The sequence below is a fragment of the Vigna unguiculata genome, chromosome 7 (assembly GCF_004118075.2).
Source record: "Vigna unguiculata cultivar IT97K-499-35 chromosome 7, ASM411807v1, whole genome shotgun sequence".
Lineage (NCBI taxonomy): Eukaryota > Viridiplantae > Streptophyta > Magnoliopsida > Fabales > Fabaceae > Vigna > Vigna unguiculata.
Genome location: NC_040285.1, coordinates 34,424,587 through 34,565,892, shown reverse-complemented (window position 1 = coordinate 34,565,892; position 141,306 = coordinate 34,424,587). Strand labels below are relative to the sequence as shown.

The following is a 141,306-nucleotide window of genomic DNA, read 5'->3' as shown; positions in this document are numbered from 1 at the left end:
ATCTACCTTCCTTTCCAACCATTTTCTTGTTAGTCCACCATTCCGAGGCATTGGCAGGATCATCAGAAACAACACCATTTCTGCTGTCAAAGTTAAATTCTTTGGAAGAATTGCACTGCTCTTCTCCTTCTCCAGGAGAATTTTCAGGCTTATCATTTGAAGTTTTCCTTGAACACAAATCACAGCAACTATCAGAGTTCTGGGGTATCCTTTCTCTGTCAACAGGCTCTCCAACCACTGTATCCTGAGAAGACCCTGAGATGTTTCCGATCAAAGGAGACCCTGATTTATTTGGAAGACATCGTGCAACATCCTCCCCAGGCAATTCAAATGAAACTCTGTGATCGACTAATGCTGCATTGGGTTGACACTCGTTCTTGGAATTTGCGAGGGATGTTAACTCAGAAATCGGTTTTCCAACATAGATGTCATTTGCAGCAGTTGGTGCTGCACCATCAGGTGTCAAACACCCAGAGCCTAGTTGTGAAGCTGGCTTAATAACAGTATTAGGTGTCAAAGATCCTGAGCCTAGTCCTGAACCTTGCCCAGTACTGTCTGGTGTCAAAGATCCTGATCCAACTCTGGAATTCCATTTATGTGTCGAGAAGTGTTCAAAGCCCAAGAGGTTTGATGCTTCTTCCCCTTTGTGGAATTCAAGAAGTGGGTGTCTATCAGGGAAAGGAGTAGAACTTCCAGAAGTAGAAATGATTGATCCAGGTGATATAAGTTGGGTGCCAGGGCTTCCGGGGTATTGTTGATAAAGTTGAAACTCATAATTGGATAATGCAAACCTCTGATTTGTACCTTTACTTTTACAATCTTGATCCAGAGAAGATTCCAATAATTGAGCAAATGGCACCTCAGGGGATGATGGTGTCGTCAGCTGCACAGATTCAGGAGGTGGAGTGAAAGGAGCAGTAGATGGTTCAGTGGTAAAGTTAGAAAATACAGGCGGTGAGACTAACTGAGTCTCGTAGGTATAAGGACCTATGGCAAAAATGGATGCAGGTCCACCAGAAGCATTGACATTGAGAGAACTGAGAGAGAATAATCCAACCGGTGATTGAGTGGCAGATGGAGGATCAGATTCCAGAAAAGATGCAGGTGAAGAGGGAGGGACAACGAATGGCATTGCAACGGCTGTTGAAGGATTTGGTGCAGCAATAGCAGCATGAGATCCAACTTGACCCACTGGTTCAACAGGTTCAGGAACAAGGACAGCGTTACCAATTCTCTTGTTGTTTTTATGGGGTCCAAAACACCAGTATAAGCTCCAGCAGCTTCCCCAGCGCTTTTTCTGCAGTTAATAAAGAAGCATATCTATATTAAAAGTTGAAACCAAATTAAATCACCAATTCAGTTGTCAATCGCAATGATGTAATATAATATTTTTCAGCAGGGAAGTGTAGATCTTTTCATCAAACATTAAATCGACTTGAGTGAAACGACTTCAATTAATTAAAAGTTTGAGAAAGAAAATCAGAGAAGAAGAACTTCTGAAACAATTAGAAATGGTGTAATGTTTCTTTTGCCAAAAGTGAAGACATTGCACAAATAAGGAGACAACAAACAGAAGAACGTTAATTTCCTAATAGCTAATCAATATACACTGGCTGGAGGAAACTAAAACCTCTATTGTCACCTACGGATTTCTATAGTGCCTAATGGTATTAAACCATTGTAGGGAAAGCAGTACAAAGATGTTCACTTCCCAATGCCTGTCAAAGAAGGAAACATACTGACTAATAAATACCGGCCATTGCATAAGCATTATCAGATCCAACTCAAATGCGAACACCAACCTTTCAACAGTGTGTGGAGAAATAACACCAGCAGATGTTAGAAGTAAAAGGGAAGAAATAGCACCCTAGTCAAACATGACTTGAAACCTTCAAAAAAAAAAAATGCTCCCTTATAAGCCAAGTACATGACATCTATTAATATCATCCCATTCCGCAATGCTGGATACGGTAATTTTCCCAGCAGCATAAGAAAGATTTGGTCTATATTTGAATAACTATTTCAACACTGCTAGAATTATTTTTAACTCAAAAGTAACCAAGAGTTTCCTTCATCCTACATACTTTCATTGTATTTTCAGCTCTGCAAACAGTTACCCAAACAAGCTTTGCCTGCCAATCTAAACGTAAACCCACTTCACCTGTCTCCAATAGTTCTCCAAATATATAAGTTTCTGAGAACTAACACGGAACCCAACCATAAAAGCCAAAGAAAGCTTACTCAATGTGTAACAGAGGTCTGAAAAATGTATTAAAACAAATAATAGTAGTTTGATAGATGATAAGCATGTTATGGGATGTCGGATTAGAAAGGTCAGACACAGGTAATCACCAGTGACTATGAATAATGTTTGGATTAAATCTAGAAAGTTTAAAAATAATTTCATTATTGTAAAAGCAACAATACTTTGTTATTCACTTTGGTTTATTAGAAGTTGTTATTTTCAGACTTTAGTCCAAACACAATCTTAAAGCCTGTATGGGATAATCCTTTGATTACCTCTCAAAATTACATCTAAATGTAAGACATTAACACAAAGAGCTGCTTTGAGCAACCTACTCTCAGGATTGAATAAATGGTGACCCAAACATACCATTAATCTGTCTTAGAACTAAGTCATTACCATAATAATCTTTAGAAATAAATCTAAAATAATCAGCAAAGACAAGACAACAAAATCATGGAAACATTCCACAACCAAGTCGCAAATCAAAATGTCACATGTTCAATCACCTTCAAGAAGGGTAATAAGTCATAAAAATAGCAAGTACTAATTGAACTGAAAAGAGTTATAATTATAAAAGATACATGCATGATACATCTGACTAATTAGATTGAAATCCTTCCCCAAACGGGTTGAAGAAGCAAATTGCTAGTGTGCTTTGGAAAATCAAATTGCTAGTGTTCTTTAAAAAAATCAAAGCTAACAGGGCGCATAACTTAGCCCGCAAAAAAGACACACCCATCTTTCACACTTTTGATAGTCATAAAAAAAATAATAAATTTTAAAAAAAAGAAAGCAAATAAGGTGAACAGAGAAATTTGGACCCCAGCACAAAGTCAGCCAAGACTAGACCTTCTTTTGATTCATTCATCATCACTGGTGAAATTGGAAAATGAATAAAGAGAACACAAAACCCAAGATCTCAATTTGGCCTCTGTTTCTCGGTAACCGAACTAATCAGAACAATGAATGAAACCTAAAACAAAAGAATTAGTCTCATACACACTATATAATAAGTAAATACTAACATGCAGTTGTGATGGAAATAGTAAGAGAGAGAAAATCACCGGTGAGGTGACAGGTTGGACTCTGGATTCGGCAGCTACTATCGCCGAAGCGGCAGCATTGACTGTGTTGTTAACTGTTCCCATTAGGGGTTTTGCAGTGACCGGAAACAGAAGTTCCGGCTATGAGGTTTTAGAGTTGTTGATCTCAAAAATAAGAAATAAAGAAGGGATGATGCCATGCGATGGAGCAATGAAACTCCCTCTCTCTCTCTCTTGTGGTGGAATAATGGACATGACACACACTACGTCCATTCATGCGTCATAAATACTGAAAAAACAACTTACATCTCTTTTAATCACTTATTCATTTTCTATATAAATTTGTCATCACACATTCAAATCATATGAATTAAAAATTTATAAATTATAAAATATTTATAAATTATAAATTAATTTATCAAGATTCAATTTATTAGGAATCAAATTATAAATTTGGATATGATATTAAATTCAAATCAAAAAATAAATAATTTTTACATTTTGGATTGAAGGTAATAAATATTTCTAGTGGATTTTTTAAATAATATTATTTAAAGATTTTTTTAACATATATTTATTTTATTCTTAATAATGATTTAAAACCATCATACAAATATTTATAATAAAAATAATATTAAAATAAATTATACAATTTTTTTTATTTTCAATTGTGATAATTATATCAAATGTAGATATGGTTATAAGTTAAAACAATGTATCAAATGAGTTATTAGTTATATATTGAAGGAGATAACTAATAACCCGTTAGTTATATGCAAGTGTTATATGTATTAGTAAACAAATTAAATGAAATAAAAAAAAATACAATACATAGTTTAGTATATATTTTCTCGTATAAATTGGTATTAAGATTCTTTTATCATTCCTTTCATAAATTTCTAAGTTAAAAAGATAAAGCTTATGTGTTTCCTTTTCTTTTAACATTTTTTTCATAAATTTTTAAATTAAAAATATAAGAGCAGTTAAAACACTAATGGTGGTAAATTTAGGAACAAGTACATAAAAATAAAAATAAAATTTACAATTTTACTTGTTTGCTTCGGATATATAACAACGCTTGTTTTTTACTATATTTACACATACATTTTCTAATGTTTTGAGTAATAAAATGCAAGATATTCAGATAGTTACGTTTGTTTGACAAATGCTTTCTGTAATAAGTGTTCAATGTGATAAGATAATAGAATAAATGGATTAAAATGATATGAAAATTTATGAATAGGACGGATAAGTTTTTTTTTTAAGGAAGAATACTCGTAAATATTTTATTTTAAAGTTTTGGATTGAATGTGATGTCAGCTTTTTATGTGTGGATTAAATTTTTATCTCATTAGTATTGTATCTTTACAGTATATTCTCTCAAAAGATTCATTGTTATGAAGATTTTTAAATCTGGTGAATCTGAGTCAATCTTGATTTTGATATCACAATATTACATGACAAGTGTATAAGTGTATAATTACATGGATACTCAACTCAATGCATATGTCGCGTGGAATTGAGTCTACAATAAATGTATAGATGTGATGAGTTGATAATACATGTTATAGGTTAATTATGTAGATCGTTTCTCTTTAAATATTAATATTTATAATATGTGATGATATAAAATATTATTAGCTTATTCTATTTTTTGTAAATGGTTGTGGTTTATCAACTTACATAATCTAATATTATGAGCATATGATGATTTAATGTAAATGGGAGAGTTATGAAGCAACATGATTGACCGATAATGATATTTTGTTAAATATGTTTTTTGTCTCTTAACTCTTAGTGAATTTTGAAATTAGTCCATTTTGAGACTTTGAACCAATTTAGTCATTCATCTTTCGAAATACGTGGATTTAGTTATTTTAATAAAAAATTTGTTAGGTTTATTTGATGTTTCGTACGTATTTCAGGAATGTATTTGAGTTATTTATATTGTGTAATATATTTTTGCTTTAATGTTAAATCAAATACTATTATGAGCCGCGTTTGAAATGTTAAATAAACTTGATAATAATAGATGATATTAGTAAATGATCTCATAGTAGTTTAATAACAAATGAAAAAAATATATTTAATAAATAAAAGATATTATTAGTATATGAGTTTTAATAATAACTTTGATATTAAATTAAAAAATAAATTTGAAGTTCAATTCAATCTTATAAGACTAATTTATAAGATGAGATTTTACACTCATTTATATAATTTAGATTGATTTTATTTCTGATGTGAGACTTTTTAATATCATTATTTACTATTATTCACTTTGTATACCAAAATTTCACGAAAAATATTTTTGAAAGTTAACGAATATATATATATATATATATATAAACTTTTTAATCTCAACTAAAATATTCATTTAATTTTTTTATTATTTTAACTTTTGTAATGTTTGGTTGTAAATTTATAAGGGAAAAGTTTGGAATTGCACGTGCGCAGGTCCACATGCAGTTGGGTGACAAAGAAGAATGGGTTTTGATACTTGACCCACGTGTGAGAGACAGTGACACACTCCTCAAACATATCATTTCCCTTTATTTTTACAACTTCCACGGATCAATGCTTCATTCTTTTAGCATCATCTCTTTTCTTCGCTATCTCTGTCTTTAACTCCAAATATTTTTTACTTCAACTAACTTTTATCATCATAACCCCACTTTTTCACACTTAATCTCCAACATCAAAAGGATTATCGATTATAATTCAATTTATTATTGTTCTCATGCACATCATCATTACTCCGAACTTGTCACGCTATTTTTCGTCTCAAAATGCAGTTCTAATTCTTTTAAGTTTATATATTTAAAATTTTAATTAATTGAGTCCTGTAAAGTGTCTTTTTGCAAAAGAATGTACGTTAGTTAATATGGGAACTAAAACCAAAAATATGGATAGGGACAAATTCTTAATAGAAAGAAATTATCCAAAAAGTTGAAAGAATACACTTAACTTTTACTTCATAGGTAAAGAAAAGTTGAAGAGGAAAACTAGTTTTATTGAGTAAGGTAGTTCGTTTATTTGGTGGGTCCATTAGGAGGTTGAAACTATCGTTATTTACTATATGCTCCTAGTATATGTCATGTTTTTTGTAGGGTTAAGGTTCTTCGTATTAAAAGCTAACCCAAAAAAGTAACATGCTCCAATTTATCATTTAGGTGTTTGGATGTCTAGTTTTTTCATTTTTTTTATACAGATTATTGATTTTTTATAAAAAGGTTAAAATATTTCATAAGTATTCTTCTTTAATTTATTCATTTTTATTGATAAAAAAAAAAGTGTAGATGCTTCGTCTAGATTTTACTAAATAAAATATGTCCAGGTAAGTGAGAATTCAGTGCTACGTATGTTTTAACATTGATTGAATATATTTTTATTGCGAGGAAGCTTTTAAATTTAAGTAAGTTTTATTTATGAAATTTAGATAGAAACTAATAATACTTTTATTTAACGAAAAATATGTCATTAGAAGAGTAGTAAAAACTTTCTTTATACTGTAAAGCGAGTGTGTTGTATAAACATGAAGAACAAATGTGAATGGTTAAAGAAAAAGAAAATAGAAAAATATATTTTAACATGACAGAGAAATATTAAATTAAATATAATTTCATAAAGGTTTTGAAATAAGTTTCTTACGAATTGGGTTTTTTTTTATTAAATATTTAGTTTTTTTTCTAAATCTTTACTGTTTAATGTTGTCAATTAATGGAATGATGTGATCTTTATTTTAATGTGTTTATTTATAACATCAAATCGACAAAAAAAATACCAAAACGTGATGATTTGTTATCCTTAGAAGTTAGAGTCAAAGTGTCCTTAAATTTTGTCAATTAAGCCCCTTTTCTATTTTAAATTATGTGTTTAGGCTTTGTGTTTCTACCATTACTCTTGGATACTTTTTGTTTGTTTTATTTTTTCAAAATCATATTTATTTCATTTTAGGAGCATTGTCTTTGTTTTTCAAATATATTCTTAATTATTTAAAGATTATAAAAAATTATAAATTTAGATTCTTAATTAATAAGTATTTTTTTTATAAATTTTTCGTTCTTTTTATAAGTAATCTGTAAATAAAAATATGTTGCTAACATGGAATCGTTGGTCAGTGTTCATAACCTTTTATTTGTAAGAATAGACAATTGGAAGTTATGGGCTTTCGAAAGCCATATTCTCAGCCCAATATGCTGCGCAGATGGACTCAATTGGAAAGACATGTTCGTCCAGAAGGCCCACATATCATATATAAAAAAGAAAATAATGTATCATTTTGTTAAAATTAGTAAAAGAAGATTCAACATGTTAATCTATTTGGATTGTTATTTTTGCTGACATTTGAAAAAATAAAAATAATCGCATGATTGTCTTTGTCATGGAAATACAAAATATTTGTTACGAAAAAGTTTTACGAGAAAGAGAAAATGAAATAAAATAGAAATAGAAATATGGTAACATTTTAGAGTCTTCAAATTTTAAAAATAATGAAATTGACAAACTTATTAAAATAAATACACAAGTCTTTATTTTTTTTATAGAAAAAATAGATACCCTATAAAATGAATCAACAATGTTATATAAATTTAAACTATTTGCACAAAAATTCATTCTAATACTATTGACGCAAATGCTTAGTTTAATTTAATGAATCTTACCATTAGCCTGTATTTTAATTGTTGAAATATTATAGTTACTAATATAAGTGATAAAGTGATAGTATTCGCGCAAATAACTTCGCATTATCGGTATAATTTTTACTAACATTTTTAACTGTAACTTTAGGTACCGTGATTATACATGATATTGGGAATTTTATACTTTAATTAAGACATTTATCTAACTTTTAGATTCTTTATAGGTTTTTCAAATCTCATTTTGTACATTTATGAAGATTAAGAATTTAAATTAGAAATGTGACGCATTTAACGTACTTTATTTTAACGGTATTTAAACAAAATGTAAACATCATAATTTAATAAGAGTTAAATATGTTTTTTATCTTAAATTTTTAGTAAAAATTGAAATTAATTTCTCTTAAAATTTTTGATTCAATTTAGTCAATTGTCTTTAGAAATGCATGAATATAATTCTTTAAACCAATTTTTTTAAATTTATTCGACGATTCAAACGTTTTTATCAACTAACATTGAAGCAAACATGTCAGATGATATAAACGAACTAAAATATTATAATAAAATATATTTGAAATGTCAAATAAATTTAATAAAATTTAGTTAAAATGACTAAATTCACTTATTTATATAATTTGAGGAACTAAATTGGTTCAAGGTTTCAAAGAAAGACTAATTTTAATCTTTAAAAATTGAAGAACCAAAAACATATTTAATCATTTAAATTAAAAGAGCAAGTGGGTTCAACTTAAACAAAAAAATTAATAACTAAATGTTTTATTTTTATTATTACGAAACATGCCAAATAAAAAAAAATTAAAGTAGTTATAAAATATTTTATTATACTAATATTTCTAAATGTATGCAGAACATAAAATAATTTAAATTTAAAAGTTTTATTAAAAAAAATGTTTACTGGAAAAATATATTATGAAGTAGTTCATAATGGTAACAAATAGTTAAAATCATTTTAATAATAAAAATCCAAATAAAACACAGCTAAATTATGATTTTTATTTTAAATTATTGATTACCAATTTCATTTTTTTTTGCAATTTTATTTTATGTATTTTAGAAAGTAGATTATTTAATACTCGACACACACACATATTTTATTTAAATTATTTTAAGAATATTTCAAATGAATACGTTAGATTTAAGATTTAATCAGACCAAATAAAATGTATAAAAAATAAGAATATTAATAAATAAATAAAAAATACAGATTAAGAATCGAGAGAGATTAAAATTAAAATTTAGTTACAGAAAACAAAATACCCGACTAATGAGATAAAATAAAATAAAAATTAACAATTACAAATTAATATTTTAATTAATTGAAATTTGTTATATATATATATATATATTAATTTGTAAAAAACTTTAATTACTAATTTTCCAATTGTATTACATGTAAAGTAAGTGTACCTTTAGGACGAAATCCTTTTTCGTGCGTGCAGCAAAAAGAAAAACGTAAGACAATTTTCATTCCGAACACAAGATTTGGGGAAAATAAAAAAGAAAATCTTGACATTTTAATAAGCCCAGAGATATCCATTTTGCAAGCATAAATTGACGAGCAATTAATATAGATTCTGATCGAGTGACTAAGATCTATTTGAAGAATCTTTTTCGAAAGTATTTTTTTAGAGAAAAAACTAGACAGAGAAAATATAAACTAAAAATAATTTATATACAAATTATAAAAAAAATGAGAAACGAAAATTTAGTTTATACGTAAAGATAAAGAAAACGATTATTGTTAAATTATTGCAGTAAAAATACGATCAATTTTCATTACGAAAATTTTGGGAAAATTGGAAACAAAATCGTATGATAAACAATACTTTTGAGTTGACCATTGAATTACAGATAGGATTGTTTGTGAGGGCTGGGCATAGAGTCATTCATTGCTTAACATTCATCAATTTCTTAAAACAAAAACAGTGTCCCAGAAATGACACAATCCTTGGCAATGGCTTCTTCATCACTGTTGTGTCCGAGTGCTGTGTCGCATACAAAGTTCCGAGCTTTTCATCTCTCTTCAATGTTCACTCCACTGGGTCGAGGCCTTTTCTCGCCTTGGAGTGGTTTAAAGCATTTGGGTATCTCTGCTAAACCAAAACCTCTTCTTCACATAGGTAACAAAACAATCATATCACGGGTGAGGATTTTGGTTTTTCATGTTTGTTGCGCTCATTAGAGTCATTTGCAGCTAGAAAGGGAGGGTGTAAGGGTATGGTGGTTTACGCTTCTCTTTTTGGGGTTGGAGCTCCTGAAGCTTTGGTGATTGGGGTCGTTGCTTTGTTGGTTTTTGGTCCTAAAGGTCTTGCCGAGGTGAGTTTGATTGAAGTGTATGCAACTCTTCTTCTGTGTCGTTTTTGTGTTGGAAGATCTTTGAATGATTTTGCGTATGTAATTGTCGTTTGAGGTCTTTTGTTGTAAGACAACTTGCAAAAACTGTCTGTGCCTATTATCATTGATTTAGGAATTTAAGTGGCTTTGCTGTTTTGAATTTAGTCTGAGAGATGCAATGGTACCATTAGAAATCTAAGGGCTTTGGCCCTGGACCACTAGTTGAATGAGTTTGATTACACCAAGGGAGAAAGTTTTTAAATGTAGTACCAAAACCCTTAAATTTCTGAGTATACAATAAAATTTCTCAGTATTCCCATTTTTGTGGAATTAGTCTTTCTAAATGCTTGAGCAGCTGAGAGGAGGTTGAGGATGATCCTTAGTAATGTGTTGGAGGGTGGATAAAGTACAAGCTGTCAATACCATGTGCTGAAACCTGAAATAGTGAAATTCAATTTCAGTGATGAAAATGGGGGAAGAAAACGTTGAAGCTTTTGTCTCTTGTGATGAAGCCCTTGGTGTCTCGAGAAGTAACCAGTGTTCCTAACAGTTTAGTGTGTAGATCCCAGAGTGGTTTTATTATCATAAAACCCACAAAACATATCCTATCTACTTTGTGAAGGAAAGGAAATGGATACAGATCGGGCTCATTGCTTTACATGAAATAGACATTGGAAAGTTTCCCAATCCTAAAGTGTTCCAACTCCAAACTGACCAAAATTAACAATAGTTGAATTTTGAAAGAAGTTTTTCTTTGGCTTCTCAAATGTCAATACGTCCAATCAACTCAGGCAGAGAGATCCATGATCTTTCTCATTGCTTATTCTTATTTCAAAGTTGCATTCATTGCTAGAGCAATAATATATTAATAACATTAGAAATAATATATTGATAACATTTATTCAGACTCATTACTTGATGTTTACTATTTCTGTGGTTTAAGTGATCAAGAATTAACGCTCCTTTTAATTTGGACAATGTTTTGTCTTAAATACAATAGAAAAACCTCCAAGAAGCCTGATAATGGCTAGATGCTGATGGAAATAATCACCTGTAAGTCCGTAACATTTATCCAATCTGCTTGAGAGTTAATGTTTTTCCTGTTTTTATTTCATTCAAACTACTTCAGACTTTATTTTTCTTTCCGCTAAAAAACAGGGAAAGTAGATGCATGTTTAAAAACCTGCTTTAGTTTTTTATTAATATTAACTTCATTTGGTCGAACTGATAGGAGTTTCAAGGCTTAAGTTCAATCTTTGTTGAAAATAGTTATAGCACATGTTCTACAATGCAGATAACCAAAAGGCTTTATTTTTTCTAAAATGTAGTTCAGCAAAGTGAATGTGTGTAATAGCATACAAGAGACTTGAAGAATCCTATTATTTCATGTTTTGTAATTGGAGGTTAACATGGACATTGCACCAGACCTATTGCTTATACTGAGCAGAGTTTTATTATAATCATGCTCTCTATCAGCCATCAGTGGTACCCTTGTTTCTTGAACAAAAATATCAAAAGTTACACATCAGCTGAAAGGGGTTTACATAAGTGGAATAAATAGTTTAGAGAGGTATAACAGTACTATTCCACATGATTTTTCCCCTAAGGTCTGAACTAGTTCCTTAAGTGTTTAATGCAAATGTCTACAAAATTGTGTTTTGACATAATGTGTGATAGGATAGGGTTCCCTCTTGTTTAAAAAGAACTGTGGAATTTACAATGAAACCATAAAAGGATAATAGGTTGCTCCCTGCCACTTAGGTTGCAAAATTTGTCCACATTCTCTAACGGCTATTATTGAATGAGATTAACTTCATATAGTTGGAGTTCTATCTTTTACTGGAGATGCCTTATGGATAAATGATGGTTATCTTTTTTCCCTTTTTCTTAACCCCCTGGGTTTCAAATGAATAACAAATGCAGGTTGCTCGAAATCTGGGAAAAACATTGCGTGCGTTTCAACCCACCATTAGAGAGCTTCAGGTTGGTGCTAAAAATATTTAATAGTAAAATTTCATGCAATTCCACTAGATAGTTACTTTTTTTGTTATTGGTTGTCATTTTCCTCCTTCTAGGACGTTTCAAGGGAATTTAAGACTACACTGGAACGGGAGATTGGTCTTGATGACAATATAAGTCCAACGCAGAACAGATACAACTCTAATGCAAGCAATACCAGATCAACATCATCATCCACTGTTGACCCTAGTGAGTACTCTAGTATTTTATTTTATTTTTAATTTATTTGGTATGGAATAAAGAAGTATAATATGGACAATTATTTTTATCCTTCTTACACAGTGTTTGATTGGTCTACCTTATAGAAGTAGCATCTTACGCAAGCAAACAATTAAGTTCACATTACAACTACAATGATCTTAATCAACCATATCAGATATTGAGTTGATAAGAACCAGAAAATAGAACTGATACAAATGCCAAAAAAATCAGAGAACCTGCTTCTGTATATTTTGGAGTTTTGTTAAAATAGAATAACAGAAATGAAATTACAAGGAAAAAGAAAATAAATGTTAGGTTTCACACTCTCATATTTTCATAACCCCTAAAATTCCCAACAGTTTGTGAATTTATATCTCTGATAATGCAGATGGAACGCCAGATCCTAAGAATGCATACAGCTCTGAGGAATATCTTAAGATTACAGAAGAACAGCTGAAAGCATCTGCTGCACAACAGCAGGAGCAAACACCTCCCAAGGATGAGCCTCAAATCCAGTCTCCTGGTTAGTGTTTTATGTGGCATTTTTTTATACTTTTTCTCTCTTTTTTCTTTGCCTGAGTTTGATATGATTGGCTTATTCTTGATATCATCAGCAAAAGAAACAGGCACTGGTGTGCCTCCACAGCAGAAGCCAGAAAGTGAGACGTTGCCTCTGGATTCATAGGGATATAGGGTGGTAAAGGTAGCTAATTCAATTATCACTTCTGTCCTGAATGTGGCACTACTATTGGTATAAGTGATGGGAAGGGTCACGCAATTTTGTTACCAGGCAGTCATATTAGAATTATGTAATGGAGAAAACCATTCACAAGTACTTTGTTTCATGCTCTATTTGTATTGTAGTTAATGACATATGCATTCTGGAATTGCTAAGGTTTTATTCATCATACTTACAGGGATGACAAATATTTCTGTAATTCCGAATTTCTGTGCAGACACGGGTTTTTTCTTTACTCGCCTGCTAAACAGGTTTTTCCTTTACCCGCGTACTAAGCGGGTCGGGGCAACTACGATTGTACGTGCAAATGTGAGTCTATTTTAGACGAGATTTTATAAATATTTTTATATTGAATGTTAAATTAGTTGTTTAATTTAGAATTTTGACTAATAAGCTGTTTTAATAAATTTATTTCCTAGGTTCTTCAAAATTAAAGATGATCAAAGTGAAGTTGTTGGAAAAGCAAATATCAACTAAAAATTTTAAATTTTGTTCTACTTGATGTTTTTTATCTTGAAGGGTTAGTTTATATTTAAATTTATATTATTTGACTTGTATCTTTTATAGACTAATTTGCATCTAAATCCATGTTATGGACTTATGTTCCGCCTATTTTTTTTTTATAAAAATGAAAAAAAGAAAACAATTTTGATTTTTTTTAAAAAAACCCATAGATATACGATAGTCTTTTGCACACTGCTAGATATTTTTTCCTTTTTAACTTAAACCTTATTATCTGTTTGACAATTTATAGAATAATGCATATGAACATTAACTACGATTTCTCAAGTAATTTTCCGTTAGAAACGTAATTTAAATGTTTGGCAGTATTTTGTTTGAACTTTGCTTTGGTGATAAATTAGTTAAGGATATTTCTTCTCGTAGCTCATTAGTTTCCAAAAAGCAAAAACATTAATCCCGAGAAGTCGATTCAGAACTGACGAGGAGTGGTCCAAAAGAAATTAGTGGCGTAGAAAAGTTAAAGGCCTAAAATCCTACTCCCATGACGGTTGTTACTGTTTTGAAATGGAGTCATTCTTACTCAAACAATGTATCATAGTTCAATCTACCATTTATTACTCTATAAAGCTTTGAACTAAAATTACAATTAAGAAATAAAAAGGGATTCAACAACCCCATACCAAATCAAGTAAATTGGATTAAACCTCCTCCATTTGGTTTGAGGCTCCTACATCGCGAGTCTTACCGTTATGCTCCATCATTGTCACGGGAAGAATATAAATTGAAATTATATTCTAAGCATTCCATAAAATAATACATGGGAGCTAATTTTACAGTAATCCGACGCATTCTTTTATTCCCCCGGGTTAAACAATTGAATCGCCAATGCTAGCAGAAAGAATGAATAGGTAGAATGAGAATTCTTTTTTCTTCCCATTAAATACTGGGGGGAAAAATTACAAAATTATCATAAAGCAACTTTATCCTTAAGAGTTATGCTACAACATATTCATTTGTCTGTAAGATTCAAAATCTAGATAGCCCGCAGATGGTGGTCCATGAAAGCCGTACATATCCATTACTTTATCATCTGCGGGCAATACAGAGGCTTCACGTCCCTTGAAGCCCTCCAGAGGTGAACCCCAAGGAGCTGGAGTAGAAGGGTTTGAGTTTGATGCATCTTGGTTGACACCAAGTGCAGGTGGGTTCTGCGGTGAATTCCCAGCAGGCCTTCTGTTTGACCCACCTGAGGTCAAAGAAATGGATACTGAATTCTGCTGCTGCATTTGTTGTTGGTTCTTCATTGGTGACTTTGGCCTAAGAGCTTCTATATCAGGAGTGGTAACCACCAGATGAGGTGCCTCCGGAGGTGGATTTCTTCCTCCACCTCCTTGCCAAACTTTCCCATCTTTGTCAGAAAAGCTTTTCACATATGCCTAAATTTATCCAAATCCATCAGTCAGGTGAACACAGGCAATCAGCATCAAATAACAGAGATAATATTGAGTACAAGCTCTGTTCGAGCCAACACATTCATCCCACCAAGTTAAATAAAATCATAAACGCTGATAGAAACAAATAGGATCGACATAAAAATGCATCATTACAAGAACGTTTGGCCACAAAGTAGGCTAGAAGAATGTTGAAAGTATGAGCTAGCTTAATGGTTGACATCTATCCACAAAATTAACTCGGTTAAAATTTCTGAAGAAAAAACTCAAAATGTTGGCTACTATAGAGTATGGTTAATTTATTTAATTTAGCCGAACATTCCCAATGTGTTACAATAGTACGAGTATTGCGATGGAGGTATGATAAAGTGGAAGAAAACTTTCCAAGAATTTAACTTTTTACTTAGAAACTTAATTTGCCCTCAACTGATAATGGGCATAAAAAACCTAATCTTCTGCTACAGCAGAATGAGAATTATATGGTATAAACTTTCTGATATGCATCTCTCGAGCATTGAACCAATGAATTCAATGGGGTTAGAACCGCTTTCTGATATGCACCTCTCAAGTATTGAACCAATAAATTCAATGGGGTTAGAGCCACCGCACAAAATAACACAATTAAAAGTGAAGGACTAACTGCTTGCACATATGTTCTAGACTTGGACAATAATGTGAAAACTGTTCTCAGAGCAAATTAGGTCACAATATCATATCCTACCAGGAACAAAGATGCTCCAGGATTTATCAACTTTTAAAGAAAAAAGATTACGTGAACTGTATTAAGATAAAGTAAAAAACGTAGACAGGAAGGATCAACTAAAATTTCATCATCTACAATTTCTAGCATTTCAAATTGCTTACCTCTTTATTAAAATTTGAAGACGACAGCTCTTTACCAATAGTCAGCCAGCCAGCCCGGATATTGTGGTCTTCACCAAATAGTTCTAGTCTCCTCCTTCCAAGGGCAAAGTGCTCAATAATCCTGTACATATCTTCAGGCTTTTGTGTTGAACCTGTTAAATATGAGAAAAAATTTAATATTATCCCATTCTATTTTTTTATAACAAAAGCACAACAATTATGAAAGTAAGCGGTTTCAAGAAAACAATCATTTTTCATCTTAAACAGCTTTTACATGACTTTTGATTTTCCGATTCAAGTCTAACTTCTAAATGTATTGCCAATGGTATGTTATTAACAAGGTGGCCCTAGTCTCTCACAAGCATAAAAAACAGTATTAATGATAAAAGTTCACAGGAAAGAAGCAAAAATCACAGTTGCTTTAGGTGATATCTACTAATTTTTATTAATAAGGTCTGTTAGGAAACAGCAAAGGGCGAATTGAATGATTAGTGTGACATGCTGCATGTGCAGCAATCAAGAATTCAAGGGTAACTAAATATTTGTGTATGGAAATAATTGAATGATTTTATAAGGCAATTAAAGGGAATTAAGGGAGGAAGTTGAACTACATAAAGGAGTAAGGGAGTGCAAAAAAGACAGGAAAAGAGTGAAACTGGACCAGCGAGAGTTCAGGGTCTTTTGAACACAATGTTACCTTCCATTTCTGCAATTCTGCTATCCAGAACTAATTGAAGAGTAATGCAGTAAAATTACTCCAGTTCAGGTGTTCTTGTTTTGGTCCAGCGAGGGTTGATGTAATTGAAATCTGGTTCATACAATGAGAGGCAGAGAAGATGAGATGGGAAAAAAGTGAGAAGATGCCAGGAGTTTCGGCATTTGATCCAGGAATTGCCATGAAGAACCCTAAGAACTGTAGGGATGACACAGAAGATGAAGCAATGACAGAGTGGTAACAGAAAAGTTAGGAAGGAGACCCCAATCTCGTATTATTAATCTCATATTACTGGGTGAAGATGCATTTAGCTGGATTAACAGGGTGGAAAGGTATTTCTACCAGAATTCCATGGCAGGAAGAGACAGGTGTAAAATGCAATGTTACCAACAGAGGGGCGAGTGTTAAACATGTTTCAATAATGGGGGTCTCGTGCCACCGAAATCAATTCCAATCTGCTATTATTCAATGTTTCCAACTTGAAAATATTCTCCTCCGTATGCACAGATGATGATAGTGAGTTAATGTAAGAAATTTGAGTTGGTGGCATGAGTGTTACAGGGAACATAGATAATTGTGCTGAAAAGGGAGATATGGACTGAACTTAAAAGCCACCGCTAGGATGAACTCAAACTTTATGGACTTTGGCCAACTTTTAAGAAAAGAACTGGGTCATTGGAAAAGGAGACCAATTTTGAGCAACAGAACTGATTTGTCAACCAGCCTTCATCATCAACTCGGAAAACTCCTACCCATGGTGAGACAAGACCTAATATCTACTTCAACATGAGCCAGCGCAGTATTTCGATATGGACCACACTTAAACCTGCCTACAGTAGAAAAAATGACATGGACAATGTGGGGAGTGCCAGAGAAGAAGCGGGATTCAGAAGATTATCCGATGATGAGTTATAAGAGAAAATGAAGAGAAGATTCTGCTTTAGATGTGACAAGTTTAGTAGCACAAGGCATGAGGAATCGGATGAAGCTCAATGTTGACAAGAAAGAGTTGAGGATAAATCCCTACACTTATTCCATCACATTATGATGGTAATGCCATACAAGAGGACTTAAAATTATGGGGATCAAGAGCTGGATGTGCGTATGGATTGTAATTTGCACCCAATACTCTTCAAAATTGGATGGAGGTAGTGGACGAACATAAATAAGATTAGTAGAGACTATTACAACTATTACTGTTGTTATTATTATGTAGATACATGGCATGCTGATCGTGCATGATTTCTTTCTATTTAGATTACGAGGAATAGACACGGTCCTTGCCCTAAATTTGTTGGATTGGTTGGGGGAGACAAGGGTGAAATTTAGAGTGACAACCATGAAGACTCAGCTGGCAGGTCTAAATGTCAATCTTTAGGGAGATCCTTCCACGTGCTGATTAGTGGCATCTTTAAAAACTATGTATAAGCATAACATTCTACACGATGAAGACAATCCGGTGACAAGAATACAGGAAAGAGCATACTGTGCCTGTCTAAACTATAAGAGGCCATCCAACTATTGTTTAAGTGAATTTCTAAGAACCGCACAGACTGCCACTTAAGAGAACACATGGTTGTACCATTATATTGGAAGGGAGAACTTCAATTACTAATGTCTGGCCCTACAGGTTAGACCAAGCATCAATCCCTGCTCTAGTCCAGTAATGCGGGGCAGAAAAAAAATGGAGGCTGGAGATTCTGTATTGATTATAGAGCCCAAAATATGGCCACTGTACCCGACAAAACCCCAATTCCAACAATTGACAAATTATTGAATGGGTTAGTCTAAGACATTATTTTTTTCCAGATTGGATCTTTGATCGAACTGGATCAGAAATAATAAGAAAATGGAAAATTTATTGAAATTAATCCCCCTTATACAGTTCAGTAGAGATGGATTCATAGCAGGAATGGAAAAAATATATTACTAACACAAAATATAACCAAGGCAGAGACTAGAGAGAGAGCAAATTCCAGTATGAAGACATTATGATCTTTATGATAAAACATAATACTAACCATACGGAGGTTCTTCAGCTATAATGACATCCGTGTCAATATTGGCATGAATTATATGGCCATCAGTACTTCTACGAACAGTTCCTTTTATGCCCATCAAGCAGTGTTCCTTTATCGTAACAAAACAAAACAGTTTAAGTATATTAACTTAGTGTAAACATAACTATATATAATAAGCTCAAATGGTGATCTGAACCTGCGCATTTACTTGAGACTAATTTTAACAGACCTTTGAATGTTGAAATAAAGTATGTGCATCATGCCGTAATCCCGGAGTTGCATTACTTTTGTTTGTCTTTACCCAACATATATCTTCACACCTACGAAATCCCCACTGTAGAAACCCAGCCACACCAATAAAGAGAAAAACAGACAGAGTGATTAATAAATAGAAGACATAATACGAAAAGAACCAAAACCATCAATTGAGGCTATATCCCATAAAGAATTTCTATATTCAGATAATGTACCTACCTTCTTTAGACATTGACGACCTTGTTCAAGACCTACACCGTCACCCACCCAAAGGAAAATGAAAGAAGGAGTATCTGCTATAGCCTTACAAAAGGACAAGAATAAATGAGATGTCTAATTCAAAAAATAGCAAACTATGTCTTTATTCAAGGAAACCAAAAAGAAGGCAGTGCCATATATTAATATTAATATATAACACAAACTAATATATTCAACTAACTGATAAATAACTCCGATGGGATTAGATTATTATATGATGAGAAGCACAAAAATGAAATTTATTTGGTCAACAAAAAAGCTTCAATACTGCATACACTCTTGTTACTTTACCTTTTTAACATTATCCATTATTACAGCTACAGTACTAAATATAATTAGTAATTAGCCCAACCAGTTTACAATATCAAAAAGGTTTTTCACTTGCATTTGAAATCTGGGTAGGATGGAAATGCTTAGACTGAAACAAGTATAACAAAGTAAGGAATTACACAAACAAAATAATAGCTTACCTCGATCTTGAGATTCATTATTTCTTCAAATGTCCAATACTCCATGTGATCAGCGACACCAGGGGCACGGTGAACATACTCCTCCCATGGGGGATCTACAAGAATGACATCAAACTTTGTACCAAAGAACTCATGAGATAGTTCAAATTCTTTCAAATCACACTGATAATACATAGGAGCAGATGCAGATTTTGCAACAATCTCATCCTTTTTCTGTATAAGCTCTCTAAGCTTAGGGTAGTCCTCCACAACATTTGTGAGCTCAAGCTCCCTAATGAAATTCTGTGGCCGCATACCAGTGTCAACAAAGTTTTGAGAATAATCATTCTGTTCACCTCTGGAAGGAGCTTTACCAAGAGTTCCACTACTTTTAGGAGGAGCCCACCCCCCTGGAGTTTTATCAGGTGGTGCTCCTCGACCCATTGATCCTGGAGGATTAAAACCAGAAGTAGAGATGTTTGGGGGCATTCCCCTTCCAGGGCCTGACTGGTTATAATACATTGCCGGATTTGGTGGGTTCCCTAAATTAGCAGCATTAAATCTTGGACCTGAAGGACCTGGGGGAACAGGAGACACAGGTGGTACACCTATAATATTCATATCGACACCTCGAGCTCCAGGCCAAACAGCAGGAGTAAATGGTGAAAGGAAGACTCCAGGGGACATTGGTGGACCGGGAGCTGGTGACATTCCATGTGAAAGTGGCTGCATTGGTCCAGGTGGAGGCATTGCAAGAGGTCCATAGGGCGATCCCATCATTGGCAATGGCATTCCAACCTGCTGATTGTCTCTCCCAGTAGGCCTAATCCTTCCTCCTCTACCAACCCTGTTACCTTTCATTCCTTGTGGACCAGCTCTGTTAAAGGAACCAGACTCCGGATTTCCATATTGAGGCTGTGAGCCACCACTACTAGAACTTTGGCCACCAGTACTGCGGGCAGATACACCACCTTTCTGACCTCTTCCTCTTCCCCCATAAAAATCATAGTCATCATCTGTATATCTCTCCTTCAGATCATCACCAGATAAATCGTTCTTCCTTCCTCTTTCATCTTGATGATATGCCCAGTCTTCATCATTAACACCCGATTTCGCACTGTACTGCTGATGAGCTTCATTTCTCTTAGTATGGTTGGACATAGATTCTGATTTCCCATAGTCATAAAATTTGGTCTGGATCTCTATCACATCATAATTGTCATTCGAAATCCCAAACTTTGTGGATGTTTTAACAGCTTCCCCCCTACTCACATCTTTTCTACCACCAAACCGTCCATGAGGCCTTTCATTGTCCATCCTCTCATAACCATGTCTAGGTAACTCCCAATCTCTGTTGTCATCAAAAGCACCCTCCTCATTTTTCTCTTTGTCAGAATTACTCGGTTGCCTCCTCTTCCAACTTTCTTTCGAACTTTCCCGATCCTTCCTCCTGTCATTCCATGTATCATCTTTCCCTTTGGATCTATCATCCTTAAAGCCATCGCCTTCATGCTCCTTCCTTTTAAAGCTACCACTTCTTTCATAATCCACCTCAGAGTTTTCCAAATCTTGATGGCGTTTTCCGCTCCTCTCAGGTGTCCTCGACCTGTTTGAGTTCCCACTTTCTCTAGCACTCTTATCCCTAACCCGCACATGCCCATCCTCCTCCACATTCACCGACCTATCCCAGGTTTCAGCCCCATCATAACCAGCAGCGGCCCTATGATGCCTGGGCTTCTCAACCCTCTCCTCGCGCCCAGCATCCACCGAATCCGACTTCCCCTTACTCTTCCCTCTCTCGGATTCACCCCTTCTCTCCTCCTTACTGCTCGACTTCACAACCCTATCAGCACCAGAGGCTTTACCCTCCCCATGCTCACTCCTAGCAGATCCACTCCTCTCCCTATCCCTAGAACTATCGCGTTTCCCACTCCTGAATTCCCCTTTCTCATCCTGCGACCTCCTCGCACTACTAGCATCAACCTCGTCCCATTTCCTCCTCGAACTCCGGGCCTCATGCCCAACCTTCTCCCGGCCACCACCGCCGCCATCACCCTTCCCATCCTCCTTACTCACCACACTGTCGTGAAAATCGCCGTCCCCGGCGCGCTTCCTCGCGGCCTTCTCGTCCAATTCCCCATCCTCATACCAACTGCTCAACTTCTCCAACGTGCTCTCCTCCTGCCTCTTCTTGGCCCCTTGCTTGGAGCGCGAATCGTAATCGTCGCTATCAGTCCTGCTAGAGCGCTTTCTCCGGGCGCCTCCGTCGGAGCCCTCGCCCTCGTCCCCATTGCCACCAAACTTTCTAGACCTATCCTTCCTCTTGTCGCTGAACTCCCAATCCTCGTCATCCCTCTCGCGCTTTGAGTAACCGCGACCACTGTCGCTCGAATCCATCCCCAACTACCAAAATCTAAACTCAATGTGATTCTCTACAACTTTCTCGCGGGCGCACATGAATTCGCCCAAACTACTCACTCTGCTGAGGATTTTCTTAATACGTGTAATTTGTATGAGAAAATAAATTAAATATTGCAGAGGGGTTTCGATTTCAAAATTTAGACGGAGAAAAAGAAGGGGCTTACCGGCGAATGGGAACGGAGAGTGTTGTTGTTGTCGACAGTGGGTGGCGAGAGAGTAAAGAGGGGAAGAAGAGGAAGAAGAAAAAGGAAAGAAAAGTAGAATTGGGTTTTTGCTACTTCACCCGATACGGCGTCGGAAGCTGTTTGGGGAACCCGAAACTTGCAAACCTAGTCTGGGCTGGGCCTAACTATTCTAATATTTTTCTTTTGGATTAAAGGTTAAATATAAATAAAACAATATAAGCAAATAGAATAATAATAATAATAACTAACGTCACAAAATAATTATATTAATAGGTAATGATAATATAATATTATTAATTAATATATAAAATAAAATTATATTTATTAAAAATAAAATTAAAATTATATAAAAAAATAAGAGAATAATTATTAATAAATAGAAAAAAAGAATTTATAAAATTAACGATTAATATTTAAAAATTTAACAAATAATTACATTTTAAATGATAAAATTGATATTTTAAAATATAAACATAAGAGAGAATTCCTTTTTATTGTTATATATATATATATATATATATATATATATATATATATAAAAGATATAGATTATAGATAGATAGATAAAAATAACAGTTAATTTTCAAAAATTTAATAAATAATTATATTTAAAGGATAATATTTATATTTAAAGGATAAAATTTGTATTTTGAAATGTAAATATAAAAGATAGAATCTTCTTTATTGTTATAAATAAATAGATAATTTTGTTTTATTCAACTTTAAAAAATCAGAAATTAGTCCACAAAAATCGCTTTTATCTTAATCATACTTCTTCTTATGCTATAATTTATTTATTTATTTATTATGGTTGGTTGATCTTTTTCCTAATAAAGAATTTAATTAAGTCCTTCATTTTAAAAATAGACAATGTGTATTGATTAATAATAACATGTAATGCAATTTATAATCAAATAGTAACATTGATTAATTTTAATATGTGAGATCATCGCATTGTTGAATTTTTCAAACTTAAGAGAAACTATCGAACTCCAAAAAAATTATGTTTTTGCATTTTTTTTTTTAAGATTGAGATAACTAATTAAATATTCTATCATTGGTGAGACTGAAATGAATAAAAGAATAAGAATAAATTAAGAATTGTTTTTTGTTTTGTTAAAAATATATTTTTTGGTTACGTAATGCAAAGGCATATTAATATCAATCGCAATTATAACAAGGGATGGGAAGGGTATTATTTGATTTTGAGGGTAAATGTAATTAACTTATTTACCTGTGTAGCTTTTCATTGATTTTAAATTTAATTATTTTTTGTGGTGATTTAAATGTTTTACAACATGAAAGTGGTATATTTACGAACAAACAATGTAATCAAGAGTTCAAATTCAATTTCAAATATTTCTTTACTGTAAATTATTGCTAGCACAATTAATTAATTTAATTGTAATTTAAGCATAAGCTAATATTACTTAGATTTATAAATTACGCCTTCTCTTAAATATGAGAAATCAATTACCGAAGAACAACCCAACCACAAGAAAATGAGAAGATAAGTTAAGTTTGGCCCAAATTCCACTATTCATTATCTGTCTGATTTGTTCTGTTGTTTATGAAAAGTATAAAAAAAAAAAAAAACTGTTTTCCATCATTATCATCCCACGGCAGAAAAAAATAAACGAGATAAAAAAAATTAGTATTGAAATTACATCAAGCCTCTTTTTCAAGTCAAATCATTTGGCACAATGAGAAAACAAATCTTTCACTCTCGTTCGCACAATTCAGGCAAATCAAGAAGGGAAAAAAGGGAAAAAAAAATCATTGTGATTTATTTTCTTCAGAGTTCCCAGTTTTCATCTCACACTGACTTTTTTTATTTCTTTATATTAATAAATAATGATAATATAATATTTTAAATTTATATATAAAATAAAATTATATTTTATTAAAAATAAAATAAAATATATATAAAAAAATAAGAGAATAATTGTTGATAAATAGAGAAAAAGAGAAAAATCAGAATAGACAATTTAAAAAAAAAATTACAAAAATGATGATTAATTTTTAAAAATATAATCAATAATTATATTTTAAAAGATAAAATTGATATTTTAAAATGTGAAAATAAAAGAGAGAATTCTTTCATATATTACTATAGATGTACTTACTTAAAATTAAGTTGCAAATTATTAAGAGACCATTAAGAAATGATGGATTAGTGTTTAAAGTTGTTTATTTATTTATTAATAAGTTTTAAACAAAAATCCTTAAAACCATTTAGTCGGGAGATTAAGTTTCCTATCAACAGAAAAGAATGGGAATTAATGAGTGTCAATATATTCAATATTAGAGATAATATTTTCACTACCTTCTACATATTTATTATATATTTTTGAAATAATTGAAAAAAAAATTACGTAAATTATTTGTTTTATATTTTTCCTTTTAGTCGTAAGTGTTATATTTTGATTACTCTCATTTATTGTTGGTGACAATTCCTTACCTACCTCAGTGAAAAATAAGGTCTCATATTTTAAATGACACTTATCGAGATTTCTTATGACACTAATCTAATTCTGCATCATCAACTCATCTCTGCTATCGAAAACGCAGCAATATCGAATAAAATAGTGTGCAAAGGCAAGAGTAAAATAAAATATTGATGTTTTTTATTTTTTCACAGAAATGTTCAATAACTAAAAACCGAAAACTAAATCGGAAAAACAACTAAGTATTTTGGTCTTCATGATTCTCATCAGACACCACAGCTAGACTGTGCTCTGCCCCTGATTGTGAGAGAGCAAGAATACATTACAAAATGGACCGAATGGATTTGTGAGACCATTGACATAATTTCACTAAGAACGCACAAAAAAACATAACTTTACTAAGAACAGATAAAAAAACGAAAGAGTTTGATTCGAGTGGCGAAGGAAGATGTGTGTAAGATTATGCTGAAGCAGCAACTTTATCAACCTCAATTTGTTGTCCACCCCATATCCGCATGCGAGCATTTGTTTCTTCAACCTACAGTTGAGAAGATTAAATGAATGAAAGGATTCAGTATTTCAAAATTCATCCATATATGAAAAGTAAAGCAGTATCACTTTTCTGCAGAACTACCTCTTTCTTCCAATTGGTTTTGTAAAGTATCAACACGAGCAGGAAGGTCTGAAGAAGCATTCCACATATCATACCACCCCAAAGTCCCTGAATAGGGAAAAGATATCAGAACAAAATTTTAAGCTTGTATCAGTATAGTCATATTCATTTTTCACTCAACACCAGATAACAGTACAGCAACAAGCAATTTTGCTATTTTTCATTAACTTTTGCAGATCTAAATACAGAAAAGTCAACAGTTTGCACTAAATTTATGAAAGGAGATTTTGATGGAAATGCAATCAGAGTAGTGGTATATCACCTCAACCCCGAAATTTGCTTTATAACCAAGAATGAACCCGAGTGGAAGCCCAAATAAGTAGTAACAACCTATGTTGACGTAGGCCACAAGGGCTTGCCACCCACCACCAATAGCAACACCTGTAAGAATGATTTCAAAATTGTTATTAGGGTTGAACAATGAAGTAAACAATGAAAATGGTAGTCAATTATACCTGAAATCACTGGTTGAACACTGTTAAGAACCATTGTAATAGCGAGGAGGAATCCTAGCTTCGAAACGGCCTTTTGCAAAACCAGACTGTTAGTAAAAATAACTCCATAATAGTCTCTAGTCGCCAAAATAACAGCCATGAAAAAGATTCCCAAGAGAAGGGACTGAAAGATTGTCACGTAGACAGAGTACTTGGCAGCTCTTGGACGTCCGAGTCCAAGTTCATTGGAAACTCTGACACTGAAAATAAGAAACACACAAACAGGAACCAGCATTTCAACATATTTGCAAGAGTAAACAGACAAAAAATCAAACTCACAAGACATTAATTCTGGTTTCATACCCGATAGCTGCATTTATTCCAATGAAGATCATGCCTTCCCACCCATTGATGTTCATGCTATAAAACATCATTGAAATAATCAGAAATCTTACATCCATTATTTGAATGATCATAAACAAATGTAAAACTTGGGACTGCGATTCGGATGGAGGAATGATTTACGAGGTTGTATTGTATGAATGAAAGTATGATCTTACCATATAGAGAGGGAATCAACAGCAATCACTGCATTGTTAAGGTTGCCAGCAAGAACTATGAGACTCATCATATACCAAATTTCAAGGCAGAGCATTATAGCTGATGCAAGAGAGAGCCTTACAAAGGCCCAAATATCCTTAAAAGCCGACCATGACAATCCATTCCATCCATCCTTACACCAGACCACGACATAAACAAGTTGAGCCGATGTAATCCCCCAACTCGTGATATCAAATGCCAGAGCTGCACCAGTTAGGCCTAACTCTAACGTATGAATAAAGAGCCAGAGCAACCCAACGTGCACAACAAAAGCCACAAACCCAATCCATGCAATGACGTTAACCTTACTCTGGGCTTGAAGGAACTTTTGCGTTGGAAAATTGAAGGCAAGTGAAAGAAATTGCGGAATTACTTTAATAGCGAAAGTTCCAGCAAGATCAGCTATATCTTTCTGCTGACCAAGAAGCTTCAAAATTGGAGCAGCAAAAATGTATAGTGGCAACAGCAAAATGCTGGTCACAGCTAAAATCACCCATGAGCGTTGCATATAAACGCCAAGCATATGAACCTGCCCAGCTCCGAAAGCTTGTCCACATAGCGTCTCTGTTGCACTTCCCATCCCAAGCTACAGGGTTTTATTCACTGTCGTTAGATTTTGTTCTTAAAAACCAACATTCCATTAACAACTACAATTTCTGCAATTTGGGATCCTCCAAAATGAAGACGTCGTAACTACCCTCACCATAAATAGATACTTACATAACAAATTTTAAAATTGTAAAAGTAAGATTATAAAATACCACTATATTTATGCAAAATTCTCAGAGTAATTGCATAGATAACTCTAAACCCTAAAAAACCCAAAATAAAATTAATCATCATAAGTAAAGATACAAGTAAGACGAAGGAAAAATTCAAGTAGCGACGGTGAGAACAAAAGAACACCCTTCTACATTTTGAAGCAGATAAAAATCTCTTGAAATTCAGCAACAATCTCGATACTCATGAACTGCAAGACAACATGTTGACGTACATAGATCGAAAAGTTACGTAGTTCGGGTATCGAAGAGAAGAGAAGGGGCTAACCATGAAACCAAAGGCGAAAGTGCCAACGACGGAGTTGATGAGAGAGACAGCAGAGAGCTCAATGTCGCTGAGGTGTCCGACGAAGATGCTGGTGACAGAGTTTATACCGTATTGGCACCATATGTTGAAAACAATAGGCAAAGCAATGATCCACATCCTCTTGCTTTCGATCCAGAACACCTCCTTAACCTTCTTGAACCCCCTCGCCGCCACGTAGTCGCCATCCTCCGCCACCAGCGCCGCCCCCTCGCCGTTCACGAGCAGGGGAGCATCCATCGCAATTACCAAACACTTCAACGCCTCCGATTCAACGTCAAACTCTCAGTTGCATACGTGCCCCACTCTCGGACTCACGAACTCAACTTTAGTCCTGCATGCACAACTAATGAGGAATTGTTAAATAAGGACGCGTCCCTCTATCATCACCGATGCAACTTCGGTTTTGCTCGCTCTTAATTATACAATGTTTCTACAAATGTTTATGCACCTATTTTTTTCTTAAAATTGCACTGTGTTAATTCGACAGTGACCTGCGAACAGAAATTTCTGCAGTGCATTTATTGTATACAACCCTATTTGAAGTTGTTCTAGATATTCTCTCAGATTTTTACTCTCTAGTAAAATATCGCATTGTCCTCGGAGTAACTCTCGGTGAAAGTTGAGAATCTCAAGTTAATTCTCCAACCATTCTTTTACAATTTCATGCTGCTTCTGTCTATAGTTTGTTAAATTCCTCTGATTTCTAATAAAAAAATAAAATAAAAATCTAATGGGATGATATTTGGTTTGGCACAAAAAGAGTCGCCAGATTAAAAACAAAATTAATAAAACTTGCATGACTCATCTTCTTCTTTCTAACATACTCTTTGGTGCCGTGTTTGTTAGAGTTTATGTAAAATTTGTTCAATAAATGATCACGTAAGAAAAAAATGTCAAGAGAGGTAATTCCAAGTAAAATGTGTAAATTCGTGGTATTTTATTTTTTTATAGAAGTGCAATTAAAGCTGTAACGAAAAATTAATGTAGTAGGTCACAATTTTTTTTCTTTATTATTGCTTCTTCTTCCTTCCATAAACTCTTGAATAGAAATAATTTTGAATCACTTATCTATCAATCGTTTTGAAGTGTATATTAGGCTTAGCGTCTCTTAATGTGACATCAACATTAGAAAGATTGAATATGTATACATAGTTTTAACGTAAGCATACTTCTACACCCAAAAGGAAAATGATGAAACATGGCTCGAGTGTAAAAGTGAAAGTGTCGAAAATAATAGTGTGGTTTGGTAAGAGGAAGGGTGTACGATGTGCCACGTTACTAAGTACCGTGGTATTCATTGTAAAGTAACGTTGTCGTGCACTGTGCTGGGCCACATAAGGAAGTAGTTAATGGAAAGCAGAAAAGGTTTGTTGTTACATGTTGAGGATTATGATGGGATAAATACTAGAGGTATTTTTTAAGAATATCCCACTGCGTTTCTGAATTCTCATGTGTAAAATGAAAAGAAGAAAAAAATGTTGCATTCCGATTTTTTTTTTTCAACTGAAATCCGCATAAAATATATTATTATATTTATTCTTCAATACTATGTTTTCAACTTCTGGCAATGTTTTTGAAATTAAAATTATGAAAACTAAATATATATTTGTCTTTGTTTTCTTTTGTTGTACTTATTAGTCTTGCGCTCAGTTTGTAATAATTGTATGAAACTTAAAGTTATTGAGCTGGGAACAGTTCAGCCTAACAAATTTCACGAAATACCGCGTCAAACTTTAAAATTTAAGATTTTATTATTTTAAATGTTTTATAATTGCTGAATTTTAATTAATATTGATATTTGTTTATTCTTGGCACATAATTAAAGTGAGTAAGATGAACGATTTGGAGTAATTAACTGAGGTTGACAGAAAAGGTCTACCAATACGTAAGAATATATAAGGCACCATTTGACAAAATATCCATCGGTCAACATCAACCATTCCTAAAAATAAGTTTTCTTCTATTGATTTATTAAATTAATCAGTTCAAAAAACTTTAATTAACTTTTTAAATACTTTATAAAAATAATATCAATTTAAAAAAAAATTACAAAATGATGTTTGAATATTTAATATAAATTATAAACTATAAATTGATGCCTAGATATTTAACATAATAACAATTTGATTATTGGTTAATTTTTATTATTTACAACTTAATCACGTATCTTAAAAACTAAGTAATTTTAGTTAAAGATAATATATATATATATATATATATATATATATATATATATATATATATATATATATATATATATATATATATATATTCTTGATGATAGACATTGTTTATCTTTTATCATAAAAATTGTAAACTTGCCAATTTTTAAACTACAAAGGTGACACATAAATATGTGCTGTTATAAAACTAATTAAACTCTTATTTTGATATAGGTTTTTATATTATTAGCATTGTATTAAACCTTAATGTTTCGCCTAGAAAAGTACTTAAGTTTGTTAGAATCATATCCAATTAAATTATATGAAAAAATTTAAGCTGTATTTAATTTTAAGTATGAATTTGAACGAAAATAATTGAATAAATTTGAGATGATTTGAAGGTAAAATTTATATCGTTTATTTTAAGATATTTGAAGGTGAAAGAAAATATATTTAAAGATAATAAAAATTGTGAAATAGTTGATGAATGTGATAGATTAAAAAAAATATTTTAATGGATAAAAAACTAAAGATTACAAATTTACCCTTACTATTATTAAGATTATTATTAAAAGTAATACAAAACAAAGTTTCATGATTGGTTTTTAATAAAAAATTAATAGATGGAATTAATTAAAAATATAATGTCTTCCACCAAATACATGGTTAAATTGATATTCAGCAAATTGTCAATAGTTTAAATTAAAATAAAACAAAGTTGGTATAATATTATTTTTAAAAGTAATCACATCCAAATCCAATCTCATGCGAGAATAGCCCAATACTAATATTATGTATATCCATCTTCTTAAATCCATTGTAATCATCATAAATGAAAAACGTTATTCACTTCTTCGGCTGTCTCAGCAATGGACCAAGTTTTTATTTATTTATTATTATTATTATGCATTTTTTTTTTCATATATAAGATTTGACAACGACGTATTGCACAAGAGAATAAAGGTAGAAATTATTTCTGGAGATCCATTCAGTGTTAGAACTTGAAATTGGTTTTTATTTAATTTGAGATGTAAAATCAGCCACACAGCATTTATGTCAAACCGGTAAAATCAGGTGAAACCTGTTAAAATCATAAACTCATATATCGCTCTGACAATTATGGCGTGGGAGAGTCCCACCTACAGCACACCCGCACAGATCACTCAACTTGTACCAAAATTTGGATTCAAATTTCATGCCACTTGCATACATTATTTTTCAAATTAATTAATATACTATCATAATTTGTAACCAAAAACATAATAGTGTAATTTTTTTTTCAAATTAATATACTTTTATATTTTTTTTAATTTTCTTTTTAAATTCTTTTTTACTTTCCACTCTCTTTCCTTTAATACACTCTTTTTTAAAATCTGGTGTAGCATATGAACCTTTTTTAAATCGAACGCCCATATATATTTCTGTCGTATTATACACACTTGAAAGTGAATGTTAAGGTCAATTACCCTGAAAATAAATGGAAAAACGTGGCTTAAATTAAAACCTTTAGTTGCACCAACCAGCAACATTGCAACTAGTGTAAAAGTTTTGTAATCTTCCTCGAGAAGGACATGCAAAAATAGTCTCAATGTTTATTTTGGATGCATTTTTCAACCATTTTCTACAACCCATTCACCTTCGTAATATATAAGGTTACCGGTTAAAAAAATGCTTCTGCAAACCTCAAGACACATTTATATGTCTCTGTCATAAGCAAAGCTTTCAACTAAGCAAAGTTTTTTCTCCTTGATCTGCTTTGGGGTTTTGAGACTTAAAAAACTACAAGGGAAATTGGAAGTGAGATGAAACATTAGGTATTTTTTGTTGCATTGAGGAGTAGGACCCCTTGGAAGATGCTAAAATTGATAGAAGAAAAAGTGAAGGTCATTTATTTCTTTTTTTTCCTACTTCTTGCTAAAGGTCCACATCGAGCAGCATTATAAATAAAAAGGGTTGTTTATAATATAAAGTGCAATTTTTGTTAGGCAAAACCATTGAGCCGTGCACTGAAAACATAGCGAACTATTCTTTCGCCTTTTACTAAAGAATACCGTGTTTTTATTGCATAAAGCGGGCATACAATAATTTTTGGAAGAGAATTCCTCTGGAAATCTCTGTAATCCAGTTTGAAATATTGGTTTCACTATGACACAAAATCTTGAATATTTTATGTATGTGTCATGAATTTATACATCTCATATTAGCCATTTGTTTCAAAGAATTAACTATTCTCAATTGTATTAGTAATCTAATAAACTGTTGTTTCAAAGAATTAACTATTGTCGTAAGTTGAAATTTCCACTAAGTTTGCTGCAAGGGGAAGACTAACCAGATTTGAGAGAATATTTAGATTGAATAAATTTTTAAAAGTTAGAATCTGGATTGAAACATAGTTGAGAATGTAGAATTTTGGACTCACAATATTTCAGCATCTGAACAGAAACACTAAAAAAAATGGAGAACCCTTTCTTTTTAGAAAGCTATTAAATTAGGTTTCAAAACACTAGAGAACCTATTTTGGCAGGGTCAAAAGTATTGATCCTGCAGAAGTTTCAACATAAGACTAAATTTCCTCTTCCTGAACTAATCATAGTTGAGACAGGGAAAGAGTGTAAAGGAGAATGAATGATATGAAAGAAAAATTATTATTGAATTGATTACTGAGAGATGTTATAATTGAGAGATAGTGAACTATTTCGATTTTCCTTGACCTAAGAGAAGGTCCACATTGCAGAGCACAGTGAATATATAATGAATTATTTGTACTATAAAAAGCAAAATTTCTGCAGTGTGAAGTCACGGAGCCATGTAGTGAATACAAAGCGAATTATTCTTTCGCCTTTTACTAAAGAATACGGTGTATTCTCTACTTATAGTGGTATACGATAATTTTTTTAAAGGGCTTGACACAGACCCTGCAACTAGTGTAAAATTTATTTTTATGATAATTCTTTTTGATAATGATGAGTTTATATGTAGTATAAAAAAGAAAATCATTAGTGTTTTAAGTTTTTTTTTTCTATTTTAAGAAAAGGAAGTCAAAATTATAATTTATTAATATTTAGTTAAATAGTTTTTTAATAAATTGTGTATTTCAGATTTTCTACCAACACTGAATTCAACCTAACCGTGAATTGAGGAGGAAGAAAAGGAATAAAAGATGAAAAAGCAAACAAGTATTTTACTACATTTTAGTAAAAATAATAATGGATGAAAATAGCAGCCCTGTAGAGACAAATAAGAAGTGAGTAAAGATATTAATGTTCTGTAAAAAAATAAAATAAAGAACATTAATGTATAGTACTTAATGAAAAAAAAAAGCATGTAAAAAGAAAGAGCTACATAAGGACCCTTGTTAATGCAATATTCCACTTTTCCATAATTACAGAAGCACCAAAAAAGAAAAAAAAAAAGATGTCCACTTCCTCTCAGGCCCAAAGATGGAATACAAAAAAAAGAACCCATGATGAGTCCATAGAAAGGAAAAAAAAAAAACTTTTGTTGATCTGAGTTAAAATGAATTTTAAAGTGGTTGATTTTTAGTTGAATACTTGTTATGACAAAATTGTAAATATCATAATTTAAAATATTAAATTAAGTATATATATATATATATATATATATATATATATATATATAAAATTTTAAATTGATGTAAAATACATATGAAATATTTAGTGAACGAAGAAACAATTTATGGTTACAATCGTCTTTTGAAATTTTGAATAATGTATTTTTCACTTAGTTGCAAAGAATATGATTTAGAACACTAACGAAATAAATTTACAATGATGGCAGTTAAGTAAAAAAGTAAAATATAATTTTTGTAAATATTTTCCTTATAATCCTTCTTTTTACCTAATTTTTAATAGGATCAAGTAACAATAAAAGTCAAAATTTAAGGATAAAAAGAGGTTGGAAGCTAAAAATAATGTTAACTTAAATAAAAATATCAGCTTTAAAAAACTATTTTGTTTTATAATTTTACTTAAATGAAAAGAAAAGGAAAGATTTGATGATCTTGATATAATTTAATGCATGTAATAAGGTGCATGCTTTCACATAATGAATCAACGTGTACACTATAAAATTATTTTTATATTAAAATTAAAATTTGAATTTATTAAACACGTTAGGTTTGACATTTTCAAAAAGAAATGTGTTTTCAGGTTAAAAATATAATTTATACATATAATTTCTTTTTAACTTTTGTCATCACCGACAAAATGTCAAAATTGATTTTGTATATAAGATTTACATTTTGTTGTTCATTCATTATATTATTTGAAAACTTGGTAGTGAGAAAATAAATTTTATCTCTCAAACAGTAAAAGATATACTGTTCACACGTAGCATAAGTAAGGAGCATCAGAATCAGAAAATTAATAACTTTCATACATTACATATTTGTTATAAACATTATAAACATACGAATATTAAAACACACGTACAATTTTTTTTCACTAATTTTTTCAATTTTATTTGATATGAATTAATTTTTCCAATAATATTATAATTGTTGCTGGATTTGTTGTCGGATCGATCACTGTGAGATTCCTTTTTCTTTTGCACCCCTATCTTGTAAAAAAGGTTGGGTCTGACCTTTTCGAGGACCAAAGTTCAGCCCACTTTGGCACTCTCAATACTCCTTTCAGTCACTCACTTTTCTATTCTACCTCATTTCACAGAAACAGTCCTCTCATTTGTCTCCTGTGCTGAAGTAGAAAGCTCTACTAAAGCTTGAACGAACTCCCCGATTTCAAAAGTTGAACCCTCCTTCTACCACGTAAGTTGATCCATCCTCTTGGTTCCTTTCGTTTTCAGTTCCTAAGCTCTAGTCTCACATCAATCTCTATAAGTCTAAGTTATTTTCGTACTCTTACGTCTCTTATTTCAGTTTCCTAAGCTGTGGTTGAGCTGTGGTGAGATTCTGTTAGGCTATCGTTTCCTTTAGCCCTTCTTTTCCAGGTAAGGGAAACTAGGTTCTTTTTCGCGTTTTTGAAATACGTGGTTTGTTTTCGTTTCTGTTTCATGCTTAAATGATTAGAAAACGTTAGTTTTGGTATATTTCTGAGTTAGGGGTTCAAATATTCATGAAACTGTGATGTTTGACGTCATTTCTCGTATTCTGATGCGTCGCATAGTCGATGGGCGAGTTTCTTGGCTCGCTGAGCGATTGTGTATTTTTCTGATATGCGCAGTTTTAATAAAATTGACTTTCCCGACTCATTAACCGTTGGATTGAGCTCAAATTTTGACATTTGGTTCGTAACATGTTATTTTATGGTTTGACCGATTGGATTGTCGATTAGATGTGTGTAGCTCGATAAATGTGTCACGCATTACTGCAGTAATTTTGGTTTTGTGATAATAATTTTACTTAGGAATTTTGGTGTAAGAATTATGGTTGTGTGTTATGCTTGATTGTATGGAATTGTAGGCACTTAAATGTTGGCACTCATTTATTTGGGATGAATACTATGTTGTGATATATGTATGCTAGGAAGCTCTGACACGCTAAAAAAATCGCGCCTCCGTGCCGGACTCCCGTACTGGACACGGATGCGTGCACGACGCGCATACGACACCGCGTCGGACGTGATTTATTAGGCCAGACACGACCCTGCTGGGGGATACGCCGGAGAAGACACAGCCTGGTCCATGAAGATGTCGAAGCTGACAGTATGGATGGGGTAACCGTGGTTTCGATCTGAGTATCGAAAGAAAAAAAAAACTAAACCATTGTTGACGACGAACTAACGATGAAGAGACGTTTGAGTTACAAAAGAAGGCAAAGAGAAATTTAAGCTTCTGATTATTTTTTAATAAATTAATTTTCCTAGGTCCTAGGAAGACAAAAAGAAGTTGAAAATTTATAAATTTTTTAATTAATAATTAATTATATTATTTAATATTATGATTTTGCACTGATCCCATATAAATGCTATTCCTCAGTCAGAGAATCAGGATTCAACGATTATTTAAATTTTTTTGTCCATTTAATGTATTATTAATCTAATAAAAATAACAATTATTTTCAATATAATTATTTAAATATCAATTTATGTATTTTATATATTTATATATTATTTAAATATATTTATTTAATTTATTTAATTAATATAGTTATTCTTAATATATATATATATATATATATATATATATATATATATATATATATATATATATATATATATATATATATATATATATATATATATATATCGCCGTATCCGTGTCCTATACTTTTAAAGTTTAGTAGTATCCTTGTGTCCGTGTTCGTGTCGTGTCCGTACCCGTATCCGTGTCTGGGCTTAATTGTATGTATGTCATGGTATGCATTTATAAAGTATGAGATTAAATGAAATCTTGTTATGTTGAGTATGAAATGGAAAACATGACTTGAATGATTGAGATGACATGTAGAAATTGTTGGTAAAAGAGTTTCAAGGAAAACTCTTAGTGATGGTGGTTAGTGTATACCTTGATATAGGGGATGTCTAGATAAAGGAAGGTATCCTGAACTCTAAAAATTACTCACGCTCACATAGAGTAGAATAATTTATGTGGTGAGAGTGGCAGGAGGTCCTAGTCTTGGGACATATTGGGCCCAAGACATTAGAGGATTAACCCTGTGTGTGGTTGGGTGATAACCCCTTGCGTCTAGACTCTACAGAGTTTAGAAACCAGCACAGGTGCATACTTCCTTTAGAATTCTATATCAAGAGTATGATCCGGATATTGAGTTAGAGAGTCCTTCAATTGTTTACTTTCACATGTTTTGGGTGCTTACTGCTTTGCTTGTCTATAACCTGTTTTATAATATGCTTGCTCAATAACATGTTAAATATTTTATCTCTAGCTTACCCTTTTGCTTGTGTTTTTCTTATGTGGTGTTTCTGTTTGCGATGATCACCAAATCTTTGGTGTGAGCAAACGTGGAGATTCCTGAAGATCGTTCGGATGATAGTGATGTTGTTGTCTTGTTTTGGACATGGTAGCTGGTGCTCTTTTGAACAACTTTTGTCATACCGTTTTATTTATTTATTTTTTTGCAACTCTTTGCTCTGTGAGCACTCTCAAGTTAAGCTTATGGCCAATGTTTTGTGCCTTAGTACTTTTCCTCTAATAATATTATGGATAACTTTACAAGATTATTCTTATATGGTTTCTGTTGGTGTTTCATTTTAAAATATAATCCTGCAACGTTTTATTTATTAGAATTATTCTATTAAATTGGGACGTTACAATCACTATTTTTGACGTATAAATTAAAATATAAGTGAATATTTGTTATTAGGTTACATACCAATAAATATTTAATCAGTTTTTTTATTAGAATAATTAAAAGTTAACATTTTAATAATTTGTTATTTATATTTATTATAAGAACGATTAATATTGATATGCAAATTGAATATGGATTATTACTCTTTACTTTTTTATTTAAAAATTTAAAACATCTCACTAACAATTCCTTCAAAATTAATTTTAATTACTGTTAAGTTACTATTTACTAAGTATACATGACAATTAATTAAACACATGTTTAATAATATAAATGACTAATAAAGTTTAAACAAATACAATAAAATTAAAGTTATTATAATAAAATCGTAATATTTTTATTATAATAAAAGTAAATATAATAATACTTATTATATCGACTATTTATAGTCTTAAAATTTATTTTTCAACATGTTACTTTCAATCGTTGAATAAAATATAGTTTATGAAGAGAAAAGTGGATATTACTAAAAAGAGGTTGTGTTTGTTTTATGGGGTGACCATACAAGTGATTGAACGAAATCGATTATGGCTTTGTGGGCTCTAACTTTTGCTTTATTGACCATCAAAACTTTTTTTTTTTTCAAAACAAATCCTTGAAAAGTGGCACATGATAATAGATAAAGCCATTGGATATTTAACATTGTTTCATCACTACAATCATAAGTTTAATGAATTCTATAATTGTCAAGTTTTGATTCTGAAATCAGACTATAATGAAGGGTGTGCCTCTTAATAACTAAGGATATGCACAAATCTTCTTAAATCCCATTAACTTTTTCTCCAAATTTAAACCAATATCAACTTTTCAAATGCATTCCTTTTTCACTTAAAAAATATCCAAATGATATTCTCTACTTCCAACTTTTCTTTACTACGTAATTTGGAGATTCTAATGGACATAGCTTCTTTTGTGGGTAAATGTAAATTAATTTAATAAGATTTTTAATATTTCAATGTTATTTATTGTTTAATACAACTTTCAACCGAAGATTTTTAAGTTTATTTTTAGTTGATATAGAATCTCCCATATAGCTTTTTATTCATTAAATATTCATGTAAAATTTGTTTACACCAATACTAATATATACAAATTAAAGTATTAGTATACATTAAGGATGGAAGAGCTACAATAAAATATGAAACTGATATAGAATTTTGTAAGTTTTAGTTAAAAGTTTTTGCTTTCGTATTATTTGGGTTGTTCCAAGGTCTACCTAATGGCTAGGCCTCCATTGCTTATTTCAATGTTTTCAATTTTGTTTTCTTGTGCTCATTTTAGGTTAAATATTTTTAACTTTTAAAATTGATAATTTTATATATAAGAGTTTTATTACCTCAATAAAATAACAATAAGCTATCTTGTACTATATACGTCCAAAAATATTTAGGTTGAGATGTACTCAGTCCAAGTATACTTGAATAAAACTATCTTATATTGGTCATATCATTAACATTGACACAATGAAATTAAGTTAAAGAAATGGCTCAAACATATTAGTGGAGTATTAGACACAATTAATCAAGGTAAATTAGTTACGTCGATTCGATTCATCTAGATAAAAGTCCATAAATATAATATAAATAACACAATGCACGAGGTAAATTAATTATGTTATATTATTAGGATTAAATATGTTTTTGGTCTCTCAAATTTCAGTGAAATTTGAAATTAGTCTATCTTCAAAACTTTTAACCAATTTAGTCCTTCATCTTAAAATATGTGTGAATTTAATCCTTTTAACCAAATTTTGTTAAGTTTATCTGACGTTTCAAGCGCATTTCATGATAGTATTTGAATTATTTATACCGTTTGACACATTTTTGTTTCAATGTTAACTCAAATGTTATCATAAATACGTTTAAAATGTCAAATAAACTTAATAAAATTTGGTAAGAAAGACTAAATCCATGCATTTCTAAAGATGAAAGACTAAATTAATATAGAATTTCGAAGAGGGACTCATTCCAAAATTCACTAAAACTTGAGGGACCAAAAACATATTTAACCCATATTATTATGTACTATTGTTTGACGCACTTTATTGAATTGAATGTTAAAGTGTTTTTTGCATACACCCTTTTTGGCTTTGGAGAGACTAGAACCGAGAACATCCTGATGTGAAGGTGTGAAATTGGAGTTATGAGTGTGCTTGAAGAGTTTGGAAAGACTTTTACAATATATATTTGACCTTGTAAGAACATTTTGCCGCCCATTGTAAGATTTAGATACCATGAAGAGAAAACTTTATAGTATCTACAAGAAGCAAAATGGTTGAAGCAAGAGAAACAGGACAATCTTCGACTGACATAACCTCTATGTTAGAGATGTAAATAAAAATACAACAAAAATAATGCCCTAAGACAAGAGATTGCAAAGGTGGAGAAGAAAAATACAATGAAGCTAAAAGGACAAGGAGAAGAAGAATCCAAAAAATAGGACTCTCTACCTCAAATCTTAAATCATAACATAAACAAATGAAGACTTAAATAATAGTGTTTTGTACTTGCAATAAATACTATGAGTTAAGCATTCACATTGACTAATGTCCAGTATCCAAAACCAGCAGCAAATTGTGCACATAATTCCCAACATAAAATTCTTATCTATTATAACATGTTTTGAACTTTCCAGTTCAGCCTATTTTTGGAATCAAAATCATAATTTCATCATTGATTAAATATATGTATCTCAAACTCTCAAATTAAACAATAACATTGATTTAAAATCACATCCAATATTTTAATTCATTCATGCACAATTCTAAAATCACCATAATTACTAAAATACAATGAGAGAGTATCAATTGAACTTCTTTTACCTAACAAATGCTTATTTGACCATTAATAACAACTCTACGAAGAGTAAAATTGAAATGACACATAACGTGTGTTTGGTAATACTTCAGGAAAGATCGAATGGATTCTTCGATATTTGTTTCTCATTGACTTGAATTTTTTAACTAATTTAACGTAAATTTTATAGTTGAAACCGATTACACGTCCGAATGACACCAAACCAAACACATTGATAATCTTAAAAAGCATAAAAAAAATCACTTAAACGAGCAAAACATTTATTAAAATTTGATCCAGTTAAAATAACAATTCTTTTAATTAATTGAATATGTGAAACTCTAGAATGAAACCACACGAGAGAAAATATAGAAAAAAGAAAATTTTCCAAATCATATTCTAATCATCTACCATATAGTAATAATATAAATAAAACGCCGATAAATAATATTCTCAACTATCTAAAGTTAGATTTGAGGATGATGGGTACGTGGAGAATTTTATGGCACATCAGTACAATTGCAAAACCGATTAGGTAAACTTGAAATTTGGAGTATTCAACTTAGGGAAGGAATATATTTATCGTAAAATTATTTTTAAATAATTAAAGATTTCAAATTTAATTCTTACATACGTAACTTATTAAATATCTAGGTAAAAAAGTTGCGTCTACAACAATATTATAAAAGTGGAAGGAATAAGTTTATTTTCAATTACAGTAAAAAAGATGGAATATATTAGGGCGGCATGATACAGGTGGCGCGTGAGATGTCCCATTGCCACGTGGCACCTTTCAGACGAATATTCTGTGGAGAGAAAATGGGAAGGTGAAGCGGTGTTTTTCTGATGCTTTTTAGTTAACCAATTTCATAAATTCTTGCCTTTACGCAATGCACTTGAGGTCAGGCAAATTAACTCATTTTTTTTGTTATGATATCAGCACTTTTATTTAACACAAATATTTTTCACTATTCAATTAATTTGTAGTATTTCTTCTTACAATGACATTAATCGTAATATTCCATTTTTTTTTTATGAGTAGACATCAATTAACAATTACTTGTTATGAAAAAGTTATTTAGTAATTAAAATTAGTTTGATTTATATTACACTCGATAGCTATATAGGATTTTCTTTCTAAATAAAGTCTAGTATTCTAATTTTTAACTATGAAATTAAATATAAATTTTTAACACGATGGATCTCTTATTTAAAATATTTTTATACTAATTTTCTAGTTTATTGTCTCACAGCTCCAAAGTTATTATCTTTATTAATTACCATCTCTGTTCTCGTATATATAAAATATATATATAATTGTCGTATAAGAAAAAAAAAACGCAAAAATTATAAAGGTAAACTAATTTTTCAAAGAAATAAACTTAAATAGAAAGAGATTATATTATGGTTATTACTAAATCTTCTATTTGTGTTCCAACACTCAGGACCAATGTCCCTAAACCAAGACATGACAGGGTAACCTCGCTAGCTCCTAAGTATGATACTCTTTTATATCATATTGATGTGAGTGAGATACTAGTTGAGTTAAGATAGTCTTACTCTCGATACCCTTTCAATACACTTAAACTTAACCAAAATTAGTATTTTTTCCTTAGAAATAATAATTTGAATACCACACATACTACAACTTTACATATACACATACACTACCAAATAAAAATTCAAACAATAATTATCTTAAGTAGCACACAAGAAAACTATTTAGCAACACTATAAGGCACCACTAATTCACAATCATATAGACAAGCCACAAATCTCAAAAATGAAAATACAATGCCACATTCAATACTACATTACTATAATACAAATATCCAGTCAAGCATATTCATAGTTTTTGCAACAATATTCCAAATTCAAATGTTTTTAATCTCTTTTAAACTAAAGTGTTTAATTACTTTAAGACTTATAAGAAAAAGTTATTACACCACATCAAAAACATCCAATATTGCAAATCAAAACAATTGTTTTACCATAATAACATCAGAGTCACACATATTCTTTTCTCATCTTATAGGCTAACTCTTCCATACTTACTTATGATATTTCTTACTAATACATTATCAAACACACTTAGTATCAATTTTTTTCGTAAGTTAATCTCTCTATAGTCACATTCATACCCATTCTATTAAAAAAAAAACAGCACAAACAACAATTTATCTATTCAAAATAGTAGTTTCTCATCACACTTTATATTTCACAATTCAAATCAAATTACCATTCTCACAAAAATTATTTCCAAATTTCAGCAATCATATAAAAACAACATTCATACCATTTTTTTTATTTAACAATATGACCTTAAAATTTCAATTAAATTAACTTTCCTTACCCTGTAGAAGAACCTACCAACGTTCTCTTTGGGCATCCGCACATTACTCAAGTTTGTCTTACATACAACAAAACCCTACCAAAACTAGATTGCGATTTCATGACAACCAAGGGATGATGATTCATCAAGAACACAACGGAACATGCAAATCCAAAAATTTTGCATGCATTTAAAATCAAAATGGACTTCTAACAAAATGGGTAAATTGCACTTACTTACATGTATAGATTGCTAAAAGTAAATTGTACGGTTTGTTACAAAAATCTTGCTTTTACTACTTTAATCTTCAAAAGATGAGGAAGGATTGGATTCTAAGAGAAGTAGAGCAGAGAAAAGTAGGAAATCATAAAGAAAAATGTGTAGAAGAGTGTTTTGTTTCTTAAAAGAATCCATTTTAGTAGATTTCAACTTTTTAATAAAAATTAAAAAAAAATCATTTATATATTTATTGGATTTTCATATAATGTAACTCTACCAAAATTGTATTTCTAAGTTTAGTGAAATATATATGTTCATATGTTACGTACCTTAAATATAATATACACTTAAAAAACATAAATGCATAAACAAATTTTGGAGACTTCTTCCGTGCTAAACTATAAAAGTTCCCTAAACATAAAATAAAAAAATAACAACGAGTTAACTATTTAATTAAATATATAAGAACAATATCAGTTTATGTTTATAATCAAACATTAAGTGTACTAAAAATCTTTTAAAGCACACAAAATAGAATAATAATCACAAATAGTTTAAAACATTCATATTAGGTTCAAAAATAACAATACTTATTATAATACAATCACTCCAATTCATGTATATTGGGAGTCAAATATAAAAGATGATCGATAAATTGTGAATACAATTTCAAAATTTAAATATTGCGAACAGAAAAATGATAAGATTTTAGCAATTTGGACTTCACCATCATTCTCTTCTTCATCTATTATTTTCCATTTTATTTTTATTTCTATTCATCCGTTAATCCATACTTAACAACATAAAATACCAAAAGCTAAAGAGGAATTTAAGTTTGAATTAATCAATACAGAGAAATATTAATACAATTATTTTAAGTTATTAATAATAATTAATGCTAGAAATAATAATAATTTATGCTTATTTTCTAAAAATGAAATGTATGTTACATATTATTATGAAGTTTATTGCAAGTGATAATGTCCTAATAATGCTTAAGTGAGACTTTAAGTCACTTTGGTGTGTTGAACTTAGGTAGATAAAGGTTACAAAAAAATACATGTTCTAATTAAATTATTTTTATACTTTTATACATGCAACTTGATCGTTTTAAAAAGATTGAGAGAGATGTATTCAATAGGTCAATTGAAAAGTATCGAAACAAAAAAAGATGGTCAATTTTAGAATGACTTAATTGTCCATTAGACTAATTCTATTAACCATTTGTAATTAATTCTAATCATATATATAATCATGAATTTGTTAAGTAGGTTATTTTAGTCTTCCCTTTTGACCCGGCATTCCTAATAGGTTGGGACCATTTTTCATTTACAATGGTAGTCAAATTTACAGAAAATACTAAACTTTGTTATTCACTTATACATAAACGAAAAGTAAGCACTTAATTTAAAGGTTAAACAACTCATTAAAAACTAATGAAGTCATAAAAAGTTACACAACTTTGATATAGGACTTTAATGAAACATGTAACATGTGAAAGATTATATAAATTTAAAGAAGAATCTCACAATTTTCAAAATAACTTATGATGCATGCATATCGAAGTCATGTATGCTCTACCAGTCATGTTCTAGAAAACATTCTTCACAGAATTATTATTTGTAAATCCTTCACAGTTATGTGAAAATGACTTTATGTACTTGTGTTTTAACTCAAGGAAAGTCTAACATATAATTTGGAAAAAATTATATAATCTTGTAAAAGTGATAGTAAGAATCTTTGATATAGAACAATAACTAAACATAAATCAATATAAAAACAAAAATGTATATATTTTTTATTATTTCTACTTTCACACTCTTGATCCTCATCATTTAGAAAACTTTTATAGATATCGATTAAACAACTCCACAAATATATAGTAAATCTTATTGAAAAATGTTTGAAGACAATTTAAATACTTTGTCCAATGAGTTAATTATTTTTCAACTATTTGTTATAATAAAAACCTTGACACTTATATGTGATTATGTTTATTTTAAACCTTTTTTCTTTATATTGTATACAGTCAAGATATTGAATAATGTTGAAGTTGCACCAAATGTTCATTTATTTTATTTTAATCTTTTTAAAAACTAAAAGAATTTTCAATTTTTCTTTTGTTAAATGAACTTTGTTTCAACTTTCCAAACATTTATATACATTTTAACATCTCAATTATGCATCCGCTTCAAAACCTATCAATTATTTGTTCGCATGAAAAATTATTAAAAAAAAGAAAATAAAAATATAAAATATAAAACACACACTAAACACTAAATATGTAATAAAAATTACACTTCATAAAACATAAAATAAATATACATATGAAAGAAATCTATATAAATTAAAATTTTCCTATTTTATCCCGATCTAATCTATCCTAATTAATGTATTTTGGAAGAACAAATTAATTTTCTATTTTTTTATAGCACAAAACCCACATCAAGCTTACAATCAAACTAATTTGAATTCATCCAATTAATTTATATATTAAAATATATTTATTTATTACAAATTTTAGTTATACAAGCAATTTTTTACACGTTATATATATAAACCGTGTATACGCCAATTGAAAATTTGGGAGGAAATAACGGGTTCAAGTCAGTTCTGAAATGGTCCCCCTTAAATTTACATACGGAACTTAAAAGAAAACTCATTTAATTAAATGATATGTTTATTAGAAAGGAAAAATTGGAGAAAGAAAAACACAGAAAAGTAGAATAAATAAAAATATTGATGTGAAAGACGAAGGAAAGTTTCAATTGAAGGAGAAATATACTTCTTACTAATAACTGTTGATAAAAAAGAAACATACATTTAATAGGAATTTATTGTGATATGTTATAGAATAGAAGATGAAAGAAAAATGAATTGTTATTGAACTGATGTGAAAAAAATTGTAACCTTATCTATGGCAAAATTGATAAAAGTATGGTTTGACTTTTAATGAAGAGGTGGAAGTTTTTGAAGTGGCACGAAAGGACAGGTGGTAGTAGTTTATACGAGGAATATTAGGTTAGTAAATGGTAGGTATAATAAGTGCAGGCTATCACTCATTCTTCTTTTGTCATCATCTTAATTCATAAATCTAAAACTCCACTTTTTTAGCTTTTTCTTTTCTCTCTCATGCTTCCTCCACACTTCTTTCTTCTCTACCAACCAAATGAAAGAGAGATAATTAGGAATTGGGAAATTATTTTTTTTTTTAAGTTTTACTGATAAATTTTTGACAATACACATGTAACAAGATGAAAAAAAAAAATTATATGATTTGGAAAGAGAAGAACAATTTTATGTGTATTAAAAAAAGTAATTTTTTATTAAAAAAAATTTGTCAAAATATTTTAATTGTTACAAATTAAACTGTACAGTTTTTTAAGCAGAAATTGGAATGTTATATAAAGAAATTTTGTAGTTTTATACATTGTTATCGTAATACGTATCAAGTAAACTCTAATTCAAAATTATAATTTGATATAATGAAGTAAAACATTGATATTTTAACAATTAAATCTTAATTTTTTTTATAATTAGATGTAACAATTTTTATCATTAGTAATCCCTTCATAATCTGGTTTTAAAGTTTAACACAAGTGATTTGTAAATAAATGATGTATGTTAATTTAGAAACATATTTATAGTAATTTTGAAAAGATAGTTTATGATTAAAAGATCAAGGGTTAAAAAAAGTGTTTATTTTTGTATAATATTTTAGATTTATAATCTTTTTTTTTTCCTGTTTTTGTTTGTAATCTCTTACTTTGTTTCATTCATAGTATCTAAAGAAAACTTTGGAGGGAAGGGTGCTTTAAGTTGAAAAGGTTGTGACTTTATTGCGTATTCATTGTTCCTTCTTCGGCTTTGACAAAGATGGACTTCTCTTCTGCTTTTGGGTGACATGTTGCTCATTATCAATTCAAACATCAAATCGTACCTTTTATTCTTCCCTCACCGATTGCTTCTACTGTTTTTAATTTTAATTTAATTCTAATTTACCCTTTTAAAATTTTTCCACAATCTTTTTTATTTAAGATGCTGTTAAATAATTTAATTAATTACAAACAAATGGACAATCAATTAGTAAGAAAATTTCAGATTAAATAATGTTTCAATTCAATTATTATCGTTATGAAATTGTTCTCGTCAAGGGAGATCTGAGGTATATAATGATCATAATTCGTCATTTTTGCTAGATACTTTTACATAGGGATATTTTCTCCTTTGTAGTTGTGTCTTTCTCGGTCCTTTTTCTTTCATTTTTTTTTTGAAAGTAGTTGCTTAGTTTTATACAGGTCTTTAACTCGTCCTTGATTAAGTTTTTCTTGAATCGCGATAAGTGATTGACGTGTGCCGAGGTTATCCCAACCTCTGCAGGGATGTGGTCACATGATAGTTTAGCCGTTATCCTGAAAAGAGGAGATGAGTTACAAGTTTATGAATTAGGCCTTCATCTATACACATAGGTTGACTTCAGATCAGACCCAACATATCTATGCATGTAGGTCGGCTTTAAATCAGAGACACATCTGTACACCTAGATCAGCTGTGATCTAGTCATCAGGGTATACAGAAATATATATATATATATATATATATATATATATATATATATATATATATATATATATATATATATATTTCCACTCATTATTAATGCATTTAGCTTTTATTGTTCATACCCCAAACACACATCTAACTGTTTTCATCAATATTTGTTTTCCTTTCATTTTTAGTACATTCTTCGCTATTTTGCCCGTGATTAGTATGCTTGATAATAATATTTGATTATGTATAGGAACGTGTTGGTTGAATTTATATAGATTCAAAAGATACCCAGATTCTAATAAATTTGAATTAATTTGTTTGGATTGAATTTTGAAAAACAAAATCCTAACCAAATTAACTCAATTATATTTTTCTTTTCAATTTGGGTTCACTAAATGGGATAATATAAAGATTAAAAAGATAAGAAAAAATATAGAAGAACATTCAAATATATTATAGAATTAAAATTCATAAAATAAAAAAAAACTAACACGTGTCAGTTCGAATAAATATATGAAGAACATTCTAGAGTTAGAGGCAGAAGAGCGCTGGAATCCTCGTTATACATTAAACTTGTATAACTTTTACAAATCTTAAATTGAATTGTATAAAAAATAACTTTAATTTACAAAAATGTTGTTTTTAAAAATGATTTATGTATATAAGTTTGGGCCCCAACCAAATATGTAAAAAATGATGTGGGTATATAATAAATAATAATAAAAGAAAGAGTCTCCACACGGTTTGACAATTTGCATGAACGTCCTTAGTTTGCTAGAATGGGGAAGCCTTGACGTTGCAAAGAGCGAAATATTTGGCAACAAAATTCACGTTGAAACATGTGCACGTGAACCATCCACCTCTCTAGATCAGAATATATGCGTATCGTAATAATAAGACTTTACTTTATATTAATGGAAAAAATAATACATCACTCAACTATACCTCTAATGCTTACATAACCAACTACTCAATATCTATATATATAGAGAAAGAGAGCATTTATGTCTATATGACATTATAAAAATTTCAAAGAATAATGTAAATTTATTTAAGCAACTATCCGTTGTATAGTTGGATTTTTTAAAATAATCTAACATCCTAAAATCATGTTAAAATATAAGTTAACATAAATTTAAGAGAGTATTACATATTTAACTTTACGGTCAGAAATGGAACGAGTCACATTGATAATATAAAATTCAAATAATTTCTACATTAATTATATATACTAGAAATGGAGTAAGAAAAAACAAGTAAGCTACAGTGCAAAGGATTAAAACTATTTAAAATATAATAAAAATCACATAAAAAAAGAGTTTAGAGTGTGTTACGTTAAAAGAAGAAACCCACAACCATAGAAATTAGAAAGCAGAAAAGCACTGTACCAAAGTGCCAGCATGTTGTTTCAGAACTGAAGTGAGAATGATAAAAGTACATAAATGAATCATCATATTCATAAATGTTGCAAGAAGGCAAATAAATTTTCTCCAAATTCAGTCACTTTTTTTTATTTACCAGTTTGGTAGAAGGAAGGAGGAGGATATCATTCAATACAATTTTCCCTTTGCAGAATGTCTAGGCAACATTAGAATAACTAACAATGTGGTATATAATATCCATGGAAAAAAAAAAAAAAAAGAGAGTAAAAAGTTGAGTTGAGCAATTAACACCAAGCAGAAGCCACGGTCAGGGTTCTTCCCATCCACCCAAAGCAAATCCCACCCTTTTCTACTTTTACTGCCACCCGGTTCTCATCACCGAGTCGATCTTTGATTGACTCAGCGACTCTCTGACTCAGTGGTTTCAACCTGAAACCAGCCATGTCCATGCGCGCGCGCCACTTTCCGAACACCTCGCACCTTTCCACGCGGTCCCTTCCTTCGCATGCCACCGAGTTCGCTATCTTCCGACTCAGTCCCTCCTCCATTTTTATTCGCCACGAGTTTTCCCGTGTCATCGTCGTGTCCAGCGAGTCAAACAGCGCGCCGTAATACGCGCACGACTCAGCCACGCGAGCCACGAAGGGCGCCGTATTGGTGTTCGACTCCTGCTCCACCAGCGTCACCACGCGCGGCGCGAGTGCCTTCACGCGCCGCAGAAGTTCGTCGCGTGGGTTCTCCGTGGAGACGCTCTCGTCGGGCATTCTGTACAGCCTGAACGCGAAATTCACCGCCAGCACCTCGTCCGCGTCGCAACCCAGAGACTCACGAGTCAACTCGTCGATTCTCCGAGTCAGCACTTTGAATTCGAAACCAATCCCGAGTTGCTCTGCGAGTCTTCCGAGCATCACGCCCGCGGAACTCATCCTCTCGTCAGCGCTGTTCTCCGTAACGGCTATGATCTTGACGACGGCCGGAGAGCCCTTTCGCCGCAAGGAGAGCTCGTGGAGAAGGCTCGCGTAATGTTTCCCGTTCCCGATGTCGAAATCCACCACGCAGAGTTTGGCGTTATCTGTTTTATCATCGAATGCGGATTCGAGGATTGCGATGTTGGCGACCATGAGCGCAACCCTAAAAAAGAGCGAGTGTTCAAATAGCAACTGAGTGGACTCGGCGTGTTCCCTGCTGAACAATTCCGCAACCGGTGGTGGATACTCAGCGTGACTCATCCGCGACTTGAGCGCGGAAACCATGCAATTTACGAAGCGTTGATCCGAATTCTGCGACAATCGGGCAAGGATCTGCGTCGCGACCTCGAATCTCCTTTCTGAAATTGCTTTCGCGACCTCCGTTAGGCACTGTATGACACTGATGGATTCTGCGGAGGAGTTGGACGACGTCGTAGAGGAAGAGGGCGATGACGAGGCGCGTTTGGGCGGAGTGATTAAGTTCTGTATTGTGTGTGACCATTCAGAGGAGGTCACGACTGAAACGGCGTCGCCTTGGTCGTCATCATTGTCTTCTAGAAGCTCTTTTTCCAACTCCTGGAGGCGGTGGTCTATCGACGTCTTCTCCGTTTCATGGGTCGCGGTTACCCTGCCTTGAACCGGAAAGAAATTTGTGTGAGACAGGATCGGAGTCGTGACTGGTTGTGCGTTAACAGCGTTAGGGCGAATGTGGTGGAGGAGGGAGGCGCCGTAACGGTGTGACGGTAAGGCAGATAATTCAGGAGAGAACGTGGAGAATCGGTTGTGTTGAAAAGTTCTGGGCTTTACCGAACGAAATTGATAGTTAGGAAGGAGTTGGTTATTGTTGTTGCTCATAACAACGTTGTTGGTGTTAGTGAGGTTTTGGGTCTGGAATTCTGCGAGTGTGCGTTTCCCGATGAAAGAGGATGTTTGGTGTTGAGGTATGTGGGAGGATGGATGAAGCAAAATTGAAGGTTGGGATCGGTAGAGAGGGTGGTGAGTGGTGGCGGGGTGGTTGTTGATGGTGGGTTGAACTGCCATGGATTGAGTAGGGAATCCGGTTGCTCCGCCGTAGAAATCGGAGGGACCAGCAGCAGGGAACCCCGGCGACGACATCCCAGGGTTTGTGGCGAAGAAACTAAGGAAGCGATTAAAAAGTTAGGATTTTGGAGGAAGGCATGGGAGAGAGAGAGAGAGAGAAGGGGTTGAATTGAAATGTTGGAGTGATTCTGGTGAATATAACAACAGAGGGGATTTTAAATTCGATCAAGAAAGCGAGTGAAGCCTTTTCTTTCTTCTATTCCTTTTATTTCTTTGGATCTTTTCTGAACGCTACAAATAATGTGAATGCTGCTTTCTCATTTTAGATTGCGCATGCTCACATCACTACCGTAGGATTCGTTCAGATTCCAGATTCCATCTCTTCGACGGACCATGATCAAGTCCATAGGAGCCGAAACGCAGTCGTATCTTAATCAATAATAACAAACTTCAACTCCTGAGTCACAACTTCCTCGGGTAACGCAATTCCAATCCTCACGCGCCCTTCCATTACTATTACAACTTCTCACCATTTTATCACTATCAATTTCATCATCAAATTATTCTCTTCCGCTATTAACTTTTCACCTATTAAAAACTTTATTTTCTACTTTCTAAGACTTTAAATATATTAATTAATTTTTTAAATAGTATTTAAAATTTTATTTATTTTATTTTTCATTTTAAGATATCGCTCTTTTTATATAATTATTTTTCTTAATTAAAGTTGTTAACCAATGTTTAGAGTTCCTAAAGAATCTTCACTTTTCATATGGAATTAGTGGGTTAATTTTTTATCATGCATTTAGTTTGTCTACTACTGTGGTGGCTAACATGTGTTTCAGTGTTTGTTCTATGAAAAAGATTCAGGTTTTTTTAAAATTTATTTTGATTATTTTATTAACCCTATAATTTTTATTTTGATGTTGCAATCCCTGCGTGTTGAGAAAGATCATTGAGTAAAACTCTTGCCTTCAATATAATAATATTATATGCGTTAGGAAATCCATTCAACAAGAAAAAGAATTACGTCAATTTCTCTTGAAAAGTAAAACTTATCATTGAGTACTTTTTACATAACTAAGAAATTCATGTTCCAACCTTGAAAACAAAATTTCTGTAAGAATACACTGATCGTGGTTTAAAGATGATTTTTCCAATGAAAAGTAAATGTTAAGTAGATAGACATATTTTGAACAAAGTTGCTACATACCATTAACATCTATGATATAAACAATTAAAAAGTAGTCAAATATTTATTGAACCAAACAAGTAATCATTAATTTTGGGTCATGATTGGGAAAAAATTCTTATCAGTTATTAAATTTGTTTGACTCGATAATTAATTGTTTTATTTAGTTTTATAATTTTAAATTATTTTTTTAAACGATAGGCTTTTTGAGAAAAAATAATCCACAACTAGTGTGATTTTTCTTACATTAAGTATTTTGTGATTTTCTTTTACATTACGCAACTTGTTACTTTAAAACAATTCAACTTCATTTCAAACTCGATTGAAATTTTAGATATTGATAAAAAAAAAATTTTGAGCGAAGCTAATTACGGTAATATTTTCTTAAATATTATTAAATTGTATTTTTAAAATCTGGTTTTCACATTAATAAAGATAATATATATTGATTTAAATTATGTATTTATATAACTAGTATTTTAGTTTATGCAAAACACACAATAAATGTCATTTTTATATTTAATATAAATGTAAAATATTTTTGCGCAAATCTCTCTATGTAGACGATAATAGTTACGACAGAAATAAAAGATTACCTCATATAGAAAGAATTAAAATAATAAATTAATATTTAAAAGATAAAAAAGACAAAAAAGGAATATAGTGTTTTAAAATATGCATTTCAAATAATGCCATAAGCTACTGAAAATTAATTTACTAGACAGTACGAAGACTGTTTTACAGCTTTTTTCACTTGGTCTTTATTTTGTTACAGCCTTTTTAATTGGTCTTTATTTTTTGAGTTAAAGACTCTTTTGGCATTATGCGTAACTTCAAATAGTACTTTTGAAGATATTAGTCGTTAACTTTTTCTTTCTTTTCTATATTTGTATTATTTATTTAATTGATATTTTGTTTTTCGAAGGTTTTGTTATAATATTGGAGACACAAATAAATGTATGACATTTGTTTAATTATATTACTCTTATTTTCAACTTAATTCGTCCAAATTAATTTTGATAATTTTTTAGTTTTCAAATTTTAAAAATAATAAATATTAGAAACAAATAAATTTAGAAAACTCTAATCTTCAAATAATTCTAACACATAGGAAGCTTAACTTCAATCCATTTTAACGTCATCTTCCAACACATCTAAACCAATTTAAATGAAATAAATGTCAATAACAAAGTCTTTTTGCTTCAAGGTACCATGTCTTTTAACTACAACAATTCAAAAATCTTATCAATGAGTAAAATAAGCTTATGAAACTTTTAAAGTTTCAACACTATACTTTGTTATATTTATAGTTATTATTTAATAAACTTAAATATAAGTAACATGTTTGAAACTTTACTTTGTCATTACGCAATGTTGTTATTATTCTCTTTTGAAAAATATTGTCTTTGAACATAAACTATCTACGATTAATACGATTAAAGATAATTCATAAAAACGTACCTTTTTAATTTTATAAAATTAAAAATATTAAATGAATTTAACACTAATTCTTAATGAACTTTAAATTAACAAAACTTTCTTATATTTAAGTTTTTTTTTCGGTTTTCAACTAACTAACAAGATAATTTTGTCAAACGTGGCTTAATAAGGTAAAACAAAATTTGCATGTAGTAAAATAGTAGAAATTAAATGAATTGATATGTGAAGCTGGTTTAAGTTACGTCGACATCTAGAATTTGATAAGATTGTACAGAAAAAAAAGAATAATTTTCATTTTGCACGAACTCTTTTATTTATTTAAAAGTTAAGTTACTGACATCTTTTATACGCTACACTACATTCTCAATTATTTAAAAAACCTTTCTTTATGTTTATCTGTTGAAAAGATTGTTGAGCAAGGTTAAAAGGGTAAAAAACCGTTGTTCAGAGGTAAGAAAGCTCGATTCTTTTATATTATTTACTTTGTCATTTATCAATATAGAGTCTCTCAAGCTTTAGCATCAACACAAAGTCTAATAAACTATATATATTAATTTATTGATTTGAAAATAATGTCTGAACATATAATCTGTGATACTTGAACGCGTGGGTAAAGTGTATTAAATAAATATTGTGATGTAAACAAAGTATATAAACTAAATAACCTTTCTTAGCGTTGACATAAAGTCTACTAAAAATCCTTTATTTAAAAATAATCCCTAAAACTATTGAATCTAACAAGTCCAACATCTCAATACAATGCTTTTCTATGCTCATAATATCTAAAATATTGGGAATATACTGAAACTTGTACTTCTCGATGCATTTCCTAAAAGCACTCTACTTTTGTAATAAATTTTATCAAGTGAAATATGTTTTTATTCTTTAATTTTTAATAAATTTTAGAATTAGTTTATTTTAAAATTTTGGATAAATTTAATTTTTTATCTTTAAAAATATGTGAATTTAGTCTTTTTAGTCAAATTTTATTAGATTTATTTGATGATTCATATATATTTCAGGATTATATTTGAGTTGTTTATACTCTTTAATACATTATACTATTATGAAACACATTTGAAATGTCAAATAAATTTAACAAAATTTGATTAAAATGACTAAATCTATGTATTTTAAAAAATGAATAACTAAATTGGTTTCAAGTTTTGAAATTGACTAATTTTAAAATTTACGGGACAAAAACATATTTAACCCTTAAATTTATTAAGTAAAATTGTAATTTTCTTATTAATTCATTTAAATATTTCCTTAGAAACAAGATAAGGACACCCATCAAATATAATTTAATTGTTGTTTTTTTTAATGTTGCTTAATTCGATGATAGAATAAATATAAAAGACAAAATATATTTTAAAGAGATATTTATAATTTATTAATTTGAAAGATTAGTAAATTTTTGGTGAACAAATTCCCCATGATGTGAAATGAAGATAAACAGCAGAGAAGTGAGAATGAAAGGGAGCGTGGTGTGAGTGTGTGAGAGGCGCGTGGGAAGTGTGTTGAAGGAATAAATAATAATGTGTTGTGTTGTACTTGAGAATGAAAATGAAGGGGTGTTTGTGTTATGAACCAATTCTGAAAGTGCATACATTCAGTTCAATCAACAACAGTCAAAAGTCTTCAGCCAATCACGCGGGCATACGTGGGCCAATAAAAAAACTCGGTCAGGCAAACTTTCTTTACCCCTGGTTGCTTTAACATATCTCCAATCTATTCCAAATTCCCGTTTATGTTTCTTACCGACACCAACCAGTTCCTCCTAATACCTTGCTTCTCTGTTTCCTTCCCACGCACAATTGGGCAAAACATTACAATAAACAATTAAGCAAAATTTTTGTCACCTATATTGTTACAATTTAATGATTTAAAATGTTTTCAAATAAAAAATTGAGAACCAATTTTGTTAGTTACGATAATTTTATCTGACAAATAAAATCATTTTTTTTATATAGAAACTTCTTATATGTTTACGAAACTATTTTAATGAGTCTCCTCTTCTATTTAGTGATTTTTTTATTGTTGTTTTAATTATTCCTTCCATTGTAGTATTTGGTTTGACTTAGATTATGATTCACATTAATTTTTATCAAAAGCAATTACACTCAATTTAAATTTTGTAAATATATAATTAATCTTAAGAACTAGAGTATCTTAAGTAATTTCAAATAGCATATACCTTTTAAAATTTTGACCTAATTTTTTATTTGATGATTATTTTTTATGCACATTGAGATTGAACCTAAAGTTTGGTTGAAACATCAAAATGATTTTCCTTCGAATCCTATGTGACAGCCTTTGAGCGATGTTGAATGCACATGGGTTTACCCAACTCTTAACGAGGTGAATAGTGAATGTTAAAGTAGCCACACCCCATAGTTTTTTGAAGTCAAGCTCTTCGGAATTAACATAAAATTATAATATGACACACTCACTTTTTCATAATATATATATATATATATATATATATATATATATATATATATATATATATATATATATATATATATCATATATTTAAACAAGAGATTCCGATCAAAGAGACATATAAATTTATATATTAAAAAATATTTATTAACACTCTCGTGACACTCTATTAAACTATGATATCACATCAGTACAATGAATAACTTAATTAAATAATAAAGTAAAGCTCAAAAATTGTTATTTGAGCGAAATTTATTAGGAGTTGTTTTTTTTCTTTTTATGCGCTTGAGTGAAAACATTTAACTCAAATAAGAAAATAATATTTTATTTTTGTTTTCGCTTGAGAAAATTATGTGATAAAGAACTTTGTGCAACAACTCTAGTAACAACTCAACATATGAAAATCCACCAAAAAACCTATTCTATCACTTTAAACATTGTTCCACAAAATTTATATTCCAATCATTTCAACCCAAAATAATCATTCAAAGTTCAATATACTATTCAATGAGGTTAAATCCTCAATTTAAAACTTATATGAGTTCAATAATAATAATAATAATAATAATAATAATAATAATAATAATAATATAATGTAGTTTATTATTGTACTAATTTCACAACTGAAGCAAAAGTAACTTTCTATTCGAACATTTATACACTTTCAGCCAAACCAACCATGATTATATAATACTTCAATGTCATATACAATATTATCAACAATCCTAATTCACACATGCATAAACTTAACCTCAATTTTATATATTCAATTCAATTCTACACATAACATAAGATATACAATACTTCATCAAGTATAACTTTCTTTTTTTAAAATTACTTGTACTCCAAATAATAGTTAGAGAGAGTTCGAAAAACATTAAAATTTTTAAAAGTTTCAGCTGAAAAATTCAGCTAAAAGTAAACCAAAATTTCAATTAAAAGCTAAATTAATTGAAATAATTACTTTTCTACATTGACCAAATCAATAATAAACTAAAGTACTATTAGAAAAAGAAATTGAAAAGTATTTTAGAATAGAAAGACATTCATTATAAATTAAAATATATCTGAGTACCATTAATAATTCACAGACCACTACAAGGTAGTACAACGTGATTTTAAAATATATAAGAATATAAGAATTAAAGTGAAAAAGAACTTACAAAAGTATGACAGAAAAGAAAAATAAAAAACAATAGAATAAAAAAATTGAAATAATGATGGTTATTTTAGTACATCCCTTTTTTTGGTTGACATATTTTTTACCTGTATGGTTTTAATAATAGTTATTTTAGTATGATGAATGCTTTTTATTATTTAAAAAGTGGACAAACAGCGTCATCAGACATGTATTTCCCACTAGAATGCTTAAAGGGTTCGAATTTTATAAGATCAAATTCTGAGTGTTTTTTTTTTTTCGTTCTAGAAAATACACGTAAGGACAGAAAAATAAGGAATAAGATTGGTTGATATCATTTTATAAAAAAATTACATAAAAAATAGGTTTAAGCAGTTATTTAGTCTTTATTTTGTTTTATTTTGATTAATTTTTAGTGTTTTAATTTTTTAAAAATATTTAATTTAGTTTCTTTATTATTATTTTTATTTAATTTAGTTATTTTTTTAAGAATTCAATTTTGTATTTTCTGACTTTGATGATTTGAAACTAAATTAATAATTAAGTTTAATTAAAACTTATTTATATATGTTAAAATAATTTTTAAAATTTATATAACTTTTATATATATATTTAAATATTTTTTTAAAATTTATATATCAAATCATTTTATCTAAATATTTAAATTATTTAATTTTTATATTTCACTTAAATATTTAAAAACTTTTTTACATTGAATTGAGTTGAATATGTATAAATTCAAAAAAATATTTTAATATACGTAAATAAGTTATAATTAAATTTAATTACTAATTTAATTTTAAATTAAAAAGAATATAATTAAATAGTTTTAAAAGAGAAGACTAAATTGAATTAAAGATAATAAGAAACTTTCTCAAAACATTAAAGATCCAAATTGAATCCAAAAATATAAATAAATCAAAATAAATAAATAAATAACTAAATCGATCATTAAACCTAAAAAAATTAGTAGTTAATACATTCAATGTCACAATTCAATCTTTATGCATAAAATAATACTTATTCACGTGTTTTGTTTTTTCTTTAAACCGTTAAATAATAAAAGAGCAGACTATATTTTTTTTTTAATTTTTCAGGTATAATTATTAATTTGTAAGAAAGAAGATCATTTTTGTGAGAATCATGGAATAAATTATGGCAAATTTAGAAGAATTAACAAAATTATTTACTGACAATAAACTACAAAGGAAAATATTAATTGAATTCGCAAGGGCAACGGTAAGAAACGGGGTGGGTACTGATGTCATTAAATTTCTTTACGAGGGACAATAATGTAAAAGAGTACTAGTTACCGTTGAAACCCATTTCGTTCATATAAAGTGGCTTTTGCTTATTCATATTTGAAAAGTGAAGAGCGAATTGTTAGAGAAAGAAACAGTTAATCCAGAAATCAAAGAAAGGAGTTATTTGTAAGTTTTCCTTTCGCTTTGTTGTGAAATTTTCATTCTATTTGCGTGCATGTTTGTTTGTAGATTTTGTTATCTGCTTCTCCGTAGAGTGAAAGAAGATCTTGTTTCATTTTTTTTTTCTCCGGTAAGGTCAGAAGAAGGAAATGTGAGGGTTTTTTGTTTTTGGATTTTGAAATCTTGGGTTGTTTTTGGGTTGGGAAATTTGAAATCTCGGGTGGAGTTTTCTATTTCTTTTAGTGGAGCGTATGATTTGAGGGCTTGTCTTGTTTCATTCGATTGAGCATTTGCATCGAAGAATCACTTGAAATATTGGGATTCAGTTTAAGGACCTTAATGGAGAATATTAGTTTTTAATTTTTTTATTTTATTTTGTAGCTTGTTTTTTTTACCGTCTTACTTAGTGTAGTTTTGATAAGATGAATGAACTAGTGAAAAATTGATATTTTGGATGATGAGTAGGTTGCTGATTTTTCTCTGAAAATAGAGACAGGAATTTGGTCCAAAAATTTGTTGATAGTTTAAGCTTCTTACAATATCTATGCAGGACGTTCAGTAACAAAAATGGCAGCAAGAACTGGTCGCTTGCTTCAAAACCAAAACCTCAATGTCCATGCTAATGGTATGTGGTTCTTTTGGTTTAAATAAACTTCTTCCACCATTAATTGGTTTTCTCGTCGTTTTTAGTTTTTACTGTGCCTAGGCTTATTCATAATACTGGCGCAGGAGCAGGATCTGTTTCTGGGAAGGCAGATTTACCAGGACAGAGGAAAGGTAGAGCTGGGGGAAGAAAACCACTTGGAGATCTATCCAATGCAGGGAACCTCACCAACCAATTTGATGGAAAGAAAGCCCATGATGGTTCATTGAACATTGGCAAACCCTCTGTTAATCAGGCACCGAAGTTGCAGAAGTCAAAGAATCTTGAAACTGAAAAAAGAATTGCCAACAAAGCTTCTGGAAAATCACTTACTGGTAGCAGGAAAGCACTTTCTGACATTTCAAACTCCGGGAAGCCACAAGGTCCTGAGATTAAAAATAAACACACCCTGAAACCTAGTTTGCTGATAGAGGAATCTCTTCCTCCCAGTGCAATTGCTGAAGAACGGATCTTGCATGATCATAAGAAATGTATAAAATCACAGGTTGAAACTGCAGATGTGCATCACTTTTTCAAGACTGTTGGACTTGAGGATGGTAATTGTTATTGCATTGAAATTATTGTTTTTGCTAGTTGAACTTTGTGAATGGCAATGTTGTTCATTTTGGCTGGTAGTTGGTTTTTACTTTTCATTGATTTATGATCAGATGCAGATGATCACATGGCAATATCCTTTGAACTGTCTGCAATAAGTAAACTGAAGGTTTGTTTTTGTTAGTTCTTCTGTTTCTTCTGGTCTTCTTTGTCCTCCCCCTTCTAACTATTTATTTCTCCATTCTTTCAGTCTGAAAGTGCATACTTGGAATTGGAGGAGGTACCTGAGCGGTTGCCTGAAATGCAGTCTCTATCTGCTATGCATGGTTCCCCAGCAAACTGCAAGACTCCTGGCTTATCGAGTTACCGTACAATGTGGAATGACTCTACTGTCAACTTCAAGTTGATTGAGACACCAAAAGTGTCCAAAAATTGATTTCTCTTGCAACAATTTAGGACCTGATATGAGTAGGTATTTTTGCCACAGATGGTGTTGGCAATGGATTGTAGTATTTTTTGTTCATCTTTGATATTTTGTGCCTCCGATGTATAATTGTTGCGCCTTTTAGTAGACATGTTCATAGTATGTTGTAAAGGTTTACTGTTCTCCCTAATTCATTCCCGTGAATGTTCTTTTTCTTGGAGATCAGTGAAATATTGAAGTTCTTATTCTTATGCGCGCAAGTTTTTGTTTTTGGCATTTTTTAAAGTTTTAGTTAGTAATGGTTATTTGTCAAATCCATTAAACTGTTTCACAATGTGCACAGAGGAGCTATGTTGCAATTTTAACTCGTATAACCCAATGAATTTCACTTTTTCTTTGCCACAGAACATAACATGCGGTTGCTGTTACTTCCACACTTAGATTGTAGGATGTAAACTAAAATGTTGTTTCATTAGTAATTTGAACATGCAAAAACATTACTGAAATCAATATTATCATATGAAAGTTTTGTTACTACCTACTTAGTAATTCTGACAGCATGAGGAGAATGAAGTAGAAAATTTCAAATATTACAGAAGCAGAGAATCTACACATTTACACTTAACAGAATCACATTAAATCACAAAAATAATGATTATAGCGACATCCGTAATATTGAAGACATTTGCCATATTTTTAAACCAATTAGAGTAATTAGTCATACTTAGAGTAATTCTAACATCACAACGGAAATGAACTATAAGTTTTTAGATATTGCAAACACATACAGAAGTTATATATTTACTTAACAGAATCACAATAAATAACAAAAATAATGATTATAGTAATATATGTACAACAGTTATCAGCTCTGTAGGTACATTTTTCATTTTGCTTTTGTTTCCCGTATACCAGTGACTGCTGCCATATTTTGGTTGTGATACAGGTTTTATATATGTAGAGCATCCCTAAATCCCTAATAATACTATCACAATATAATATACTATTTAGTATGTTGTTGCATCCTGTCTTGAACTTCTCATTGTTTGTCTTTTCCTTTACTTGTCCTTTCATCTAAAAATATTGAATATGCAAGGTCTACTACATAAGTTAACGAAATGTAATACAAGGTGAAATACTGACGTTAACAAATCAGGTTCATGAAGTTTAAATCTTCTAGGGATTGTGAATTATTATTCTCTTATTTTATGACCACATTTATGAATCATGAGGTGAAGGTAAAGGTTCAACACAAAATCCCAACAACTATATTTTCTTAGATATCCAGTTTAGAGTGAAATAATAGTTTCAATCCAGGTTAAATTACCTAAATTATGCATGAAGAACTTTAATAATGACTTACCATTTGAACTTCGGAATTATATAATGAAAAGTTAAACTGAAATAGAGGGTGTGCCAGGCCCATGCAGTAGTGCAAAACATAGGCGACACATGAATACCCAGTAGCAAGCTACCTTATGGATACTCCCCTTTAAAAAATTAATTTAATATCGTGTGGACCATTGGCCCACATATCAGATATTAAACTGATAAGAACAGATACTACACTTGATCTTAACCAAAAGGCCGAGAAAGGTATGCCTTCTCTCATCTTTGACATTCTATTTTATAGTCATATGTGAACTTTGTGACCTATGCCTCAGGCGATGTGGAACTTTATAATGGGTACTTGAGTTCTGCCAATGCCACACCACGGTAGGATGTATTTTTGCTTGGATAGAAACTGTAATTCTACTTAGGGGATTCATTGTGTTAAATCATCAAACTTTCCATACAGAAATTCATGGTCATTCTTGAATCCTCCACTCTCCTTACAGAACCAAAACCCATAACTACTCTGCCACCACTGGATAATGCGCGGAGTAGTTGAAGAGCTTGTGTAATTGGAGAATGAGGACATTGGAGACTAACTACATACGCAAAATTCACAACCCATCATTGATTCAAGAAGTTAAACACCAATTCGTGGGTCTTTTATTCATTCTATTACATTTGTTTACCCTACCATATGTTTATTCTGCATATTTTATATTTGTAATTTTGTAAATAATATTCAGCCAAGTAAAAGTAGAGAGTTTAAAACTGCAAACAAGAAGAAAGGTATATGTACTACCTGCATATGTTGCTATTTTTTGTGATTTAATATAATTTTCCGTGCCCTGTAGGTATATTTAAGGCACAAAAGTGAGACGGAGTAGATGGTGAAAGTAAATTTTGCACCACTTGTGTACGATGTACTGTTTAAAAATCTCTAGCACATTGATATGAGAATCAGCACCTAGGGTGAGCATAACTGGAGTGTTGAGTCAAAGTGGAACAACATGTGCAAGTACTATGGAAAAGCACACAAAGCAGTTAGGAAAAGAAAGCATCTGATGTGGTTCTTGGTCTCTATTGTGGTTCTTTCTAAAGGAAATTCACTTGCTACAATCTACTCCACCACCAATGGTACCTGCCAGTTATATGTTTTGATCTTGCAAACTTGAATTAGGCTATGACTTTTGTAATAGGGACACTTTCTTAACACTAGCATAGCTCTTATAGGAACCTTCAGTGGTTCAATTTACTTCATTTCTGTGATGTCAGGGATGTCAGTGTTGGATGTCCAACACTCAACACTTCCAGTGATTGAGTTTTGAAATTCCTTTTTTTTTTTTTAACATTTTGTATAAAGTTTTCTCACATAAAAATAGAATACATGATCGAGAAGTAAGATAGTTGATCACAGAGTTGAACATAGGTCAGTGTGTTGCAATTTCACCAAACTAATCACAGTATGCAAAGCAAAATGATCCGTTTTACAAAAGATGTACAAACAAAATAATCACTTTTGTACACTGTATTACAGGCTTGTATGAATCTAAAGATCCTAAGCTCCCCAGATGAAGAAGAATCTAGTAACCAAATTAATACACGCAGAATTTATGCATCTCACCAGCTGAAGCTAAGTGACTCGAAATGCAGGTCATCTGTGGAACAAGAAGTGCAAATTGATGCTACTTCATGTCTCATTTTTCTTGGGCCACTAACAAGAACTCCAATGCTTGATCCATCACAGCCGGAGAGTATTTCTGCCAAAGAATGAAAGATTTCCTGTTTAAGGTTTGACTTGAACATCCATACCAGTATCTAGTCTTTATAAAATGTAACAAGAAACTTGTCTTCACAAGTAAAAATCTCATAATTTTAGTAGCATATCTTTCAATAAGCATTACTTGTTAGATCATTGAAGTTTTAGTTTGATGTCATTTAGCTAAAAAATATTCAATGTAAATATAATAACTAAGCTTCAGGAAATGTAACAAACTAATTGGAAAAACATGGGACAAAATAAAAACAAAAAAAATCTTACTTTTTATGTCTGGTTTTTCTCCATAATGTACGTTAGCTGTTTGGACTAGGGATTGGAGGGGAAGACTGCCTAATTCTTTGTCAGCATTGTAGTATCCTGAACCCGGAGAAGTTGATTGATCTGATGCGTAAATGCTTTTAATCTGCCCCAAATCCTTGTTCTGTTTCTTGTTCCATAGGAAAGCAGATGTTGCTACAATGGCGATAGATACGCATATGAATAACATGCTTAGACTAGACCTTGACAAATTAGGGTATATCAGGTCAGTATTGTGGTCAATTGGATATATGTAGTATCTAGTTAGGATGCCAATAAGCAGAAGGAATAATATAAAGGAGGATGAGATGATAATGCTAAGGTAGAGCCAACTGTTTTTTCCTAAAATTTCACAAACTGGTTCATCTAATAGATTTGGTTTGAACCATGATGTTTGAGTAAGCCTTTTGTCATTCATGTCTGGCTGTTTCTCTCTGGTCACATAGGCTTCAATCTGGAGCTGCAAACGTGAGACATCGAAGGTGGTGCTGGTGGCGGAAACTGGGAGGATGAGGTCTATCATGGAGAGATCAATACACTTCTTGAAGGCACACAGAAGAAGAACTCTTGGAGTTTTGCCACCTTCAGTGTTGGCCTTAAAGACCAGTGAACGGATTATGGAAATGAAAGGAGTAATGCCACTTCCTCCACTTATCAACACAAGCAATTCATGCCTGCATGCATGGAAGGTTTCATCAAGTCCTACCCTGTGAAGTTTCATCTAACAAATATTCTTTGACTTTGAAATCTTCCCAAGAATTAGATTCATTGAAAAAAAAAATACAGTGGAACAGTTCCTCTAGCAAGTGTCTAGTAGTACCTTGAGTAAAAGGTTGAACCCGGTCCATAGGGTCCTTCAATGGAGACATCAAGGTGGGATAATGGAGATGAAGATGAAGATGATAGGTTCTGGTACAAAGAATTGGACCAGGTTCCTGAACTTTTGATGACAACGCTTAAGGTGTCAGGATCAGTATCACTGCAGGAGGTGACTGTAAAAGGGTGCCACTGCAACTTGGAAATGCTAGGAACATTAATGAAAATGGTGCTTGTGGGGGCATAGCTCAGTCCTGTTGCAGAAAAATGAAAGAGAAATAAAAAAATCGGAACTTCAAATAGAATCAGATACACAGTTCATAAAGAACTTCTTAGAGCCATTCATTCACCTAGGTTCTTGGAGAAATTTAATTCAACAGCTTCACAAGGCAAAACTCTGGCAGAAAGCAAGCGAATTTTCTGTTGAGACTGTAGGAATCTCAAGTAGCGGTCGATCATGAATAGGTAAAACCCTGGAAGCACCACGCAAGAGGAGGAAAATCCCAAATGTAGCACATAGAAGATTACAAAGACAATGTAGAGGTAATGAGTGTAGAAGAAAAGCTCAAAAGCTTTTCGCCTTATGGAAGGTAAGGTAGCAGCCCACATGATTAATCCAGCAAGTAGAGAAACTTCTCCAGCCACATTTGACACTCCAACTTTGTTCCATTTGAATATCTGCATCAAAGTTTGTGGACTATCGGTTACATTACATTCAGTAGTTTATGATTGGAAAATGACCAAAACTTTGAAAAGGTTGGCCATTTGCTATTTTAAAGTTCTCTATCATGTATTACCTCTAAGATTTGGTGTGTCTTGTACCAAAAAATGATATAACCAAGACCATGGGCTGTGAAGAGGATCATTGCAGTGTGTCCTAGCCATATATGATACTTGATGCTTCCCTCTGAAGTTAGGCCAATGAACCTCAAAATTGAAGACCCTCTTGTGACAGGAAAGAACAATAAAGCCAAGCAAATATTCCCAACAAGGCCTAAAGCAATGGCTGAATATTCCAGCTTCACTTCCCACCTGTGCAACAAGAACTATTCTGTTACTGGAAATACATACATTAATATTATCTGAATTATGTAGCAAATAACTCTTTTTTATGATTTGAAAATTGATGCAGTGATGGGTTATTCTCTCACACTTGGTCTCTCTCCTTTGCTGCATCTTGTGCGGCGCTTGCAAACATGCTATGTAAGTAGGAACAGAAGGTCCAAATCAAGAGTAAAACAAACATGATGGCGAAAGAGAGCTCTGTCATGGTGATTATCCCAAGAGGACCTTTTGTCAGCAATGGTCTTTTCCATGATACCAATCCTAAGAATCTCCCCTTGCTAGAAGAAAGAAAGTAGCAATGTTAGTGAATTTTGAATAAGAAAGTGATGAGAATAACAGGTATGAAATAATGTACCTTTCACTATTGTGATTCGAACGTTTTTGCTCTAAGTGAAGATATAAACCCGCCAAAGTCGCAATTAATAAGATTGGAAATGTGTATATGAGTATGATTGTCCCTGTGCAAAGACACAAGGTAGATGCAAGTAAATTAATAATGCAAATTGTTTATACCAAATACCAGCCAATTCGTCTCATTACATACAAAATAGTTTGTGAATAATAAAACCAAATTGAAGAATTTGAAAAAATAGACTAATTTTTCAAATACATATTAAATATATGTATCATTTCATTCATTTGCCCCAAAAATAAGAAAACGATATACAATTCTCACGTTAAGACATTTTTTAGAAGATCTGTTTTCTTTTTTTATTTGTTTTATTTAATTATCTCGTTGTATACTTTTCTCTTCGCATCTTTCTCTTAGTTTTAAATATTATAACAAATTTAAATTATATTACTCTCCAAAATTGCATTACATATATTATATATACGTTTTCTATTCTAATATATAAAAGAGGCTTAGAAAATAGATTTCTAATTCAACCTTACAAAACCAATTTATAAAATGAGTTTCCACCCACTTATATATATTATAAAATTGTCTTATCTATAGTCGATGTGGAACTTTTATCTCCTTACGTTGAAATATATTGGGTGAGACTAGATATTAATGAGTGGTCCGATAGCAGCTTGAGATAGCAGTGAACTATATGATCAAAAAACAGAAATCTCGCTAAAATAAACTTTTAAACAGTGACATCGATACCATATCAGGAGGTGGACTTTAAGTATAATTCAACCCCAAAAAACCAATTTGTAAGGTGAGATTTGTATCCTTTCATATATGATAACAATAAAAGAAATAATATCTCTTTCAATAAAATTAAAAGCAGAAAATATATTGTATCTTTATCTTTATCAAGAGCCCATTTCAATGCAATTTGAAAGTGTCATGAGAACAAAATTACTTATACATATGAATAAGTTTTACGATGAGCTGACTAGCACAAGTTAATCTTCATTCATGAAAACTTTATAATATTATTTGTATTTTATTGAAAAAAATTTATCCCACACCTTTGTGGGTGAGAAAGTGAAGAGGGAAGAAAGTTGAAAGACATGGTTGTAACATTTGTGACAGTGACAGTGACAAACCTTGTTCACCGAAGAATACAGAATCTGCCTTTGCTTCAATGTCTGGAAACCATTGTAGATAGAAGATGTTGGTAGGTCTCACAATCCAAACCAATACATACCCAACAAAGATCAACAATGAGAAGCACCATATCCCCATTTGCAAATACTTCTTCATCTTCCCAGAAACACCTTTACTCATCTCTGACTCTGAATTCATGCTTCTTCTACCTTTCTCTCTTCACCTTGAGATGATTCTCTTCTGTGAGAAACTTTACTCTGCGCACATGCATATATATATTTTTAAACCCCACCATGCATAGGGTGGAATTAAAAAAAAAAGATTCAGATTGCTCACATGTAAATTATTTCAGTGGTAATATCCTAAAGTCGTGCACACTTGGTGCTTCGTTTCGTCCATACATGAGAAAATGGATTTTTCTGATGGAGTTTGATCCCTTTTTTTAACAAGTAAAACAATGATGAGAAACAAAATTTATATTGTTTTTTTTTGGGTTCTTTACAGTGGAATTGTCAATTGTGACATATTTAAAGCCACACACACCATAGAAGCCAAGCTTGTCTTTATGTTAACATACCACATAAGCGAGTCCCATGTGGGGTTCAAAGTTGGAATAGTCATACATCAACTCGCTACTTTTAGGAATAACTTATTAGAAACTTCATATTAGATCTAAAATATTTATGGTAAGAGTTTTTTTTTTTTTTAACACATAGATGCCATTTCCTTATACTTGAGTAAGATTTAATATTTGTTATTTTAAATGTATTCTAAGTTATTGTTGTCACTCGTTAACATTTATATATATTGTATTATTGATATTTAAAATAGATTGATTAAGAAACGGTGTTTATTAAGTTGACAGTATACTGGAGAGAATTTAATATTGAATCGTATGGTGAGATGAGAGTCTAAAAAGTAGTACCTCTATTCCACATTGGAATAAGTGAATAATTGAACTTTTGGAGATCCCCTCTATCACAAACAAATGAAAGAAAAAGATGGAGACAAAGTAACTCAAAATGAAAATTTTAAGAGTTGATAAGTCGCCAGTAAAAAAGAAAAACATGAAAAAATATGTCATGAATGTGGAAAACATGATCACTACAAATAGGAATTGCAAGAAAAAAAAAACAATTTTATTATTTTTCTTAGTTTATTATTCTTACATAGAGATGATTTATATGTGTAATTTGAATTATTTTTCGATCCAAGAGTAAATTCAAATATTTATTAAAATATATTAGAAATTTTTGTGAGATGTTAATGAAAAATAGATAAATAAATATATATATATATATATATATAGTGATTAATGAAGAGGAGAAAAGAGAGAATATCAAATTGTAATATATGTCATTAATGAAATGTTATTTCTTTTGTAAGAGGAAAAAAGTAAATCTCATTATTGTCAATAATTTGAGATGTTAATTTGAATTTAAATAAAAAAATTGGTTCAAAATTCATGTCAACAAGATATAAATTAAATTAAGAGGGTGATAAAATGGACTAATTGGACTTGTTTTTTGGCCTGCCAAAAACATATTAGATCATCCTAGTTTGAAAAAAAAAATAAGTCAGAAAATGCAACCCATCCCGTGACAAAACGGCATGATCCACCACTTTTGTATATATACTTAGAAATAAATATTTAAAGTATATTTAAGCATGTAAACATTTTCTAAGCTTTGAATTGATTAATTAATTTTTTTAATTGAATAAATTAAAATATATTATATTTACATGTTAAATTATTTTATTATAATTAATAATTGAAACTTAATTTAATTTATGAGTGTTAATGATTTAAATTATAATAGTATAACATATTTTTACATCTATAAAAAATTTAATTAATAAATTATTTTTTAATTTTTAACTAAAAATAATAATAAAACAAATAGCGGGCAAGAAGCGAACCCGCTAATTTGATCATCTGTGTCAAAACAGGCTAGTGGGTTGAAAATTACAATCTAATCCGTCAAGTTTTGACATGCTAACAAGTTGTCTTTGGGTCACAACTCACTCATAAATCAATTTATCCTATTTAAACTAATTTTATGAAATCATTGTATATGCTTTGCCTTAAGAAAGTGTATTGGAATTATTTGTATCCTATATATATAAACTTTATTTTCAGAATTTCTTATCAATTAATTAACAATATTAATAATAATATATTGATAAGTAATTAAGTAAATCTTATATTTGTATCCTATATATAAACTCTATCTTGAGAATTTTTTATCAATTAATTAACAATATTAATAATAATATATTGATAATAATTAAGTAAATCTTATACATTGATTATGAATAAATCCATACATTTACGATTATAAGTTGTACATAGTGCCAAAATATTGAGAATTAGCAATTTTTTCTATCTTTATGGGAAAAAAAAGAATTTACGTAAATGGTAAAACAGAAAAATATACTATTAATATATAGTTTACCTGTTGCTAACCTCCACTCAATTCAATACATTACACATAACACACCAGAAAGGAACAAACGTGTATCGATATTGTTCTCCATTATCTACTACCAAATCTGACACATAACACACCATTGCTAATCGATACTCCATTATTTACTAGCAGAAAAGTGTATCGATATTGAGCCAACATTAATAGTTATACAAATTAAAGCTACAACAATTATTGACAAATGTACATACAACATATTATATACATAACCATACATCACCATGTAAAGCTGATGGATTCAAAGTGAAGATTATCAGCCAAACCAGAAGCACAAATTCTGGCAACTTCATGTCTCATGTTCCTTGGGCCACACACCAAGACTCCAACATCTTTTCCTTTGCAATCAAACAGAATTTCTGCAACATTAACAATTTCTATTTATATCATCACCCCCAATGAAACAGTAAACCAAACAATTTAAAGAACCCTGAAAACTTTACTCTTGAGATCAGGCCTTGCACCAAAATGCACATTGGTTGCTTGCACCAGAGACTGATGGGGAAGGCTTTCGAGCTCTCTCTCTGACCCATATATCCATGACCCTTGTGATGTTGTTGGTGTTGGAACTTCTACATTCATGATTTGCTTACTTTCCAAGGTGTTTTGTCTCCTCCACCACAGAAAAACTGCACTAGAACATACACACACCACTGCAAAAAGTAGAAACATAAACCACAAAACCTTAAAGGTCCAATGGTAAACATCATCTGAATTATTTTCAATAGGGTATATGTAGTAACGAGTGATTATCCCCAGGAGAAGGAGGAACATGAGAAAGGATGATGAGATTATAGCACCAAGCCATAGCCAGTTGTTTGGGCCTAACACTACTGATATAGGAGTGTCTGAGAGGGTAGGCTTAAACCTTTTGGTTTGGATCGGTTTTTGTGAATCTATAGGAGGTTCTTCTTTTTCTCTGGTAATGTAGGCCTCGATTTGAAATCGAAGGTTTGAGATTTGGTCTGATGAGCCAAAAACAGAAAGCATAAGATCTAACATGGTTAGATCAACGTAGTTTTTGAAAGCACAAACAAGTAGGACTCTTGGAACATGAGATTCTTGCTGGCTTTGAAATATGAGCTCACGGATTATAGATATGAAGGGTGTGATGCCACTTCCACCACTCACCAACACAAGCTCTTCGTACCTGTTTTAAGATACACGGTAAATTAGTTTACAAATTACAATTGAAAATTATTCCATTACTGCATATAAATAAGCACAGCCAAAATCATTACCAGCAAGAAGCATTTTCTTTTTTTTTTTTTGTTACCTTAGAAAATGTGAAGTAGTTGGTCCATAGGGTCCTTCAACAGATACGTTGAGATGATCCAAAGCAGATGAAGAAAGTTGCTGATAGAGTTTGTTTGTCCAGCTACCCTCAGTTTTAATGGCAACACTTAGAATATCTTTCTCCATATTACAACTAGAAATCACAGTGAAAGGGTGCCACTGCAGCTTCGAAATTTTGGGTACATTTATGTACACCATGCTCGAGGGGTTATACAACAAATCTGAAGTCAGGAATTATACCATCAAATCATAACTTACTTAGCAAAACTTTGTTCAGGTGATAAACTTATTCACATGGGTTGTCATATAATAACAGTTAACCAACATCTATTCTAATGCATGTTTGATTAACATAGAATCAAATTAAAGATAATCTTTCCACCTTCAAATCATAGTTATTTTAAGAAACTTTAATATATTTCACGTCAAAACCTAAAGTTTCATACATCAAATCAAATTACATATACACCTAAGATTTAATTTTTTTTTAATCATAACTAATACATTAAAATTAAGAAAATGCCATGATAATGTTATCAAGTCTTCTTTAAGTTTAACTTAATCCTACAAGATCAATTTTAAGGTAAGATTTGCACTCAGTTATATATTATAAATTGATCTTATTTGTAGTTGACATGAGACTTCCAATCTACCTCTCACACTAAGACATATACATCTCAAACATTATATATATATATATATATATATATATATATATATATATATATATATATACATACACGTGTGTGTATGAGTGATCCGATAACAGTCTGACAACGGATAAAATAATAGACTTAACAAACAACAAATTTTGTTAGGAAGACTCTAACCCATGACTTTGATACCATATTAAAAAGTAGACTTTAATGTTGTGTTCTTATTCAAAAAAGGATTTGAAAGAGAGTGACGGGATGAATTTGGGTGGATTTGAAGATAAAATTTATATTTTTAAAACTTTTGAAAAGATTTGAAAGTGCAATTTATGAATGTTTTTGAAAAATTTGATGTGATAAAATTTTAAAAAAATGTTTTAATAAATTAAAATTTAAAATTACTATATTGCTTTTATAATTAAAATTAATATATTATTATTATTATTATTATTTGATGTGATATATATAATGGTAATAGAATCGATTCTCTCAACATATAGATATGTAACATGGAATCAGTTCTAAAACCGATTCCCCTTTGCCTCTCTTCGGAATCATGACCTTGCACAAAAGCAGGTATCAATTCTCTCATGCAAGCTTCACTCGTATTTGGATGTATAATTGTAAAAGTAAAGGTTTCACCCTCAAATCTCTTCTCATATGCAAATATCTCACCCTCAAATCTCTTCTCATATGCAAATATCTCACCCTCAAATTGCTGGAATCAAATCCGTCTATGCTAATAGAAAATCATGAATAGATAGGAATACAACCTAAGTCTAATTTCATCATTTAAAACTAATTTATAATATGAGATTTATATATGCTTATATATTATTAATTCAGTTTATTTCTAGTGGATATAAATATCCTTACCTGGAGTCTTGGAGAAGTTGAGCTCAACTACAGCAGAAGGTAAAATGCGAGCTGATAGCAAGCGTGCATTTTGGCGAGATTGCAAGAATCTGAGGTGTCTGTCAACGAGGAAGAGGAAGATCCCAGGAGCGATCATGCACAAGTATTCAACTCCGACGTGAATGGCATAAAATAAGATGTAGAGAGTGTAGAGATGGTGAGTGTAGAAGAAAAGCTCAAACATTTTACGCCTCAACCGAGGAAAGCTTGGTACCCACATGGCTAACGCAATTGAACTTGCAATAACACCAGCTACATTTGATACATATGTCTTGCTCCACTCTAGGCTCTGAGATTTGTTTATAATTTAATTATATCATTAGTTCAAACATATAAGGCTAATGAAAAATTTCCTATTGATAGAAATGGTACTATTTAGTGTGAAATAATGTAATTTTGTCCTATATGGTGTGAAAGTATGACCACTCATATGAAAAAGATCACCTCTTTCATTTGATCTGTGATGGCCCAGTAGATAAAGAAACCTATGGTGTGCAGAGCAAAAAGCAGCATGGATAAATGTCCAAGCCAAACATGGTACTTGATGCTTGACTCTGATGTCAATCCAACAAGGGGAAGAATGGAAGATGCTCTTGTGACCGGAAAGAATAGGAATGCCCAACATATGTTTCCTATGTATCCAACTCTCAGAGATACACTTCTGAACTTTGCTTCCCACCTGCCACAAACCACTCATATTCCATTTAGGTTATTTTTCTAAAGATTTCAACCATGAAAGTGAAGCACTTACACTTTCTCACCCTCCTTGTGCATATGGAGGTGCTCAAAGCTAGTGTGTAGGTAATTGGAAAGGGACCATATCAAGAGTGCACCAAACATCACTGCAAAAATAAGCTCCATTGATGTCACAATTCCTATTGGAGACATCACAAGAACTGGCCTTCTCAACAAACGTAACCTTCCTCTGCTGAAACCAAGAAACATATATAAAATTACTGAGACCTATAACCAATTGTGGTGACCCTTTTGTTTCTTTTTCTCTATAAGACCCTTTGTACCTTTGGGAAGAAGATAGGTTTTCAGGTTTTTTGAGGTGAAGATGGAGATAAATACAACCCAGAGCCCCCATGAAGACAACGGGGAATGTGAAAAGCAAGAGATTTGTGCCTGAAATAGTGAACAGTGTAATTAGAAGAAAAGAAAAGAAGAGCATAGAAAGAGATGCATGAGATTAAATTGAATGAAAAATTAATGAGAATCACCTTGCTCTCTAAAGTATGTGGAGTTTAATTTTTGTTTGAGTTGGGGTGTCCATGTGTTCCGGTAAACCTTTGTGGGTAACAAGATCCAAACCATGAGCCACCCAACAAACACCAAAAGAAAAATTATCTTAACCAATGTGGGGCTCCTCATCATCAACTACTGTGTTGTATGATATAATGAACTTTGAATCTTCATTTGTAAGGGCTATATATAGAAATTCAGACACCTTATGGGTTGTGGTTACTAGTTGGAATTATATTTATATAACTAAATAACTTATATCACTTTAACTCCATGTGTTAAAAACTCTACTCATTCATCTTTGTTAAAAGGTAAATCACCGGCTAAAGAAAAAATATTTCATATCTCATTTTTTACGTAATGTGGATGTTAACATTAAAAAATAAATTTCTACTTGAAACTTTATTACAATTTCATTTTTATAAGAAACATCTCATTAAGTTTTGAAAAATTACTTAATCTCAATTCTTAAATGCCTTAAACATAGTTTACATTTATTTTTATTTGTCTTTATGTGTTATCTAGGGATCATGGGTGTCCATCATTTTCTGACAATTATTTGTACAATGAATTTGGTTGAAGGGACCAGATTTCATATTAAAATCGGATGAAATCACGCTCAAAAAGATAATGGTAATTTGATACTCAATTTTTTTACACATTATCTTTTACTGTTTTTTATATTTATTTTTATAAATATAAAAGTTTATTTTTTATAATTATTGTAATTTTATACGAATGTTAGATGGTTGTCATTTGAAGTGAAACATCATTTTTTCATGCTCAAAATATTTTCATTGAATGTAAGTAACAGTTTTTGGCGGTGTATATTCTCAAAAAAAAAAAAAAAAAAAAACCATTTATCCTATAACCTTACGACAATAATTTTGATAGAGAGATATGAAAAGTGATACTTCACACACATTCTTTTTAAATAGGAAAATTATACTTTTTTTTTTACACCAAAATAATTTTATATTCATTTGACATTATTAATTACTAGTTTTCACTTTCTCTTTTATTACCCTTATATAATAGGTTGTCAAATGTAGTTATCGGTGTGAAATAATGTTTTTCCTTTTAAATATCCTAACACAATTAACCTATCATTTTATTTTATTTCTTTTTTTCTACCACTCATAATATATACACACTTTTTTACACTAATATAAATTGAGAATCAATGGAATGATAACCACACTAATTTGAAACATTAATTGAGTTTATAAATTCTTTATACAGATGCTTTTATCCATGCAATATATATAACTTCACATTTCATGTGTGCATTCAAACATACAGGACCAGCATTGTCTCAGCATATAAAGCAAATCCACAGCACACGGTAACATTAATTTTCAAACTTTTAGTATCTCAGATAACTGTTGAACTCTAATTCAATAAGTCGATAAAATCCGTATATGTCAAAAAAATATAAATCTTTTTAGTTTTTATCCCTAAAACACTAAAATTATTATTTTCATATATATATATATATATATATATATATATATATATATATATATATATATAATGATAGTACAGTTGACTTGAGGTTCGGTACTAATCATGTACGACATGCAGTACTGATAAATATAAGGATGGAAAATGGAAAGTTCAGAATTTGGATATCATACTTAACGGTTTTGCTAATGTTATGATTCGTTTAAGTATATTTTATAGTTCTGAAGTAAACAACTTTAATGAATTAAATGATTTATAGCTTATTGTTTTTTTTTTAAATGTATACAAGTCGATCTTATATACTATTATTATTATTGCTTGCCTTGATGGATTAAGGATGTAACATGAAGTATGCATGGTATATGGCATGATCATCCACAATTGCTTCGTTCAATTTAAAAGTCAACATACATGATATAATAGAATGTCAACCCTAAACAACTTTTTTTTTTAATCTACAAGTATGTAATATTTTTCCAATATCTTTCTTAGCTTCTTATAATATTATTTGCAACGAGTAGAACTCTAAATTATATTTGCGTAGAGTTTAGTCATACCTTATGATAAAAGAGAGCAATGGAACATTTACCAAACATTATTTGAGATTAGTTAGATCGTGTTGTGTGTTCCATTATAATTGTCTTTAGAGTTTTATTTTCTTTGTTGATATTATTTTATATATTTTCTTGTTTTATTATGGTTGAAATTTTAATTTTTTGACTAATAGTTACATATCAAAATAAAAATTACTCTTATTTGATATCTAAAAAATAAATTTAAGTATAATTTAACTTTACAAAACTAATATATAAGGTGAGGTTTGTTAGGAATCCAAGTGTGAGTCTAAGTCTCACATTGATCAGAAATGAGAAAATAGAGTACTATATAACAATAAAAACCCATAAACCTATTGGCTTAAGGTTTTAGATTGAGAGTGGTGTCAATGCCTTATGTGGTTGGACTCTGCTAAACCTAATAAGGTTTACATCCCATTTATATATTAAATGTGAAATTTTCAAAATATACCGTATTAAAAAAAAAAAATATGTCAATGTTAATATATTCTCATAAGATTTTTTTTTATTCTTTGATTTGAAATGACTCATTTTCTCTTAAATCGAGATGAGTTGGGTACCTATAAAGATACAACATATAAAAATGTGTTCAACTAACAATTTGTAAAATATAGTAAATATAACAATAAATGAAAATTTACTGTTTTTACGTATTATGTTAGGTAAGCAAGTTAAATCTAATTTAGGGATAATTAGGTAATGTCCTTAATTAAAGTATTTAATCTTCTGGTTATTTTAATTATATTTTTAATGACGAAGATAAATACTTCCACAGGGGATAGTATGGTCATATCCTGTATAATATGAATTCAAATATTTTACGTTGAAAGTATATTTTAGAATAGAAAAAAACTGCAGCGGAAACTTAGCAAAAAGATGAGAGGGGGCTTCTCCCTGCACCCCAAAGCATTTCTCCTGTACCCCCAAATTTTTTTTTGTTTCCAATTTTACCCTTAAATGAAGAAAGAGAAAACACAGTAAAAAAAATTAACTGCACTCTTACACCCAGTCAACACGAATCTGCTTTTGTTGTAGGCCTCTGCACCCCCAAAAAATGCCAAAACGGATGACAGAATCCGCTTCAAGATTTTAAATATATTTTTTAATTTTTGTTTTGTTTATTTATTATGTTTTCATATATTTTAATATATATCTTAAAATAAAGTAATATATATATATATATATAATTTGATTTGTAAATAACTTTTTCAAAAATAAATGTAATTATAAAAATAAATAAAACTAAATGATAATTAAACTTTAAATTAGATAAAAGAACGAAATTTCAAATCCGTTTCTGTTTTTTTTTTTAATGAAACGGAACGTGGAATCCATTTCGCACAGAGCTGAAACGGAATTCCAAATCCGTTTTTATTTTTTTTTAACGAAACGGATTGTGGAATCCGTTTCGTGTTTATGTTTTTCGTGCTGAAACGGAATATGTATTCCGTTTGGTGTTTTTATTGGTTTATATTTTGTTTTGAAATGGATTTTGTATTCCATTTCAGAAAAAAATTTGCAATTTTTTTTATGAAACGGAATACAGAATCCGTTTCATAACGTTTTGAAACGGATTCTGTATTCCGTTTCAAAAAAATTTGCAATTTTTTTTATGAAACGGAATACAGAATCCGTTTCAAAACGTTATGAAACGGATTCTGTATTCCGTTTCATAAAAAAAATTGCAAATTTTTTTGAAACGGAATACAGAATCCGTTTCAAAACAATTTTTTTATGAAACGGAATACAGAATCCGTTTCATAACGTTTTGAAACAGATTCTGTATTCCATTTCATAAAAAAATTGCAAATTTTTTTGAAACGGAATACAGAATCCGTTTCAAAACGTTATGAAACGAATTCTGTATTCCGTTTCCCATACAGCTCTCACGACCACGAACCACACAAACCACAATGAAACTGAGCAAAAATTTTAATGAAAGCTGGATGATGGAGAAGAAACGGAGTAGAAGAATACTAAATAGTAACGTATAATAACGTTTTGGGGGTGCAGGGACGTTGATGCAGTAAATGAAATTTACTGTGTCCATACCCACTTTCACCCATTCTCACAGTATATTAAATAAGTGTATAAACGTAAATTTTGGGGGTACAGAAGATTTCTTGGAGGTGCAGGAAGAAGGCGCCAGATGAGAGACATGGAAATAACAAGGCCCGTTTAAAGAGTCTGAAACCAAATCCAATGCTAGAATAGGACATACTTTTGGGACTGGGCCTCCAAATTGGCACATCATTCCGTAAGAAATGTTTCCAACAATTTCAATATAAAAGGAAAAGCTCTTCCCGATCCCATAGAAGGATCACAAAACAAAAGTAATAGTAAAATACACTAACTACACTCACTAGTGGCAAAAACCCACATATACATATTTTATGCATAAATAAATTTTATAAATTTAAAACGAGTTGGAACTTTCACATTAATTAAAATGAATGAAACAAATGATATATAAATAAAATTATTTATAAATTCACTATCATAATATTTTTAATTAAAAGTATTATTTTAGTTTCTTTCACTCATGATTTATTAATACGGAATCTTCTAATGTCTCATCATAAAAAAACCCTCATAATGTAATAATCTGGTAGACGGATATGGTTGTGGTGCTTATTATGGACTTTGATAAATTAAGTTTTTTTTCTTGTACTATTTTGCTTCTTCTTGGATTTCAGTAATCTTAAAGTAAACTTCAAGCACGTTAAACTTTGCAGAGTCTATATCAAACTTTTCGTAAGCTTAAACTTAAAGACTGCCTTAAAAAACAAGTATAGATAAGCTAATCACATGGATGTAGTCAAAGAGCATACAAAGAATTCAAACTTATGGTTGAACAACGATGTCAACAGCAGAAAATATATTTTTTTTCTTAATTTTTATTTTTTTCTGAAAAAAAAAAAGTTAATAACTATTGTGTTAAAAAAAATTAACATAAGGGTAGTGCACATGTGACCTTTTAATACGAAGCAGGTGCATCAAAGCAAAAGTAGTGGCAGAATATGCGCAACGGTCTTTTGGAAGAAGCGACAACATAAACCACTGCACTAATCAATGTGAACCATACAAAAAACAATGGTCCATACATGCATGTATACACCAAGTGTTAAAAGCCAAAAGGGTTAATTAATATTTTTCATCTTCTATTTCGTAATTATCTCATTCTACACAATTTGCAAATGCTTTCTCTCTCTCTCCTTTAATTATTCTAATAATGATGTCATTTTGAGTAATGCTGAGCCATGGCTTGAACCAACCGTATTTCCCTTTGTGCCGACATGTGAGAAATGACCTTAATTTCTACAAAATAGACTAATGCATGTGGAAGGAAAAAAATCTAGTGCTGTTGACCAAGGCCATGTGATGTGTGACAAGAAGATTTATAACTTCCACTAAGTTGTGAGGATCATATTAGAGAGGATGCAAAGAATAAATTAATCCAGCACTGTGTTGTAGAGCTGGCATGCACTATGCATATGCCTTTTTGCACTGGAAGACATTAACAATATAATTTGCATCCTACTACATCATAAGATAAGGTTTCAGAGACGCGTGCAAATTATATGGAGTTGTCAATGGGAGATTTCAATCTCAAACCTACATAATCTGACCCCTTATCAACAAATTTGTCAAATATGTAACTGTGACCTATCTTTTCACCCTACGTGAATGAACCCAAGGTGTTTGAAAAAATGATACATATAATTGTTTATGCAATTTTTTATGACACAAAATCTGATAACGAACTAGAAGGATACCTGCAGAGAGAGAGAGAGCTACTTGAGGTAAGGAAATCGAAATCTGTCTCAGAGAGCCTGGTTTCCTTCTTTCAGTACACTATCTGCACAATAAAAATACTTTATAATTTCATAACTTTAAATAATTAAAGTATTATTCATTGAACATATATGTACATATGACACTATAAACATGTTTTCTTTTCTTGCAGAAATTGAGGACTATACAAATCATAGATTACATGCATTGTATATAGACGATGGAAGACAATGCTACACTTATTTTTGTCGTTTTTATAGATTTTTTTGCCATGTAAAACTATCTTTGCTTGTAACCTTTTAAAAGTATCTCCTATAAGTTACTAGAAGTATTCATTAACTTTTTGTTTCAACAGTTACTTGTTTATCTCACCTGTAAACATATTTTCACTAAGATTTTTCTTTCTCGCTGCAATGTCACAGCTATGTTCCACTACAGGTAATTCTGTTCCCACATCAATATTTGAATTTGTACCCAGAAGTTTAGATGAAACAACATGTATATGAAGTGGAGCGCTGAGAAAACTGAGAAAACTAATGCAGGTTTGTGAGAAACGTCCAAAAATGTTGAGTTTCAAAACAACTAACCATAAAAAGCAAATGCAAGAGTAGGTGTTATCCTTTGACTTGTGCTTACCAAATTCATGTACTATATATCATATCTTCCTTCTCAAATCTTCGCTGGGACTTAAGTCACTGTCTCTCTCTGTGTCTCTTGTCTTCTTGTTGCAGTTCTGTCCACACATCACACTTCCCTTTTGCATCCTCAAACTAGATACTACTCATGGCATGAGAGTTTTTCTCAGCGTGACACACTCTTCAAGGAATCGAAAGGCCAAATTCAAAACTTTCTTCAATGAACACCGGATTCCTCATACCCTCTATCCTTCTCCTTCTCCTTCTCACACCCTTCTCAGTTTCATTCTCTCCCACAGATAACTTCCTTCTCAGTTGTGGATCACACAACAATGCTTCCCTCTTCAACAGAGTCTTCACGGGCGATTCCACCAACCCAGGTTCCAATTTTCTCTCTTCAGATCATTCTGTTTCACTCGCATATCAAAAGCCACCTCAGAATTTGCCCACTTTGTACCACACAGCAAGAGTTTTCAGCGGCACAGGGAGCTACAGGTTCAATATGAAGAAAAACGGCACCCACTTTGTGCGTTTTCATTTCTTCCCCTTCAAGACTCAAAGTTTTGATCTAAAATCAGCAAAATTTAGTGTCTTTGTTAATGGGGCTTCTGTGCTGAACAATTTCCAGCCACCTAATGATGTGCTTCTCAAAGAGTTCATTCTAAACACAGAGTCAAACTTTCTTGAGATTTTGTTTAGGCCTGTTGGTGACTCAGGTTTTGCCTTTGTCAATGCTTTGGAGGTGTTTACTGCCCCTGTGGACTTTGTTATAGATTTTGGAGCCAGGGTCGTTGGTCCTTCTGGGATGGAAGAGTACCGAAACCTTTCATCTCAGGTTTTGGAAACTGTTCATAGGATCAATGTTGGGGGTTTGAAAATAACTCCTTTCAATGACACCCTTTGGAGGACTTGGATTCCTGATGAACATTATTTGGTGTTTAAGGGTGCAGCAAAGCCTGCAGTGAGCACTCACATACCAAATTACCAGAAGGGAGGTGCAACTAGAGAGATTGCACCTGAAAATGTTTACATGACTGCTCAGCAGATGAATAGGGATAACTCAAGTTTGGCTTCTAGGTTCAACATAACCTGGAACTTCCCTGTGTCTCCTGGTGGTGTTCCGCACTTGGTTCGATTGCATTTCTGTGATATTGTTAGTCCTGCTCTCAACTTGCTCTACTTTGATGTGTACATCAATGGGTACATTGCATACAAGGATCTTGATTTGTCAGTGCTTACCATCCACACGCTTGCATCACCTGTCTATGTGGATTTTGTTACAAATTCAGATGACTCGGGTTTTGTTCAAGTGAGTGTTGGTCCTTCCGAGCTAAGCAGTTCCATGAGGATGAATGCTATATTGAATGGTGCAGAGATAATGGAGATGGTGAATGTTGTCAGTACTGAGGTTGTGCATAGGAGGAAGAATTTGTGGCTGTTGGTGGGTTCAGTTGTTGGAGGAATTGCTGTCTTTTTTTTAGTTGTAACTGCTTTTCTACTTGGTACCAAATGCAGGAACAAGAAACCAAAACAAAGGACATTGGAAAGTGTTGGATGGACACCTTTAAGCATGTTTGGAGGGAGTTCCCTCAGTAGAAGCTCCGAGCCTGGTTCTCATGGACTTCTTGGCTTGAAGATCCCTTTTGCTGAAATACAATCAGCAACAAACAACTTCGATAGAAATTTGATTATAGGGTCTGGTGGGTTTGGTATGGTCTACAAAGGAGTGTTCAGAGACAATACAAAGGTTGCTGTCAAGAGAGGCATGCCAGGGTCCAGACAAGGCCTTCCCGAGTTCCAAACTGAGATAACAGTTTTGTCCAAAATTCGCCATCGCCACCTTGTTTCACTGGTTGGTTTCTGTGAAGAAAATTCAGAAATGATACTTGTCTACGAGTATGTAGAAAAGGGTCCGCTGAAGAAGCATTTATATGGCTCATCACGACAAGCACCTCTCTCTTGGAAGCAGCGTCTTGAAATATGCATTGGTGCAGCCAGAGGTCTTCACTATCTTCACACTGGCTTTGCTCAAGGAATCATCCACCGTGACATTAAATCAACCAACATATTGCTTGATGAAGACTACGTGGCCAAAGTTGCTGACTTTGGTCTTTCAAGGTCAGGTCCATGCATTGATGAAACACATGTGAGTACTAATGTGAAAGGTAGTTTTGGTTATCTTGATCCTGAGTATTACCGGAGACAGCAACTTACGGATAAGTCAGATGTTTATTCATTTGGTGTAGTGCTTTTTGAGGTTCTTTGTGGCAGAGCTGCTGTTGATCCACAATTAGCAAGAGAACAGGTGAATTTGGCAGAATGGGCACTTGAATGGCTGAAGAAAGGAATGGTGGACAAAATTGTTGACCCCCATCTTGTTGGACAGGTCCAACAAGACTCCTTAAAGAAATTTTGTGAAACTGCAGAGAAATGTTTGTCTGAGTATGGAGTTGATAGACCAGCTATGGGTGATGTGTTGTGGAATTTGGAGTATGCACTTCAGCTCCAGGAAAGTGGACAACAAAGGGAGCCACATGCCAACACCAGTGCTAGTGAAGCTGCGAGTGTGACCAGTACAGTTATTGCAGGAAATCCTTCTACCAGCACAAGAGCAGAGAGGGATTATGATAATTTTTCTTCTGATGTTAGTACTAGCCAAGTGTTTTCCCAGCTAATGAACAATGAAGGTAGATAGGTGTACCCTAAGGTTGCATACTTTTTTTTTTTCTGTCGAGTTTTCTTTTGAAAAACATTGCACCAAAACCATGATTAGCAAGATTTAGTCATGGAAGGCTCCTTATATAGCACTAGTTCATTGATATTTTCTTACAAATGTTGGAATATCTTGTCTGATATTTGAAGATCGCTTAAAATTTTTGCAGTATAATTGATTCATTAATTTTATACAGCAATTGTGTAGTTGTTCTAGAGCTGAATCAGTCAAATTTGTGATGAGCTAGCTATAGGTTGGTGTCCCCTTTGTATGATATATCTGGAATTTCAAGTTCAAAGTTCTAATTTCAATTCCAATCCTCAGGATAGAAGAGAAACTGTAACGTGAAACAAAGACATGTAATAGTTTTGTTTTAGAACATCAACTAGACAAAATGGATTGTAGAAGGTAGGTTGAATTTACATGATGAGTTCATTAATCAGCTTACTTAATAAAGTAGAAAGTAAGTAGAATCTGCTCAATCCCCTGGTAGAAAAAATACATGAAAGTACTAAACACCAGCAGAACACTGCATACTACCATTCTAAATGCATAACATGTTACTTGATTCCTTCAATAGTGATTCAGACAGCTTAATCACTGACCTCTTCGAACAAAATCAAGAGTGGTAGTCGATGTAACTCTAAAAAGTGAATTTTCTGTAAAAGGTACATACATGGTTTTTCAAACCAGAAAATTTAGAACTGAAATATATCGAAAGTGCAGTTGCATTTCACATGTTAATATTCCACATTTTTTTTCATCTTTTTCTAAAGTTTATGATGGTATTTGTTTCTGAATATATTCTAAAGCTCAGGCAAAGCCGGCCATCACTCTTTTGACACACGTGAATGAGTTGTTTTCCTTTATGCATGAGTTTCATTGGATACAGCAAACAGAAAGCTGTGTTCAATTTTAAAACCAGATGGAAATGGAAGCGTGTAGTCTCCACTAAATAATCTACTAGCTAAATTCTGCTATCCACTTACATAGTGAGGTTTCAGAAATTTTGAATAATGAGAACAAGATTCATATATAAAGGAGTAGTGATACTTTGACATAAGTTACATTCATTTGAAACACATTGAAGATGTAAATAGTTATAAAAAAATGAACTTATTGAATTTATGAAGGAATAGAAATAGTAAAAGATAATAAAAGATAATCTCAAATCGGTGTAAAATATTTTGTTTGTCAAAGTATCATTACTCTGAATAAAAGAGTAGTGTTTTCTTCCATCCTCTGCAAGGGCATGGCATGAAGGCAGATCAATATAAATGTCACCCCATTAACACCATTCTTATTCAATAGTTTCTTAATCACCATTTTTACTTTTTAAAGTTTCTTGTAAGTTAAGAGTTGCTTGGTAAATTTTAGAACATAATGTAAAATCAGTTTAGTCAACAGTAGTTTTATTTTATGATAACGAAATACATTAAGGTATTGAAATATATACACTTAAAGTTTTTAGTTTAAAAATGTAAAAAGATATATTTGTGAACATAAAGATAATTTTAAACATAACTTAGGAATATTTGTGTTATATTTGCATTATTAATGAAATAAAAATAAAAATTTATAAAAGATACAAGATTTGAAAACATCTAAATTATTGTTCAATACTATTTTAAAAGATTAAAAGTTTATTTGAAAACAATATAATGAATAATCTATAAAGTATTTAAATGAATATATTATTGTAACTAAGAATTCAAAACTGATTTCTGATATGAATTTAAAGAAAGAAAAATTATAATATATGAAAAATATAAGTTTATTTATTTATCTATATTATTTACTCATTTCTGATATATTCTTTTATTGTATGTAGTAAAATAAAACCTTACAATGAGTAAAATAATTTAAAATAAACTACATTTGAAAGAATTCTTGAGCAAAGCATTGAAATTGGTACTTAAAACTGATATTTTAAATGAAGGTGATATTCAAAAATGATCTACTGAATAGGTTCCACAAGCTTTAAAAAATCTCCTCCTGATAACTTAATTTAAAGTCACTCTTTTTAAAGTTTTGTTCTGTCGAAATAAATTTCTTATTTTAAAGTTTTTTTTTTAATTACAACGAAAAAGAAAACATTACAATTCTTTATCTTGTTCTCTTTCTACCTAAAGTTATCATATGACTTGTCAATATTTTTTTCAACTTCCTCAGTAATTACACAAGACAGAAAAATAATATCTTGATTTACAATTTTACTGTTTATTGACTGAAAATTTGATATACATAACTTTTAATATCTTAAAACATATTAAAAGTATTTTTAAGATATCAAAATTATATCTTTAAAAACAGAGTAGAGACATAAAGATCAATGAAGAATATGTTATGGTAAAAGTGAGAGTTAGATATATGGCATGTAATGGTCGGAGAACAAGAACAAGAACAAAGTCATTGTTCCCACACAAACATCTTACATGGTATTGGTCTTGGTGGTATATTTCACAGGTCCTTTCTCTTTCTTTATTTTTTCACAATTTTGACTCTGGTTTTCTCCAGTACCGTTGACTTCCATTCTCAATACTCCTCATGATTTTATCATTATTTCTCATTTTGTGGGATTCATCGCTTTCACCATTTTTTTTTTTGGTTTTGATCCTTGCTGTCTGCCACATACTTGTTGCATATCTTAAGAAAAAGTTCATTTTGTAGGATATGATTGGGTAGAATATAATGTAAGATCATTTCAGATTTTCAATTCTTTTTCAAGTAGTCTTAAGTTTTCTAATTCTAATTAATAGGATTACATTTATTTTATTACTGTTACTGAATTTTTTTAAGTAATTTGTTTGGATCACTACTGAATATTTGATTCTATTAATTTCATTTCCAACATATTATTGGAGTGAGAAATATATGCTAGAAATTCCTATATCAAACATGGACTTTTGATATATTTAAACTGTTCTCTTTTTTAATCTTAAAATAACTATATCCTGATTAAATAAAAAAAAACAAGATATTTATACTGTTTGTAAATTACGTGTCAACTGGAGCATTTATATTGTTTGTAAATTAAAAAAAAATTACGAATCTGCAACAGTAGACTATGGAAGTCAATTCAAATGGAAAATTAGCAGCTATGCATGCAGTTAATTAAAATCATAAAGAAACAAAGTGACAGAACAACAATTAAGCAGAATGTAGCTGACAAGCACACATGGTACGATGATGTACAAAAGACAACCTCCGGTAGAGTAACAGAAGTTTAAGGTTTCATCCAGTACCAACAACGACACAAACAATGCGATTTCAGCATTTCCATTAGAAGAGAATTGTTGCTTCATTTGCATCCTCTGCAATCTGCAGTGACCTAACAGCTTGTGCTGCTATATAATCAACAGAGAATCCAGCAGAACCCCATCCCACTTCTTCATGCTCATTCTTCTCGCATCTGAAAGACCACTCGCCATTTTCAGAAGAAACAGACCATGTGCCACCACCATCTGCATCACCAAAACAAGCTCTTGCTCCACCCATGAAGACCTCAAGTTTCTCAATATTATTCCAACTCTTGCATCCACTCTCATTTATACCAACCTTACACCTATCGTCTGAATCCTCTCCGAGTAAAACTTGCAAAGCCACCGCTTCAGCAATTGCAGCGCCCTCTTCATCAAGTCTCTGTTGCTCCTCTTTCTTCTTCTGCTTCTTTTTCTCCAGTTCAGAAATTATGGCAGCAGAAGTGGCTAGAGCTTTTTCCAAACGCCTCTTTTTCTTTTCAGCCTGTTTAAGACGATCCAACTCATCTTTCACTTGCTTCTTTTTTGCCTTTCCCACATGTTGTTGCCCTTTATTACATGCCATGCTATCCATACAACTCATCATCTATATAAATACTCAAAATAACTTTGGTGAACTCCTATCCTTCAACACAATCTCTTCAGAGCTGTATGCATTTTTCTGCATACAATTCCCCCCCTCTTCCCCTAAACAGTTATGGTAGAATACTAACGTTGTGTTATAGCTTGTAACCACTACACCCACTCAGGTCTGTAGGAGTACCTCGTTTTGCGGAATATACAATCCCAAAAAGAAACAACAGGCGACAACATCAGAGAAAATTCATAAGCACTCATAGACCCATTTGTTGGTCCCATTCTTCTTAACTTCCCACAACCCTTGCATTTACCCATCCTCAAAAAGCTACCAACTTAGGAATAAATTATCACCCCACGGTTACACTCTGATTCCAGAACACCCGTCCCTGCTGCAGTAAAAACAAAAAACACAGCTAAATCGTCACAAAGATAAACAGACATAGTAATTTACCGCAAGAACTGACAAGAAAAACCAAACCAATCCGGGCATGGTCAGAGTTAAAGAGACTACAAATAGGTTCCATGTTTTAGTCATGTAAAACATGTTAGATTAAAAACCATAGATGTGACAGCTTTTGATAGAATCTACGATACTTAAATGCAGAAACAGTAAATCAATACATTCTAGAGTCAAGTACAGGTACAGCCTATATTTGCTGATAAAAAAAAAGTACAGCCTGTATTTGTTAGAGTCATGTTGAACAATGAAAAGTGACGAAGGGTGAAGAGTAATGCGGAAAAACATACTAAACATTTTTAATTCGAAAATTGTAACCTGCATAAGACTTAACTAACAAATTATTCAAAACAAACACACAGAAACCAAGCAAAGGAACATGAGAACAGCTTAAACTTCAAGCAGTGAATTGATTTGATTATTCTCATAGAGAAGAGAAGAATAACCCATTTTCTTCCACTCAAATTTGAATTGTAGTCAGATATAACCTAAACACACACACATACATGTGTGTGGTGTACGTATATATATTGTATGTAAACATGTGTATTACCCTGACCTAACCAGATCCATCCAATTTGTGAGAAAAACTAAACACATTTGAAGTAAAAACCATGCAACCGTACACAACAACACAGTAAGATAAGATCTACTCAACCCGGAATTAAAAAGATAAACTTTCTTCAAAACCAATGACTCCATGACATAATTAAAAACCAGATCAAGGTACCCATTAAGGGAAACTTAAAAAGAAAAGGAGAAAGCATACGAAAGAAAAAAATGCAAACTTGAAATGAGTCAAACCTGGGGGGAATGGCATAGATAACAGAGGAAGAGATCTAACCCAGTGTTGGTTTGGAAGCAAAAATGAAAGAAAAACAGACAAGAAGTAATTGGTGGCAGTGGGAGTGGTTGGATCTATAGAGAACGTAGTTAAGTAGGGAAAAATAAAGAAGGTGAAAATAGGAAAAGATTTTGAAGTTGAAGAGGAAGAGGTAAGTAACTCACTTACACGAGAGGAAGGAGAGAAAACATGAACAATGTCAATCACGAATGGTGATGGGACACGTGTCGATTGATGAGAAAAAGATTGTCTACAAAAATCTTTACTTTTCTTTTTCCTACGGTTACAGCTTGTGTTGGTTGGTGTCGAAGGAACACGTGGACCATTAAGGTGAGTGTGGGGCCCCTCGTCCTAGGAGAAGAATCGAGCATCTTTTTTAAGGGTCAGGGAAGGACGGTTGAGATTCTTTCCTCTTACAGATGCGTTATAGTGTGGAAGCTGTGTAATTTCCACTTTCAGGCGTGACTTCTTTGATCTCTGCTTTGGTTTCACTTTTTTTTGCAATAAAAAGTTAAAGACAGATAATTTCTGTTTAGTTTGATTTGGAGATTTTTTATATTAAATATGTTAAATATAAATTAATTTTCAAAAGAAAATGTCACTCCTTTTCTCACCTCTTCTCACTTGAAATTTTCACATATATAATTAACATAGAAGAAGAGTGAATATAAAAATATCACTGTTACTATTTTGCACTTAAAACAAAAAATAGTTCTATTTGTGAAATGGATTTCGAAATCCGTTTCAGAAAAGTATAAAACGGAATTAAAAATGTGATTGTCGTGAGATATTTTAAAAATGTGGTTGCAACATTTTAGTTTTAAAAAAATTGTATTCTTTAAATACTAAGTTAACATAATAACTAGTTTCCAAATATCTCAAATAGATATTTTTCTTATTTTTTGGTGATTTTCTGGAGCTATTATATTCTTCTTGACTAACCCATACTTATACGCAAAGACTCATGTAATTTGTGGACAAAGACATCGTCTAACTTAACAAAAATGAAAGATTAGAAAAAGAAAAGACAAATTCTTTGTCTAAATAAAAAATCAACGTTCAAGAAAAGAATTGATTGGTCAAGTTGAAGAAAGAATCTGGATAGCCGTTTTTTTTAACGTATTTAACTTCCTTGTATTTTCAGTTCTTAAAAGAAAAAACAACTCGGTCGTCACTTGAGTTACATAAATATTTTTTTGTTAAATTGGACTTTGCATTTGGATCATGTTATGTTATTTTTTTTAGCCAACACAATAAATTATATTTTGTGGTTTTGATTTGTATCTGTATTCTATTAAAGTTTATTTAGATTTTAATTAGAATTATAATATAGTTTTCACTTAAACAAAAAATAAAATAATTGTACTTTTTTAATTAAGTGAACCCGTGAACCAACCCGTTTAACCCACCAATCCGCAGTGGACTGAGTCGGGTTGAAATTTTGTTAGTCCACTAATAAGTGAGTTGAGTTGACTCACTAAGTGATCAATCCATGATGGGTCGAACTGGACCGGACTGAGTTATCCATTTGAGAGCTCTATAATTTTGAAAATTTTGACAAATAAGGAAAAGTGAAAGGTGGTCCAAAACGATGTGGGGCTATTTATAAAGGTGATGAAGTGCAAGAAGCACTCAGGTTGAGAGTTGGGTATTGGTATTAAGTGAATCTAATTGGTGTACTAATGAAACCAGCATATATGTTCTACACGCATCAAAGATTATGATAGAACCAACATAAAGATAACAAAGCAAAAAGCACAATGAATAAGGCTATAATAATCCTCCACAACACCACAATTTGTTTTTCACCTTCCACTCATTTCACACTCCACTCTTATTTTGTCGCCTTTTGTTTTGTTAATTCCAAGGATAAGAACAATCAATTGGGTACAAAATTTACATAATTAAAAAAATATCATTATACAAAAATATTAGTTTTATATTTTTTGAAAGAAGGTGAGACAATATGATTTTGTGATAATTTTAATATCTAGTTTTCATGATTTATAAAAGATTGATTATTTTTTATTAAAGATAGACAGAAAATTTAAGAATATATATATATATATATATATATATATATATATATATATATATATATATATATATATATATATATATATATATATCATACCACCCGATCCTAGCAAAACACATGATCAAAGTTTAAATAAATCAAGACAAAAAATGATTTCATGTTTTAATATTATACAAACAAAAAAAAAAAATGTTTACGTGTTTCTAGTCAACCTTATAACATATTATCATGTGCTTGCACCAACTTTTGTGAATTCTAACTTTAGTTGATTAGGTACGTAACATGCATTGATATTTTTTTGTATTATATTGGTTTCTATTAATTTGATAAATGAATTCAGCATGCCCCATACTTTAATAAATTTTATACTATGGTACATATACCCATGGAGGAATCCATCATAATTGATAAGAGAGGATTTTCACTACACGTTTTAAGGGTGTAAGAACTTTTTTTAAAGATATTAAATATATTAAAATTAAAAAAAAAAGTATATGCTTTTGTATTTTTAAATTTCGTGGGCAGGCCCACCATAAATGACAAGTAAGTTGGATCACTTATTCTGATGCACATTGTTTACTTTAAGGATTAAATATAATCATAATATTTATTATAATGATAAAACAATATTTTTTAACCTTTAATGAAAAGTTTCATTTTACGAAATTAGACACTAAATATGGTCCTAATTCAGTAACTGTTATTGATCAATCAATGAGTTTTTATACATAATGAGATTCAACATTGCTAAGTGAACACATAATTAATTAATAACTACATACTTTTAAAAAATTAAAATTAAAAGATTAATTAAAATTTTATTTCCTATGGTAATTGATTTTATTATAAATAAAATATTTATAATATATTTTCACAACTAATTTTTCTTCGTTTACACAAATTTATTTGATTAGGTTGCTCGCTTGTTTGATAAAAATAAAATGAATAATGTTGGGTAAAAAAAAGTTGTTCAATTAACTTGTAGTTTTTTCATTCTATTTGAAATAACGTTTAATCTAATTGCTTGTAATATATTATTATTTCCTTTTTTACCTTTAGTGCTTTAACTAGATTATTTGTTTTAATTTTCTCTATTTTTTCTAAAAAAATAGCAACAAAAGTAATAAGGAGTTTTGTAGCAAAAAAAAAAGAATAGAAAATTAATTGAAAAACTTAAATCAATAATTATGAAATATATAATTTTGTAATGTATAAAATGATATAATTTTTCCTTTAAATTATTTTTGTGTTTATTTATTAACTATTAATTTTCATCAAACATTCATATCTTACGTGATGCTTACATTACATGTCTTACTCACATTTTATTATATATAATATAAGTAATTAAAAACCAGTAGAAAATATTTGCAAATCATTCTTAAATATTTTAAACGTAATATCAAATCATTTAAACATAAACTATAATCAAACTCAACAAATTAATCACTCTTTATCATCAATTAAATTAAAAAAAATAAGCTAAAAAGTGTTGTTTCTTAAACTTCAATAATCAGTAACATGTTTTGATCTTAAATTAACCATTAATGAAACTATAACCATAAATATTCAACAAAATGAAACAACAGAGAATGTTCCCTGTAAAAGAAACTCACTTGTGTATGGTCACAGAGTCGGCAAAAGATAAATTCCAAAGAACATATAAACGGTGATGCTATTCTCTGCGTCTTCCATAAATGCAAACATAGATTCATTCAGCGTGGAAAATTTATGATTGAAAAAGATGCACATACATGTTCTGTTTGTGTATCTATGAATTTGTAACCTATTTTTTCTGTTAAACATGTTCTGCTATAATATGAATAGGTGTGTAAGAAAACAAAAATGGAATACTTTGATTCATTAGTTGTACTGTTTCTCTTTCTCTACAGACTCAAATATTTCAAACAACTGTAGTTGAAATATGAGTGTGCCATGGTCACGAACCCGACCTTATCCTCCTACTTATCTCTTTCTCTAGCTCTTCAACCCCTCCCACTTCTTCAAGTTCCTGTACCAAATATATTTCATGTTACTCAATAAATAAAAAACTGAGAAGGTTTTTGAACAATTTCTTACTCTGCTTGAGAAGAAAAAATAATATCATAATGAGTAAGGATTTATTTCAAATCTTGTAAATGATATATAATAGAGATTTATTTAAAAACTTAAAAATCTATAAAAGATTAATTTTTTGGTGGGGTCTAAGAACCTAGTTGAACAAAAGAAAATTAGAGAACAGAAGAGGAACGTGGCTCACCCTTGGTCCCAAAAACAGCCCATATGGAACACCGTTGAATTTGTCTGTATGGTGGAGCTGATAATACAAATAACAAAAAAATAATAAATAAATAAATAAATGTGAAGTATATTATATTGACCGAAAATGAAAAAAAAAAAAAATTACTTGGTGAGCAGCAGCAACTCTTCTGAAGTAGGGCACGTTGGCAATGGGACCCACTGGGAATCTCTTATGAACCAATCCATCGTGGACAAACATGTAGGCCATCCCGAACACCGTGATTCCAAGCCCCTGCTCCAGCACCAAAATGCAATTATTCAAAGTTTTCAGGGGTATTACTGTCAAATTAATTATCATTCTCAATTAACGGATCCCAACGAAACAGTTAATGAAGGGATTAAAAAATAAGATTACGGGAGATACACTTACTGCACCGAAACAGAGGCCAGGGACCAGACCCTTGTGGAAAAGACCGTATGAGAGAAGAGCGATCGCAGGAACAGCGTTAACAATTGCAAAAACATCGTTAAGCTCGAATGGTCCCTCTCTTGGTCGATGGTGCGACTGCAAGGTAACAGTTCCAGTTCATCTTTGATTCAATAAGAAGTTAAGAACTAGCCCTTCGTAAACACGACTTTCATTTTCTAATGAAGGCAAATAAAATATTTGAAGAACTGTTGGAAGCAAGTAAACCTCATGCATGTGCCACAAGGAAGCATGCCAAAGTGCTCTATGAGCCCATCTTGCCCAAAACTCCATGGCCACCTGAAAATTAGACACACCCAATTGATTTCAACGTCTACAATTGAATTACCCAATTGGAAAGTGGTAAAGGGACAGGACTTACGGCAGCTCCCACGGAGAGGGAAAATGTGCCTAACATTTCAGACCAAGGAAAATCTCCACCCTACGCAACACAACCCAATATTCGGATTCAAAAAGCAGCACAAACGGAGAGCGAAAAATGAAAACTTGAACAGCTTTGTTGGTACCTCCATTTGCCAGGAGAATCTGTAATAAACGGCGAAGACTGCCATGGAGGTGACGCCAAAGCTAGACATAACAGCCGCCACGAGGTAAGTGAACCTCTGGGACCTCTTTCTGGCCAATTTCTCTTCCACTCGCGCAGACGCAGATCCAGGATTCAGTTCTTGTTCTTCTTCTTCGTTGGTTTTGATCTGGAGGTTCCGTTTGGGATCCTCCGCGAGGACACAAACGGAGAACCCAGCCGTTCTTCGGGGGGGTCTTAGCCGAAGGATTGTGCTTTGATGGAAAGATTTAAAGGGGTGGAAGAGAAGGGATTGGTTTGGTTTAGGGAGAGGAATTGGCGGTTGGAGCAGATTGTAGGGCTTTAAGTTCGCGGCGGTGGAGAGTCCTGCCGCCATGGAAGGTTGGTGTGTGTGTGATAGAGAGAGAGAGAGGTTTGGGTGATTGTGAAGTGAAGGTTCAGAGGAGGAGGTTGGTTTGATATAGACCACAATTTTGGGGTTAAAAGAAGGAAGGAGATAGTGGTGGTTGGTTCATTTGGGTACAAATATACTGCGTGGAACAACTATAGCTCTGGGAACTTCTTTAAACCTCTTACAACCAACACTTCTCTTAATTGCATCGAAGCCATTGTTTTTTTGTTTTATTATCTATTACGCCTACGTATTTATTTTGATATATATATATATATATATATATATATATATATATATATATATAAATAAAAGGTTAATTATAACAATCATCCACCGTCCATGATCATTATTTTAGGGTTTATGCAATATCTATTTGGGTTTTCTCAACGTAGATTTAATCACATTCAATAAATAAAACAATTTTATAATTTTATGTATATTTATATTACGCGTGTAGTGTGTGAATGATTTTACATTTTTTATAATTTTCGGCGGAATTTAAAATAATTAACGTTAAACCAACTTTTAAAATTAGAAAGAAAAAAACATTTCATCACTCTGGTTAATCGAATTGAGATAACACTAATATGTATTAAGATTTTGATACTTTACCAAAGTTCTTGTTAATAAACTTTTAGAAAGTTTTTAACAAACATTTCTCTTCTTTTTTAAACCACAATAAATTATTTAAAAAAATATTGATCCAATTTAATGATGACATATGGACATTATTAAAACTTTGTAAAAAACCTTTTTTTATGTATTGAATTATCTTTCTTTACGCGTATAGATAAGTAATATATTTAGTTATTCATATTATATTATGATGATTCTTTAATTATAAATAACATCTTCCCTTATTTTGCACCACCTAGAGGATTGTGTGTCTCATTAGGTTGTCATTATAAGAAATGTTTCTGCATTACACAACGTTAATGTAGGGAGTGGTGTAAATTATCTGAAGTAGGAAACACTAATTTAGGGAATAATGATCCGAACTATCTAAGATGATTAGGATGATGTTATCCTCAAACCGACATCTTCCTAGCCCACAATGTCAAATATTTGATTCAATATCGTTATACGAAACGGTCAATAACTGATATATGGTTCAAAGTCTTTTAAACTCAAGTTTCCATGATAACTAATAGTATGATAAATTTCTTATATCACTATAATCATCCTAAACCCAAGGAAAGGTCCAAGATAAATAACTTTACAATTTAACTTTTATTCTCATCTTTTAATTTTCTATATATATTAAATAGATGTATTAAATTGTAATATTAATTAATTTTGTTTAATAATATTATATATATTTTCTAAATATAATTGAATTAGAAGTTATATTGTGTACATGATAGTTACAATAATATATATATATATATATATATATATATATATATATAATTTTTTTTTTCTGTGTGGACATATGTACGTGTATAAATTATAATTTTAATTTTAACTACGACCTTACGTCAATTCTCATGGATTGACAATATTAAATAGTAACATTTTTTGAATTGTTATATTAAATAATAACATTCTAATGTCAATTTACATTAAGTTTGTAATTTGTTAATTTGATGGTAACGGACCATTCACTGATTAATTAAGAGTTGCATTAATTATTACATGTAACTCATCTTGGACTGATAACGGTAACATTAGACTTATTAGTAAACTTAACACATTAGTAATCGTATATATTAAATACAATTTAGTAATATTATTAGATAATTATTATATATTTATTGAAACACTTTCTCCTTCTCCGTACCAATTTGTTTACACTAATTAAAAGTAACGATTTAAAAAGAAATTATAGAACTAAATCCCACGTTAGTTGAAAAAAAAAAAAGAATAATTATATTAAGTGTTAATGATTATAAATTTAAGACCTAAGTTTCTTAAGGTCATATTCGTACAAGTAGCGACGGACTTGATTGTGACAGGAGAACTTGGCCTTCCAATTTTTTTATATTTATATAAATTAATACCTTGATTGTGTATGAGTTTTGCAGTGAGGATATCCTTGGAACATGACATAAAATTCAAAATCTCAGATCTTTAAAACGTGTATCCTTGGAACACGTTTATTAAAATGTGAGACTCGTAAGATATGCGTATTTGAATAAACATATAATTTTGTAAGAATGTCAAATATAAAAAATATATTAAAATTTTAAAATAACTTAAATATTAATTTATCTATAACAATATATAAAGGGGATTCTCCTTTTTGTGTCCATATTTCAAAATACCCATTTTATCCTTTAAATATGCAATGAAGATTTCCAAAACCTTCTGAATAATTTTTTTTTTATATTTCATAGAATTTAAGACCTTAAGTATTAAATAAAGTACTGAATCATAAGAATATTTATTTTTTAAAAACATCAACAGCTAAATAAAACATGAACTAACATGTGATTCTTCTAAGTTTTTTTTTTTTTTATTAATTTTTTTAAGAATGATGTGACATAATGAAATGTATTGAGTAAATAAGATTTTATATCATAAATCTTGTAATGAAGATGATGTTATATTATTAATATTTATATAATAAATGATATTATTAGTGTACCATATTTAATACTTTACTGAATGTAATTAAGTTCATTAAATCTTTATTAGGCTTATTAACAATTTTAAAATATTAAAATACCATTGTTTCACAAATACGCTTAGTAATCAAATCGTAGATTATTATTATTTCACGGGTTGCATTTTAGTGTTTAAAATTAAAATTTATTGTTTCATAAATCTATTTATCATTAACAAGATAGACAAATTTTGGTTGTTGATCTATTATACCAATTTGGTACATTAATTTTTTTAATAGATCTTAAAATATTAAAATGATTATACATATTTTAAAACGTCAAAGTTGTTATATATTATTATATTATCATAAATATATTCAAAAATATTAAAATCATTGCACCTCATTTATTTTGAAGACACGTTATACATTTTGTTATATTGTTATATTTTGTAAATGTATTTTAAAACATTAAAATTATTATAAATAATTGTAATACAGTATATAGAAAAAATTTAAGAAAAAAAGTTTAAATTATTAATAATTTTTCGTTGAAAGTCTCAAATGTCCTAAAGATATGATTAATTTATAATATAAAAATGAATGTAAATTTCATTTTGTAATAAAGTTGTAGGTTATTTATGGTTTAATGAAATTTGTTGTTTATCGTTCTACCTTTGATTTTTTTTAATTATTATCAAATATATAAAAAAAGTATTTTGTCTTTTCATATCTTATATATTTTATATATTTGCTTCTTTCCTAATTTCTTACTTTTCTTTTAAAATGTTATTAGATCAAAACCCGAATAATTTATAGATATCCCTACTGTTATAATCTTAAATTTAACCCTAACTATTAGATCATTTATTAATATTTAATTTCTCACTCGTGATATATGTGATATAAGAAAAGGTTTTGGAACTTTCACATGAACTTAATATATGACTCATTTATAATACATAAATGACTACAAAATAAAAATAAAATTGAGTTAGTCCCACTACCTAAACTTCTGTGTATCTATATATAGACCTGTCTTCTCTTGTTTACCTCAGCAAAGAAAGTAAACTTGAGTGTGCCACATCTCAAAGAATGAAGATGTGTCCACGACTTGGGAATTTCATTGTAATTTTTTTTTTCTAGTTTAATTTATAGTTTTTCTCATATCTACTCATCCATTTTAGATTTTGATAATTTTCGTAGGCAACTTTTGGATGGTGAATTTTTCATATACCTTATTTCTGGAGGGCTTGGGTCGATGATTTTGTGATGAGTGAAGTGTTATTATTGTGCGCAGGTGAGTGTGATGTCCGTAATTGTGATACTGGGATCAGAAAAAGTGAAGGTTGCAGAATGCAAGGTGGGGAATGGGGGAATTGAATACCCAGCCATTAATTGCAGAAAACACAGTGCAATTTTGACAGATTTTGGTGGAGTTGGTGATGGCGTTACATCCAACACCAAAGCCTTTCGAAATGCAATAAGCAATCTCAGTCATTATTCATCTGACGGAGGCGCACAACTCATCGTGCCACCCGGAAAATGGCTAACGGGACCCTTTAATCTCACAAGCCATTTCACTCTTTTTCTTCACAACAAAGCTCTTATTCTTGCCTCTCAGGTATTTCATTTTTTTTCACCAAATACCATTTTATACCACCCCTACTCCACCAGGATAAATATTTTCATAAATTACACGTTTTTTTTTCATGTTAGAGATTGATTTTCGAGAGAAATTGAAGTTTGAGTTAGATTTTTATTTTTGACTTAATATTAATATTTTTTATCTATATTTGTAACGATAATTAAGTACTTTTTTATTTATTTTTACTAATGTCTTTTAAAAGTTTAATGTGGTCGTTTCTATTATGTAAGTTAATATAACACAGAATAAGACCTAGTTAAATAGCAATTGACAACAGTGTTTCGTCATTTTTAATTTGTTATTGTTGAAGATGTTGGTTTTCTTTTAATCACTTCCATTATTACATTGATAGAATGAATCGGAATGGCCTCATCTTCCTGTGTTACCATCTTATGGAAGAGGGAGAGATGCTCCTCATGGAAGGTTTAACAGTCTAATTTTTGGAACTAACCTCACTGATGTCGTAATTACAGGTATCTATCTATTACACTTCATCTTCTCCGTACAAAACACAATCGTAAAATCGATCTGAGCAGTTTAAATTTGGTGTTTAGGTCAAAATGGTTCCGTTGATGGACAAGGAGCTTATTGGTGGAAGAAATTCCATAACAAAAATTGAATCTCACTAGGCCATACATGATCGAGCTCATGTACTCTGATCAAATCCAGATTTCTTCTCTCACTTTACTCAACTCTCCATCCTATTTTATCCATCCAGTTTACAGCAGGTTATTAGATAACCCTTTTTTCTTCTTCAAAAATTTCTTAATTCTTTTCTTGTTTTCTGCATTCTTGTTCTGCTAATTTCACAAGGATTTATGTGTATATATATATATATATATATATATATATATATATATATATATATATATATATTCTCAGTAACATAATAATGCAAGGCCTTACCATTAATGCTCCAATAATCTCTCCCAACACAGATGGGATAGATCCAGGTAACATGTTTTTGTCCGTATAATCAGTTGACAACCATGGTTCGATTATTCTGAAATTTTTCGTGTTCTTCACAGATTCATGTACAAATGTTAGGATTGAAGATTGCTACATTGTTTCTGGTGATGACTGTGTTTCAATAAAAAGTGGATGGGATGAGTATGGGATCAAATTCGCAATGGCATCCCAACACATTGTGATTAAAAGGCTTACTTGTATATCCCCTGATAGTGCGATGATTGCTTTAGGCAGTGAAATGTCTGGAGGAATCTCTGATGTGAGAGCTGAAGATCTCACTGCCATCAACACTGAATCAGCTATCAGAATCAAAACAGCAGCGGGTAGAGGTGGGTATGTGAAAGACATATTTGTGAAAGGAATGAACCTCACAACTATGAAGTATGTGTTTTGGATGACTGGTGCTTATAAATCACACCCTGATCCGAACTATGATCCCAAAGCACTACCCGACATTACTGGGATAAATTACAGAGACGTTGTTGCAACAGGGGTCAAGATGTCTGCAAGACTCCAAGGAATTTCTAACGACCCTTTCACCAATATTTGCATCTCTAATGTCACCATCCAATTCAGTGAAAAACCAAAGAAGCATCAATGGAATTGCACTTATGTTTCTGGAGTCACAAGCAATGTCACTCCTCCTCCTTGCGAATTGTTGCCAGAGAAAAAGCCACTCCAGTGTCCTTTTCCAACGAACTCTCTGCCCATTGAATCTGTTAAGCTCAAGTCTTGTTCTACCAATGCCTTCTTCTAATGACATGAATGTGTTTGAATTTTAATTACTATTTTGTATTACATTCAAACACTTGTTTCAAGAAATGAAATCAAAATAAAGTAATTGAATGTGTTGTCCAGGATAAGTCAAAAGAATGTTGCTTTGAATTGAAAAGAAAATGACTGCTTTGAACTTTGCCGTTCTATTCGCAGCAAAGTAATGCAGTGGTGGCTAATATTTTCTTGTCTTGCAGTGTCAATCTTGACTAAAACAATTTTATATCTTAACATTTCAGACAGTGATTATCTTAACTGAAAACATATTAGTAATTTGGTAAAATCATGCTATGTTTTATCTGGTAAATATATAAGAATCTTTGAAAAAACTTTTCAATTGTAGAATCAGCACTGGACATACTGTATTATGACTATTATGCATCTCAAATTAGCTCCTATTGACGATTTATGATCTCAACCGCGTTTATAACAAATTTGTCCATTTTAGTTGTTTTTGTAGAATCCATATTTGTAGTGGTTTTTGGATTATTTACTAATTATTTAACTTTTGAACAAATATTCTTGCTGAATGCCCATGTATTAGGCAGATGATAAAAGATAAAATCAAAACACTTAGACGTTACACAACTTTTGTTCCTGTGCGTTTGATTTTGGGAATAGAAATGGTGGATTGGTTTCCAAAGAAAACAGAAGTGGAAGTTACATTGTTTGGATAAGGAGAAAAACACTGAGATTTAAAGGAAAAATGTGAGAAAAATTTATGAAAATTAATTAATGATGTTATAGATTAAAAAAAATTAATGAAAAGATAAGATTACTATTTTATCATTGTATATAAAAATACTTTAAATTAACTTATAAATTATGTAAATTAAATTATAATGAAATGTAAATAATTATTTAAACTAAAATAATATTAAAATTAATAAAAATATATTAAATTAAATATATAATTTTTAGAAATTAAAATAAAATAAAATTGAAGATTAATTTAAATAAAATTAAATAATAATTTCTTTTTATGAAAAGGTAAAAAAAGGTAGAAGTGAAAAAGCACAATGGAAATGGTAAAAAATAATTCAGGCACACCGAAAAAGTAAAAGAATATTAAAAACAAAATGATAATAATTGTGTGAGCAAAGTGTCTTTTCACTATTTTAGAAAAGATTAATCTATGCTCATTCTTCCACATTCTTCCGACTCCATCTTTTTGCAAAATCCTATTAAATTAGTTAATACAAACACAAAACTTACTATATTTTCATACTCTACTAAAATAAATAAGTAGAAACAAACTCAGAAACTGGACTCCAAAAGACACCATCACTCTTCCTAAAAACCAATCTCACCAAACAAAGACTATTAAATGCATCACTCATGTGAAGCGAAATATACCCTTATTTGCATCCATTCAACCACACTCTTAATTATATCTCTAACTTTAACCTCATATTTGCATTATATTTTCAAATTTACCTTTCGACTTATTTTTAATTTATTTAATTGCCCGTCTTCTTTATAACAATATAATATATATTCAGTACAAGAAAAATAAATAACAATACAGTAATTCATTTGCGGTACAAAATTTAAAAATAAATAATGTTTGATTGATTAATAATATAAAAGTCTTAACTTTAAGAGTATGTTAAGATTAATAAATTTTTTTACCATAATATAAATATTCCAACATACTCTCACCCTCACTAACTTCCTCACCAAGGTTTTCCTTTTTCTCTTCCAGTCTCTCTGTCACATGTTTTCCTGAGAAAAATGCTTCTTTGCTCCTCAGCCACCTCCTCCACTAACGCCGTTCCGGCCATTCCTGTTCTCGTTATCATTGCTATTTTTTTTTTTGTTTTTCTACTCGGAAAAGAAATTACGGATAGCACTACACCATTGAATTCACTCTTAGAAACAATGTCTTCGCTTTAGGTTTAGCAGCAGCTTCTTCTTCACACGTTTAACCGCGTTCTTGAAAGGTCAATGTACTCTATCCAAGTCCAACTCCAAGTCTTGTTACTTCAACAGCACTAGGTTATTCCAAAGGTTATAACCTTTTGAGTCAATAATCGTTGACGAGTTATTCTCCCGAGAAAAATGAGCCAAGAAAATGGAACTGCTACGTCTCCTTCGGTTGTTCACGTCCGAGATCCTAACAAGTAAACTTCGATGAATGATTATTATATCAATATTTTCTTGATCGGAATTATTATTTATTAATATTTTCTTTGTTCCAACGATTACTACAGTTTCTTGATTTCTTGAACTAACATTGTTGTGCTGTGTTTTTTTGTTTTGTTAGAAATTTCTTATTTCTTTGTTTTTACAATGAATCTTCTTTCTCTGAGAAACTGTTTTGAGTCATATTTTACCTTTTCTGTTTTATAATCATTAAAATCGTTGTAGATTTTTTTTTTTTTTTATGACTGTAGGCTTCAGTTTGGTGAGGATCCCAGAGTTATGCATCTACTGATGAAAATTTTGGCTTAGTGATACTGCAACCTTTTTCTTAGCTATTAAGTAACACGTAGTTATGTCTCGAATTTGATTAAGATCCTTTTGTTTGATTTGGTATTGCAGGCGCTTAAAAATTTCATATACGAGAGAATTTCTTCTCTCCTTAGACCAAGCGGAACTCATAGTGAAGTTTTCTTTGTAAGCTCAGTCCTCAATTTCATGGTTAAAGAAAAAAAAAACCCTCGTATGCCATTATGTTTTTAGAATATTACCTCTTAATTATTTGGTGCATCTTTCTCCAATAGTGTGGTTGATGACGAGGCATCCGACCTTTTCTCTTTACGTTCATGTGCTCCAGGTGTGTAATTTTGGTTTTTGTAATTCTACTTTAGAGTTTCCAATATGCTTACTACCCACTTTCTGATCATTATTGTTTATTATGGATTGTTATTGCATATTCTGGTTTTGTTTGAAGAAAGTTTCTTTAACTATTCATGCTTTTCGAACAGGTCCCAAGTGTCAAAATAGCGTGCCTCAAAATTTTTCTCTAGAGGTTCCTCGTGATGTTAATCCTCTGTTGCATAGATGTGATGAACCATACCGGCCTCCATGTCGCTACAAGGTCTAATTTGAGATTTATATTTATATATTAATAACAGAGTGGATATAGTTTCCATAATTTAAGGTAGATTGAGGCGTGCAACCTTTTACTTCTATTGTGTTAAAGAGTCCATAATATCATTTTTTTTTTCAGTCACTTCCTTCAACTAGACATAGCAATGACTTGCTTAACGGTGACATATCTGGATCTAGTGAGTGTACAAATCATGAGATAGCAGATCGGAAAATATGGAGAAAAGGTAAAAAACTCTTTCATTGGTTTCTTCATTTTCTCTGTCAACTTGTCATTTAAGGTTATAATGTCTTTTTTTCAGGAAGAATTTCAACGTGTGGTCCCTCAGAAGGTCTTATCTCTCCTACTAGTGTGGAAAAGGAAAAACAGTTCGCTCCAATGGTTGATGACTGTGAATCATCTACGGTCTATTGTAGAGGCATTTCAGTTAGCATGAAGCAAAATCCATCCAGCCCTGATTTCCACGTGCGACGGGAGTTGAAATTAAATTCTTTCACTGATAGCATAGACGGAGAATCGAGTTCGAGCTGTGAACTTTGCTTGCCTGACGAAGACAGTTTAATTACATTTGACGAACTGTTCTTGCAGCCCGATGTGGAAAATTTGGCTGTGGTTGATAGTTCCATGTCTAGTAGCGCTGAAAGGAGTCCAATTGAAGCTGAGGTGTTTAGTCCAAGCTCACCTCGAGAAATGATTGAAAAGCTAGTGGAATTTATACTCAATGAAGAAAGTTCTACACCAAATGTGGATGATCCAATGGTGCACCATGGAGCTGGATTGGGCTGCTTTTCCCACTCTACGCATGCACAACAAACTCACGCCGAGTTCTGCTCCAATCATTTGAATCCAGAGAAGAAGGATCAACTCGACCATAATAGATTTCAAATAAACTCCATTGATTCAGCCATACATTCTTTTTTTTCCCACTCTTTCCCATCCAACCCATTTTCTCAACCTTTCCCTCTTTATCACAACGAGCTGAAAAGGTTTGATCGTGAAGTTAGTCAAACAATGTTCCAGCAGGTTATAAATCCTGATAAACTTCATCGCTGCTCATTAAGTGTATCAAAAAGTGGAGTTCCATTGCATCTGCCTGCACTCCAGATGGCTTCTTGCACACAAAAGCTAAATTCGATGCGGACTGGTACCTTCGCGTATCAGGAGACAAAAAACTACGGGGATTTTGTAAAGCCAGGTCTCGGTAAGAAATCACTTCATAATGTTTTGTACGAGTCATGTTGAACCGAAATTTAGAAGGTGCGATAGTTACTGATAATTCTACCCATCGTTAGACTTTCAGGGTGATAGTAACATCAATCCAACTCCAGTTGACAGTTGCATTGAAATGAAATTGCTAGCAAATCAATGCCATCCTTATATGCAAGGTTTCTAGTACCAGACTTTCGCGACAGCCAACACTGCTGGCTGAGTATTCTACCCTGACTATTCCATTTGTTTGTAGTGAAACATTTCTGAAGCTGTCTTCTGGTTACTGTCTGAATTAGATATAGTACATTTAAAATTTCATTACTGGAAATATTTCATGACACGATAAAGAAATCTAAAAGTAGACAACGTATGTGTACAGGCAGTCAGTACAGTAAGTCAGAAACTTTCTCGAATACATTCTTGTGGTCTTTGTGAAAAATCAGTCCGATGTTTGTACGAGTAACGGACTAAACCGTGTTTCTTCATCAGTGACTATCAATTTGGTTGTCTCAGCCTTTACCATGTAGCATTTTGTATTCCTTGTGTGACAAATGAAACTGTGGTCATTTTCAATATTCTGTTGGATGTCTAGTTATTCTTTCACCAAATTAACCATACAAATGAGACACTGTTTTGGTGCATAAAAAGTTAAAACATAACTCTCTAATCCAATAATTTTAGGTATATGAGTTGAATAAATCATTCTCAGTTGAGTTCTTATTTCAAATGTTCATACCCCCAGTGCTAAAAAAATTTATACTGTACACTGTTAGAAAGTTTTTAATGGGGAATTGTCTCTCTTTTCAGATATTACACTTCTAGCTAAATCTAGAGCACATATATCTGTGCATACTATGCAAAACTATGTACCCTATACATCTCTAAATTTTCTTTTATTATATAAAAACTGATTTGAATTGTGGGAATTTTAAAAAGTCTTCCACAGCTAAGATGATGAGCAGTAGCATTTACTTCAGTCAGTCTCCATGCCACGGCATCTTTACCTCATCATGCAAAATTCCACCCGACTGCATTCAGCAGCTGGAAAACAAAGTCATTGTCTGCCTCCACCATCTAAGTAACACTCTTCAACTGCTCATCAAGCATGTTTCGATCCACATTGATATAATAGTTATCTGACTCAGGTTCAACCTCATATGATGCTAGCAGCCTTCTCTGCATGAATAACACAACATGCGTATAAATATAGAGTTTATCATCTTTTCTTCTGTCCTTGAACATTCAATTTGATGTCAACTTCAAGTCATTCAAATTTCTATACAGCAGAAAATTCCAATCAATTTTTGGAAAGTTTTGGAAAGATGAGGAACATATAGAGATTATTTTAAGCTAAGAATCCCCAAATTAGGTATTTGAACACATAATCAAAATTTGATGTTGCCTGGCGAGGCCCAAGTAAGAAAAAACGACGCATTCATCATTACATTTTCATTGTAATACTAATACAAAGATAGTTGTCACAATACTTACATGGTCCTCAAAATCTGGGCTTACTAAATTGATAGACAGGTTTCTCATCAACAGTAGCACCTAAAAAGTAAAGTACAAATAAATTGCCGTGAAGAATAATCGGAAAGAATCGTTGACAAAAAGAATGCACGTAGACAAGTACTTACAGTCTCAACATCTATAGGGTCCATTCGTTTTAGTTTCTGCAGATGTCCACTTTCATTTGGATCAAATACACTGCCAATGAAGCCGTATACCTGACCAAAATCTGGAAGAACTGCAATAAAACCCGGAAGAAGATGAAAAATTATAAATATTGAGAAGAAAACTGCCAATGTCATTTGGGAAACAGCAAGACTTCGTTGGAAGAAAGGGCAATTATTATTTTGTCTACGTTGGAAGAAAGATAAATTTTAAAAAGGATGTTCGCATGACAGAGGGGTCTATGCACACACATTATCAGTATACATCATTTCATAACCTTGCCGTACACATTGAATGTGATATAATAATTGCAGACGACAACATAAAAAATTAGATATAAAATCATTAAACCCTTGCCTCTCAGAGGATGGATATTATTCCCTTGACCATTAGATTCACCAACCAACTTTGCTCTAGGACTTCCACTGTTACTGCAACAATTATTCACTTTGTGGCCTAAAACACACGATATGATAAACTCAATAAATAATTATTACCTTCAGAAAATTATTTAAATAACACCCACAACTATTTCCATGATAATGAAGTCTAAAGTTGAAGTATGGAATGTTCAGTGTTTAGTTGTACCATGCAATAAATTAGTGCTTTTCTGCAGAGAGTTGTTTGACCAGGAAGACGCTGCAGCGTTAATAATAGGGGTTTTAAGCATTGCTGAAGAATCACGCTTCATTATGTACCCTGGTTCAAGCAAAGCCGATGATGATTGAAAGGACCCTGATACTTGTGAGAGCACTGGAACTGCCCAGATATCACTAAAAATTATTAGATACTACAATCATATTAAATAATGAAATAAAAAATATAGTGAATATTCAAACCATTTTTTGAAGCTTTCTGAGGATATGGATGAGCAGCTTTTCTTTTTGGTCTGGGTGGAGGAAGATGTTCACTTGTCCCATTCTTCTGAACTTTCAGAAAGTATTTCTGAGCATGGCTTCGTATCTGCAAAATCAGTAGTAAGTTTTCAGTCCTTCTCGTATGTATTTGAGGTGTCCAATTAACATTGGAACTTTTGAAATAAATTGTAGGAATCTCAACATAAATAAATGTTCATATGACTAAGTGTTCTCAAATTTTAATCCATGACATCTCCATTCTGCTCTACTCAATCCACGACATTTATGGCTAACCCAAACAGCTAGTGCAAATTTCCAGACAAAGTTTGCATTTGAAATTACCTGGATAACTGTCTTTGATCCAACAAATGCTTCAATCTTTTTCCAGTCACGGTCAAATCTGCATACAGAACGAAAGAAACAAAATGAGATGATTATCAGAATTTACAATTTAAACAATTTGGTACTTTTCAGGTGTACTTGGTTGGAGAGAAACAACAGTATTTTCAAAGTTGTCACTTTGTGTTTAAATTTGTTGTTGAGTTGTGTTTGTGGCTTCTCTTAAGTGCCTTTTCTATGGTTATTTAAAAGAAAAATTAATATTGAAAGAGCCATGTTGCATTTTTCTAGCTACTGCTCACTATTATCTTCTCATTCTTTTCTAATTAGGAGAACTTCTTAACATCTCCAAGCTTTAATTTCTATATTTTCTTTTTAATTATGTAAATTTATGTAGAAATGTCTAGAAAATTATTACATTCTTTTCTTTTCTATTCACAAATTAATAACTTTCTGTAAGAAGCATTTACAGTAACCTGAGCTATGTTCATTCTGCATTACATCATAAACAACTAGTATATTTACCACACTATTACTAGTATTAAGAGGAATTCATATTTTAGCTAAACTGAAAAATTATCCGTATAAGATCCTCGCCGATCATCATATCAAAATCCATCTCCTCCAAAGAGGCTCATATACAGATAAGTATAAAATGATGCTTTGATACTTGAAAAAACCAAAGTGTGAATCTAAGTTTCTAATACAAACACTTCAAAAAGAATAATAAACCTGCCTAATTCCTTTCTGATTCTCTCTCTTTCGATGAGTCTCGATCAATGCAATACAAAACAGTCAAAACCAGCCATTGAATTAGTAGAATTCAATGTGTCAAACATGACTCAACATATTGAAAATTGTTCTAAGCCAGAGTCATTTTCAAATAACAATAACAGTAATAAAAACCATACACTGTCCCTAACACTAAAACCGTTGAAACCAGGAAATACCTAATCATAAGCACATACCCCTGAAACATTAAGAGTTTTGGAGTGACAGTGACCACAATTATACCCTCACATTTATCATCAATTTCTCCTTATACAAAAACAACAATTTGAAACCTCGTATATGGTATACCACTAATACCCATGTCTCAATTGAGTTTCAAAATCCACACACTACATTCTAATACAAAACAAATTAAAAGAAAGAAAAAAAACCATGAAATTGACATACAACTGAAGAGCTTCGAGGAACTTGTCGTGCTCGGGTTCGGTCCAACTCTCCCTAGACTTGGTGATAGTGTAAGGTTTGCGAGTCTTCTTAGCAGGGTCCTCGAGGGAATCGGCGGCGGCGGTAGCGGTGGCAAAAGGGAGTATTCCGGGGAGCGACATAGCAGAGGGGTCCATGTAGTAAGCCTCAGAAGGGTTGGGGTTTTTAGATACCATGTTCCTCCTCTTAGTTCAAGTTTCAAGCTTTAAGGTTCGTGTATCTTGTAAAAGGAGATAGACACTCTGTTAGTTAGAGCAGAACACAGCCACAGAGTACTTATATGAGATAGTTTCTCATTGTACTGTTTTTACACTTCCTACTTTGCAACCACCAATCCTCCCTTGCCACCTCACCACCTAATTAATATCATTCAACACTATTTTAAATAAGGTTGTTTTATTTTATTTAATGCACCATATTATAATATTAAATTTTAATTTTATCCTTAATTATTCTTAGATTCTTTTACATGGAGAGATGAAATCTAACTACTCCACTTTCCAACAAAAGGTCGAAAACAACAAAAAATTTGAAATAAAAAAATTGACTGTGGTTACATCATAATCTCTTTTTTTTTCTATAATACTACTAACAATTAATGAATACATCAATTATATTTTGTACCTTCCTTTTCTTTTTCTCTTTTACTTGGTTTGTTTCTTTTCTTTCAAGAGTAGACTAAATAAGATATGGATAGTTGTAAACTGTGGAATCATTTAATTTTTATGAGCATGCGTCACTTCTACACTTGTTCTTGTCATAGGACTTAGTTTCCTAATGAAAATAATATTCCGTGTCTTGAGTGAAGTTTAATAATTTGATTGCCCAATGAAAGTCTAATTAGAGACAAATTATTATTAGGTAGCTTATGATATATTTGAAGATAGTGACAGTGCTTTTTAGAGCAAAATATCTCCAAATTGTGAAGTTGAGTTGGCATGGTTTATTTACAAGAGACGTGCCACGTATGATTTACCGTTCATAGTGATACACTAATCATGTTCTGTGTGCTCGGAGCTATGAAAGAACAATAATAGGGGAACTTAATGAGCATCATGCGTAACTTCACTTCAAAGCAGAATAATACAAAACAGATAATTATGTGATTTTGAATTTTGAATTTTGTTGTCGACAAGACTTTGATTAACGTTATCATTAGTACTCGCACTTATCTATTCATTTCCAAAAGGTTAGATATGCCAACAGTACTTACAAAAAAATATCAGATTTTTGTGCAACCAAATCATGTTTTTTCATATTCATGAATTCACGTGTAGCCTAACTACGAATGATTAGGGAACAAAGCCAAAATTATCATTTTAAATTTAATTTCATTAAAATAAACAATTTTTTCCTTCTTTTTTTTTCTTAAAACAGTTACGAATTACATATTAATATTTTCAAATGATTTTTTGTTGTGTGGATTCTATTTTTTTTATTTTATTTTTTAGGTGAGAGTTGTAGTAGCGGAGTTGTATGGTCCCGGAAGCAGTTGATAAAAACTCGTTGACGAAACCATAAAGCATAGTCTGTTAGTTATTGTTGAAAAAACCGACAGGGAAAGTGGCAATTAAATGGTTTGTGACGTGTCAAGGAAAGATGGGTTAAGGGCAAAAAGCCCATGGCCCACAAGGCCTGCTTGGTTGTAAGGTAGTGAGTGACACACAAAGCTAGGCCACATAATATCACACCAGATATTTTCTGCTGGGCCCGGTCAATTTATCATGGGCCCATATCCATCTCACGTTCTGAGGACCCAATGCACCCTTTGCTATTCTTTCCTTTTACCTTTCGTTTCTTTCACCCTTGTCTCGCTAAGTCTGTTCCTTTCTCTCTCTCTTCCTATGTTTATTGCTCTTTCCTCTCTATGCAGAGAATAAAAAACATTTAAAACATGTTAAGGAAATTTGTACTCGGTTATATGAACTGAACTGAGGAAAATCAATATGTTAATAAAAAGGAATAAAAAAATATGGTGTGTAAATGGATAAGGTACTTTTTCATCTCTCCGTCAAAACAAAAATTTAAGAGTTTTTCTGATAAGTTTTCTCATTTTCTCATGCTATCCATTTGTGAATTTGTTAAGTGGTAACTTTCTTCTTTTATTAGTATCACATAAATTTAATGAGTTTTTTAAATGTGTTGATTATAGTTTTCAATAAATGTTACATTCTAATATATCTGCGATGGAAAATTGAAATATTTATTTTCTAAAAATTAGTGTAAAAATATTCTATATTCATCTTTTACTCCATATTGATTTGGCTGTGCAAATTAGAAAAAAAAAATTAGAACACATGTAAAGTGGAAAAAAAAAAGTCACGATTTACAATAGTGGTGATATTATTATTAAATCTAGTGTTGTTGTTGCTTCACCAATACCAATAGTAGTTGTAGAATCTTAAGAAGCTTTAACCATTTTAAGAGATATAACTGATGAAGCTTCTGAGGTTTATTAATCTGTAATTTAATATTAATTTCAACCATCATTAACATCAACTAGGTTTAAGCAATCGAAGAAGAGATTCTGTCAAGAAAATAAGTGTGTTGATTCTATGTTTATGAGGTAACTGATAAACACGTTTTATTTGATGAATTTTAATTCTTTATATATATATATATATATATATATATATATATATATATATATATATATATATATATATGGTTATTTCGCCGGTTATTGGTTAGTTTTATATTATGAGTTTTCATGAATATTGGTTTAATCTATTTTATTTTATATAGTGCAAACGATGAATAATCAAAAGAGGATAAACTTACTTGAAATGTTTTGGAACATGACAGTGGTGCATGGATCTCTTCATCAACTTTTGTGACATTTAGTCCGCAAACGTAATATATACAATTAAAAACAGCAATAAAACAAACTTAGAAAATGCAAATATATATACCAAGACACTAAAAAAACTCATATTTTCTGTTAATTATTTTAATTTTTTTAAAAAATACTTATAAATTTTGTTACGAAAAAAAAATTACAGAAAATTATTGTCATTTATTTTGCAAACTATTTTGTATAAAACACTTTTCGCAACAAATTTTGTAGAAAATACTTGCGAATTTTATAATTTTGTAAGAAATAATTACTCACAAAAAAATTACCTGTCAATTAAAATTCTTAAAAAAATAGTAGAAAAAAGTCTTTTCTTATTAATTTTTTAAACAAATTTGCAAGAAAATTACCATATAATATGAGAATTTTTAGTAATGTGACACACCAAAAAACACAATAATGATACATATCCATTTATATTTTGTTTTTAACATGTTCATTTACATTGATATGTGTATATTTTATGCATGAAATTATGAAATTGTGATATCTATAATGGCCAAAAACATCATTTTAGTGACTTTTTAAAAAACATTATGGAAATAGATAGATTTAAAAGAATACTAAATATATAAGTATATTATGTTATCTTAACACAATTTAAATTGAAAGGAAATTGTGTCAAAATGACAAAAAATTAGTACAAAATATTTTTAAATTGTAATCATATCAAAATGACACAACTTTAAATGAGTTCATTTAAACTCAAATTGTATTGAGGTAGTACGACTTAGTTCAATTTTGATATATAAAATATGTTAAAATACTTCAATTTAAAATATTATGTATTAAAGTTGTATTATATTAATACAATTTCAACTTTAAAATATTTTAAATTAAAATTGTAACACCTTAATACGACTTCTTCAAATTTGTTCATGGTGACAAATTTTGAAAAAAGTTACACTAAAACGACGTTTTTGCCCTAATAATAAGTAGTATGATAGACATTGAAATTTTATTAAAAAATAAATTTAATTAAGATTTACAAAATGAATTTATATGATAAGATTATGTTTACTAATATTTATATATTATAAATTAATATAACCTCTAATCTCATATAAAATTTTTAAAACCTAACACAGAAAAATAAGAGAAAAATTGTATTGGTGAATGCAGCATGGCATGTGTGGGATAAACGAAAAGAGGAAAAACGTGAGGTTCTGAGATGTGTGGGTACATGAATATAGGTGAGTGTGGAATCACGTGTCTAGAATTTTTTGACATGTAACCAACCACTTTTGCTGCTCTTTCTTCTTCCATCAAGCTACCAACTCTATCTTATCATTTGTGTTTAAGCTTAGATTGTTGATGTCTATACATTTGGTTCACGTCATTCTTAAAACTCTCTCTCCTATTTCTCTTTCCTATAGAAGAAATTAAATAAAATAAATGCTTATAAAGACACAACGTTTATCATCTTTAAAAAAAACTCATATTTTTCTCATTTATATAATGTTTTATGTCCTAGATGTAACCTTTTCCAAATTTCTAATCTATCTACTTTTTCCTACAACCTATTTTCGTGCTTTCAAATTAGTGTTTTTTTGTTAGAAATATATTTATTTATAAATATTTATTATTTTTCACGTATACTGCGAAAAATTGAAGATTTTTCCATTATGCCGCAACCACTATTTTTGGCTGGCCAACGGAAAATGACAGGAGGTGCAGGTTTCAGGCGCCGTTGAAGATGGAAGAGAAAAGGGAGAAATATATTTAAGGTTTTTAATATATTTTAATCAAGAGTGAATTAGGGATATTGTAACTTATGGAGGTGCAGAAAGAAAAAATGTGAGATCCAGGAAGAAATGCCCCTAAGTTAAGGGCTAGCTAACACCCAACCCAGGCCCAAAGTTGTATCCATATAAGATAAAACAATATGAATTTATGTCAAATTTATATAATTGGTTACCTTTTTTTTTTGTCATATTCATATAATATGCTTTTATGTTATGAATTTGATTCTTGCTTTTCGTTTTAAATTTTTAACTTTAATATATTATATCGACAACATACTGCTTTTAGATATTTAGATGTGAGTTTAAGTTTAATTATTTTTATTGATTTGGTATAATTTTTAATTCATTTTTATTATTATTGATTTGATCAAATTTTTAATTTATGAAGATCTTCAACACATTTTTTATGTCGAAAATAAACATTTTGAAATGATACTATGTTAGGAACTATGTTTAAGTTTGATTTATTTTAACGAATCCAGCTTAATAAGATAAAGTGTATACTTATAATATGGCAATAAATTTTGAAATTAAAATATACATGTAGTGTGTTAATCTCACTTCAATTAAGAATTGTGTTAATTCTAACAAAGTATATGCATTGATTTCAATATTTATTAGTACACTACTCCTTTTAAAATTTATAAGTATTATCTCCTTAAGATAATAGATATTGCTCCTGCACTTTTTGTTGTTTTTGAATTGGATCATGATGGACGTAAATAGCATTCATAGTTTTTTTTTTTTTTTTACGAGTTCGATACACTTGTAACTCTTGACTGATATTAACCATCTCTTTGAGAAAAAAAAATCATTTATAATAGTGTAATTACAACTTTGGGTACCTTTGTACCATCTTAATATTAATTATCTTTAGTTTTGAGGAAAAAAATATAGTTAACACATCAAATCATTGTATTAGTTGAATTACGACTTCAATCGTTACAGTAAATTATTTAATTTAAGTTGATGATATTATCTAATAATCTAGTGGTCTAATTCATTTTTTCTTTGTCAGCAAAAAATCCAATTACTTTACCAGATTAATGAGTCAATTTTTGTAAACTTTATGTATTCAATTTCTACAAATAAAAATCTTATGAAGTGATAAGATGGCTTAGGAAATTGAAAAAATGATTTTTCAATGTTCTACAAATAAAAATCTTATACAGTGATAACATGGATTATTGAAAAATTGTTTTTTTTTTCTTTAATGTTATTTGAATGGAAACTTTGTAGAAGGTCAAGGCTGTTTCTTTCTGCACCCGTCAAATTTCTTCCTACACTATTAAATGTATGAATTTTTGGATTTTGTTTTCTGAAACACATCTTACGAATTCTGAAAATCTTTTTCTAGAGGACACTTATCATTAGTATTACGGATTTCATTTTCATGTTTTGGATAATTTTTTTTGAAAGTTTATATTTTTTATGATAGGGTGTAAGAAGAAATTTGATGAGATGAAAGAAGCAAGAGCCTCAAATATATAACGTATGATCACGTGAGTTAAATCCAAATAAACCGAAGTCTAGTATAAGTTGAGAAAAAAAAAAATAGAATGATATAAACTTAATGCCCAATTCCTATTTTAAGTAGGTTTAATTCAACCTAATCTATAACCTTCATAAATTTGATGAGTTGAAGATATTCTTAAACCCTTATGAGTGTTTTATCTTAAACCCTTAATAATCAGAACTGAATCAAAACACTTGAAAAGTATAATTTTTGTACATAAAAAATAGAGTTTAAAGCTGTTTGATAGCTTTAAAATTCATTATGGAGAAGAAAAGAAGGTGGGGGCGAAAGCGGAGACGAATGTGGTTGGAAACGTCGTCGTCATCATTCACTAGAAGACAAGTCGTACAAAAGTAACGTTCCAGGATCCAAACAGGAAGTAACATGATGCCTTCTCACCACCATAAACTGAACTATAAAAATCTTCCTCAACCGTATCTTCATTTCACAACTTCTTCAAATTCCAAAACCATCTCTTCATCTTTCACATTCTTGCAATTTTACACCAACTTCAATAGTTATGAAGGTCAGTCTCCAGTTTCTCCTCATAATTCTTCTTCATATTCATACTTCACTCTGTGTTTTTTGTTTTTAATTTTATCGTTTATGGTCTAAATGAACTTCAAAACTTGGAGTGTTGAGCAGTTCTAACAACTGTTTGATTTTGCTGTAACAGAAAGTTGTGTTGAAGGTGGATGTACATGAAGACAAAATCAAGCAAAAAGCTATGAAGGCAGTCTCTGGCATTTCAGGTATTCAATTCAATTTCAATTTCAATTTCAAATTCTCGAGTTCCTCATCTCTTTAGCTTCTCTGCTTTCAATGCTCAAACAAATTGAGGGGACAAAGCTGGTTTTCTTTCACTCAATTCAGTTGAATTAGCTTGAATGAAACTGGTTTTTGATTCAAGAGATGAAGTCCAAAGAATATAGCATCACTGGCTCAATTACTAAGATCGTATTTGAAATACTGTTGCAGGTGTGGAGTCAGTTTCTGTGGACATGAAAGACAGGAAATTGACCTTAATTGGGGACATTGATCCAGTTCAAGTAGTTGCGAAGCTAAGGAAGTTCTGTCACACAGAAATAGTTTCTGTTGGAGCAGCAAAAGAGGAAAAGAAGGAAGAACCTAAAAAGGATGATAAAAAGAAGGAAGATGAAAAGAAAGATACTACAAAAGAAATGGTTGCAGATTCAATCAAGTTCTATCAAACGTATGGCTACTATTATCAGATGAAACCACAGTACAATCCATATTACAGTGCCATAAGTGTGGAAGAGGATCCCAATGGTTGTGTCATTGTCTAATTTTGTCGTAAGATTGGACTCGAAAAAATGAATACAAAACAAAAATATTGTATTTCTCGTTACCTAATCTTCTAATTTATTCAAATTTATATATAAATATATATATAGCTATGAGATAATGACTCTCATATTTAGACAAGTACAAGAAGTCGATAGCTTGGAATCCATTCAGAACAAATAATCTTAATAACAGTATTATTATTCCACTAGTTTTAAGCAATAGAGTAGAGAATAATTACCTCTACTCCTATAAATAAACATCTACATTATTACTAAAGAGAGAAATACATGTTGAATGTTTTTCATCTATGTCTACTTTTAAATTTAACAGGAATTATGGTCGAGCACATGTCCACAAAAATTATTTATATTGTGTCGAAAGATATTAATCTCAACACAATGGTTGTTCCTTGTACTTTGTGCAAATAACAATTCTTAGTCTTTAAATAATGTCATATACAAAAGTGATGCAATGGCTGAATTGAAAATTGTTTCTCATTCTGTTAGTAAGGTGGGACAGCTGGCACCGAATAATAAAACTGTAAAGAGAGAGTAAAGAGAAAGAATAACAAATTCAAGTGTAATTATGAGGTGAGACTCAAATAGATAAATAGGTCAGGGGAATAGTGAGAGAGGGGGAGGAAAATGGTTAGTCTATATTCTCTTTCTTGAGTATTCTTCTTCTCTGATATTTTGTAAAGTGCTACTGAGTAGCTCTTCTTCTGCTGTTAAGTGCTTTTCAAAAAGAATAATACCACAGAAACTATCTTTTCTTCACACATCTTTACTGTCCTTTTGTTTTTCCTTTCCTTGGGTATTAACATCATAACATTGGTGCTTTCATTGAGCTCTTCCATGGCTGAAAATACTCGCTTGAAGGAATTAACTTCTGATGTCAAAACCTTAACCTCTGATGTTAAACGAATACTGGACCTGATGGAATCTGTCATACTGAATACTCAAAACGTTTTGATAGTATGGAAGCGGCAATCACTACCCTAAGTGCCATGGGTAATCAGCAAGACTCTCCTCGGTCAGCAAATGAGAACGTCGTTGCACCCCCGTTCCAGGTTCGTAACGTCAAGCTTGATTTTCCACGATTTAATGGCTCTAATGTCTTGGAATGGATTTTTAAGGCTGAACAATTTTTTACATATTACAATACCCCTGATGCACAATGCCTCACTATTGCTGCTGTGCACATGGATTCAGATGTGATTCCTTGGTTTCAAATGCTTTCTAAGAATAATCCATTTCAATCATGGGTCAGATTTACAAGAGCTTTAGAACTAGACTTTGGGCCTTCACCATATGAATGTCCACGTTCTGCTCTGTTTAAGCTTAACCAACAAGCGTTCGTGCAAGACTATTATCGTGAGTTTACTGCTTTAGCAAATCGTGTGTATGGGGTAACTCCATATGCTTTATTGGACTATTTTCTTAGTGGCCTTAAGCCTGAAATACGCAGAGATGTTATCGCGCAAGATCCTACCTCAATGATTCGTGCAGTGTCACTAGCCAAACAGTATGAAGAAAAGTATAACCCTAGCCAACACACTCAACTATCCAATTTATATTCCAAACCTCCCACAACCATAGTGAGCCAAACACATAAAACCACTAGCCTTCCACCACTGTTACCTACTCCTTCTAGTATGCAACCCAACCAACCAAAAAAAAAAAAAAATTCTAGCATCCGAAATATGTCCACTACTAAAATGCAATTAAGACGTGAGAAGGGCTTATGTTTTACCTGTGATGATAAGTTCACTCCATTACATCGTTGCCCTAACAAGACATATTTATTACTACATATGGAGGAAGAAGAAAAGAAAGTTGAGGAACCAGAGCCACCAGATGACAAGCAGGGCACTTATAGTCAGAATGAAAATTTGGATCATCACCTATCTTTCAATGCTCTAACAGGAAGTGCAGGCATGGGAATTATGAAATTTCAAGGCACTATTAATGGCGTGGCGGTCCAAATTCTATTGGATAGCGAAAGTTCCGATAATTTTATACAACCTAGCCTTGCACATTATTTGCACTTACATGTGGAACCAACTTATGGGGTACAAGTAATTGTGGGTGATGGTCATGCTTTGACAGCAGAGGGATTTGTTAGCAACATGGAGGTTCACATTCAAAACCATACTTTGCAGTTACCGGTGTTTCTTCTTCCAGTTGCAGGCACAGACTTGGTGCTCGGAGTAGCTTGGTTAGCTACACTTAGTCCTCATATCTTAGATTATAATGCACTGACATTCAAATTTTATGACCATGGCAAGTTTATTACTTTAAATGGGGAAAAATCTAAATTACCGGCTCCAATTCAATTTCATCATATTACTCGAATCACTGCCACTAATGTTGTTTCAAAATTTTTTACCATGCCTCTCCAATTGCCTTATTTTTCTCATGATTATGCTTTGCAAAGCCCAGCGCCAGAGGATCCATATTTGGCAACCTTTACAGATGTGATAGCTATTCCTCGACGCTTAGCTCTTAGAAGTGATAAGGATATCATGGATACTAGGTGCTACTTTGGAATGTTCCCAATTATGCAGTTCAAGATAAGTTTGGGAGCTCACTACATATCTCATTTGGGAGCTCACTACATATCTCATAATTTTCTCTTTATAATGAAACATGACATTGGTTCAGCACTTCCCGTAGTACAGATTTTGCAGAGTCAAATTATTATAGATGGAAGGCGAAATGTGCGAGAAATATTAGTGAAATGGGCAAGCTTAAATGATGTCCATGCTACATGGGCAATTTGGCTACCAAGTCAAATGAATGACGCTGCTAATACCAACCTTGAGGACAAGGTTGATTTTAATGGTGGTGGTAATGTCATATACAAAAGTGAGGCAATGGCTGAATTGAAAATTGTTTCTCATTCTGTTAGTAAGGTGGGACAGTTGGCACCGAATAATAAAACCATAAAGAGAGAGAATAACAAATTCAAGTGTAATTATGGGGTGAGACTCAAATAGATAAATAGGTCAGGAGAATAGTGAGAGAGGGGGAGGAAAATGGTTAGTCTATATTTTCTTTCTTGAGTATTCTTCTTCTCTGATATTTTGTAAAGTGCTACTGGGTAGCTCTTCTTCTGTTGTTAAGTGCTTTTCAAAAAGAATAATACCACAGAAACTATCTTTTCTTCATACATATTTGCTGTCCTTTTGTTTTTCCTTTCCTTGGGTATTAACATCATAACTTATAAGTACAAAAAATTAATAATAGTTGGATTAGATATTGGGCTTAAAGTCCATTTAGAATAAAAAAACTCTAAAAACAGTGTCATTACGTCACTACTCAACGAACAATAAGGTGAAAAATAACTACATTTATTTTTTTAAATAAACCTCTACACTGTTATTAAAGAGAAATATACATGTTGAATTATTTCTAGTCTAAATCTGCTTTCAAATTTAGCAGAAATATTATAATATATATATATATATATATATATATATATATATATATATATATATTCAAATGTGATATTGTTGAAATTTTATTAAAATTTCACTTCTTCAACTTTACTGTATTACCATACATTGATTTCATATAAAATATCTATTCTTAATATTGTACTGATGAAAGCTATTAACTATCAATCCTTTAATTTAAACTTAAATTTAACTTATTTAATTTTTATGGTATTATTATTTTAAATCGTTTTCTTTTAAATTTATACATATAAAATTAATTAACTATCGGTGACTGTGATAGTACTTGTGATATCACTTTAACAAATTAATTTTAAGTCTAACTAACTTGTAAGACAAGTTTTATACCAATTTATATATTATTTAATCAAAATTTGTTCATTTAATAAAAAGTCTTTTAACAACTTTCTGATTTTTCAATTCTACAACAGGGTACAAATATTTCAATATCTAACTATTTTTCTATTTTTATTTACATGATAAATATTTAAGAATAAGTAGGATTATGAGCATAAGAAATGAAATTCAATTACTATTTAAAAGAGTAAATTAACAATGCAAATAAAGAATTGAGAACAAAGAAAAACTGAAAATTAAATTGAACCAAAACTAAAAATATTACACATATTTTTTCTATCTCTGATTAATCGATTTTGAAATTGGTTTTGACATTTTGAAATAGTTTGGATTGATTTGAATATCTGTTTATATCGACGCAAAGATTGAATTCTAGTCTTTTGTACATGATGATGGTCAAAGGTATTATTAGTGAACAGTTGACGCGGAAGTGTGCAACGCAAGCCGTCTTCATCATTTTGATGGCTCCACTCACTTTCTCACCATACGCGAACCAACGTCACGCTTTCTTCGAAGCTTTCCGAGCCTTTTCTTCTTCAATACTTTTCTCCAACATAATTCACTCTACCCAACATTTTCAAATAAACAATTATAACCCAATTCATATCAAATTTTAAATATACACAATTATGAATAAAGTTAAATAAATAACAAACAAATTTAAAGAAAAATTCATTACAGAATTTAAAGACAGATGTATATAGCTTTATTTAATAATTTCTGTTCAATAATTAAGATTTTCTTGAAAATTAGTTTCACTACTTTTTAACTTTTGTGTTAGTAAAAGATATGGCAGTACGAAACCATTTGCGCGGACTTGACTTGGTCATGCTTCTCTCACCACTCACAATCATCCACTATATAAATGCTCCTTAAGCTTATCTTCATATCACAACTTCCTTTTCAAATTGAAAAACCACCTCTTCCTCCTTCACATATTTTTTCAATTCCGTTTTCCCTTTCGCGTTTTCACCCACACTTCTGCTATTATCTCAGCTCTCACAAGCTTCAACAACTATGAAGGTTAGTGTTCCGATTTCAGCTCATAATTCTTCTTTGATATATTCACCGTTCGATACTCGGAATTCATCGTTTGAACAGCCCTAACAAATCTTTGATTTTGCTGTAACAGAAAGTAGTGTTGAAGGTGGATGTAAATGAAGACAAAATCAAGCAAAAGGCTATGAAGGCTGTCTCAGGCATTTCAGGTATGCAATTCATTTTTTTCAACTTTTGAAATTCCTCGTCTCTTTAGCTTCTCTGCTTCCAGTAAAGATAAAGGGGAAAACAATAGAAAGAAAATATTGTAACTTCTCTTCTTTCACTCAATTACTGAAACTAGTTTTTGTTTCAAGAAATAAAATCCAAAGAATATATCATCAATGACTCAATTGCTAAAATTGTATTTGAAATACTGTTGCAGGTGTGGAGTCAGTTTCTGTGGACATGAAAGACAAGAAATTGACCTTAATTGGGGACGTTGATCCAGTTCAAGTAGTTGCGAAGCTAAGGAAGTTCTGTCGCGCTGAAATAGTTTCTGTTGGACCTGCAAAAGAGGAAAAGAAAGAAGAACCTAAAAAAGATGATAAAAAGAAGGAAGAAGAAAAGAAAGATACTACAAAAGAAATTGTTGCAGATCCACTCAAGTTCTATCAAACGTATGGCTACTATTATCAGATGAAACCACAATACAATCCATATTACAGTGCCATGAGTGTGGAAGAGGATCCTAATGGCTGTGTCATTGTCTAATTTTGTTATCACTAAGTTGGATTTCAAAATTGAATACAAAAGAAAAATGGTGTATTTTTCTTTTCCCCGTTTCTTGTAATGATTTAAACTGGGGGATAGCTGGTCAAGCCAGCGAGGGTATTATGGTGTAGATTTTTTTTTGGTTTCATGTAAAACTTCTGCAGAATCTTGATATTTTTTTTGTATGTAAGAGATATGAAAAAAATTCGGCAATTGAGTAAACTTGAGTGTATTTTTAATTATGTATAATTGTTTTTAATTATGTACTTTTTTTCTATACTTTTCTTATAATTTACTTTTTATGAATTTCTTATAATTTACTCTTTGAAAATTTAAACTATTCAAATGACTAAAATAATTTAGTCATTTTAAGAATTAAAATAAATAATTAGTAAATATTTTAAATTATTCTTAAATTATAATTTGAAATAATTAATAATATTTAATCGTACGATCTAAATTAATTTAAGCGATATAACTATCAAGTTATAAAAATTAAATAAAACATTATACTTCAATTTTAAAATCCAAAATTTCATTATGAACCATGAACATAAATAATCTATTGCATGGAGATATTCATATATTATATATGATTGAAAACCATAATTTTGACTTAAATGATAGAATAAAGATATAAAAACTTCGACCTCAATTATTTATTTCCACCGCTAATAAGGAAATCTTTCAATTTGATTGAAAAAAACATTCGCCACAAAAACAGGGGTAAGGAAATGGAAGGGAAAAGATACTTATAATGCATGACCACCAAATGCAAACTTTCATAAAAGAATACGAATTTGAGTTTTGTTGCACCACAATAAAAACAAATAAAATGAACTGAACATTGGAAAATGATTTTTCTTTTGTCAGGGCCCAGATGCATTTTATGTGGTGGATTTGAGAGGGTGTAAAACAAAAAGAAAAAAACAAGTTATTTGGATCGAAGAAAGAGAGTCAAATGTCAAGGAAAACTTGTAATAAATAAATTTAGTTACATATTAATATATAGGTTAAATATATTTTTATCTCTTAAATTTCAGTGAAATTTGAAATTAGTTTATCTTCAAAATTTTTTACCAATTTAGTTATTCTTCTTTAGAAATAGGTGAATTTAGTCCTTTTAACCAAAATTTGTTAAGTTTATTCGATATTTTCAAATAATAGTTGAGTTCATATTGAAACGAAAATATGTTAAAAAGTGTAAAAAATTTAAACATGAAATACGTTTGAAACATCAAATAAATTTGACAAAATTTAGTTAAAAAAATTAAATTCACGCATTTCTAAAGACGAATGACTAAATTGGTCAAAGTTTTGAGGATTGACTAATTCCAAATTTCACTTAAACTTAAGGACCAAAAACATATTTAACCCTAATAAAAAAATTTAATGTTAAAAATAAAATCTTTAAATTGCAACTTAAAATTAAAATCAATAGCTTTTAATTTATAACATAGTGTCTAACTTAGCTTAATCTTTATATTTAATTATTATTTAATGATTTTTTTAAAATGATATTTTAAGTGTATTATCTTAAATAGTTTTGATTTTTTTTTCAGCAACCTTTAATGTTGTGTTGTAAAAGGCATTAACTATCAATCCATCCAAAATTAATTTGTAAGTTTATGACAAGTGTTATTTGTGTTTAATTAAAATCGGACACCAGTAGATAACCTATTTACTAAACATATTAAGATATGTTGAACTAATCCTAAAAATGTAATTTTCTCTCATGCAATATTTTCTCAACAGATTAAAAGCTACAGAGCAGATTTTTTTTTAATGACAATCTAGATTCATCAGTCATAATTGGTTCAATTGATTTGTATTCATTGACCAAGTTTATTCAATCCAACGGTCTTACTTCCACCTCATTTTAATTTCTTGATTTTTTTTATTCTTCAAATTCCACTTTTATCCCTGCATACTTTCAAAACAACTTGGATTAATGTACCGATATTTCAATATCTAACTAGTCCTCTATTTTTATTTACATAATAAATATTTGAGGTCAGGAAATTAAGTTAAATAACTATATAAAAAATAAACTAACAAGTAAAATAGATAATTAACATGAATAAAAATGTAGATAAATTTTTAGAGTTGTTTATTATCACACAAAGGTTTAATCGTAGTCTTCTAAGCAGGAGTGGCAATGCGAAGGCTCACATACCGCGGGCGCCCCGCACATTTTATGCGGGTCGCATACTTTGGCCCGTCCCGCATATACGTTGGCCCGCAGGTCCGCGGACCGGCCCGTTTTTTTTTTTTTTTATTTTGTAATTTTTTTTATGATAAAACTTTCAATGTTTAAAAATTGGGAAACTTTAAGAAGTTCACAAAATTAAGTAAAAACTTTGGGAAATTAGATGATAAATTGATAATTCAACATTTTCATCATATTCATACTATGACATACACAATGTATTCTTTAAATTTTAGCACGTCAAAAATTACATAATACTTGTCTTCTCCAGTTATACAAGAATTTGAAACGTTAATGCAAGAGTCCATAAAAGAAGTAATTAATATACACAAGTACAAGTTTTTTTTTTAATTTTATGCGGGCTTGCGAGCCGGGGACTAGCCCGTGCGGGTTGCGGACCTATACAAGCCGGGCCCGCGGGCTCACTACCCTGGCCCGCTCTGCATTTTTTTCCTGCGAACCGGGCCCTAATTGTCATCCCTACTTCTAAGTGGTCATGGTCAAGGTATTATTAACTAAGGATTTGCGTTGACTTGTCTTCATCTACTATATCATTGGTGCTGAAACTCATCTTCATCACAACTTCATTTTCAAATTGAAAAAGATGTCTTCCTCATCCATATTATTATTACAGAACATATCAGCTTTTCTATCTCCCTCTGTTTTTGTTGTTAATCTATGTATATAAGAAATGTATCAAATAAGAATCTTGAGAGAAAAAAAGAAAGAAAATCAATTTGCATCATATTAAATGTGTGGTGAATTTTTTTTTTTTCCTGAGAGATCAATTTTATGCAACTTATTCCAACTATTACATCAATCACAAAGTTTATGCAATGTATTTTTGTTTTTATCAATTTTACCCTTAGATTGTAATGACATGATTTTAATTCTCAGTATTAAATTATGTACAATTTAAATAACAATAAAAGGCATCGAATAAGTTATACTTCTTGAATCTGTATTACATCAATTTATTTGGTCTATAAAAATGTAAGTATTAAATTATTTTAAATTAATATTTCTAAATATAATTAATGTAAAAAGATTTGTCAATCCATCCATTTTTCGGAAAAATTATCTAATCAAAGCGTGTGTCAATTTCGGTAAATTATTTTAAACTTAAAGTTTTTCAGACAAAACCAATGTAAAAGAATCGTCAACCCACCAATTATTTTTATAAAAATTGTTTAATTAACGCCTAAGTGTCAAGCTTTTCGATTTATACCATTTTTTGAGCCACTTGTTAAATTATTCGAGCCTTCTATCAGTTTTTTTTTTTAATCCTTCCTTTCATATTTTTAAAATTAGGACTAATATTTTAGGGGTTCGAATTGAAAAAAAAAAACACATTTACTATGATTTGATGGTTAAACATAATATTTTCAGTTATTACGGAGTGTAATTTAAAAAGTAAAATTGAGACTTTAAAAGTTATCATTTTGTTTTATTATGTTTAGGTGGAAATTTTGTTTTTGTTATTTATAAATAGAGTTATCCTTTGGTGTTTGATTTTTTGAAAATGGTGCAAATGAATATTTAATGGCGTGAAGAAACGTAGAGGGAGAATTTTTTTTAAAAGAGATTACAAGATAAAATGCGTAGGTTTTGATAACTGGACTTATATACGACAAAGATATTATATATTTTTTATTTATTTATATAGATAGAGATATTATATATTTAATTTTCTTTTATTATTATCAAATATTTTGTTTTATTAAATTTTTTTTATACGATGAGACATTATACTCTATATCTTTAGAGCTGTTAAAATGAATTAGAACCCGCGAGCTAATCCGGATTACCACAGATTCGGATTGGGTTAAAATTTTTTTTACAAATTTTAATACAGGTTGTTTTTTTTACCCGGCTCACCCGGATTGAACCCGTGGTGAGTCGGGTTGGCTTACCAACCAGCAAATAAAGTGTCACACCAGTGTTTTTTGTTAAGTTGGGCTTTATATTTGGGTCATGTTAGGTTATTTTTTTTAACCAACACATATATAATTTATATTTTTGTGATTTTGGTTTGTATTTAGATTTTAATTTTAATTAGAATTTAGTTTTGACTAAAAAAAAATTTAAAAATTTGTATTTTTTTAATTAAGTCAACCCATGAGCCAACCCGCTTAACCCACCAACCTGTGGTGAGCCGTGTCGGGTTAGAATTTTTTTGGCTTGCTAATAAGTGGGTCGGATTGAGTTGGCTCACTAAATGATCAACCCGTGGTGAGTCGAGCCGGGTGAACAAAGGTTTTAATAAATCACTAAGTAAACTCTTTTTTAGTTGTTTTTCATCAAACACTTCTTGTGCATTATGTACGCGTTTTTGTACGCATCATTCTTTCTTTCACTCATGGCTTATACATACTAACATGGTATCAGAGTATTGTTTTAAAAAAAAACTATCCTAGCTAGGTTTCTTGAACATTTTGTTCCACCCGCTATCGAGCCGCTAACGGACCACCCGTTTCTAGTCTCACGCACGAGATATATATACCTCGGCGTGAGGGGGTGTGTTAAAAGTCTCACATCGACTTGAGATAAGACAATTTCATAATATATATATATATATATATATATATATATATATATATATATATATATATAAGGTACAAACCTTACTTTACAAGTTGAGTTTGTGAAGTTGAGTTAGGTTTAAACCCATTTCTAACATGTTTTATTGATAGAAATATCATATATTTGATTCTCTTTTATTATTATTATTATCAAATATTATGTTTTATTATATTTTACATTTTCTTTTATATGATGGAACATTGTACTCTATATATTAAACAAAGATTCTAATAAATCACCAAATAAACTTTCTTATCTTTGAATTGTTTTTCACTGAATGTACGCTTCGCGTCCTTATATCCTGTTAACGCTAATTTAACATCTAAATATATAGACTAAATTATTAATTATGAGTAAATAAAATAAAGTAGAATGATAAATTATCTGGATAGATGGGAATAAACAGAAAAAAGTAAAAGAAAAAATCCTGGAAAGAAAAATAATAAAATTATATTACAAAAAAAAAACGCGAAAGTAATATATAGTTGAATTATTTGTTAATGGTTGGTTCGACGATAAGTTCATCTGTTTAATGGAGAACAAACTCAAACATGATACTATATTTTATTATTTAAATAAGTCAATTTTAAATTTTACATATTAGCACATGTTTAATACATATGTCTATTTATACATTATATATAGTATTAAAATATTATGTACTAAATTGATAGAGTTAAAAAGATTAAGAAAACTTTTAGTAAAAATAAAAAATATTATAAATGAGATGAAATGTAAAACACTTTTTCCTTTTTATTAACCAGTTTCATTAAAAGAAACCAAACTAGTCTTTCAAGTGTAAAAAGAAATAGAATATTGTCTTCCTGGAGACTCTCTCAACAAATGCTCTCCTCTCAATATCAGTTCAACCTTGATTCATTCTCTTTTCCTTATGATTTTCATCCTTTCTTGAAATAGAGTTTGGAATTGAGATCACTATGGAGTCCTCTTCAAATCTAATTAAACGTTTCCTTCTTCCGTGTAAGTTAAAAATTCAACCTCCGTCTCCTTTCCTGTTTTGTGGTTTTTACTTCTGTTTAGATAATTATCAAAGCCTCATTTTTCTCTCTTTGTATTCTTGTGTTTTAGTTTCTTAGGTTGAATTGAGATTTTGGTACTCATATTTCCTTGGGGGTTTCTTCTTATCAAGTTTAGTATATGTTTGAGGTTTGAGATAAGAGAAGCTAGGTTTTGTTGAAATTTTGAAATGAATTGCTTATCTTGGTCATTAATTGTGTATTGATATGTTGAATTTGATAAGTGTATTGAATTGTTGTGGTTTTTGTGTTTTTTTTTTTCATTCTGAAAATAGGTGAAATTTTGTTGCTTTAGCTTAAGGGAAGATTTTTTGCTTAAGCGAGAGTCTTCTAACTTAAGCGAGATAAATCTAACTTAAGTGAAAATAGCTAAAATTTCACTTTGTCCTGTGTTCGAATTTTAGCTTAAGCAATAATTTGTAGCTTAAGCGATACTTTTTAGTTTAAGCGAGAGCTCCTGTTACTCAAGCGAGAATTTCTAACTCAAGCACGAATGCTGCAAAATTTTTATTCCTTGTTTTTAATCTATGATTGATTGAGTTAACTTTAAAAATATTATTATGAAATGCAGGAATGATGTGGTATTTTTGAGACTTGACTTAATGTGTTTTACATAAGATATGAGTTGAGTTATTCTAAGATAACATGTAAAAGATGTGAGAATTTTATGGAGAAATTTCTTTGGTGGTAATGTAGTGTATGTAATGATTTATGAATTCAAGTAAGGTTACATCCTAACACTCTAATGATCATTCAGGTTCACATCAAGTATAATGGTTCATGTGATGAGAGTAACATGAGATCTTAGTCTAAGGCAAGACAATGACCTTAGATGATCATGGATTAACCTTGTGTGTAGTTGGATTTCATTGTATGTATCTGAATAATTGAGTTAGTGTGCCTTTTATATGTCTGGTAAATACATGTTGATTGCATTTAAAGTGACTTGATTATTATTTGCTCATTTTATTTTCACTACCTTACTCTCTCTTTGTGTTTTTGTTTTCCTAATTTGTATTTTCTTTTGCAATGATCATCAAAAATTGGTGTGAGCAGATGAGAAGATGCCTGTTGACTATGATCAGGTGGAGGGAGATGTTGCTGTTTAAATTAGATGTTTTAGCTAATCCCCTTCTCTTAGAATCCTTTTGAATGACTCTTTCTTTTCTTTTATTATACTTTTAACAAACTATTTCATGTATATTTGAATGATTGTAATAGTTATTTTATTTAACTTTTCTTATCGCTCCTCTATTAAAATTTATAATTTATGTGATGTTTTATTTAATAGTTTTTAAATTTGATGTAACGTTACGTAAAGAAACTTAAATTAATTTTATTTTTTTTTCATAAGTGAATATTTCATTTAAGCTCATTTACACTTTTATTAATATTAAAAAAAATTAATATAATTTTTGTTATAAGGTGAAACCTATTAAAAATTACTAAATTTTATGAGTCCCGATCAATATTTAATAAATTCCTGTAATGATTTGTAATTTTCAATTAATTTTATTCAATAAGAAAAATATAAATACGTTGACGAGTGGTCATAACAAAACAATCATCACATAAACATATTCTTATAATAAAAGAAATAACTTTAATTTAAAAACAAAGTTTTTGCTCCATCAATTTTTTTATCACAAAATTATTTTAAAATTTTATGCCATAACAAATCATGTAACTTTTACTGAAACTAAAGCAAACAAAATTTCATTCATCTAACTCATTCAATGGCAGTTTAAGGCTGGAAAAGTTTTCTTACACACATAATATATATATATATATATATATATATATATATATATGTATGTATGTATATGTATATGTACCTTTTTCTACTTTAATGTGAATTTAAAAAATAGTTTCAACTAATAGTGAATTAATATTTTACTACTCTTCAATTAAAAAGTGACGTAACTCATAACGAGGCATCGTAAATGGTGAAATTATTACTGAGAATAACCATATACATAGTTGACTTCCCTTTCTTTGTGTTGATTTTTTCTTTAAATATGTTCAACCAGTGCTCCACTTCAAACAAAGCCATCTCTCTCTTAGCTCTTTCACATCAACACTCTTGTTTGCATTTCCTTAGCAACCTTCAACGCTGCGTCAATGAATGTGAGAATTTGTAATATTTTCATTCTTTATCTTCATCTTATTACTCTTTGAGATTCATACTACGAGATCTCGTTTCATAATATTTTCATTCTGTTTTTCACTCCATCGCAGAAAGTTGTGCTACAGGTGGAACTGCCGGATGAGAAAACTAAGAAAAAAGCCATGAAGGCAGTCTCCAAAATTTCAGGTACGAATCTCAGTTTCAATCTTTTGTAATGTCTTTACTTCTAAGTACTCATAAAAGAATTATTGCAGGAGTTGAATCAGTGTCAATGGAGATGAAGGAGAAGAAATTAACCTTAATTGGAGACATGGACGCTGTGGTTGTAGTGGAGAAGCTGAGGAAGCTGTGTTACACGGAGATACTCTCTTATGGACCCGAGAAGGTAGAGAAAAAGGAGAATAAAAAAGTGGAGAAGAAGGAGGCAGAGAACAAGAATAAAGATCAAACTCAGAATATTGCTGATATTTTGAAGACCTACGAAACCTACCATAATCATTATCATTACACCAGTTATGTGGAAGAGAATCCAAATGCCTGTGTAATTTCCTAAGTTCATTTCAGAACATCATGGGAACTCCACAGAAAATAAGTGTACAAAAGTACATGCATGGTTGTTTGTAGTCCTGCATTTGAATATCAGCTTCCATTTCTCCCTCTTATTTTGCTGTTAATAATTTCTTAGACAAGAAGAGATCCAGTTATGATGGTGTAATTCTTATTAATTGTTATACCATAAATACTTTTTTATTATGTTTATGTTAAATTTTGTTTAACTGAAAAACAATAATAAAGTAATCGAATAATTATAAATCTAAACTCATGATAACGTACTTCAAGTAGTATACATGAATAACTTATCAGCATTTAACTAAATAATAAATGTAGACAATTTTAATATATTATTAAAAGTAAAAAAAAAAAAAAAACTATACAAATTTGTGAAATTTTTAATATATATTGTTATAAATGAGCATACAAAATTCATAAGTCTCAGTGGAGTTAGATTCATATATTTTAAAATTAAAAAAAAAGTGTTTAACATTTATGTCGAATTGTACTCTACCTCTCTTTCACTCAAATTCTCCCAAAAATGCAGATAAAATTTATCATTACTCGTAATTTTAATCATATGACAAGTTATATTCAAAATGATTTGGACCTTCACTAACAGCTGTGTCTCTATCCTTTCTCTATAAAAAAAGTTGACCAATTAAAAAAGTTTATTAATTAATCTCACAATCTTATCGATCATCTTAAAAACTTATTAATTTCTATATCGTTAATTAATCGAGGGGAAATTGATCAATAGAATTATGTCTACTTTTAAGAGTTGGATTCATTTTTTTTTTTGTCGATTTATTTGAATTAATAGTGTTTACAGAAAATAATATATTTTAGAATAAAAGATAACTAGGAAAAGAAAGGTGTTTTCTCCGAATGCTGTTATGTTTGCATTTATATAAAAATAATCATTATTTTCTTAATTTATGTATCAAATGAGTATCTTAAATTTCATTTCTGACTGTAACAGATAGATCATAATTAATTAAGCTTCATTAAGAGCATGGAAGCACCTTGACGTACAAAGACGAACATGGTCTCCTTCCTCTGAATATTCCACTTCCAATAGTTGAATTATTTTATCTCAAGTTTCTTTAAAATAAAATACAAAACACACTGATTTCATAATGGAATCTTATACTTTCTAATGTTGGATATTCCACGTCAATAACGTTGCATCATAATCATAAGTCTAATAAATAATAAATCTGGTTAAAATAGATTTTGATGTATCTGATACAATTTTAACAAATAATTTATAAAATAAGGTTTTTATGTTTGTTTTGATTTCACAATGAAACATATTTATCTTTGTTAAGTTGGATAGAAGAAAAATTATCAGTGATATATTTCTTTAAATTGTTTTACTTGAATAAATGAGGTGATTAACATCTCTTAATTATAACATGTCTGTATAATAAATCAACTTCAACTTTAACTCAACTTTATACAAAATCAGTAAAGTAAAATTTGTATATAATTATATATTATACATTTGTTTTATTTATAGTCAGATATAAAATTTTGAACATGTAAATTAAAATCTAGGTTAAAATACTTTTTTTTCCATATTTTTGTAAAAATTTTTAAATAAATCCTAATTTTGGTTGTGTTCAAATAGGCCCTAATTTTCGTCAATTTTGTTCAATTAGGTCATTTGTTTGCTAACACTGTTTAAATCATCAACGGCCATGAACGTGTCACTTCGTGATTTTTTTGAATTTTTTTATTTTTATTTTTATTTTTTTAAAGTTTTTTTATTTTTTTTTAAATATACACATGTCAACCCAGTAGCGTGTCACGTGTCACTTCGTGATTTTTTTGAATTTTTTTTTTTTTTGAATTTTTAAATGTCCACGTATTAATCCAGTAGTGTGCCACGTGTCAAAGTCAATGTTCTATATTCAATTTGGTCCCTATATTTGTTATTTTTGTTCAATTTAGTTCTAATTTTTGTTAACATTAACCAATTTGGTCCCTATCGAAGATGTAATCAAATTTAATTTTTATATCAAAGTTATAATGATGTGAATTTTAATATATTATATAAAAATATTTAATTAAAATATGTGAATTTTAATATAAAAATTAAATTTGGTTTCAATTTGGAGAGGAACCAAATTGGTTAATGTTAACAAAAATTGGGACTAAATTGAACAAAAATAACAAATATAGGGACTAAATTGAATATAGAACATTGACTTTGACATGTGACACGCTACTGGGTTGACATGTGGACATTTGAAAAAAAATTAAAAAAAATTTAAAAAATTAAAATTCAAAAAAAACCACAAAATGACATGTGACACGCTACTGGGTTGACACGTGTACATTTAAAAAAATTTAAAAATAAAAAATAAAAAAATTCAAAAAAACCACGAAAGGAGTCATTGTTCATGGCCGTTAATGATTTAAACGGTGTTAGCAAAAAATGACCCAATTGAACAAAATTGACGAAAATTAGGACCTATTTGAACACAAAACCAAAATTATGACTTATTTGAAAAAACTTGACGAAAATTGAAACAAAAAAGGTATTTTAACCTAAAATCAATAACTCAATTTAGAGTGTAATGAATTTTGCATAACTAAATGCAAGTTGTGTGACATAGTTGGTCAATACGGGCACCTTGATGAGTAGGCAGTGATAAAAGGAAGATCACATGCATGTATATAAAGAATGAGTATTTTTATTTAGTAGATGTGAAAGCAAACTGAATACGAGGACAAAGAGAGATCTTAGTTTATTTTGATAGTTTTTAGATTGCTGATTCACCAGAAGTCTCCATCAGTATCATCTTTTCTTACTACTTAGTTGACTCTCCTTCAATAATCAATAGAAGACAAGGGTCAGATTAATTGGATCTGTCTAGGTTAATGCATGATTTGTTTAAATGCTCCAATTGAAAAAGATTCTCATTAATGTTAATTAAGCTGGTATAATGAGATGTTGAAGGCCACATAATCTGGTTTCGATTTGCTTAATAAACTATTAGGGCTGCCAAGATATATTAAATAGGGAAGATGGAGAAACAGCTAAGAGAAAGGATAAATGATGTAACACTGGTCAAACAAAATAGAAGAAGTGAATTAAAGAAACCAACACACAGATTAATACTTTTATTAATTAAGTGGTTGTGATCTATGAGAGCATCAGTGACACATGAACTTCTCATGCTCCACTGATTCATTATAGGTTTCCCTTTCCTACCAAATATTTCAAAAATAATTTAAAAAGTATAACTATAATTCTTCATTATGATAGATGAGACAAACTATATAAATAAGATGGAAATCTTAATTACTTTATCGTGTTGATGTTGTAAGTTGAATTAAGTTTAAATTTTCATTTCTTAAAAAATACAAAAACATGTTATACTTTGCTCATTTCCATATCTAACATATTTTTTTCCAATGTCTCAATCTAGCGAATTTCTTTCTCAAATTATTGACCGTAAAATGGTTTGATACTTATTTGAGTGGAAATATTTATGATCTTTGGATTTTAGTTTGATTTAAAATTTAGCAACAACAATTTAACAATTTGAATCATAAATTATGCTTGTAATTGACTTTTAACCCAACCACTCACAAAAAAATGTTAACATGAGTGAGATATTGAGAAACCCTTTTAATTAATATTGTTATGATGCATCGATACTTTAGTTTGAATCATGTATTCATGTCTGATATATATCCATATTGGATACTCTAATGATATTTATCAATGGAGTGTCTAATATATAAAATAGTAGTACTTTATGATGACAATAATTTTTAAATTTTTATGTTGATGACATTTAATACATATGATTTTAATTTGAATTTACATAAGAATAATCATATATTTATGATATTTTTAAGAATTATCATACATTTTTCAATATACATATATCACGTATCGTATCTTATTATTTTTAAAATAAACATATCAACTTATCAAATACATGTCGTATCCGATACATGTATAGTATTCGTACATCTTAAATTCTGAGGTCCATCAAAAAAAATAATCACACACAAATCATAAATTATTTAAAACAAGTTTTGTAGTTACCAAATATAATATTATTTTAAAAATTGTTAGGGTTTTTTTTTTAAAAACAAAACTTGACATATCCATTATTCAGTTTTTATAATCGATTATTTATTATTTGTAATCAATTATTAATTGTTCATAGTTAAATAATATAAAATCAACCATTTAGATTTATTGACATAATCAATAATTTATTGTTTATAATGAATGATGTCATAAGTTTAGGTTTGGTCTAGTTTGAGATAATAGATTATAAACTCGCCATAACTGATTATTATGTTCCAAAAGATGATTATTATGTTCCAAAAGATAGAAGAACCAATTTTTAAATGCAAAACAGATTGAGATTATTTTAAAGATTGATTCATATTTTATATTTTGATCATACTAATATAATGAACTATGGGGAGAGAAGCCAACATCAATAGATGCATACATCAAAACATACTTTGCCAACATAATCTCAATGCAAACTACAAGAGTTCGATTTCTACATATCGCAAGATAGTGTGGATTTGTTTTTCTTTTTGCACTATTCTTACTTTACACACGAATAAATGATACCAAACAATTCAAAACTCTTTAATCACCAACAACAACAATGACCATTAACTTTGATATGAAAGAAAAAAACAACCAATGTGAATCTCATAATATGGAAATTGAATTCGGTGAGAAATTAAATCTCCACTAACAATTTTATTTACTTGTTCTTACACAATCATGTGATGTGAAGGGTAGAGTGATTAAAGAAAGTACTCCATTAATAATCAATTTTAATATCAAGAAAAATGTTAGTCATCATAATGATTAATTTAGATACCAATCTATAAAATAAAAAATTATTGGTTATTAAAATAGTCAATATTATGAATAAAAAAAATTATAATTAATTTATAAAATTTAGCTACAAAGATTTTGACTACCAGAAGAATTAAGTTAGAAATTGGTCACTAAATATTAATTATCAAAGTTTTGACTACCGAAAAAATTAGTTTTAAAATTAGTCTTTAATTAATTTACGATCAATTTAACGACCAATTATAATTTTTTTATTTATTATAGTGACTATTTTTTTTAACCAATAATATTTTATTTTATAAATTAATATATAAATTTACACTATAATAATTAATATTTTTTTATTATTAAAATTAATTATTATTTAAGAATTTTCTGTGTAAATATTTTAATACATGAGACCAGGAAATTAAGTGTCTACTTTTGTTGGGGTCAGTAATTTCATTCCATAATCTTCGCAACTCAAAGGGATTCATGTTATCCGTGTCTGTCTTGGCACCTTCAATATCACACGACAAATGTCCAAAAAGAAAAAGAAAAAGGCCAGTGAAGTGGGCCAAGTGGCAGGAAGGAACTGCTGCTTTTGCTTTCTTTCTCTTGGGCCGAGCCTAGTGGGACCAAAATTGATTTCCAACATCATTTATCCTCTTTTTGTGTTTTGCCAATAAAAGACTTTGTGAAAAGTAACATACGCTGCTTAACTTGACTAAGTAAACCCTGTAGAGATGGTATAAACCAACAGGACTAAGATACTTTCATAATTTTATTTTTTGATAAAGTTTGACAAAGTTAACACACACAAAACCATTTTTTTTTCTTTCTAAAATATTTTTATTTTCGCGTTCACACACACATTAATATATTTTGGTACTTTTCTTTTATTTGAAACATCAGTTTATAATTTCTATACTGTATAACTATTAATATTGCAAGAAATTAAGCTGTATACAAAAATATGACAATGATGGGAGCATAGACTACCCTTTATTTCTTTAATATTGTTCTTTACAAGCTTTTTGTGAAAGCTGAGAAGAAGAATCTAACCGACCACAGAACAACCTTAACTTTTCTCCTGAACAAGTTTCCCGCTCTAAGGTATACTAGGCACTACCCACACCATTCATAGCAAAACAACATCACCGATATATATATACTACTCTATCATCATATAGCTTTGAAGTCCAACATGGGAAACTGCTTCTTCGGGGCCATGTCAGATCCTCATGCACCCATCAAAGTCATAACATCAAACGGTGGAATCATGGAGTTCAGTGCTCCGGTCACCGTCAGTTTCATCACCAACGAGTTCCCAGGGCACGCCATATTCAGAAGCCACGACCTCTTCTGGAAACCACTCAGCCAATTCCAAGAGTTGGAGGCAGGTCAATCTTACTATCTGCTACCACTCAACAACAACAATACCAACAATACCAACAACAATAGCAGCAACAATAGCAGCAACAACGACAACATAGACATCCCATGTGGTGTTGGTGAAAATGTAAACGTTGTGAGACAAGGGCATGTGAGATCTCACAGTGTCCCTACAACCTCTTACCCTGCCTTGTATAGAATGTCCTTGGACTACCAGCACCACCACCTCAAGAGATCCTCCATTGAAGCCTTCTCTAGCAGCAACATTCACGGTGGAGTTGGTGGTAGCAGTAGGTTTTGGAAAGTGAAGCTTGTGATCACCCCAGAACAGTTGCTTGACATTTTGGCACAAGAGGCTCGCACCAAGGAGTTGCTACAGAGTGTAAGGATGGTAGCAAAATGTGGGGATGCTGCAGGTACCATTTCTGATCAGTGGAACCTTTCCAGCACCAGTTGGAGCATTTCCTCTAAGATTGATGCCTTAGTAGGCATTTAATTAGTACATACTATATCAAACAATTGTAGCAACAACATTACTTTTTTTTTTCTCTTTGCCTGCTTTCTTCCATTGCTATTTTTATCCATGCATGCTTTGTATTTTGTTTCTTCTGTGAAATTCAATGTAGATTACCTTCACACATCAAACTGCAGAATTTTCGAGCTTTTGTTTGTATGTAAGTAGCAGTGGCACATTACTTGATTTTAATTAGGTTTCAAGAAGAATACCAAATCATTTTGCTACATCAACAAGATATTAACGATGAACAAAATATTTTTCACTATAATATTCTGAGTTGAATGTTCAAATGCTTTGATCTCTTTTCGTTTCTTTTTTTTCTTTTTTGTGGCCGAAAGTTGCATCATTTAGTTAAAAGTGAAATTATAAATCATTAACCTTGGTCGTAATCAGGAAACCTGAACAAAGAATGCTAAATAATACTTTGAGCTGATCAACCAGATCGTAATCATAGCATAATCTGTAATTTTGCGCAGCAGAGAACTTCGATGAAGATTATTGTTGGAATTTGCAGATATCAAAAAGGAAATAAATTGTGTTTAAGCACAGTACAAAGGGACGTCAAAGAAGTGGAAAGTAAAGTGCTTTAATTTCATTCTCCACTCCACTTTTTCTCCGTAGAATACTTTACTTCTTTTCTGTTTCTACCAGAGCTTTTCGTTAATGGGAAACTCGTTAAAAGGAAAATGCGCAGTATTATTCAGAAATGAAATTATTTGTTGGAGTATCAACTGAAGCATCTAATTATTAAAAGAGATATAAAGGACAGATAAGTATATGCATAAAAAAATATAGTAATGATAACAAATAAAATAAAATTTTCTAAAGTTAGACACACAGTTGTAAAAGTTAAATGGCAAACAGTAGTATAAGTTTAGACCATCTATTATGTAAAGAAAATTCTTGTATAACATTATTGATTTGTCCTTTTACTTTATAAGTTAAATAAACATTCTTTTAAGTTTGTATTTTGATATGTATTTTGATCTTGAGAGCTTTATGTGAATTTATAAAATCTTGAAAGTCATATTGATATGAAATATTAAGGATCATATAATTATAATATAAAATATTATGAGTGTTAAAAATTTGTAAAGATTGTAAAATTGTGAGAGATATAAAATATAAGAGATAGGTCACAAAAATAACTTGTTATTTTATTTTATTCATATACTTTCTTTCTCTCTTTACACACACACACACATATATATATATATATATATATATATATATATATATATATATATAACAATTTTTTTTCTGAGAATAAAGTTATAAAATTATTGATCCAATTTTTCCTTTTTAAATGCGAATATAGGCGAAATGTGGACTTAAGCGAATATTTACTATACGGTATTGGACAAATTTCTATCCAAGAAAATAGATATAAAGAGATTACTACTTCACTTCTTGTTTTCCTTTTTTTTTTTGTTAGATAAGCTAAAACGACAACATTTCACTTTAGGCACAACTAATATGTTCACTTAAGGATATTTTATTATTTAGAAGATGAGAGAGAAATGATTTGAGAGTGATTAAAGTGTTTACTTGTAGAGATTTCAGAAAGGAAAATGAAAGAATAACAGGATCCGATTATTTTCTCATCCTCACTTATATACAAAATTTGAAGATAATTTGTGCAAGATTACCGTAATGCTCTCAATTATGTTTTGGTTTCTTAATTCAAATTGATTCACATACATGATTTCTTTCTTCTGCCATATCGAACATCCACTCAAAAAAGAAAAAAGAAAAAAGAAAGTTGAAGAAGTAAATATTTTGTAATTTTATTATTTTTGTATTAAAATATATTTTTTAATCTATCACATCAATTAAATCATTCACAAATTTTATTTCTAAAATCACTCACTTTCACCTCCAAAATCTTTATAATGAACAACATAAACTTCACCGTCTAATTCACTCAAATCTATTATCTCTCCCCGATCTTCATAAAAGAACACACCGTAAATTTCAAGGCTACTACTTCCTGCACCCCACAATAATATCATTGTATCACACCACCATTACTATTTTCTACCACTTTCATAGTCGCCACTGCTGAGGAAGAAAAGAGGCAGAGCATTATAGAAGAAGAGAAAAAGAAAAAAAAAAAAACTTGTTTTGGGGGAAAGCCATAAAACGTATTTCATATATTCTGAATTTTCTTTTCCGAAACACATTTCATGTCAGGATATTTTGAAAAACTCATTCCGGAGGGTATTATATATATTCCAAAAAGTTTTTTCGGGAAATTTAATTCGATAAAACTTGTCCTGAAATGCATTTCACAAAATTCTGTTTTAAAAATTCATTTCAAAAATCATTTCGAAAATCTCATTTCAAAGATTTTCAAAATTTTTGAAAATTTGTTTTGGGAAATTTTCGAAACATGTTCGAAAGTTACCATTATGTATAATAAAATGATAAAATTTGGAGGTGCTAACAAAGAAATAATGGGGGTGCAGAAGTAAAAGCCTAGTTTCAGTCACCCTTATTCCTCATAAGAGTCATGCTTATCATGAGGCCCAGAAAAAAATACTACAAAAAAATATCTATTAGATCTTCGAGTATTTTCAGTTTAAAATAAATAATTTAAAGTATATAAAAAACAATTTTTATCTAAATTTTATTCGTTTATTAGCTTTTTTGTTAACTATTATGGTGATTTCCTTTTAATTTTATTCCATTATTTTAAATGTTTGTAATTTTGTTATCCTATTTTTAAAAATAAATTAATATAACTTTTTTATCACATTGACAATAATAACATTATAACAATTAAAGAAATATTATAATTAAAATTGACTTAACAACATAAATTTCATATGAGTAGCTAACATTCTATTATTATATTATTAATTAGACGAAAAAAATTACGCTTACTCGATTTTTAAAATAATAAAATAAAATTAAAAACACTTAAAATAATTATATGAAATTAAAAAGATTATCATTATATAATAGATTAAAAATTTTATAAAAATAAATAATTCTTCGAAGTTTTGACATTTTATTGCCATTTCCGTAAGCAAACCAAAAGAAAAACTATGCTATTAATACATTATAATTTATTGTTATTATTAAGTTAAAAGTATTTTTAACTTTTACAGTATAATGCTTTGTTTTCCTTCAAATTTAAATTATTACCTGTTCATTTGTGAAAATGGGTTAGATCCCTTTAATAATTTGTTTGTAAAAGAAAAAAACCAAGATATATTGCTGTACATGAATAAAAAGATAATTTATTTCTTGTGAATAAAAAATTATTTGTTATTTGACTTCTCATTATTTTTTTATTAAGTTGACTTAGGTATATTCCTGGGAAAGTGTCCTAGGTTAGGTTCCAAACTCAATCATACAATCCCTTGCGGGTCCTTCACACTTCTCTCCTAACAAGAACTTCAATGGCTGTCACCAACAAAGACGAAACCAGCAGCCCCAATGCATCTTCTTCTCCGATCTTCATATCTGCAGATAGCTTATGCAGTATCCTCACCCACCACACTCTCATAAGCCACTTCCGATCCACACTCCCTCAAGCCTCAACCATTCTCCAAACCACGATTCGCCAACACTACCCTCTCTCTTCTTCTTCCTCCCTTCTCCTCATGCCCTGTTGGTCCTCTTCCCCGTCTCTCCCTTACGTCGGCGTCAAACTCGTCACCCATTTTCCGCAAAACTCCGCTCTCAATTTGCCCGGCGTGCAGGGAAGCTATGTCCTTTTCAGCTCCACCACTGGCCAAACCCTGGCTTCCATGGATTCCACCGAACTCACCCTTTACCGGACCTCATGCGTATCTGGCTTGGCTTCCAAATACCTAGCCAGACAAGACAGCCAGGTTCTGGTTATGGTTGGCGCGGGTGCCCTGGCACCGCACCTGATTAAAGCCCATCTTTCCGCCGTACCCAGTTTGAGAAAAGTCTTCATCTGGAACAGAACTGTGGAAAAGGCAACCACTTTGGCTATAAAACTTAAGGAAAGTGGGGAATTTGCTGAGGTGAGTTTTGAGGGTTGTGGGTGTTTGGACGAGGTTGTCGGATTGGGGGACATTGTGAGTTGCGCCACGAATTCCGAGAAACCTCTTGTGAAGGGGGAGAGGATGAAGGCTGGGGCTCATTTGGATTTGGTGGGTTCCTTTAAGCCTTCGATGATGGAATGTGATGACGAAGCCATGAGGAGGGGAAGGGTGTTCGTGGACAATGAGGCCGCGATAGTTGAAGCAGGGGAGCTGGTGGGGGCTTTTGAGAGAGGGACCATCACGAAAGATGAGATTGGAGGATGTTTGGTGGAGCTTGTGAGAGGTGACAAGATTGGGAGAACCACTTCTGAGCAGATAACTGTGTTCAAATCTGTTGGTTCCGCTGTTGTAGATTTGATCACAGCACAGTTGGTGTATGAGACTTACATAAGGAGCTAGGTACACTATATTGGTTGTGTTTGTGCTAAATAGTTCAATAAGATTTATGAAGTTAGTAATAGTCATCGTGCAGTGCTTCAAAGAACTTTAAGCAATTAGATGATTGATGTTTATAAATGCTTTTATACATTGATATACTAGTTGCTTTGAAAAAGCAGTAATATACTAGTAATTGTAACATAAAAGTTGTTCTTTTACCATGGGAGAAGTTCGGCACTGGCCATGAATCATGTCAACTATGGCATTGCAACTCTTTTCTCATTTATGAATTCCTAAAGACTTACTGTGGGAGTATAATAAACTTTATGCCTTACTTCACTATAGAAATTGCCTTATGAACATGTTGCTCTCAGTGAATATACCAATAGAAAGATTAAACGCGCCAATTTGCAAATCTACGAGTTGCAATTAATCTTCTGAAGTCAGGCATATCAAGGTGTCATCAAACTACCAAAATCAGATGCTACAAAAACACAGAGGAGCCATTTCAAAACTTGGTAAACGTTGTTTTGTTTAGAGGTACAGCGCATGCCACGAGAACACATGTCACAGAGAAGTGTGATTAAACGTTGTACTACTGAAAAAATGTCAGCATTTGGACTCTGTTCCTGAATAAACCCTTGGGTCTAACCAAAGTTTGTTAACGCAGAAAAATTGTGATTCCTGTAATAAATTCAAATCAAATGTGATGATCAACTGCACTGTTCCAACAGTATACATAATAGAATAAACATATATATGCTTGTTCACAGAAATGCTCTGTTATGGTTTATCATGAATTTGATTCATTCCCGTATTTATGATAAGCCTTGATTCACACAGAGGTGGAATCTGAATGTAGTACTTGAGCCATGATTCACACAAAGCTCTCCCACTCAATAAGGGCATGTTTGTATTTGTAGTCAAACATATAGGAATGTATCATTGAGGAAAAAAGTGATTTTAATTATCCAAGATACTTGTTGCCAAATATTTTTTTTGTGGTAAGGTGATGATTTTTGGCAATAAACACATACGAGTTCTCAATCTGAGGAGTGACTAATGGGTTTGAATCATATCAGTTACATAACTTACTGCCCAATAAGTTTACACCGTAGAACATGGGGGAACAAATTCTATGATAGATATATCAAACAGGGACCTAGATTCCTTTGTAGGTGCTCCACCCATTATAGCTGTTCTACTTTCTAGCGACTAGAAATGTAGAATGCAAAAGCATGAACTTGTATCTCTTAAAGTACTTACAGTACTGAAGCTTTTATAAAGGGTAGATGCGTGTAGTGCATGAAGCTTCCACGTTATGATGTCAGAGGGAGGTAAATAAGTAAAAGGACCCTTTCCAGAAGTTGAACATGTGACCTCAGAACCTTACTATTGCGCCAAAACCCACCCTTGATACTAAA

The 141,306-nt window shown here is 30.9% G+C and overlaps 18 protein-coding genes, 3 non-coding genes and 1 pseudogene across 33 annotated transcripts in view; 12 read left to right on the top strand and 10 right to left on the bottom strand.

The window, feature by feature from the left end:
- Positions 1 to 3,553, bottom strand: part of LOC114189689 — a 3,896-nt gene extending 343 nt beyond the window's left edge. Inside the window, exons 1-3 of one of the 2 annotated variants that reach the window (XM_028078330.1) lie at positions 3,313 to 3,553; positions 3,098 to 3,221; positions 1 to 1,297 (exon numbers count right to left, since the gene is read on the bottom strand). The exon at positions 1 to 1,297 is cut by the window's left edge and continues 343 nt beyond it. In XM_028078330.1, the coding sequence (XP_027934131.1) occupies positions 1 to 1,297; positions 3,098 to 3,112 (1,312 nt within the window). In that variant the 5' untranslated portion in view covers positions 3,113 to 3,221; positions 3,313 to 3,553. The remainder of the gene's footprint in view (positions 1,298 to 3,097; positions 3,222 to 3,312) is intronic. The other variant, XM_028078329.1, reaches the window with a different exon arrangement.
- A 6,231-nt stretch (positions 3,554 to 9,784) lies between these two features.
- Positions 9,785 to 13,480, top strand: LOC114189699 (sec-independent protein translocase protein TATB, chloroplastic). Its single transcript, XM_028078346.1, has 6 exons — positions 9,785 to 10,072; positions 10,147 to 10,268; positions 12,210 to 12,269; positions 12,362 to 12,494; positions 12,895 to 13,029; positions 13,121 to 13,480. The coding sequence occupies exons 1-6, from the start codon at positions 9,889 to 9,891 to the stop codon at positions 13,189 to 13,191; spliced, it is 705 nt and encodes a 234-aa protein (XP_027934147.1). The 5' UTR covers positions 9,785 to 9,888; the 3' UTR covers positions 13,192 to 13,480.
- Positions 13,481 to 14,502: 1,022 nt separating this feature from the next.
- LOC114192713 (N6-adenosine-methyltransferase non-catalytic subunit MTB) lies at positions 14,503 to 22,457 on the bottom strand. The gene is made up of 7 exons (XM_028082505.1): positions 22,306 to 22,457; positions 19,742 to 22,202; positions 19,233 to 19,316; positions 18,988 to 19,092; positions 18,759 to 18,867; positions 16,023 to 16,174; positions 14,503 to 15,143 (listed from the first exon to the last, which is right to left on the bottom strand). Exons 2-7 carry the CDS (start codon positions 22,115 to 22,117, stop codon positions 14,706 to 14,708), a joined length of 3,264 nt encoding a protein of 1,087 aa, XP_027938306.1. The 5' UTR covers positions 22,118 to 22,202; positions 22,306 to 22,457; the 3' UTR covers positions 14,503 to 14,705.
- A 2,474-nt stretch (positions 22,458 to 24,931) lies between these two features.
- On the bottom strand, positions 24,932 to 28,061 carry LOC114192689 (protein DETOXIFICATION 35-like). The gene is made up of 7 exons (XM_028082473.1): positions 27,528 to 28,061; positions 26,441 to 27,066; positions 26,244 to 26,300; positions 25,902 to 26,140; positions 25,709 to 25,827; positions 25,408 to 25,494; positions 24,932 to 25,311 (listed from the first exon to the last, which is right to left on the bottom strand). Exons 1-7 carry the CDS (start codon positions 27,801 to 27,803, stop codon positions 25,234 to 25,236), a joined length of 1,482 nt encoding a protein of 493 aa, XP_027938274.1. The 5' UTR covers positions 27,804 to 28,061; the 3' UTR covers positions 24,932 to 25,233.
- Positions 28,062 to 31,724: 3,663 nt separating this feature from the next.
- On the top strand, positions 31,725 to 31,842 carry LOC114192837. The gene has a single exon (XR_003606156.1). It is a non-coding gene; the product is annotated as a U5 spliceosomal RNA (small nuclear RNA).
- Positions 31,843 to 32,530: 688 nt separating this feature from the next.
- Positions 32,531 to 32,645, top strand: LOC114192836. The gene has a single exon (XR_003606155.1). It is a non-coding gene; the product is annotated as a U5 spliceosomal RNA (small nuclear RNA).
- A 15,752-nt stretch (positions 32,646 to 48,397) lies between these two features.
- Positions 48,398 to 50,552, bottom strand: LOC114191911 (scarecrow-like protein 8). The gene has a single exon (XM_028081364.1). It carries the CDS (start codon positions 50,377 to 50,379, stop codon positions 48,580 to 48,582), a length of 1,800 nt encoding a protein of 599 aa, XP_027937165.1. The 5' UTR covers positions 50,380 to 50,552; the 3' UTR covers positions 48,398 to 48,579.
- A 7,330-nt stretch (positions 50,553 to 57,882) lies between these two features.
- On the top strand, positions 57,883 to 59,857 carry LOC114190611 (protein PATRONUS 2-like). Of its 2 annotated transcripts, none has more exons than XM_028079565.1 (5): positions 57,883 to 57,949; positions 58,494 to 58,568; positions 58,679 to 59,143; positions 59,255 to 59,310; positions 59,392 to 59,857. In XM_028079565.1, the coding sequence occupies exons 2-5, from the start codon at positions 58,511 to 58,513 to the stop codon at positions 59,575 to 59,577; spliced, it is 765 nt and encodes a 254-aa protein (XP_027935366.1). In that variant the 5' UTR covers positions 57,883 to 57,949; positions 58,494 to 58,510; the 3' UTR covers positions 59,578 to 59,857. The 2 variants fall into 2 exon arrangements, with proteins under 2 accessions (XP_027935366.1, XP_027935365.1); XM_028079564.1 differs by having other exon boundaries at positions 58,673 to 59,143; positions 59,392 to 59,841.
- Positions 59,858 to 60,971: 1,114 nt separating this feature from the next.
- Positions 60,972 to 61,165, bottom strand: LOC114192864. The gene has a single exon (XR_003606183.1). It is a non-coding gene; the product is annotated as a U2 spliceosomal RNA (small nuclear RNA).
- Positions 61,166 to 62,316: 1,151 nt separating this feature from the next.
- Positions 62,317 to 66,780, bottom strand: LOC114190579 (ferric reduction oxidase 2-like). Of its 2 annotated transcripts, XM_028079525.1 has the most exons (9): positions 66,693 to 66,780; positions 66,356 to 66,613; positions 65,211 to 65,313; positions 64,942 to 65,133; positions 64,588 to 64,822; positions 64,141 to 64,468; positions 63,795 to 64,044; positions 62,939 to 63,648; positions 62,317 to 62,657 (listed from the first exon to the last, which is right to left on the bottom strand). In XM_028079525.1, exons 2-9 carry the CDS (start codon positions 66,552 to 66,554, stop codon positions 62,518 to 62,520), a joined length of 2,157 nt encoding a protein of 718 aa, XP_027935326.1. In that variant the 5' UTR covers positions 66,555 to 66,613; positions 66,693 to 66,780; the 3' UTR covers positions 62,317 to 62,517. The 2 variants fall into 2 exon arrangements, with proteins under 2 accessions (XP_027935326.1, XP_027935325.1); XM_028079524.1 differs by having other exon boundaries at positions 66,356 to 66,735.
- A 2,035-nt stretch (positions 66,781 to 68,815) lies between these two features.
- LOC114190422 (ferric reduction oxidase 4-like) lies at positions 68,816 to 73,111 on the bottom strand. 2 transcript variants are annotated; one of them, XM_028079295.1, is made up of 8 exons: positions 72,930 to 73,111; positions 72,726 to 72,834; positions 72,458 to 72,634; positions 72,151 to 72,385; positions 71,668 to 71,995; positions 70,119 to 70,359; positions 69,286 to 69,992; positions 68,816 to 69,201 (listed from the first exon to the last, which is right to left on the bottom strand). In XM_028079295.1, exons 1-8 carry the CDS (start codon positions 73,081 to 73,083, stop codon positions 69,062 to 69,064), a joined length of 2,091 nt encoding a protein of 696 aa, XP_027935096.1. In that variant the 5' UTR covers positions 73,084 to 73,111; the 3' UTR covers positions 68,816 to 69,061. The 2 variants fall into 2 exon arrangements, with proteins under 2 accessions (XP_027935096.1, XP_027935097.1); XM_028079296.1 differs by having other exon boundaries at positions 68,920 to 69,201; positions 72,458 to 72,631.
- A 5,495-nt stretch (positions 73,112 to 78,606) lies between these two features.
- LOC114191747 (probable receptor-like protein kinase At5g24010) lies at positions 78,607 to 82,328 on the top strand. Of its 5 annotated transcripts, none has more exons than XM_028081121.1 (4): positions 78,607 to 78,793; positions 78,958 to 79,223; positions 79,328 to 79,392; positions 79,517 to 82,328. In XM_028081121.1, exon 4 carries the CDS (start codon positions 79,641 to 79,643, stop codon positions 82,113 to 82,115), a length of 2,475 nt encoding a protein of 824 aa, XP_027936922.1. In that variant the 5' UTR covers positions 78,607 to 78,793; positions 78,958 to 79,223; positions 79,328 to 79,392; positions 79,517 to 79,640; the 3' UTR covers positions 82,116 to 82,328. The 5 variants fall into 5 exon arrangements, with proteins under 5 accessions (XP_027936922.1, XP_027936918.1, XP_027936921.1 ...); XM_028081122.1 differs by having other exon boundaries at positions 78,621 to 78,793; positions 79,208 to 79,223; XM_028081117.1 differs by having other exon boundaries at positions 79,328 to 82,328.
- A 2,883-nt stretch (positions 82,329 to 85,211) lies between these two features.
- LOC114192106 lies at positions 85,212 to 87,478 on the bottom strand. Of its 2 annotated transcripts, none has more exons than XM_028081695.1 (2): positions 87,234 to 87,478; positions 85,212 to 86,361 (listed from the first exon to the last, which is right to left on the bottom strand). In XM_028081695.1, the coding sequence occupies exon 2, from the start codon at positions 85,977 to 85,979 to the stop codon at positions 85,416 to 85,418; it is 564 nt and encodes a 187-aa protein (XP_027937496.1). In that variant the 5' UTR covers positions 85,980 to 86,361; positions 87,234 to 87,478; the 3' UTR covers positions 85,212 to 85,415. The 2 variants fall into 2 exon arrangements, with proteins under 2 accessions (XP_027937496.1, XP_027937497.1); XM_028081696.1 differs by having other exon boundaries at positions 85,212 to 86,358; positions 87,234 to 87,446.
- A 3,547-nt stretch (positions 87,479 to 91,025) lies between these two features.
- Positions 91,026 to 93,120, bottom strand: LOC114189940 (beta-carotene hydroxylase 2, chloroplastic-like). The gene is made up of 7 exons (XM_028078670.1): positions 92,546 to 93,120; positions 92,401 to 92,460; positions 92,247 to 92,318; positions 91,983 to 92,117; positions 91,719 to 91,844; positions 91,572 to 91,628; positions 91,026 to 91,322 (listed from the first exon to the last, which is right to left on the bottom strand). Exons 1-7 carry the CDS (start codon positions 92,936 to 92,938, stop codon positions 91,251 to 91,253), a joined length of 915 nt encoding a protein of 304 aa, XP_027934471.1. The 5' UTR covers positions 92,939 to 93,120; the 3' UTR covers positions 91,026 to 91,250.
- Positions 93,121 to 96,563: 3,443 nt separating this feature from the next.
- Positions 96,564 to 99,062, top strand: LOC114192522 (annotated as a pseudogene).
- A 1,515-nt stretch (positions 99,063 to 100,577) lies between these two features.
- LOC114189504 lies at positions 100,578 to 103,729 on the top strand. 2 transcript variants are annotated; one of them, XM_028078083.1, is made up of 7 exons: positions 100,578 to 101,015; positions 101,437 to 101,511; positions 101,619 to 101,671; positions 101,823 to 101,935; positions 102,068 to 102,173; positions 102,249 to 103,148; positions 103,248 to 103,729. In XM_028078083.1, exons 1-7 carry the CDS (start codon positions 100,954 to 100,956, stop codon positions 103,250 to 103,252), a joined length of 1,314 nt encoding a protein of 437 aa, XP_027933884.1. In that variant the 5' UTR covers positions 100,578 to 100,953; the 3' UTR covers positions 103,253 to 103,729. The 2 variants fall into 2 exon arrangements, with proteins under 2 accessions (XP_027933884.1, XP_027933883.1); XM_028078082.1 differs by having other exon boundaries at positions 103,240 to 103,729.
- A 91-nt stretch (positions 103,730 to 103,820) lies between these two features.
- On the bottom strand, positions 103,821 to 107,496 carry LOC114189505 (protein REVEILLE 6-like). 2 transcript variants are annotated; one of them, XM_028078084.1, is made up of 8 exons: positions 107,206 to 107,496; positions 106,030 to 106,087; positions 105,670 to 105,793; positions 105,419 to 105,589; positions 105,188 to 105,286; positions 104,794 to 104,903; positions 104,648 to 104,707; positions 103,821 to 104,332 (listed from the first exon to the last, which is right to left on the bottom strand). In XM_028078084.1, the coding sequence occupies exons 1-8, from the start codon at positions 107,415 to 107,417 to the stop codon at positions 104,231 to 104,233; spliced, it is 936 nt and encodes a 311-aa protein (XP_027933885.1). In that variant the 5' UTR covers positions 107,418 to 107,496; the 3' UTR covers positions 103,821 to 104,230. The 2 variants fall into 2 exon arrangements, with proteins under 2 accessions (XP_027933885.1, XP_027933886.1); XM_028078085.1 differs by having other exon boundaries at positions 103,821 to 104,327.
- Positions 107,497 to 113,764: 6,268 nt separating this feature from the next.
- Positions 113,765 to 114,869, top strand: LOC114189988 (heavy metal-associated isoprenylated plant protein 39-like). Its single transcript, XM_028078722.1, has 3 exons — positions 113,765 to 113,882; positions 114,033 to 114,108; positions 114,335 to 114,869. The coding sequence occupies exons 1-3, from the start codon at positions 113,877 to 113,879 to the stop codon at positions 114,661 to 114,663; spliced, it is 411 nt and encodes a 136-aa protein (XP_027934523.1). The 5' UTR covers positions 113,765 to 113,876; the 3' UTR covers positions 114,664 to 114,869.
- Positions 114,870 to 119,312: 4,443 nt separating this feature from the next.
- On the top strand, positions 119,313 to 120,472 carry LOC114190094 (heavy metal-associated isoprenylated plant protein 39-like). Its single transcript, XM_028078861.1, has 3 exons — positions 119,313 to 119,501; positions 119,611 to 119,686; positions 119,902 to 120,472. Exons 1-3 carry the CDS (start codon positions 119,496 to 119,498, stop codon positions 120,228 to 120,230), a joined length of 411 nt encoding a protein of 136 aa, XP_027934662.1. The 5' UTR covers positions 119,313 to 119,495; the 3' UTR covers positions 120,231 to 120,472.
- A 7,613-nt stretch (positions 120,473 to 128,085) lies between these two features.
- On the top strand, positions 128,086 to 128,908 carry LOC114192425 (heavy metal-associated isoprenylated plant protein 39-like). Of its 2 annotated transcripts, none has more exons than XM_028082141.1 (3): positions 128,086 to 128,186; positions 128,298 to 128,373; positions 128,442 to 128,908. In XM_028082141.1, exons 1-3 carry the CDS (start codon positions 128,181 to 128,183, stop codon positions 128,738 to 128,740), a joined length of 381 nt encoding a protein of 126 aa, XP_027937942.1. In that variant the 5' UTR covers positions 128,086 to 128,180; the 3' UTR covers positions 128,741 to 128,908. The 2 variants fall into 2 exon arrangements, with proteins under 2 accessions (XP_027937942.1, XP_027937943.1); XM_028082142.1 differs by having other exon boundaries at positions 128,096 to 128,196.
- Positions 128,909 to 134,686: 5,778 nt separating this feature from the next.
- On the top strand, positions 134,687 to 135,638 carry LOC114192325 (kinesin-related protein 12-like). Its single transcript, XM_028082015.1, has one exon. The coding sequence runs from the start codon at positions 134,778 to 134,780 to the stop codon at positions 135,459 to 135,461; it is 684 nt and encodes a 227-aa protein (XP_027937816.1). The 5' UTR covers positions 134,687 to 134,777; the 3' UTR covers positions 135,462 to 135,638.
- A 3,181-nt stretch (positions 135,639 to 138,819) lies between these two features.
- On the top strand, positions 138,820 to 140,601 carry LOC114189930 (protein SAR DEFICIENT 4). Its single transcript, XM_028078658.1, has one exon. The coding sequence runs from the start codon at positions 138,890 to 138,892 to the stop codon at positions 139,901 to 139,903; it is 1,014 nt and encodes a 337-aa protein (XP_027934459.1). The 5' UTR covers positions 138,820 to 138,889; the 3' UTR covers positions 139,904 to 140,601.
- The last annotated feature ends 705 nt before the right edge of the window (positions 140,602 to 141,306 follow it).

What these genes read in the sequence shown, in the direction of transcription:
- LOC114192325 (XM_028082015.1), top strand. Translation starts at nt 134,778, where the DNA reads ATGGGAAACTGCTTCTTCGGGGCCATGTCAGATCCTCATGCACCCATC.
- LOC114190094 (XM_028078861.1), top strand. An exon ending in GGCTGTCTCAGGCATTTCAG is followed by an intron (nt 119,687 to 119,901) that starts GTATGCAATTCA and finishes ATACTGTTGCAG; the next exon opens with GTGTGGAGTCAGTTTCTGTG.
- LOC114192106 (XM_028081695.1), bottom strand. Translation starts at nt 85,979, where the DNA reads ATGATGAGTTGTATGGATAGCATGGCATGTAATAAAGGGCAACAACAT.
- LOC114191747 (XM_028081121.1), top strand. Translation starts at nt 79,641, where the DNA reads ATGAACACCGGATTCCTCATACCCTCTATCCTTCTCCTTCTCCTTCTC.
- LOC114192425 (XM_028082141.1), top strand. An exon ending in GGCAGTCTCCAAAATTTCAG is followed by an intron (nt 128,374 to 128,441) that starts GTACGAATCTCA and finishes GAATTATTGCAG; the next exon opens with GAGTTGAATCAGTGTCAATG.
- LOC114190579 (XM_028079525.1), bottom strand. Translation starts at nt 66,554, where the DNA reads ATGAATTCAGAGTCAGAGATGAGTAAAGGTGTTTCTGGGAAGATGAAG. An exon ending in GGTTCAACCTTTTACTCAAG is followed by an intron (nt 63,649 to 63,794) that starts GTACTACTAGAC and finishes CCATGCATGCAG; the next exon opens with GCATGAATTGCTTGTGTTGA. An exon ending in AGAAAAACCAGACATAAAAA is followed by an intron (nt 62,658 to 62,938) that starts GTAAGATTTTTT and finishes ATTCTTTGGCAG; the next exon opens with AAATACTCTCCGGCTGTGAT.
- LOC114190422 (XM_028079295.1), bottom strand. Translation starts at nt 73,083, where the DNA reads ATGATGAGGAGCCCCACATTGGTTAAGATAATTTTTCTTTTGGTGTTT. An exon ending in ACTACTTCACATTTTCTAAG is followed by an intron (nt 69,993 to 70,118) that starts GTAACAAAAAAA and finishes ATCTTAAAACAG; the next exon opens with GTACGAAGAGCTTGTGTTGG. An exon ending in TGCAAGGCCTGATCTCAAGA is followed by an intron (nt 69,202 to 69,285) that starts GTAAAGTTTTCA and finishes TTAATGTTGCAG; the next exon opens with AAATTCTGTTTGATTGCAAA.
- LOC114192689 (XM_028082473.1), bottom strand. Translation starts at nt 27,803, where the DNA reads ATGGATGCTCCCCTGCTCGTGAACGGCGAGGGGGCGGCGCTGGTGGCG. An exon ending in CTTTCGCCTTTGGTTTCATG is followed by an intron (nt 27,067 to 27,527) that starts GTTAGCCCCTTC and finishes AAAACCCTGTAG; the next exon opens with CTTGGGATGGGAAGTGCAAC. An exon ending in GTTGATTCCCTCTCTATATG is followed by an intron (nt 26,301 to 26,440) that starts GTAAGATCATAC and finishes GATGTTTTATAG; the next exon opens with CATGAACATCAATGGGTGGG.
- LOC114191911 (XM_028081364.1), bottom strand. Translation starts at nt 50,379, where the DNA reads ATGTCGTCGCCGGGGTTCCCTGCTGCTGGTCCCTCCGATTTCTACGGC.
- LOC114189699 (XM_028078346.1), top strand. Translation starts at nt 9,889, where the DNA reads ATGACACAATCCTTGGCAATGGCTTCTTCATCACTGTTGTGTCCGAGT. An exon ending in CCACCATTAGAGAGCTTCAG is followed by an intron (nt 12,270 to 12,361) that starts GTTGGTGCTAAA and finishes TCCTCCTTCTAG; the next exon opens with GACGTTTCAAGGGAATTTAA. An exon ending in GCCTCAAATCCAGTCTCCTG is followed by an intron (nt 13,030 to 13,120) that starts GTTAGTGTTTTA and finishes TGATATCATCAG; the next exon opens with CAAAAGAAACAGGCACTGGT.
- LOC114189505 (XM_028078084.1), bottom strand. Translation starts at nt 107,417, where the DNA reads ATGGTATCTAAAAACCCCAACCCTTCTGAGGCTTACTACATGGACCCC. An exon ending in GATCAAAGACAGTTATCCAG is followed by an intron (nt 105,794 to 106,029) that starts GTAATTTCAAAT and finishes CTGATTTTGCAG; the next exon opens with ATACGAAGCCATGCTCAGAA. An exon ending in ACCCTATAGATGTTGAGACT is followed by an intron (nt 104,708 to 104,793) that starts GTAAGTACTTGT and finishes TTTACTTTTTAG; the next exon opens with GTGCTACTGTTGATGAGAAA.
- LOC114190611 (XM_028079564.1), top strand. Translation starts at nt 58,511, where the DNA reads ATGGCAGCAAGAACTGGTCGCTTGCTTCAAAACCAAAACCTCAATGTC. An exon ending in CCTCAATGTCCATGCTAATG is followed by an intron (nt 58,569 to 58,672) that starts GTATGTGGTTCT and finishes ATACTGGCGCAG; the next exon opens with GAGCAGGATCTGTTTCTGGG. An exon ending in GACTGTTGGACTTGAGGATG is followed by an intron (nt 59,144 to 59,254) that starts GTAATTGTTATT and finishes ATTTATGATCAG; the next exon opens with ATGCAGATGATCACATGGCA.
- LOC114192713 (XM_028082505.1), bottom strand. Translation starts at nt 22,117, where the DNA reads ATGGATTCGAGCGACAGTGGTCGCGGTTACTCAAAGCGCGAGAGGGAT. An exon ending in TAATGAATCTCAAGATCGAG is followed by an intron (nt 19,317 to 19,741) that starts GTAAGCTATTAT and finishes TCCTTTTGTAAG; the next exon opens with GCTATAGCAGATACTCCTTC. An exon ending in CTTTATTTCAACATTCAAAG is followed by an intron (nt 18,868 to 18,987) that starts GTCTGTTAAAAT and finishes GTTACGATAAAG; the next exon opens with GAACACTGCTTGATGGGCAT.
- LOC114189930 (XM_028078658.1), top strand. Translation starts at nt 138,890, where the DNA reads ATGGCTGTCACCAACAAAGACGAAACCAGCAGCCCCAATGCATCTTCT.
- LOC114189504 (XM_028078082.1), top strand. Translation starts at nt 100,954, where the DNA reads ATGAGCCAAGAAAATGGAACTGCTACGTCTCCTTCGGTTGTTCACGTC. An exon ending in TTTACGTTCATGTGCTCCAG is followed by an intron (nt 101,672 to 101,822) that starts GTGTGTAATTTT and finishes CTTTTCGAACAG; the next exon opens with GTCCCAAGTGTCAAAATAGC. An exon ending in TTTTGTAAAGCCAGGTCTCG is followed by an intron (nt 103,149 to 103,239) that starts GTAAGAAATCAC and finishes ACCCATCGTTAG; the next exon opens with ACTTTCAGGGTGATAGTAAC.
- LOC114189940 (XM_028078670.1), bottom strand. Translation starts at nt 92,938, where the DNA reads ATGGCGGCAGGACTCTCCACCGCCGCGAACTTAAAGCCCTACAATCTG. An exon ending in CTGGCCTCTGTTTCGGTGCA is followed by an intron (nt 91,845 to 91,982) that starts GTAAGTGTATCT and finishes GTGCTGGAGCAG; the next exon opens with GGGCTTGGAATCACGGTGTT. An exon ending in GAGTTGCTGCTGCTCACCAA is followed by an intron (nt 91,629 to 91,718) that starts GTAATTTTTTTT and finishes TTGTATTATCAG; the next exon opens with CTCCACCATACAGACAAATT.
- LOC114189988 (XM_028078722.1), top strand. An exon ending in GGCAGTCTCTGGCATTTCAG is followed by an intron (nt 114,109 to 114,334) that starts GTATTCAATTCA and finishes ATACTGTTGCAG; the next exon opens with GTGTGGAGTCAGTTTCTGTG.